The sequence below is a fragment of the Balaenoptera musculus genome, chromosome 16 (assembly GCF_009873245.2).
Source record: "Balaenoptera musculus isolate JJ_BM4_2016_0621 chromosome 16, mBalMus1.pri.v3, whole genome shotgun sequence".
Lineage (NCBI taxonomy): Eukaryota > Metazoa > Chordata > Mammalia > Artiodactyla > Balaenopteridae > Balaenoptera > Balaenoptera musculus.
The window spans coordinates 63,633,551-63,774,930 of record NC_045800.1 but is presented as its reverse complement, the minus strand read 5'-3'; the positions used below and the strand labels follow the sequence as shown (position 1 = coordinate 63,774,930).

Genomic DNA, 141,380 nt, shown 5'->3' with positions numbered 1-141,380 from the left:
GTCAGAGACACTGACGCTGCCGCCACAGCAGCTGGGGGCCACACCTCAGAGACCACGAAGTGTGTTTGAAGGGAGATACAGGTGCTGTGGCAACTGCTTAAAAAACAAAAACCGGGCTGTTGTCAACCACAGCCCGAAGTCTTGGAAGAGATCACTTGGGTGGGGAGAGAGAGAGAGGAAAAAAAAAGCAATCCAGCTAGCCCCCAGCCTGAGTGCCACCCTGCTCCCTGAATCTCTCCTCCGGGCCCACATCATCTCCCCATCAGACACAGGCCACAAGAGGACAGATGCTCCGCATGGCTTGTTCACTGGCCCCAGGACCTGGTTGACAGAAGGTTCTCAGTAACCATCGGTGAATGATGGAACCCACGAAAGGTCCCTGCCCTTCTGTGCTCCATGCCCTGGGGAGGGAAGTGCTGGGGGCAATTGAATGGTGGCTCTAAGGACAGGGCCTGCCAGGGTGAGGTGGGAGGATGGTTGGGAAAGGGGATGGAGGTGTTGAAGCAGCAGGGGGAAAGATGGAATGGTGTCATCACCAGGGTTCTTAGTTGCCAGAAATAGAAGGCAAGTCTGGATGAAATAAGTAGAAAAATAATTCAGCCCTAACCAGTGACGCATGGGAAGTGGTGTATGGACGCCCAACTCCCTCCATCCCAGCTGGGATAACTCTTCATTGGCTCTGGTTGCCCATATCGTGACTTGCTGGATAAAGCCCCTTTTCTGGGTCACCCTCCCTCCCCTGGCCTACTTCCCCTCTCCCCTAGTGGGCTTCCTGGGGTCACTTCCAACATAATTACCTGTACTCTAATCTGGTCTCAGCATCAGCTTCTGGAGGGACCCCGTACCTGGGCAGCTGCATCTGACTGGCAGATCCAGTCACATGTCCTTTCCTAGTTGCAGGGGTGGTTGGAGAAAGAAGAATAGGGCATTTTCAGCTTCTGAGGGGAGGTGGCTCTGCTTCCCACCAGACTCATTGGTGGTGTGTCATCAGCACCGCTATAGGAAGCTGTCCTAATCTGTTCAGGCTGCTATAACAAAATACTCCAAACTGGGTGGTTTTTAAACAACAGAAATTTATTTCTCACAGTTCTAGAGGCTGAAAGTCCAAGATCAAGGTGCTGGCAGATTCAGTGGGCCTGCTTTCTGGTTCATAGAAGGCATTTTCTCACTGTGTCCTCACATAGGGGAAGGGACCAGGGATCTCTCTGGGGCCTCTTTTATAAGGGCAGTAACCTACATTATGAGGGCGCCGCCCTCATGACCTAATCACCTCCAAAGGCCCCGCCTCCTAATACGATCACCCTGAGGATTACTATTTCAATACATGAATTGTGGGGAGACACAAACATTTAGACCACAGCCTAAATGGCATATTCAAATTATGGTAATTTGAGGAGGGTTTTTATTTATTTATTTATTTATTTATTTTTATAAAGGGCCTATTTACAAAGGTGTAGGGGGCTGTAGAGAAGCAGAAGGGGTAGTACAATAACTCGGGTTTAGTAGTGGTGAAGCGGTTACCATCCCTAAGTCTGAAGGGATGAGAGGAGGGAGCAGTGGCTGGAACCCAGAAAGAGAGAGACATGCAGAGACTTCCCAGAGAGGGGCGGTGATACAGGGACACAGTCAACGCAAGGCCACCTCACTGAGAGGCACTGAGAGGAGCCCAGGGCCTGTCACTGTGCTCTCCCCTTCTCCCTTCCTCCCATATCTTGCTCACTGACCGGCGGGCTCAGATCGGCCAGCCTCCGGGCCAGAGCTGGGTGGAGCAGGGTACGGATGAGACTCGAGGGCAGATGGAAGACACCAGGCACAGCAAGGAACATCCCGAACAAACAAGGGGCCCCAGGTGTGACAAAATGTCAGCGAAATGTCCATGAAAATGTCTCATAGGGCTGAGAGCTCCATAGCTGCCCCTCAACAACATCAGCCATTCCTTTTCCTCGGTAATACCACCCCTTTCCCCCAGGGGCCCTCCTGTCGGGGTCCCACTGGTTTCTCCAGAGCTGTGCTCAGAGTGGAGTGCCCACGACTCACGGAGACCTGGCTCGGCCACTAACCTCGGCAACCACGGTCAAATCCCTTCTTCTGAGCCTCAGTTTCCTTAAATGCAAAACCAGGAGGGTTAACCGGATGAACTTCCAGGACTGCTTCTATAGCACTGACCTTCTAGAAAGGCTCATGGCCCCCTTCCAAACAGTCCTGGGAAGGGAGTAAAACACAGATTGTCCTTCTGGGAAACCAAGGCTCAGGGGGACTTGCTGGAGGTCACTGACCACGTGGGGACTAGAACAAGCCTGCCATCTCTTGTCAGAGCTGTTTCCGGAGCCAGGCCTGCCCTGGCCCTGCTTTCCTTGAGGGTATGGCCCATACCCATGTTTATTTTCAATGAGTGCAGCAGGCAGCGTGAAGTTGCGTGATTTCTCTTGTGCTCTTGTCTGTGCATGTGGCTGTGAAGGGAAAGGTGTAAGAACGGTGGTTTCAACCAGGCTTCTAGAGCTTGGCAATCCCCTCACCCAACTTGGGGATCCAGGGTCAGTGTAATGTCACTGCTGGGCTTTTGAGCCTGTGTGTCCACGCGGACCTCAAAGGGCTTAATTTGTAGGGAGTTTCAAAGAGAGTCAGGAGGGCTGTGTCAGCAACTCTGAACCCCACTGACAACGGCCCTTCACAGCCGAATCCTACCAGGTCTAGGAGGTTACCCTGAATCTTGCCGCCCACCCCATGGGCCTGTGTTCTGAGGCCTGTGTCCCAGGCACATGAAACAAGGACCAGTTCATTTTATATCACAAGCTGAGGCTCTGGGGATTCCTGCATGCCAAGCCCAGGAGGCCCTCAGACAACACCTGGTTGAAACCACTGCCTTCTCTCCTCGAACTGTGGGACAGGGGAGAGCTGTTAAGTCTGCCAGATGGGTTCTGCTGAAATTAGAGTTTCCAAACTGGTTGCTCCGGATCAGTCATGGCCTGCATACATGTCCTCTTTGGCTCGTACTGTGCTTGCCCATATAGATTTATTTTTACAAAGTGAAATGAATTGCCAACACTTACAAGTCACGCTGGGATTTCTGGTTGCTTTAAGAAATTAGAAAACCTGGCAGTACTGGGCTCACATTCCTGCCTGGGAATGTTTGGCTGGTGCAGAGCTGCCCATCTCCCCACCCCCACCCTGGAAAAGACGTGCCCTTCGGTTCACCAGAATCCTCACCATTCCCTCTTGTTTCTCAGCTCGGAGCTGAATGCGCATTGGCATTTATCACTGTTTATGCTGCTGTTTCTTGAATCAAAGAGTTATGAGGAAAGTAAAATATTTTGGGTCCCCCCATTTCCAGCCAAAGTGGAAAAATAGTTTATTTACATTATTTGCCTACCCCTGGGGTCAACCACCTGTTCTATTGGGTAGGGTGGCTAATGTAGAAGTTTATCTCCAAGGCTGTGTTTGGTCTCCATCCTCTCCTCTGCCACAACCAACACCATCATGGTCACCGTCACATCACATTTATTGGTCCTCTGTCAGGCTGTGTACACAATGAGACAGGTCAAGAGAGCTCTGGATTTGTCTGAGAGGCAAAGCTTGGTGGGCAAAGAAAACAGAGCAAACAGAGCAGCTGGGGCCAAAGGGGTTAGATCTAATATGATGAAGAATTCACCACACTAGAAGAGGGGCTGCAAGGGAATGGTACACATGACACCAGGCAGCCTGGTGGGAACAGCCTCCTGGCCTTCTGCCCGGCTCCTGACCTGAGCTGGGACCTGTGTAGCAGTGGCTGTAGGGCGTGGCCCAACTCCAGCTCATTTCTGGGCCTTGAGAATATCGAAGAGCTAAGGTAGTTTGGACAGAGTGACTCAGGGCTGGCCTGTAAATTCAGCCACCTCGCTGAAAAAAAAAAAAAAGCCTCAGTTTTCCAACTGTCTAATGGGGATATGGAGATAGGCCCTCTGGGTCCCTTCGTGAGACCCCTCCAATTCGGCACACTGGTCCTCTCAGGGCCCACTGCTCTCACCACACTGGCCCACTCCGGTTTCCTGGAGGATCCCCCAGAAGCCCTTGGGGGGCGTACTCCAGGCACGTCCCCCCCGTCAGGTGAGGTAAGCACTTAGCATGGTAGGAGAATCTCAGGTGACCGTGCTTCAGGTGGCACTTCACCTCGTGTGAGCCAGACTTTGGAGTCTGGTCACAGGTACCGAGAAGGTCATCGTCCCAGCCAGAGTCTGCATCCCAGACCTGCACCCTCAGGGGGCCCCCTGTGGTCAGGACCACATCCCCGAAGTCCAGCTGTGTCATCCACCTGGGGTGGTTATTGTTCTGCACTGTGTCGGTCCTCAGCTCCCGGCCGCCGAAGAAGACCTTCAGGTAGGCGTCCGTGGCAGTGGTCCAGTCTCCCCACAGACCCGTCGCCAGGAAGTTCATGACCTCCAGGTGGGCCAGGCCCCTCTTCCTGGGACAGCAGTCCTGGTTGGTGGCCGCCGAGCCATGGCACATGCACTGGCACGGGTCCTTAGGGTTCTTGCGCCGCCCCGGGGGGCACGGGCGGCTGCAGTCCCTCCAGCGTGCCCTGTCCGTCACGTACTTGCTCACAGCCTGCCTGAGCGCCTCCCGCCGCGGGTCCCGGCTGTCCAGGAGCAAGTGGAGCGGCTCTAGCGTGTAGTCCACCAGGCCGGGGCTGTCCTGCAACGAGGCCACCCAGGCTGAGAACTGCTCGGGCCCAGCCTGGTTCCCGAACAGCAGGTCATGCACGGACGTGTGGTGGCCGCCAACGACCTCAGAACAGCGTTCCCGGTAGGCCTGGTGGAAGGAGGTCCCCATCTTGTGCTGTTTCTTCTTCTCCTCACACTCCTTGAATGCCGACGAGGCACTGGCGTGGCTTCCTATGCTGACCTCGGCCTCGACGGCCAGGCAGTCCTCAACCTCCTGGGCCGTGAGCCCTTCCAGGGCCAGCTCGCAGGTGCGCAGGGCGGTGAGGGCTGAGACGCGGCCGCCCAGCTCCATGGACCGGATGAAGTGGGTGCCATAGCTGGAGATGAGCCTCCGGTAGTCAGGCTCGGTGGAGATGTTGAAGTGGGGGGGCAGGGTCTTGAGGGCCCTCTTGAACTCAGGGTGCAGTGGGGGAGTGTGCACCAGGTGGAAACTGAGGGGAGAGAAAAACATCAGATGGGCCCAGCGGTGGGTAGTGTTTTCCCCTAAATAACTCCTGTGAGATTGCCCAAGGTCACATTAAGTGGCAGAACTAGGGCTTGGACCCAGGTGGCCTGGCTCCAAAGCTCAAGCTCTGAACCACCAAGCCAGCAGGGAAACCCACCCTGCCCGTTGCCCCTTGGTGACCTAGGTACTTTGTATAGGTATTTTTGTCTTTCTTTTTCAAAAATAGATTTTTCTTTTCTAATTTTAAAAGCGATGGTACGACACCGATGGTATCTCTCTGGCTTTGGAACCTAGTCCTGTTGCCTCTGTCTGTCTGTCCCCTGGGTTGGGCCTTGTATACCTGGGCTTCTGACAACTCTGGCCACGCAGGCAGGAGCGCCCTGTCTCACTGTGTGGGAAACACGGCCTCCCGTGAGGGAAGTCAGCGGGGGTGGGTGACTCTGGGTCCCATGGAGACCGTGCATTTCTTTGGGTGACTAGGTCCCTGAGGGCTCAGGGCATGGCTACTGTTGTTCAACCTGTAGCCCGAGTTCTTAGCACAGAGCCTGGCAAGGAGGAAATGAAGAGTGCTTGAGCGGATGAAAGAGGGCCAGGGACAGGAGGGACCCAGCCAGGCCTCCTGCCCGCAGGAAGCTAGCAATGCCCAGGGAAGTGGCGGTTGGGTGCTCAGTAGACCAGACTGACACCATCTGGGGCTCTGAGCATAGCCTTGCTCGCTTGCCCTCCACCTGTTCTCTCCCTGGGTTCTTCCAGGTCAGGGCCTCAGGGAAGGGGGTACGTGAGAACCAGGACTGCCATCTCCTCCTGGCGGAAGCGGCTGCCAGCTCCCCACGCTGCCATTCCAGGGCTCCCAGACCACCCCGGGTTTCCCACGCCTTTTCCAAGTCCCATCCAACCTCCACTCCCCCGACCCCGGCGCTCACCTGTAGAAGCGACACTCCACTGAGTCCAGGCTGAAGCGGTACTGGTCCTGGTGAGTCTTCTGGGCCGCGAAGTTGGCTGCCTGGGAGTGGGAGCCCGCCACGGTCACGCGCACGTTGCTGCTGGGCTTGGGAGTCACGTCCAGCCCCACCTGCCAGTCGTTACGGATGCTGTTGGCCGCCTCCCCAGCCACCTCCTCGGTGGAGCGACCCTCATCCTTGACCACTTTGCGGTTGCAGCCCGAGCCCTGGGCGCGCCAGTCGGTGAGCGCCAGGGGCAGGCGCTGGAGGGCGCCCTGCTGCAGGGCGTTGCGGCAGAGGGTACAGGTGCCGTCGGGCCGAAGGAAGTGCTGTGTGTCCACCGGGAAGGAGCCTGAGCGCCGGAGGCTGGTCACATCCACGCCCTCCCCCGCCAGCCAGGAGCCGGGCACGAACTTGAGGTTGCGCCGGCACTCAGAGCGTGCGGCCGTGTAGCAGGGGGCAGGGGCGGGTGTGGGCAGAAGCAGGAGGAGAATGCCGGGGAGGAGCACTCGGGAGGCCATGGAGCTGTGGAGACAGAGGGCAGACGCCGTGGGCAGGGGCATGGAGGAGGGCCGACCCCTCCTCCCACTGTAGCTTATCAGGCCGTATGGGATGGGGAGGGAATGAGATATCTCTTAAGTCATTGGATGTCAGAGCTGGCATGGCCTTTACAAACCTGGTCCACCCCCTACATTGTTCAGATGGACCCAAAGAGGGGAGTGGACTTGCCCAAGGTCACACAGCCAGGAGGAGACCCTTGCTAGGATTTCACTATTTAAGGCCAAATGGGAATCCAGATGGATGGTTTTGTCCCCAGGACCACAGCTACAGCTGGTGGGGAGGGGGCTCTGCGTGCAGAGGAGGGGACGGAGAGTAGCTGTAGAAGATTTGGGGAGGAATCTGGGGAATCTGGGAACTCTAGGGAAGCCTGGATTCTGGAGAGGTATTATTGTGGACCCAAGAACAAGCCATGCTTTCTTTCCTCACCTCACCTCTCGCATTATCTCCCCCCACCCCCATTAAGCCCTTAACAGAATTGGAAAAGATTGCATCACCCTCATTCTCCCCATTTCCCCTTTGGGGCCCTCTCTCTGAGCTCATGGAAGAACATCAGCCTGAATTCTAGAATAAAAGCTGCCTATGCGCCTGTGCCCCTAGATCCTGTGTGGGGAGGGGCCGTTCGGTTTGCTCTCCTCCTCATGCTTGTCTCCTCTTTGGCATTCCCTGCCACGCTCTTCGGGAATCTGGCCATGTCTGCAAGCTGCCTATTGCCGACTCTCGGACAATGCTTAGCTCAAAGGTTCTTCCTCAGTTTGAGGTGGCTCTGGAGCGTCACTGGGCCTGCTTATGATCTGGAATCTCCTCTCTCTACCCCAGTCCGAACTGAGCTCCTCAGACGCCTCTCCACTCTGGCACCTGCCAGGGACAGCGGCTTGTCTGAGGCCCGGGGGATTACGGACAGCAGGAACTTCCCCTGTATTCCAGCTGGAACCTTCTGTGCCTTACCTAAAGGAGTGGCTTGAATGGTGGAATTCTAGGCAAAATGGCAGGCGCCAGGGAGGTAAATAGGAGAAGGGGAGTCTTTTGAAGGCCCTCCGATCATCTTGCTTAGGCAGCCAGCGTAGTTCATAACCTTAATCTAAAGAACTCAGTCTCCATCCTGAACCCGGGGAGCCTGTTTCCAGCTTTCTTAGTTTTAACTGTCAGCATTTGAAGGGGCCTTAAAGACTGTGTACTCTAACCTCTTCATTTTGTATAAGAGAAAACTGAAGCCCAGGGTGGGCATGAGGCTGCCCAGCGAGTTAGTGACAGAGCACAGTCTGGACCCAAGTCTCTTGCCTTATGGGTTACAGCACTTCCTGCTCCATCAGGCTCTTCCCCAGACAGAGCAGCCCTACTCTTGTGCCCCTCTGTCCCCACTCAGAGGCTCCCAGCCTCCCTGACCCCCTGCTTCCTCCCTACCTGGAGTCCTGTGTTGAGATGGTCCTACGCAGACACCCTCTCTCCCCACGGGAGGCTCCTGAAATGGTGGTGCAGCCCCCCAGGCCACAGTTCACATCTCATCACGCAGGCCACAGTTCACATCACTTCTGCTTCCTGCCCCGCCCCCCAGCTCTAGTCATGGGTCCCCTTTGCTCTCCCCCGCCCACCGGCACCCAGCCTTCCCTCACCTCCTCATCCGGCCTGCTGACAGCCCTCAGGAAGCAAGCCGAGGGGGCCAGAGGCTCATGTGCCAAGCAGAGCTGCCTGGGGCATGGGAACCCGGGGCAAACAGGTGAGGTTTAGGGAGTGGAGCGAGAACACAGGGGTCTGAGAGCTTCGCGATTCAGCTCTGGTGTTGATGACAGGCCAGCAGGGAACAGCTTCCCTGCTTCTCCCTGCGGCATCGCACGTGTGGGCTGTCAGAGGCAGTACAGAGTGGGAGCTCGGAACCGGTCCGCCTGGGCTGGGGCCAGCTCGGGTGCGCACTAACTGTGTGGCCTCATCAGCTTCTTTAGCCTCTCTGTGCCTCAGTTTCCTCATCTCAAACTGGGGATGATATTAGCGCAGACCCCATGGGTTGTGAAGAATTGGGGAGTTTCTACGTGTGAAGTGCTCAGAGCAGTGCCTGGCCCTCTGTGAGTGTTAAAGCACGTGACCGTTCCCTCCTCCCAGGGCAGTGGGGAGAAAATAAATGTTGTTCACATCTCCTTGCCCACTTCCTGCCCATACCTGCACCCCAGCCCAGGCCAGGTTCTGGGCCCCAAACGCGTACCCCAGGACTGGGTCTCCTGCTCCTCACTTTGTGAGGAGAACCAGTGGCCTCGCTGGTCTCCAGCCTCCTCCCTAGCCCTGGTCTGTGCACCCATAGTGCAGGGGGGCAGGCAGCTGGGCGACACTGCTGGGAGGAGAGACTTGGGTGAGGCCAGAGGCCTGGGGCCTTCTCCAACCTTTGTCTTACGTGAGGTTTCCATGGGTTGAGTGACTCACAGGGCAACTTCTGGGGGGCAAAGTCATACTGGTCTGAGGTGGAGATAGCTGGGTAAGTGGGGGACCGTTCTTGTGAGTGCACCCTCTAACCGCGTTAGTGACAGGAAAAAATAGCCACAGGCCCCAGACCACATGTGACACCATGGGATGGCTCATCCCTTGAGTTTACGTCCCCCACTGTGTCCCCTGCTCTTACGGGAACTGGGGTTTAAACTGTCTTCTCGAAACCCAGCCCCATCTCCTCCCCACAATGTCCCCCTCCCTCTCCTAGAATTTGTGGCCTCCCGACCCCCTTCTAGCTCCTGCCCGCGGCCTAAGTCAGATATCCAGGCTGTGAGGAGTTTAGTTTTGACCGTGCTCAGAAGACCAGTTTGAGGGGCGTGGAACCCTGCAGAAAATCTGTAGGAAGAGAAAGGTGAGGTAGGGGAGACAGGTTCTAATCCCAGCTTCGATGCAAACTTGCTTTGTGACTCTTGGCAGTAGAGTTTTAACCCCTTTCTAGGTTCGTTTCCTCATCTATAAAATCAAAGGGAGGACTTTGGGATTTCTAAGGATCCTAATGATGAAATGTGCATTTAGCAGTTTTCACTCGGCGTATGAAGTGGCGAATGTCCAAGAGATGCTGGGCGGGGGTGGGGGGGTGGTCCATGAAAGAGTAGTGATGACATTGAAGTTTACAACTACTGATTTTGGCCTGTGTAGCTGATGACAGCTGTCCTCTCCGGCTGAAACTTAGCACTTGACATGTGTTTTAATCACAGTTTTTCCACAGAGACATAAGATGCAATTTTCAGACACCATCTGTACAGTTTATTATTAACAACTTTGTTGAAATATAATTCACATACCATACAATTCACCCATTTAAAGTGTACAGTTCAGTGGGTTTTAGTATATTCGCAGAGTTGTGCAACCATCACCACGATCAATTTTAGAACGTTTTCATCGCTCCCCCAAAGAAACCGTGTACCCGTTAGCAGTCACTGCTCCTTCCCCTGACACCAATCTACTTTCTGTCTCTATGGATTTTCCTGTTAATTGAATCACACAAGATGTGACTTTTTGTATCTGGCTTATTCCACGTAACATAATATTTTCAAGGTTCATCCAAGCTGTAGTACGTATCAATACTGTATTCCTTCTATTGCTGAATAATATTCCATTGTATGGACATACCACATTTGTTTATCCATTTATCAGTTGATGGACATTTTGGTTATTTTCAATTTCTGGCTATTGTGAATAATGCTGCTATGAACATTTGTGTACAAATTCTTTGTGTGTACATATGTTTTCATTTCTCTTGGATCTATATGTAGGTGTGGAATTGGTGGGTCTACAGTAACTCTTTAGGAACTGTTTTCCTACATGGCTGCATCGTTTTACATTCTCACCAGCAGTGTATGAGGGTTCCAACTTCTCCACATCCTTGTTATTATCTGACTTTTTGATTATAGCCATTCTTATGTGTGTGAAGTGTTGTCTCATTGTGGTTTTGATTTGGATTTCCCCAATGGCTAATGATGTTGAGCATCTTTTCATTTGCTTATTGGTCACTTGTGTATCTTTTTTGGAGCAATGTCTATTTGAGTCATTTGCCCATTTTTGAATTGGGTTATTTGTCTTCTTATTATTGATTTATAATAGTTCTTTATTTCAGATTCTAGACCCTTATCAGGTATATGATTTGCAAATGTTTTCTCCTATTCTCTGAGTTGTTTTTTCACTCACTTGATGGTGTCCTTCAAAGCATGAATGATGTTAATTTTGATGAAGCCCAATTTATCTATTTTTTTCTTTTGTTGGTTATACTTTTAGTGTCATATCTAAAAGTCTTTGCTTAACCCAAGGTCATGAAAAACCCTATGTTTTCTTCTAAGAGTCTTATAGATAGCTCTTACATTTAGGCCTGTGATCTACTTGGAGTTTATATTGTGTATGGAAAGGGGTCCACCTTCATTCTTATGCACGTGGATATAGTTTTGAAATATATTTTTTTGAGGTTACAAAATGTTTACTCTTGACAGAAAAGCTCCATGGATACTGTACACAGAATGCATGAGAAAGATACTGATCCTGAGGACATCTACTTATACAAACTATACCTACTGCAAACACGAACTGTAATGAAAGGAAGGAGGTCCTTTAACAAATCCAGTGTTTAGATTGTACTTACTGTGCATATTTTAGAGATCCAAAATGCAGTCCCAGGCGTTGTTCCCTTCATCCTGTGATCATTCTTTGTTCCCTTTTCTTTACAGATTTGTGAAACTTTGGGATTCTTTCTCACCCCTCAAATGAGTTATCTATAGTTATTCTCGAGTTATCACCTTCAGTCTCATGAAATAAGTTGAAGAGTTTTTCCACTTTCTCCATGCTATGGCAGAGTCTGTAGAAGGCTCAGTTTTTGTAGTTGGGTAGATTTGTAACTGCAGGGTCCGTGTCTTCAATAGCTCTGTTCAGGTTCTCCAGCTTTTTTTCTGGTATCGGTTTTGACAAGTTACATTTTTCTAGGAAACCTTCTTGTCTGTAAAATTTCACACTTGTGGGCATGAAGTTATTTACAACAGTCTCTCTCTTTCTCTTAAAAGTTTTTTTTTTCTGAATCAGTAGTGATACCCCCTTTTTAGATTATAATTTTTATTATGGTTTTTCTCTTTTTTCCAGATCATTCTTGTTAAAGATTTTTATGTATTTTCGTTACTTGTCTCAAAGAATCTGCTCATGGCTTTATTCATCCTCTCTGTTGTATCATTATTTTCCATTTTGTTCATTTCATTCTTATATTTTTATTTCCTTCCTTTTTCCTGTATTCTTTGGGCTTCTTCTATTGTTCTTTTTCTAATGTCTTGAGATGAATCCTTAGTTCATTAACTTTCACTCTTCTTTTTTGAACTGATGTATAACTGACGTATAACATTATTATTAGTTTCTGGTGTACAACATAACAATTTGATGTTTGTATATATTGTGAAATTATTACTACAGAAAGTCTAGTTAACATCCATCACCTTACTTAGTTACAAAATCTTTTTTTTTACTTGTGATGAGAACTTTAAAGATCTATTCTCTTAACAGCTTTCAACTATGCAATACAGTATGATTAACTGTAGTCACCATGCTGTAGATTACATCCCCATGACTTATTTGTGGCTGGAAGTTTGTACCTTTTGGCCTCCTTCACCCATCTCACTGACCCCCCAACCCCTGCCAATTTTTTCTCTGTATTTATGAGTTTGGCTTTTCAACAGAAGAGTCCATATATAAATAAGATCATATGGTACTTGTCTTTCTCTGTCTGACTTATTTCACTTACCATAACATCCTTAAGGTCCATCCATGCTGTTGCAAATGGCAAGATTTCCTTCTTCTTTATGGCTGAATAATAATTATAAATATATATGTTTGTATATCTGTCTATCTATCATCTATCTGTAATTTTCTTAATTTTCTTTATCCATTCATCCATCAATGGACACTTAGGTTGTTTCTGTATCTTGGCTCTTGTAAATAATGCTGCAGTGAACATGGGGGTGCAGATACCTTTTCAAGTTAGTGTTTTTGTTTTCTTTGGACAAATACCCAGAAGTGGAATTACTGGATTAGACTTTCTTCTTTTTAATGTAAGCATTTAAGCTTCTCCATTTCTCTAACAATCTTTCTAACTGCATCTCTAAGGTTTTGGTATGAAGTATTTTCATTATTGCCTAGTTTCTTCATATTTTCTAAATTTCCTTATGATTTTTCTTTGACCAGTGAGTTATTTTTTTAAGTGTGCTTTTTACATTTTGAATAAAATGGAGTTTTATTTATTTATTTATTCAATTTTTGGCTGTGTTGGGTCTTTGTTGCTGCATACGGACTTTCTAGTTGCCGTAAGCAGGGGCTACTCTTCGTTGCGGTGCGTGGACTTCTCATTGTGGTGGCTTCTCTTGTTGCGGCGCATGGGCTCCAGGCGCACAGGCTTCAGTAGTTGTAGCGCATGGGCTTAGTTGCTCTGCGGCATGTGGGATCTTCTCAGACCAGGGCTCGAACCTGTGTCCCCTGCATTGGCAGGCGGATTCTTAACCACTGTGCCACCAGGGAAGTCCAAAAATGGAGTTTTAAATACTATCTTTTGGTTATTGATTTCTAACATAGTTGCATTTTAGTCAGAACATGTTGCCTATATGACAGCCATTCTTTGATGGTTGTTGAAATTTTCTCTGTGGTCTACTAAATGTTAAGTTTTTGTAAATGTTCCTATGTATTTGAGAAAAATATCTATTTGCTAATTTTTGGTTGCAGGGTTCTATGTTCAAATCTATTGGTTTGTCGATATACTAATTACTGAGAGAATCATTAAAATCTCCCACTGTGAAGACATTCAACATCTGTAGGTTTCTCCCTGCAGCTAGAGTTCTGTCAACTTTTGCTTTAGGTTTTGAGGCTGTTTTATGAAACAAGTGTAGTATCATTTTGCCTTCCTGGTGAATTGAACTCTTTGTGTAGTGACCCTTTTAATTCCAAGTAATGTTTTTAGCCACAGTATCAATTTTGTCTCATATTAATAGAACTAGCCCAACTTTTTTTTACTATTGCTATTTTAGACTGTGGTAGATTACACATAACATAAAATTTACTATCTTAATCATTTTTAACTGTACCGACTTTCTTTTGATTAGTACTCACTATGGAGATCTGTCTTACTTTCAAACTCCTTGTGTTCTTATGTTTTAAGTGGGTCTCTGTTAAACATAATTAGATTTTGTTTTGTCATCCAATCTGAGTAACTACATAACTGCATTAAGTCCATTTACATTTATTGTGATTATTGTTCTGTTAGAGTTTATTTCTGCCATCATGTGTTATGTTTTTTCATTGTCCTGCTTCTTCTTTGCTTCCCTTTCCGCACTCCTTTCCTGCCTTCTTTTATGATAGATTGACTAAACTTTTAAAAAAGTACATTCTTTTCCCTCTCATGGCTTAGATCTCAGAATCTTTCTGATTCTTCAGTGGTTACCCATAAAAATGCTAACATGCATTCTTCTCAAGATCTAACATTCTTTACTGTTATTCTCCTTTCCAGGGATACTTAGTATGCTGTTATCTAAAATCACCCTTTCTCTTTCTGAGGATTATTTTTTCTGGTATTTTAGTTCTAGCTTACTTTTCCTCTACTAAATTAGTCATTGGTACTATTACTTGATACAGTCAATGTTTGTTTATATTTACCTACACATTTACCAATTTCTTTTCTCATTATTCTCTGGGCTTCCTTTGGGGATAATTCTCCTTTTTCTTAAAGTGCACACATTAGAAGTGCGTCAGTGGGTGTCTCTGGTGGCACACACTCTCAGTTTCTGTTTGCCTGAAATGTCTTTGTTGCACCCTTGTTTTTGAATCATAATTTCAGCTGACTGACACTTTGAAGTTATTGCTGGTTGACATCTCTCAGTACTTTGAAGTTACTTCACTGTTTCTGGCTTCCATTGTTGCTGTTGTTTAATTGTCATTACTTTTATAGAGAATTTGTCTTTTTGGGGTGAGGGAGGCACTGTTTTTAAGATCTTTTCATTTTTGACTTTCTGAAATTGTACAACAAAGTATGTATCCAGATATGAATTGCTTTTAATTTATCTTGTTTGGGATTTGTTCTTCCTGTACCTGAGGATTCACATCTTTCATCATTCTGGAAAATTATGAAAACATCTTGGCCATTATCCCTTCATATATTCCATCTCCCTCATTCTCTCTATTTTTTACTTTTGTAATTAACAATATAATAGGCCTTCTCACTCTCTCTTCCTGGTCTGTTATACTCTTTCTTGTCTACTTTTTGTCTCTCTGTACTGTGTTCTCATTATTTTTCTCTAGTTCTTTGTTTCAGTTCACTGATTCTTGCTTTAGCTTTGTCTAATGTGCTATTTAATCCATCCATTGGGTTTTTAAATTAGGTAATACATTTACCAAGATGCAAAAATCAAAACAATATAAAAAGATATATAGTGATTAAACTCCTTCCTGCTCCTTTACTCACCTGCCCCCCCCCCAACTTACCTCCACAGGTGCCACCTTTTTCCTTTTCTTTTTTCTTTTTTTTAGTTTCTTTGGTGTCTTCTCAGAATTTTTTCACACTGATACAAGCAAATACTAGTAGAAATGTTTTCTTATTTTCTCCCTTTCTCACACAAAAGGAAGCATGTTATACATCTTGCTTTGTACTTTGATTTTGTTATTAAATAGTACAGTTTGGAGATATTTACATATCAGCACATAGTTTCCTCATTCTTTTATTTTTAAACACTTGTATAGTATTTTATTATATGGATGAACAATAATTTATTTGGCCAGCCTCCTATTGATGGACATTTGAGTTGTTTACAGCCTTTTTCTCTTACAAACAATGCTGCAGTGAATAACCTTGTACATATCTTATTTTGGGTATGTGCAGATGTATCTGTGTATAAATTTCCAGAGGTTGAATTGCTGGGTCAGAACCTTATATATGTTCAATTTTGTTATAAACTACATGTATACATGCACACATGCATACACATATACATACATATGTACATATGTTACACATATACATATAGAGTATATATACACATACATATGTACATGTATACATATATATATACACTCCATAGGGCTGGCATCGGTTTTCACTCCTACAGCAATGCATGAGTGGACCTGTTTTCCTTAGCCTTATCTACAGAGTATGTGGTCAAACTTCCAGATTTTTGTTTAGTTCATTTTTACTTTCAGTGATTTATTATTTACTTATAAACTCTCTGTTTCATTCTGTTCCAACTTTTGTGATTATGTTTTCTATTCCTTTAAAAAAGTTTAAAAACATTCAAACATACTCATTTAAAATTTTATGTCTAGTCATGCCAATACCTATAACCCTTGGTGTATCAAATCCTTTATGTTGTTATATCAGCTGACTCTCTCCCCTCTTAGTGGCTTGTATCCTTGAGCGTTTTGCTTGTAAGTTTAGATTGTGAGCTCATGCTTGATTGTCTTTATCTGTGGGAATCCCACAAAGCCTGGGTTGAGAAATTCCTCCAAAGTAGGTTTGCTTTGGTTTTATGAGGCACCTCCCAGTTTTACCAACCCATCTATTTGTATTAATTTTTTGGCTTGGCATATTCTAACCCATACATGTGGTGTAAATTTGAACCTCAAATGAAGGGGGAGGGGTAGGTCTGTGGTTATGATGTTTTAGGAGAGATTTTGTCCTTCCACTCAGGTTTGAGAGTGAGACAAACAAGTATCTTTCTTGACTCCCTTTCCCAGTAAATACTTTCTTTTTATAGTCTCCCCTTTCATTGACATTATTAGCCCTTTGAGCATTAATTTAGGTTTTATGTGGGATGATCTCAGCTTCATTTCTCCTACCCCACCCCCGTCCCTAAGACATGATTGCCTTTTACTCCTCTGGTCATTATAACTTGGGGTCTGGTTTTCCTGGATAGGCACATGCCCTCAGGGCATCCATGGCTGGTCTGCCTGATTTTCTCCCTAGTTATTACTTCTTTGGTTTTGGCTCCTTGGGATTTCTCTTACTTATTTTAAATCTCATCTATGTTTTCTGATACATGTCACTATATTTAATTTGACCTTTCTAGGTGTTTTGCGGCAGGGGAGATTTTAAGGATAATTATTCTGTAGTATTTGATCTCACAAATATTATTCATTCAATAAATGTTTTATTCATATTTATTCAAGTATTCCTATTCAAATAAAATAACACCTACTCTGTGCTAGACTATTTTATTCTATTTTTTCTATTTTATTCCAAAAGATTCAAAAGCCTCTGATAAGTATAGCAACCACCAGCGAGTTCATACACTGTTAAATTAATGGAAACTTTTTCCTGTTTTAACAAAGAGATCTAAGCATGGTGGATGCTGACATTTTCATGTGAAATCAACCCAACTTGGACAGCACTGAGAGGGCATTTGTAACACCCTTGCTTTGAGGTTCACCCCACCACATTAATATCTACTGAGAAGTCGCTATTAATAAAACAGGAATGTAGAATGCTAATGTGTATATCATAGAAATGAGTAGTAGAAGTAGAATCTCCTGCTTTTTTTTTTTTTAAATCAATAGAGATAATGAGGGTTGCTGTAAGGATATATTACTGTGGGAATCTTTCAGGATGCTGGAACTACAAAGACAGCAGGCTCCTCCCTCTCTCCTGTCCTTCCTGTATTTCTCTTTCAGACTTTGCAGTTTCTCATCTCCTCTTCTTTCTCTGCTCCTTTCTTCACTTTTCACTAGGTGCCTTTTTGGCTCACTCATTTGCTTCAGTGGTCCCTTCATGGCTGTTTAAACATGGCAGCCCAGCCTTCCCAGTTGCCTCCCATGGCTCACTCTTTTGATTTTGTATAGCATGGACTTTACAATTTACAAAGACTGTCACATACATTACTGAATGTACCCCTAACAATGTTGTGACATAAGCAGAATGTTGTTATTCCTAATTATTTTATTTAATGAAAGACTGAGACCCAGCAAGAAGTACTTGCCCAGCATTACACAGCCAACAAGTGACAGAGCAGGGACCAAACCCAGGTTTTCTGGCTCAAGGCTGGGTCTTTCTCAGGAGCCCAGTTCACATACAGCTGCCTAGTAAGTCCACATCCAAGTGAAATTCCAACGTCTGGAAAAATTGGATTTCTAACTGATCAGTGAGCTCCCAATTTTCTGATATTTCTATTAAAGAACAGTAGGTCTGGGGTTTCTCTGTGAGAGTGGTGGCCTCAGATTATAGAGTTTAGAAAATTGGTGTGGGTTTTGTGAATGTCTTGAGGGCCATGCTTGGCCATGTCTGGGAATTTTGTAATGGGTTACTAGTGGCCAAGGGCTTGTGAAAATATAAACGTCTCACTGAGCTTAAAGCTGAATGGAAAAAAAAAAAAAAATTCTGAGTAAGAGTCTGACTAATGGCTCTTTGGAAGAAATTGAGCAGTGTCTGAGACTTTTCCATGTGCCTTTCAGCTAGAAAAGTTTTGTCTTAAAACCCTGAAGCCTTATGCATTTGACCAGCACAAAGTACTGTGCACATTCATCTATTGTAACTCACTGAGGAAGTCTTTACTGACCACCTACTATATGCTAGGTGCTGATGATTACAGAGCCACACAAGATAGGATTCTGTCTTTAATGGGGACTACAGTCCAGAGAAGTTTTAGCACCATGGTTGAGTTTATAGTCTTGGGAGCCAGACTGCCTGGTCAAAATCACTGCTGTATCCCAACTAACAATCAACCTTGGATAAGTATCTAATCTCTTTAAGCCTCAGTGTCCTTATATGTAAAATAAGGCCAATAATTGTACCTATCCAACTATGCCTATAACTCAAAGCATTGCTGTGGAGATTAAAAGGTAATGTACGTACAGGGCTTAGCACAGAGTAAAAGATCTAAATAAAAGGTAGGTCATTGGCATAAAATTTTAAAGGGGGTTTGGGATATGTGGCTTAGAAATGAGGAGCTTCAGTGGTCCAGAGTAGTGGTTTTAGGTTCAGTTAACCCACTGATGTCACAAGACTCAGACGCTCTTGAAGGATTGGTAGGTGGCAGACGTGGTGGCAGACATGGTGCATTGGTAGATGGCAGACATGGTTTTCAGGGGGCGGAATAGCAGGAGCGATGGCATGGAGGCAGGAAAGAGAGACTCACATCAAGGAAGTAACTTGTGTTTATGAGTAGGACTAGTATGTAGGAAAAATGGGTAGGTATTAATGATTATAATTATTATAAATATCCCATATATATATATTTTAATTTATTAATTAATTTATTTTTAGCTGCACTGGGTCTTTGTTGCTGCACGTGGGCTTTCTCTGGTTGCGGCGAGTGGGGGCTACTCTTTGTTGCAGTGCGTGGGCTTCTCATTGCGGTGGCTTCTCTTGTTGTGGAGCATGGGATCTAGGCGCATGGGCTTCAGTAGCTGTGGTTCGCGGGCTCTAGAGCACAGGCTCGGTAGTTGTGGCGCACGGGCTTAGTTGCTCCGTGGCATGTGGGATCTTCCCGGACCAGGGCTCGAACCCGTGTCTCCTGCATTGGCAGGCGGATTCTTAACCACTGTGCCACGAGGGAAGTCCAAATATCCCATATTTAACACTATCTGCCAGGCAACTTGAGAAGTGCTTTAAAATTATGATGTAAATTAATCCTCCCAGTAGCACATGAAATCTCCCCATGGAACGTTGAAACTTGCCAGCCAAATATCCCTTTTAGGACAAAGCCCTACGCTGAGGAGAAATGGCTGGGAGTGGAATCCAAACCAAACAGGACAGTGAGGAACCAAGTAAAGAGAAGATCCAGATAAAAGTAGGGGAGTGTAACAGGAAGCAGTTCTCAAACTCCTCCGAAGCCACATTTTAAAGCCATTTTCCAGTGCAACAGAAGGGGGAGCCCTAGAGTCATGAATCTTGGCCAAGAAATCTGCCCATACTTCCCATTCAGGAGTACAGGGAAACCTACCTCACTTAAACACGGGCAGCAGAAAAGAGTTGAGGGAAGGAACCCAGCCCCACTCAAGGTTCAAATAAGAAAAGGGACTAATGAACATAAACAGGTCATCAGACAATGAGGTTCTCTAGAAAGGCATGCCTACAAAACAAATGACATTTTTACTTTAATATTTCAAAATGAGCTAAAAGAATTTTTTAAAAAAATGACTGAAGGTATGCAACTAAAGCATAACACAGGATCATAAAAATTCATAAATGAGATGATTGGACAAAAGGAAGACTTGAAAAGAGTTCACGTAGAATTTAGTAAGGAGAAACTATTTTTCTTTTCTAAAAAGAAAAACCATCTCAGAAATGCAAACTAGAGTGAATACAAGAGTGAATAAATAACACAAATAATATCATAAGAGAAATAGAAGATGAAAAGAAGGAAAAAGAAATAAAAATAAACTGGAGAATGGGGGGAGAAAAGATATGAGAGAAAATGATAGATATGGAAGAGAAGATCTAGCCTGTGTATAAAAGAGAACCTAAGGAAGAAAACTCAAGCAACGGAACAGAGTAAATACACAATCATAATGAAAGACTTTAATTTACTTCTCTCTGTAACTGATTAAATAAGTAGACAGCAATAAAATCAGTAAAGATATAAAAGATTTGAACAACACAGTTGGTAAGCTTGACCCAATTAACATACATAGAACACTGCACCCATGTACCAAAGAAATACATCTTCTTTTAAGGGCACATTGAACATTTCTCTAAATTGTTTATCTGTTGGGCCATAAAATAAATCTCAAAAGTGGAATCAATTTCAATGGATTGAAAGTTTACAGAGAATGCTCTGTTATCTAATGGATTTAGCTAGAAATCAATAACAAGAACAAAAAACCAAAGAAAATCCCAAGATGTTTGGAAATCAGCCAATATCTTTCAATATGACCCTAAGACAAAGAATAAATTAGAAAATACTTTGAACTGGATGATAATAAAAATATAACATGCTAAAATATGTGGGATGTGACAAAAGTCAAGCTTCGAGAGAAATTTATAGTCATAAATGCATATATTAGAAAAGGAGAAAGATTTAGTATCAATAATTAAAGTATCTATCTCAAGATGCAAAAAAGGGCAACAGATTAAATCCAAACAGTCTAGGAAGGAAATAATAAAGAGAAGAAATTAATGAAACAGAAAACAGATATACCATAAAGAAAAATCAATAGCCATAGTTGTTTTTTTAAAATGACAAATAAAATTTATTAACCTTTAGCAAGACATATAGAAAAAGAGAGAGAAGGCACAAATTGACAAGATCAGGAATGAAAAAGGTGATATCAGTACAGAGCCTACAAACATTAAAAAGATCATAAGATATTATGAACAATTTCATGCCAATAAATTTGACAATTTAGGTAAAATCAATATTTTCTTAAAACCATAGCTTACCAAAACTAACATGGAAAGAAATAAAAAATCGGAATAAGCCCATACCTAGAAAATAAATGTTTTTCCTTTTTAAAATTAAGATTTATGTACCATAAAAGTCACCCTTTTAAAGTGTAAAATTTAGTGGCATTAAGTACATGCATAGTGTAGTGCAACTATGACCACTATCAGTTCCAGAACATTTTCCTTACCCCCAAAAAGAAGCCCATATCCAGCAGCTAATCCACTTTCTCTCTCTATGGGTTTGCCTATTCTGGAAATTTCATATACATGGAATCATATGATATGTATATGTGGCCTTGTGTGTCTGGATGCCTTCACTTAGCATAAGGCTTTCAAAATTTATCCATGTTGTAGCATTTGTCAGTACTCTATTCTTTTCATCTCTGAATAATATTCCATTGTAGAGTTATACCACATTTTGTTTACCAATTATCAGGTGATGGGTTGTTTCCACTTTTTGACTATTATGCACAACGGGGCTATGAGTATTCGTACACAAGTTTTTGCGTGGACATACGTTTTCATTTCTTTGAGGTATATACCTAGGAGTGGAATTGCTGGGTCCCATGTGACTCTAGGTTTAACTTTTTGAGAAATTGCCATCTGCACATGGGAAGTGGCATCTTGTTGTGGTTCTGATTTGCATTTCCCTAAGGACTAATGATGTTGAACGTCTTTTCATGTGTTTATTGGTCATTTTGTATATCTTCTGTGGGGTAATGTCTATTCAGATACTTTGCCCATTTAAAAATTGAGTTATTTGTCTTATCGTTGAGTTGTAAATTTCTTTTATATATTCTGGATACTAGACCCTTTTCAGATATATGATTTGCAAAAATTTACCCCTGCGCTGTGGGTTGCCTTTTTCACTTTCTTGATAGTGTTCTTTGAAGCACAAAAGTTTTTAATTTTGATAAATTTCAGTTTATTAATTTTTTTCTTTTGTTGCTTATGTTTTTGGTGTCAAATCTAAGAAACAATAGCCTAATACAAGGCAGGATTGCCTAATCCATGAGGATTCATACCTATATTTTCTTCTATGAGTTTTGTAATATTAGATTTTACCTTTAGGTCTTTGATCCACTTTGTTTTTCAGGCGATAAATTAATTTTTTACAATATCCTAAGAAAATCTCCAATATTAGAAAGAAAAGCACAACTGCTATCAATGATAAACATTGTCATGAGAAGACATCAGTATGGATATGGAAAATCTACTCCTAAAGCATACAGAGAACAGTCTGAGTGAATTGTAACGGTGGAATAAATAGAATTCCTGCTTGCTATTATTTTTTCCTTTCAACTTTATTGAGAAATAATTGACGTATCATGTAAGTTTAAGGCGTATGTACAGCAGGATTTGACTTACCTATGTTGTGGAATGATTACCACGTAAGTTTAGTTAACATCCTTTGATCTATTTTGAATTAATTTTATATATGATGTGAAGTGAAGGTCCAACTTCATTTTTTTTTCCTGTATGTATAGCAAGTATGTATTCCCAGACCATTTGTTGAAAAGACTAATTTTTCCCCATTGAATGGTCTTGGCACACTTGTTGAAAATCAATTGGCTATAAAAAGCATGTGTTTAGGGAATTCCCTGGCAGTCCTGTGGTTAGGACTCTGGGCTTTCACTGACGAGGGTGTGGGTTCCATCCCAGATCAGGGAACTAAGATCCTGCATGCTGCAGAGCGTGGCCAAAAAAAAAAAAAAAAAAAAAAAGCATGCATTTATTTCTGGGTCCTCAGTTTTATTTCACTGATATACCTCTATCTTATGCCACACATAAGAACCTTATGAAGGTCATTCTCAAGGGGCAAGACCTCCAGTTACTAGGAGTGTTTTAATTCCACCATCAAGCTTCTATTCTGTCTGCATGCACTGGCCTTGGAGTCAGCTTATCCTCTCCTGTGGCTTCCATTGCCACCCAGAGGCTGATGATCCTCGGATTTCTCCCCAGCCCAGGGAGCTGGGGTGGGTTCCATGGGTTGAGTTCCAGAAACCTCAAACCTTTGTTCCAAGAAACTCTTCCCTTTCCCTTCTGAACTTCTCTTCCCCATTTCAGGGGATGATTCCCACCTGCTCCCAATTACCAAGGCAAGAACCAGTGGGATCATCTTTATTTGCTCCTCCTCCCTCCAGCCCTTTCCCTCAATCCATCAACAGCTGTGTATATTCATCCAACTTCTTGGGTTTGCGTACCCTTTCCTAGACCTGCAGCCAGTAGGGTCAGACCTCCTCATCTCACCCACGGCCTGTTGCACAGCCCCTCATGTGCTCAGATCCTTTCCTGTTGAACAGATTCATTCCCTGTCCAACCATCTTCCGTGCCTCCCTATCAACTAAGGGATAAACATCCAACTTGGGAAGGGAGCCAAGTAGGAGCTAGGCATCTGGAGGGTATAGAATCATGGAAGCAAAGGAGCTGGCAGTGAGGGGAGGGTGCATACTGTGGATATTGGAGGATTAAAGTTCAAATTTAAAAGTATTGTTTTGAGCATCTATTGGGGCAGACACTGTGTTAAGCACTTAATGTGCATTATCTCATTTAATCCTTACGCAAGGTCCCGTAGTAGGCAGCAGAGCTGGGGTTTGAACCCAGGTGGGCTCAGTCCAGAACTCCTGCACTTAACCACCAGATGGCTTCTTTGCAATGTTGCCGGCAGCCAGTCCTGCACGTCAGTAGTTGGGGTAAAGTGCCAAGGAGGAGAGCAATCCTTGCCTGAACAATCTCTCGCCCTCTTACCCCGCATTTTCTTGCCCTGCTTCTCATTTTGCAGATGAGGAAAGTGAGGCTGAGAGGTCCCTCAGCCGGCAGGAAGCAGAGCTGGGACTGACGCAGACCATCTGACCCCAGAGCTTCCTGGGAGTGTGATCCAACATGACGAACGTAGCACTGACCAAGGAATGGGGAGGCCTGGCTTCCAGGCTGGTGCACTTGTTTATGCATGAACTGGAGGCGATGGGAAAGTGTCCTGAGTGTCCGCCTCTCCATCCGTGCCCAAACTAGCCCTGCCTCCTGCCAGGACTGTTGCGAGGCCCAAGGAGCTAGAGCTGGTCAAGTGCTCTAGGGACCGGAAGCACGCAGTGCGTGAACAAAGGCTGGTGAGCAAACCTCAGGGGTCCTTACTGCTGTCCAGCGATGCTGAGGGAGGAGGGTGTCTGGGTGCCCAGAGAAAAGACTAGACCATGAGGGAGGAGGGTCACGCTTGAGCTGAAGGTGAGAAAACAACTGTCTTAACGAGTCAGAATCATCCTGTTATGAAATGAGCATCCTTCAGAGGTAGTGAGCTCCCACCCCTGGGGAGGGGCAAGCAGCTGCTGGAGGGTGTGCACTGGGGGAGACAGGAGATGAGTCATCTCAGTTCTGAGATCAGTTCATGTTGAGATTCTATCTTTCGGAGAGGCTCTGCTTCTCGATGCAAGTGGAGTTCTGAGAGTAGACCCTACTATATTTGAAAGTTTATTGTCAAGAAGTGGGAAAATGCTATTTTAGGTTTACCAGCAGATTTTTAAAATTGAAGAATAGTTGATTTACAATGTTTCAGGTGCACAGCAAAGTGATTTAGTTATACATATATATATATTTTCAGATTCTTTTACATTATGGGTTATTACAAGATATTGAACTTAGTTCCCTGTGCTATACAGGAGGTCCTTATTGTTTATCTATTTTATATATGGTAGTGTGTATGTGTTAATCCCAAACTCCTAATTTATCTCCCCCCCTGCCCCTTTCCCCTTTGGTAACCATAAGTTTTTGTTTTCTATGTGTGTGTGAGTCCATTTCTGTTTTGTAAATAAGTTCATTTGTATCATTTTTTTTTTAGATTCCACATATAAGTGATATCATATGATGTTTGTGTTTCTCTGTCTGACTTCACTTAGTACAATAATCTCTAGGTCCATCCACGTTGCTGCAAATTGCATTATTGTATTCTTTTTTATGGCTGAGTAATATTCCATTGTATATATGTACCACATCTTCTTTATCCATTCCTCTGTCAATGGACATTTAGGTTGCTTCCATGTCTTGGCTATTGTAAATAGTGCTGCAATGAACATTGGGGTACATGTATCTTTTTGAATTAGAGTTTCCATCTTTTCTGGATATGGGCCCAGGAGTGGGGTTGCAGGATCATATGGTAGCTCCATTTTTAGTTTTTTAAGCAACGTCTGTACTGTTTTCCATAGTGGCTGCACCAATTTACATTCCCACCAACAGTGTAGGAGGGTTCCCTTTTCTCCACACCCCCTCCAGCATTTATTATTTGTAGACTTTTTGGTGATAGCTATTCTGATCGGTGTGTACCAGCAGATTTTTTTGTTTGTCTTCATTTGGTTTGGAGAAGAGCTAAAAGATAGAATTTATCTTTGGGTTAAAGATGGAGCTTTGGTTAAAAACAAAAACCACTTTAAAATGGGCCTTTGGAGAAGAGGAAGAGAATAGACCAGATCCTGAGGGGCCTTGGGGTCAGGCCTGTGGGTCTGAGGTGGGCAGTGAGGGACAGAGTTGTCTTCCCTGTGACTGGGTCCCACAAGAGGCTTCAGGGCCTGGCCTCTGGGGGTGGAGTGGGGAGTGTGATTGTCTCCTGTTCCACCCAGGGTGGGTAACACGCAACATGTCAGCAAGCGGAGGACATCTGGGGATAGCGAGTCAGGAGCCTCTGTAGAGGTGGGCCGCCAGCAGACTCCATGGGCTTCAGATCCAGGGTCCCGTTGAAAGCGTTCTTTGCTGTGGCTAAGGCCCTCTTGAGGATTATAGGAAGGTTTTTGTTGAATGTCATAGTCCAGTGGCTGGTACACCTCTTTCTTCAATTTCCACCAAGAGAGAAATACACTCAATGACAGGCATTTCTGTTGTTCCTTGGAGCCCCAGAGCAGCTTACTAATTTCAGAGGGACCCGGAACTTTTCCATTCGTAGACCCACCTGGAGAGGGTTATCAGGACTGAGGTGGGTGAGAGGGAGGCTAGGACAGCTCTGTTTGGTTCCCAGTCCAGGATGGGGAGGATGGAAGGAAGGCCCCTAAGTGGTCTCAGGAGATTTGGGATTAAAGCAAAGTCAAGTTCATTGCAGCCCCTTCACCCCCTGGACAGCAAGGGTCTCTGAGCAGGACAGGCAGGGCCTGAGAGCCACCCAAAGCCCACATCCCAGGATCCAGATAATTAGCAGCAGGCTGTCATTCTCAGAGCCCAGCAGCTCTAAGAATAAACCCCATGGGTCTCAGTGCCCAGCACAGCATTGGAGGGTCCAATTACGGGTTGTTTAAGGATTCGTGAATTCATTGCCCAGCCAGGGCATCTGGGGAAAGCACCTTTACAGAACACCTGGTGGAATAAAAAGCACGGGAGGTCCCATCCCCGTCCCACCTCCTCCCAGTAGCCCTTGATCTGCCCCGTCAGCCACCTCCTATCCCTTTATTTCCCTGGACGAAGGGCCTCAGCGGAGCTATGTCCCTTGCATTTCAGCTTCCTGGGAACCCAGACGTCTCTGGTTGCTCTTGGGGAAGGCAGCAGGCCCAGCCTTTGGGTGGGATGAGCCCTCCCCGCAAGCCCCACTGCGGTTCCTGGGAGCTCCCCCAAGACTTCCTGAGGGCTGTAGTGCAGGCACCCGGCTCATCTCAGGTGTGGGGCGCCAGTCACCTTGTGCACGAACTCCAGAGTCCCTTCACTGAGGGAACAGGTGTCTTTGACCTCCGACTTCTGGGCAGTAAGTTTGGGGTCACAAGAGCCAAGGTAGTCATCATCCCAGCCAGAGTCCTGCACCCTCAGGTCCCCCCACCCCGTGGGCAGGGCGTGTCGTCCACCTGGGGTGATCATTGTACCACACCATGCCGGTCCTCAGCTCCTGGCCGCTGAAGAAGACCTTCAGATAGGCGTCCGTGGCAGTGGTCCAGTCTCCCCACAGACCCGTCACCAGGAAGCTCATGACCTCCAGGCGGGCCAGCCCCCTCTGCTGGGACAGCAGTCCTGGTTGGTGGCCGCCGAGCCATGGCACATGCACTGGCACGGGTCACAGGGGCTCTTTCACCATCCCTCCAAGGAGTCAGGAAAAACTTTGTGGAAGAGGCAACATAGAAAATGGATATGGATGAGCCTATAGGTTTGATTTTGTTTAATGTTGCCCCCTGATTATGAAAGCAATACTTACTCATGTTGAAAGTTCGGAAAGTACAGAAAAATCATTTAAATAACATAGTAAATGCTCTCTCAGCCTAATTCTCCATCAATATCACCAACCACATCACTGACCCCCCGTTAGTAAACTGGCACTGCTGGATCAGTCCTATCCCAGGAAGGCTCCTGCGAGGCATCCTGAGTGGCCTCTGCTCATCCCCCGTCTCCGTCTCTATGCCTCTCATTGCAAATAGAACATTGCTACTCCTTCCTCCTTCCCAGCATTACATTCTCCTTGACCTTTCCCCCACCCAGCAGGCCTCACCCCTGCAAGAAGCAACACTCCACCGAGTTTGTGCTGAAGCTGTACCGGTTCTGGAACATTGGCCAACTTCCTCGGGAGTGCGGGAGAGCTGGATTTGGCCCTGGCCAGGTAACAGTGGGAGCTGGAGCTCTAGGTGGGCCAGTTGGTGGGGGCCAAGGGCAGGTGCTGGAGAGTGCTCCACTGCAGGCATCGTGTCAGAGGGTGCAAGTGCCATTGGGCCACAGAAAGTGCTATGTGTCCTCCAAGAATGATCCCAAGTGCCATAGGCTGGTCACATCCATGGGCTCCCCTGCCAGCCACAAGCAGGGCGAATGGGCCGCAGTAGGAGGAGGATGCCTGGCAGGAGCTGTGGAGGCAGGAGCACCAGCTCGCGTGGAGCTGAGCCCGAGAAGGAGGTATAAGAGCAGGTCTCTGCAGCTTCTCACCTCCTTCCCTTCTCAGCCTCTCCACGCACTGCTGAGTCAGCCACATCTGCCCTCTTTCTAGCACCTCCACCTCCAGCACGGGCAGGTCTCCTTGGCAACAGTGGAGTGAGTGTGGGGTGTGAAGCAGGAGCTGAGAATGGCTTCTCTGAGGGTACTCAGGGGCTCTCTGGAAGGGAATAGGCCCCATTCTGAAGCCAGTGGCTCCTGGTCACTGTTAACTGAACTGAACTTGAGTCTGCTCGCCCGACATGAAGCAAAACCAATCTGCTGACACTGGGTTGTGGTGAAGGAAAGTACAGTGTTTGTTGCAGAGTGCCAAGCAAGGAGAATAGGCAGCTAATGCTCAAAAGACCCAACTACCTGATGGCTTTCAGGCAAGGGTTTCTACAGGCACATTAGGGGTGAGGGTTGCAGGGTATGTGATCAGCTTGTGGACATTCTTCTGATTGGTTGGTGGTGAGATAACAGGGTGGTATTTCAGGAATCTCAATCATCAATTTTCTTGTTCCAGCCTGTCTGGGGTCTACGTTCTGGTGGTCATCACGCAGTTAACTTCTTCTACCTGGTGGGGGGGCGGGTCTTAGTTTCTGCAAAACAACTCAAGGATATGTGTTAGGATATTATCTATAGCCCTTGAGGAGGAACTAAGTGTCCTTGACTTTGTTTTATGGCTAAGCTATTATTATTTTGTTTTGTTTGACTGCTTTCCTTTGTTTTCCTCTAATTATTAACTGATTACGTTTGCTCTTTGGAACTTGGGGAATGCCTAGAAGGCTAAAGCTTTTGAAAATATAAGCAAGCGGGCTTCCCTGGTGGCGCAGTGGTTGAGAATCTGCCTGCCAATGCAGGGGACACGGGTTCGAGCCCTGCCTCAGAGCTTCTGTTTTCACATCTATAAACAGGAGTATTGATACCCACTTGCCCAGTGAAGCACACAGGATCATTGTGGATATGAAAGAACCTAGTGGGGACCTCTGACAGGCAGCTGCTGGCATTCTGGTCGTCTTCACCCCTGTTCTCATTCTAGTGTAGGGAGCTTGGAAAACTGAGCCCAGCTTGTGGTCACCATGTCCTTACCCTGCTGCAGCTCTATTTACTTGCTCTGCTTTGAGGCCTTTCTGATGGAAGCACATTTCTGGGCCATTTAATCATTGCCTCTCTCACCTGCACAGCTTAGTATAGTTTAAAAGGGCTTTCACATCCATGCACAATCTTATTTGGTAATTTCTCAATTTCTCATTTACAGAGCACAGAATATACCAAAGCCCCCAGACCTGTGTGTCTGAGTATTTTGTCATCCTCATTTAGAGCAAGAATACTAAATGCAGTCAGAATAACAGCTGACATTTGTCGAGTTCTTATGATGTGCCAGGCACTCTGCTAAGTACTTTGTATACAGTAAAGTCTGATAAACCAGCTCTGTGTTTTTCCCACTTTACAGATGGGGAAACTGAGACTTGGTGGGGCGGTTGTTTAAGAAACGTTCTGTAAATCACAGAGCTGGTAAGTGGTGAGCCAGCGTTGCTTATTTTCCTTAAGCCCTTTGGGATCCTGCATCTGACAGGGACAAACCAGGAGTAGTGCATGGAATCCCCCTGCCACAGTATCTACTGCCTGAGTTGGGGGTATCAGGCTGCTGAAGTTGGAGAGACCGTGGAAAGAAGGAGGTAGAATTGGTTGATCGGGCACCCCCCGTTGATGTGGGTGCCCTGGGCAGGATGTTGGGGAACCTGGGTTGGAATATTAGAGCTTGTGTTCTCCTGCAGTGTGACTTTGGCCAATTCACCTACACTTTCTGCCTTCAGTTTTCCCACCAGAGAAATTGTTGGCATACTAGTGGTCATCAATCACAGCATTGCTACTTTGTGATAGCTTAGTCTTTCCCATGGGTTATCGGGTTAATCTTTGCAAGATCCCTCATGAGTGGGTACCTTTTTTCTTTTCATTTCACGGAGAAGGAAAGTGAGACACTTGAGAGGTGAAGTGACTTGTACCAGGTCACTCAGGTGGTTGGTTAGGCTTGGACCTGGACTTGAACCGGGTGCACTGGGCTTGAACCTGGGCTAGTCTGGTTCCAGAGCCCAAAGCTTTAACCTCTGGGCTAAGTTTGTAGAGCACTCAGGTTCCTACATCTGGATGAGATCTGTGTTCCACTGGGGCTTTCTCTCTTGTTAGGGTCAGGGAAGTAACATGGATCAAGCAGGAAGAAGTCCCAAGGGGAGGGGTCCTCTGTGGGCAGTCACATCTAAGTCAGAGGCTGCACCCCGGGGGGACCTCCTTATCAGTTTGATGTGGTCCTGGAAGTGCCCACCCCATCCCCAGCCTCCTTCCCTCTCCTAGACTCCAGTTACCTGGCTCTGCCACCAGCCCTCACCTGTATTGTCTTGGATTCTGCTTCTAGATGCTCTAGTCCAAGGCAGAGCTCAGCCAAGAGAAGAAAAGGATGTGGCTCACAGCTTGCTCTTGTATTTATGGAGGCAGGTAGCCTCTCCTGCTTAGCTTACAGGCTTGCATTGCCCCCACAGTATCTTTTGGGAGATGTCTATGGCTTTCTGTACAGAACTATCTCTTTGAGGATTTTTGCATAACAAGTGGCCCTGCAAGGTGAAGATCTTATCTCTCCCCAGGGCAGAGGGCAGATTTTTTTGCTGTGCCCCCAGGGCAATGATTGGGCAGGCTTGCTAGTAGCCCCTTATAAGATTGGAATTTCCTAAACTCAGGGTTCCTCAGCTGTGACCCAAACCCACCGAGGGCATGACATCCACCCAGGCCCGCCTCCAATTTGGTGGAACTTGGGGGCAAGGGAACGTGAAGCTCATGCTGAAGAATGCTGTGAGCGGAAAGGTCCTTGATCTCCGACCCGGGAGTTTAGTGTCTTCTGCCAGGAAACTGGGGATTGGCGTACAAGTAGGGTGACATCTCAGACCCTTCACAGCTTCACAGGTTTGGTGATGAGGATGGGTGCTGATGGAGACATTCTTTCTGGAAGAGGAGAGGATAAGAGCCCGACAGAGGCAGCGTTGGGGGGGGGGGGTGGAATATACCCCATGGACGTGGTAGCAAAGGCTCTTATCCGAGGGGTTTTTGGAGCATAAAGGTTCCCCATTGTCCTTCCTGATAATGAGGCTGTGGGGCTCGAGGGAGGAGGGAAGTGCGCTGCCCGCCTGTCACTTCGGCTGCTGTTTGCACTGCTGCAGACTGGAGGAGGAGGAAGGACCAGGCGTCCCCGAGGCTGACAGACAGCGCTGGGTGGATCCAGTCTGAGCCCAGGCTGTTGCAGTGCTGCTTGAAACCCAGAGCGCAGGATGGACCGCAGCTGTGGGCATTTCTTCCGGTGACGGCTAAATCCACCTGCTTTCTGGGCCATTTGCCCCTTGACAGCGGTGCACCTTCCAAAAGCTGCTCCCTCGGGACTGAGGGAGGGCTCCCCCCCCCCCACCGCCCCCGCCACCGGTAAGGCAGTTAGGTCACCGGGTGTGGCTGCCTCCAGAGAGGGCTCATCTCTCAGCTGCTCTCCGGTCCATGGGGCTGCAGGGGTATGCGGACCTATTTTGATCACTCAGTGGAGGTCACTTGCTTCCGAGTAGGAGGAAGCTTCCTCTGGGCCAGCTGGAGCGGACTCAGGGAAGCACACGGCTCAGGAGACCTGGTTTTGCAGTTTGTACTGTGCAATCTTAGCCTATTCCACATTTGGGTCTTCACTGTGTACCTCAATTCTCCCTGCACTTTGCTCTCTCCATGACCTTGTCTTCTGCGGCTCTCTACCGCTCCGCCCAAGGCTCAGCTCCACTGACCCTAAGTAACCATTCGGTGACTGAGTCAGGGGCCCTGGGAGGGATTTCTGGCCTGCTTCCCACCCACACAAGCCTCCCAGTTTCCAAGGCTGACTTGGCTAATTGATCTGGAGGCCTTGCCAAAAATCATATTCTGGAGGCTTGTGGAGCATAAACGTGCACGGCTGGCTGTAGGGCTCAGCTGGCCTCAGCTGCTTGGAGTTATAAAAAGAACAGAAGTGCCGGTGGCGGTTGGGTGACTAATGGTGACCACTGGGGGTGTTGCCATCAGCTGTTGGGTGAGATGGTGTGTATCCAGCCTCACTGAGTTCCCAAGGCCTGAGTATCCCTGGAGCCTGATAGCCTTTCTCACCTTCCAGCCGGGGCTGCGGGCACTGTTTCTATCAAGAGCTTAATCAGTGCACAGAACTCAATCAGGCACAGAACTTGATCAGTACCCTGCAGTCTCCTGAGAGCTGGCTGTGGATCCAGCCCAGTTCCAGGCACCATGGGGAGCCATGTGCTATGAGGAACCATTATGAAGCTAACAATTAGGTGAGAAATGATGTGCTTGCAGACCCTCCAGGAGCTTGGAGAGCGTGGATTTTGGAGTCTGATGAGCCGACTCCAAGTCCCAACTCTGCTGCTTACTTGGGCTGGTTATTAACGTCTCTGGACCTCAGTTTGTCTCATCTGTAAATGGGGACGATCCCTAACCCGCGGGGGTTAAATGAATCAAGATGGTAAAATCAATTTTAACTTGACATTGGGTCCTAAGGGAAGGAGACGTTATCCTTGGCTGGGTCACACTTAGAACATCCAACCCCCCCGCCCCCGCCCCTGGCCCAGCCCTTAACAGCAGTCTGTGGTACCTGCACTTTGCTCCACAAATGTATCATTATCACTATTATTTAGTAACAGGAGATAGGAGAGGTTCTCTCCTTGGTGACTTTTTACTTAAGCCCGGGTCCATAAACCATGGTGGTGATGGTCATCTTGGGCACGCTGTAGGAGCCGGCTGGCTTTTCTTTGCGATTACCACCCTGCCAATGGGAGCCTGACCTGCAGCTCCCCACGCTGGTGGCAGCGTAGATATTTTCTATCCTAATCTAATCCCTAATCCACACGCCCTTCATGGCAATGAGTTCAAACTCTTAGAGGAATCGTTGAGCCCCCTGGAGAGAGTGGCTCACCCAGTATGGAGGGCTGAGGGGAGGGGACCTTGACGCTGGTCCATGAAACACACATCCATTGAGCACCTACTGGGTGCCAAGCTCTGGTGAGACAAAACCTGAGCCAAGAATGGCCCCTGTCCTTAAGAAGTTGATAAGAAATGCTTCAACAAGAAGTATATATCTTTCTCCGGACCACAACAGGAATCTCCTAACACTGCAGCAGACTTAAGAAACCACAAATGATTAATTGATGCATTCATTCGTTGATTCATCCAACATTTACAAAGCATTTACTGTGTTCCAGACTATATGCTAGGCAGTAAGTAAAGGTGGAATGAGACCTTTAGTTCACAGTTATTAAACAGATGGATGATTTCAGCACAGGAAGTCCTACAGGCTTGTCCGAGGTGTAGACGTGGAGCAGAAGAGGGAGTGATTGGATGATTTGCTGGCTGGGAGAGTGGGAGTAGTTCTATGTCTGGGAGCGTTTCATGGAGGAGGTGACCACTGACAAAAGATTTGAAGGCAGAGTATTGGCCTGCCGGATGGAGGCGTGGGGCAGAGGCACCCGGGCTGAGGGGTGCAAAGGCCTGGGGGCTGAGTCATGGATGATCGGGGCTCAGAGGCACCACAGAGATGATCTCATCTACCCACTCCTGGTGCAGAGGGCAGCAGGGACTGCCCAGAGCTACCCAGTCAGTCAGCAGCAGAGTTCTGACCAGAGCCTGGCCTCCTAACTTCCCAGCCAAGGTTTTTTTCTTGCTGAGCAAATGCTAGGCATCATACAAAACATCATCTTCCCACCTGAATCACAAGCAGGTATGCGTTCAGGTCATCTGAATTTAGCTCAGAGTTTGTAAATGGAGAGCAGAGCTGGAGGGGCTGACATTTACTGGGGTCTCTGCAGTGCTTTCCACCGTGCCCAGTACAGAGTTGATGCTCAATAAATGTCTGCAGCCTTCTCCATGGCTGGATGGCGGGTGACAGCCTCTCCCTCTTTTGGAGGTTGCACACATGACAGTTTTCGACTCGTGATGACTTGAAGCTAGGGCTTATGAAAGCTCTGTGCCCTGGAAGGCAAGAATTTCACAGGCAAAGCGTGAGCACCTGGGTTGCCCTCAGTTTGAAAAGGGGCAGATCATTCTGGGAATGAGTGAACGTAGATTCACCTCCAACCACTCTGCCCTTTGAGTGGTGCAGAGGGCAGGGTCTTCTAAGTCACTCAGGGCTTTCAGTTTTAGGGGCTAAGAAGGAAGCAGAAGTGCCAATAATATTATGCCTTCTCTGTGCTGGTTCTTAAAGAGCTTTCAGACATGGCTGGTGTGGTTTGTGTCCGTTCTTGATGGGAGAGAGATATTTGTAGTCTCATTGTCCAGATTTAGAAAACTGAGGCTCAAAGAGGGGTGCAGCCCAGGGCAACCTATTGGAGCAAAGTTGGCCTTGAGTAAAGAGAAGTCACCACCACCTGAATTGCATTTCAGAGACTCAATTTCACCACCAGACTGCTACCCCACCGTGTTGACAATATATAGAAACAAAGTAGTATTCTCTGTCCTTCTGAAGTATATCAAATATATATATAAAGGCACATATCTTTTTCTGGAAGATTATTTATTTATTTATTTATTTATTTATTGGCTGCGTTGTGTTTTAGTTGTGGCACGTGGGATCTTCGTTGAGGCATGCGGGATCTTTCATTGCTGCATGTGGGTTTTTCTCTTCTCTAGTTGTGGTGTGCGGGCTCCAGGGTGTGTGGGCTCTGTAGTTGTGGCACGCGGGTTCCAGAGTGTGTGGGCTCTGTAGTTTGCGGCACGCAGGCTCTGTAGTTTGCGGCACACGGGCTCTCTAGTTGAGGTGCGGGAGCTCAGTAGTTGTGGCATGCGGGCTCAGTTGCCCCACGGCATGTGGGATCTTAGTCCCCTGACCAGGGATCAAACCCGCGTCCCCTGCATTGGAAGGCGGATTCTTTACCACTGGACAACCAGGGGAGTCCCAAATGTATATATCTTTATATTATAGTTTATATCGATACATAATTATATAACACATTATATAGTTACTAAAGTATGTATTGTATTATATATTAAATATGTTATACATTTAATGTCATAATATGTAATATAATATTATACATTTATTTACATTTATATACATTATATATAATATTTATAATATACATTTTATAGTATGTATTATATAAATTATATATTTAAATATAAACTATAACACAAAGATCTACATCTTAATATATGTATATCTGCTGTATTTCAGAAAGACAGACAATACTGTGATAAGCACCCCCTCCCACTATATTAACATTTTTGCCCCTTCGGGCTCTAAACTCTCAAGTACCCAGTACCACAGTGTGAGTGAGGAATTTGAGAGCAGTTTTTACATCTCGCTAGCTCTCCAAATCCTAACACTGCTCCTGCCCACTCATAGAAGCTGCTGGTGGCTGCCGAGAGCCCTCTGGATGGGCCAGAGCCCTGGACATGGCCTTTTAGGCACCTCAAGGTCGGATCCTTGCCCACTTCTCTCCACCAGCCACAGGGCATGTCCTCTAGGAAGCGTCTGCCGTCGGCTCACCTGTAGGTTTGGAGTCCCTGCTCTGTGCCCTCAAGCACCTGTGCCTACGCCCCTCCCAGCAGGTCACCCCCCCACCGGAGCCCCCTTGTCTGTGACCCTCACTATGTTGCAGGAAAGAGAGTGGGGCTCGAGAGGATGGTCCCGTCCCAGGTCTCAGACGAGTCCCTGGGACAGCCACCAAGTGTGGGTCCTTGGCTTTGCGCAGGAAAGAATTCAAGAACGAGCCGTAGTAAAGTGAAGGAAGGTTTATTTAGGGAGAAACACACTCCATAGACAGAGTGTGGGCCATCTCAGAAGGCGAGAGTGGCACCAGGGTATGGCGTTGTCAGTGTTTACAGGGGTGGGTAATTTCATAGACTAATGAGTGGAAGGAGTATTCCAACTATTTTGGGGAAGGGGTGGAGATTTCCAGAAATTGGGCCACTACCCACTTTTTGACCTTTATGGTCGACCTTGGGACTGTCATGGCACCTGTGGGTGTGTCATTTAGCTTGCTGATGTGTTACAGTGAGCGTATACTGAGGCTCAAGGTCTAGTGGTAGTCGACTCGTCTGCCATCTTGGACCTATTTGGTTCTTTTTTTTTTTTTTAAATTATTTATTTATTTTTGGCTGCGTTTGGTCTTCGTTGCTGCACACGGCTTTCTTTCGTTGCGTCGAGCAGGGGTTACTCTTCGTTGTGGTGTGCGGGCTTCTCATTGCGGTGGCTTCTCTTGTTGCAGGGCATGGGCTCTAGGCACACGGGCTTCAGTAGTTGCAGCACGCAGGCTGAGTAGTTGTGGCTCGGGGGCTCTAGAGCGCAGGCTCAGTAGTTGTGGCACGTGGGCTTAGTTGCTCCGTGGCATGTGGGATCTTCGCAGACCAGGGATCAAACCCATGTCCCCTGCACTGGCAGGCGGATTCTTAACCATTGTGCCACCAGGGGAACCGGACCTACTTGGTTCTAATCAGTTTATGTCGTGTCCTTGGGCTATGTCATTCTTTCATTCTTTTAAAGGTTGTGCCCTGCCCCCTTTCCTCCTGTTTCAACTAGACGGTGAGCGCAGAACACACAGACTGGTCTGCCACGGTCACCTCTGACTCCCGGTGTCCAGCACAGAGCTGCGACAGGGGCATGCCAGGAGTTTGTTAGATGTTGGCCACGAGATGGAAGCTGGAGCAGGGAGAATCTGTGTCCTGGGAGTGAGGGGGCCACCCTGACCATCAGAGCCGCAGAGGGAGACAGGACCAGCTGTGGCATTTTGCTGAGTCGGCTCATTTTGGAAAGTTGGAATCAATCTGGGTTTCCCACGTAGTAACCATTCACTCCCCTCCCTCCTGTCTCATAGAAACATGATTTGTTCATCTTCTTCAGAGCAGCTATGGCTGCATAGGAGGGCCTTGGCCCTTGTTGGGGACTGACTGAGGAATGGGCTGAGGGAAATTCTGGACCCTGAGGGCAAACTTCTGCAAGGGGGCCTCTGGAAGCCTTTACCTTGTTCTTCAAAAGGGGCACAAGAAAATGCAGAATTCTGTAGGACAAATGTCCTGGTTTCTTCAACCAAAAAATGGAGAGGAAAAAAAGAGGAGGAAATTGTTTAGATTAGGGGTCAGCAAACCTTCTCTGGAAAGACCAAGTAGTAAATATTTCAGTCTTTGTGGGCCATGCTGGCTCTGGAGAAACTACTCCACTCTCTTTGTAGCAAGAAATGAGCCAAAGAACATGTAAACAAGTGGAGGTGGTTGGGAGTGTTTACAGGGTGGTGCTGGGATTTGGCCCTAAGTGTCATTTACCCACCCCTGGTTTAGATGAAAAGACTCTTCTGTGACACATCAGCCAAATGCAATGTGTGGACTTTGTTTGGACCCTGATTTGAACAAACCAAGTCTTAAAAACAAAACTAAACAAAACAAAAAAATTTGTGACAGTTGGGGCAATTTTAACAATGATGGGATATAAGATGATTTGAAGGAATTGTGGTTAATTTTGTTAGGTGTGACAGAAACATTATGGTTTTTGTTGTTGATGTTGTTTGGTTTTTGTTTTTAAAGAAGAGAGAGTCTTTATCTATTAACTACTGATACTAAGTGAGAGATAATGCCTGAGATTTGCTTTCAAGTAACCCAGGGTGTGGAGGGGAGGAAGTAAAGAAAACAAGATTGGCCATGGGCTGATAATGATTGAAGCTGGGTTATGGGTGAAAGTGGGGAGAGGCGGGTCTTCATACTATTCTGTCTTCTTTTGTGTATGTTCGAAAATTTGCATAGTAAAATTTTTAAAAGTGGGGACAAGAAAGAACTCCCTCTTCCATTGCCTCTGGTGATCTTCGCATCTGGTGAACATATGTTGCCTGGCATTAATGCAGCCATCTTGTGACTCAGAAGGGACAAGCCTGAGGATGAGATTAACCACAAAACATGGCAGAGTGGAAAGAGGAAGGAACTGGGGTGTCGGATGATTCTTTTGGGTTGCCAAATTAACCAGGCCAGAATGGGCCTGCTTCAGTATTCCATATTACGTGGGGTAATAAATTAAGCTGTATTTAATTTTGTTGTTGTTACATGTAACTCAGCTGATCTGGAGAAAGGAACAGAATGGAGGCCTGGCTCTTCTCTGCTGCAGGGTGCCACCATGGCATCTGAGGGGACACCAGGATTGGAAGAAAGGCTTGTCAGAAATGGGTCCTTGCCAAATCTCTCCGAGTCCTTCTGTCATACCCAAGGGGCTCCAGGAAATGGGAATGGTTTCTGCTTTCTGCCTACTGATGCCGAAAACTTGGCCTCTGCGCACTGGTGCCAAATCAAATCTCAGAGACAGAGTTTTGGGTGAAGTAGAAAAGAATAGGTTTATTGCTTTGACAGGCAAAGGGGGACACAGTGGGCTCATGCCCTCAAAAACTGTGTGTCCAAACCTGGGGGATTTGGTGCGGAGTTTTATAGCGCTGGTTCAAAGGTGGGGTTGCTGCTAAGGATCAGGGTGTGTGCAGGGCCTGCATTCCTTTAATCTGGCCTCAGGTGGTTTCCTGATGAGCTTCTTTGGTTCTCGAGGTTATCAAACTGTGACCTTCTCTCTGGAATGAAGAATGCTTCATCAAGTATTGTAGTTAACATCTTCCATTTGTTGGGGGTTTTAGTTCTGCAGAAGAGCTCAAAGATATTGTTATGTGTATCCTTTGAGGTGGAACCAGAACCCTGCCCCAAGGCTGCACTATTGTTTCTTTCTTTTTTTCTTTAATAAATATATTTTTAAAAATTAATTAGTTAATTTTATTTTTTGGCTGCGTTGGGTCTTCGTTGCTGCGTGCGGGCTTTCTCTAGTTGTGGTGAGCGGGGGCTACTCTTCCTTGCGGTGCGTGGGCTTCTCATTGCAGTGGCTTCTCTTGTTGCGGAACACAGGCTCATGGCACTCAGGCTTCAGTAGTTGTGGCACGCAGGCTCAGTAGTTGTGGCATGCGGGCTCTAGAGCTCAGGCTCAGTAGTTGTGGTGCACGGGCTTAGCTGCTCCGCGGCATGTGGGATCTTCCCTTACCAGGGCTTGAACCCGTGTCCCCTGAATTGGCAGGCGGATTCTTAACCACTGCGCCACCAGGGAAGTCCCTGCACTATTCTTTCTTTCTTTCTTTCTTTTTTTAATAAATTTATTTAATTAATTTATTTATTTGGCTACATTGGTCTTTGTTGCCACACGCGAGCTTTTCTCTGGTTACGGTGAGTGGGGGCTACTCTTCATTGCGGTGCGCGGGCTTCTCATTGCAGTGGCTTCTCTTGTTGCAGAGCATGGGCTCTAGGCGTGTGGGCTTCAGTAGTTGTGGCTCGTGGGCTCTACAGCACAGGCTGAGTAGTTGTGGTGCATGGGCTTAGTTGCTCTGCAGCATGTGGGATCTTCCTGGACTAGGGCTTAAACTCGTGTCCCCTGCATTGGCAGGCAGATTCATAACCACCGCGCCACCAGGGAAGCCCTGCACTATTGTTTCTTGATTGCTCCTTCCTTGTCTCTGCATCCCCTCACTTCCCTGATTAGCAACCCGTTGAACCTGCCCTTTGGAACTCAGGGAACGTCATGGAGGCTGAAGCCTATTCCCTACAAACAAGAAACGGGGGACACAGAAAGGCTTTTGTGTCCAGGAGCCCCACAGGGTCCTGCTCGGTTTCACTACCTCTCTTGAACCCCAAAGGGCCAATGTCAGGGGCTGCACTGGACTTTGGCTAGAGGGATGCTGATATTGTAATCGTAGACCAACAGTTTTGGGAGAGGAAATGGCAGACGCAGAGTTCCTGAAGGACAGCTGGCCTTTCTGGCATCCTTCCTTACAAGGACAGGGAGACCTCCTCTCCCTGAACCCTCAACACACAGTAACCGCAACCACAGAAGGTCTACACACAGGGCACGACAGCATTGTTTCTAACTGATCTCATGGTTCAGCTGGTCTCGGGGGTATCAGCTGTTCTGTAATGCATGACAAATCACTGTGGTTAACTTAGCCCATCCGGGTCTCCTAGATACGGTCATTAGACGTTTGCCAACAAATGTGCAGAGGGAATGCTGGAGGAAAAAAGGAGAAGGGTGATGTGGAGAAGGGCCACAAGCGATGGTCTCTGGTTCCTCTGGATGTCACGGAGCTCTGCCAAGGACTCAGAGTTCACATAAACTCAAGCTCAGGTTTTGGAGACAGGATGGGAGGTGAGGGGGGGCAGCCGTCAATAAGGAACAGGTCACAAATCCTCAGTGAGTTTGTTCTCAGTCCCACTTTTGCCCCTATTTTCAAGGCTATGCTTACAGTAGTGATTCTTAAATAGGAGCATGCATCAGAATGCCCTGGAGGACTTGTTAAAATACAGATTACTGGGCCCCTCCTCCTGAGTTTCTGGTTAAGCAGGTCTGGGTTGGGGCCTGAGAATCTGCATTGGTGACAGACACTGAAGTGATGCTGATATTCTGTTGCTCTGGGAAACCCTGATTTGAGAACCACTGGCCTAGAACTTCTTGGCAGGACAGTGGCTCTCAGGTATCAGGAAGAAGAGATCCAAACTTTTCTTCGTCTTCACTTTGGGCTGAGGTGGGAACCAATGATGAACGGCCAGAGGGGCCTGGTCCTGGGTGGGAGGAGCCTAGAGTTGTGATGCTCTCAGATCACCTGACCAGGAACCAGGAGTCTTGGGGTATTATTTTGCTCCTGAGTGATCTCACTGTGTGGCCTTGAAAAGGTCACCTCTGCTCTCTGGGCCTCAGTTTAGCCCTTTATAAAATGGACAGATGGCACTATTCTGTATGTGTTACAGTTTTCACAACAAAAAGGTTTTTTGAAAATAAAAAGGAAGACAAAATGAACTAGGTGACCTCTAAGGGGGTGAGGGTGGGGGAATCTCATGCTGGCACCACGGTGTACTCAGAAGCTTTTGGGCTGGAATCCAACTTGGGAGTGAATATGACTGATATTAAGTAGCTGCAAGTACTGCCTGGGGCAATCGCCTAACCTTGCAGAGCCTGGAAGGGGGTATGAGGATACTCATGCCTAGGGCTGTTGTGAGAACTGATGCAAATATGCAAAGTGCCTGGTCAGTAAGTGGCTGCTAAGATGATTGCTTTGTTATTTTCAATATCTCTTCAAGGGCTGGGAGGGACACAAAGGCAACTCTTCTCCCCCATCTCTGCCTGACTGTGGAGCCTGGTGACCTTGTTGATGATGGAATCAGAACTTGCAAGTATATGTCTCAGGTTTTCCCCTGGAAAGATAATTCTGGGAAATGCTTAACTCCCCAAATTTTCTTTCTTCCTTTCTTCCTTTCTTTCTTCCTCACTCCCTCCCTCCCTTCCTTCTTTCTTTTTTTTTAATTTTTATTGGAGTATAGTTGAATAACAATGTTGTGTTAGTTTCTGCTGTACAGCAAAGTGAATAGTTATGCATATACATATATCCACTCTTTTCTGGTCATTACAGAGTGTTCAGAAGAGTTCCCTGTGCTATACAGTAGGTCCTTATTAGTTATCTATCCTTATCTATCTATATATAATAGTGTGTATATGTCAATCCCAGTCTGACAATTTATCCCTCCTCTCCACCCCTTCCCCCTTGGTAGCCATAAGTTTGTTTTCTACATCTATGACTCTATTTCTGTTTTGTAAATAAGTTCATTTATATCATTTTTTTAGATTCCACATAAGCAAGATCATATGATATTTGTCTTTCTCTGTCTGACTTACTTCACTCAGTATGACGATGTCTAGGTCCATCCATTTTGCTGCAGATGACATTATTTCGTTCTTATTTATGGCTGAGTAGTATTCCATTGTATATATGTACCACATCTTCTTTATCCATTCATCTGTCGATGGACACTTAGGTTGCTTCCATGTCCTGGCTATTGTAAATAGTGCTGCAGTGAACATTGGGGTGCATGTATCTTTTTGAATTATGGTTTTCTTTGGATACATGCCCAGGATTGGGATTGCAGGATCATATGGCAGTTCTATTTTTAGTTTTTTAAGGAAGCTCCATACTCTTCTCCATAATGGTTGTACCCAAATTTTCTTTTCTTTTTTTTTAACAGCTTTATTGAGATGTAATTCGCATACCATAAAATTCATTCTTCCAAAGTGTACAATTCAGTGTTTTTAGTATAGTCACAGAATTATGCAGTCATCACTACTCTCTGAATTTAGATCGAAGCCCCACAGCCATTAGCACTCACTCCCTATTCCTTTCCTCCCCAAGCCCTGGCAGCCAGTAACCTAATTAGTATCTCTATAGATTTACCTATGCTAGGCAGTTTTTATAAGTGGTTAACTCCCCAAATTTTCCATGAACTTTTCTTTCTCCAGCTCCCATTCATTTGATTATTAATTTAACTAACATTTATTGAGGGCCCACTAGGTGCCAAACACAGGACAGGCACTGAGGATACAATTTGGAAAAAAATCCAGACAAGGTCCCTGCTCCCTGTGGAACTTATGGTCCAGGGGGGAAGCAGATGTTAATCTGTGAATCACACAAAATCAGGTGAAACTCAACAGTGAGAAGTACTGTGAAGGAGATGGACAGAGATGGAGTCCCTGGTTGGGAGGGCCGGACAGGCTTCAGGTAGTGACGACTAGAAGGCTGTCCAAAGGGTGAGCAGGGATTGACTGGGCGAAGAGGCCGGATAGAGCATTCAGGGCAGAGTGGACAGCCTGTGCAAAGGCCCTGAGGCAAGATAAGCATGGTGCATACAAGGAGCTAGCCTGCAGGGCTGTGAGTGGGGGGACACGGAGGCAGGAAGATCAGCAAGACCACCCCGTGCAGAGCCTCATAGGCTGTGTTAGGGAGTCTGGTCTTTATCCCAAGAGTAACAGCCTTTGGAGGTTTTATAGCAAAGGCAGATACATGATCTAAGGTGTGATTCAAATATGTCCTCGGATGCAGTTGGAGAAGAGGTGTCAGGGGCCAGAGCTGGGGGGAGGATCTGTTAGGACAAACTTATGGCAGTGGCCATTGAAGGGATGCTGGTGACCTGGTGGGGCAGGGGACGCATTTGAGATGGAAGTAGCTGTATTTGGGGCTCCTTTGGAGTTGACTATATAGGGCTTGGAGGTGAGTTGGTGACTAGGGTGGCCTGGCTGTCTGGCTTCCTAACTGGGTGGATGGTGTGGCTCTCACTGAGCTAGGGTGGAATTCCCTTTCTCCTCGCCTGAGTACGTCAGAGCCCAGAGGGTCACTGGTCACACCAGGAGATATAAGAAAGGGACGCTCTGTGTGTGTTTCAGGGTAACATGTAAATCACAGCAGCTGACACTCAACAAATGACAGCCACCTGCTGGGCCCCCAAGCTGTGACAAACCTATGCCACTACTATGTCGTCTCCCCCATCCACATCCCACCCAGGGACTTCCTGGCTTCTTGCTGCAGAGACCTGTCTCAGGCTGAGACTCTTACTTCCTTAGGGGTGTCTGTGACTCCCCCCTGAGGAGGGGAGATTTTGTTGTCTCAACCTCAAACCCCCTCTTCCTCCTCTTGGAAGGTGGAGCAGGGGAGGGAAAGAGCTGGTGCCTGGGAGAGAGGCTGTGCTCCTGCAGGTGAGAGAGCAGGTTCCTGGGTTCTGAAGCCAGGGGTTTAGTCTCACTCTAAACTAGCTGTGAAACCAGAGGCGAGTCCCCTCCCTCTCTAGACAGAACCTGTAAAATGGGGGTGGGGCACTGGCTTGGAGACTATCTCAGGGCACCTCCAGCTCCAGTCTCTGGGGTTTTGTCTGTGCTCAGAGGAGAACGCGCCAGCGGTCGGGGGCTGCCTTCCTCCTCAGGGGGCGCTCACGGGCGACCCTGCTCCCGCATCCGGTGCGCACTCCTCCGTCCCTGTCTCTCCCGGTTGTCAGGTTTTCTCACGCACCTGTCATGTCTTCCAGGGGGTTGCCGACCGTGTGCAGTTCAAGCTGTTCGCATCTCCCCATCTCCTGCCAGGGCTTTGGACGGGAGGAGTGTTGGACAAGTGTCGGAGGGCTGTGAGCACGAGAAACATCCAAACCATTTCCCCCCCCCCCCCCCCCCCCCCGTGCAGAATCTCAGGTGAGAGACTGGGAACCCGGAACCTGCCGTCCTCGGAGGGTCCCGGCAGATGCCAGGAGATTTCTTTGCTTTGGCTCCGATCACCTCCAGAAACAGGGCCGGCCACGCAGCCATTTCCTCCACCTTCTCTGGCCCATGCTCTGAGCTCTGCTCCCATGTCCCCTCTTCCTAACAAAGGCTTCCTCAGTAGAAAAGAGCTTGGACATACAATATTTGCCAACAAAAGCAACCATTGTAGCCCCAGGGAAGGGGGTTGGGGTAGAGAGCCAGGGAAAGGTTTTGCTCTCTGCTTGCCGAGACTGGCTCCAGGGAAGGCCCCAGCCCACAGTTCATGAGTCAGGCTGCTGGGGTCCCAGCTGTAGTCTCTCCCTCTTGACTTACCAAGTCTAAGGCAGGAAGTATGGGGTGGAGTCCAGGGAGAGCACTGCAAGTTCCTCTGGGATGGCCCTGCAGAGGGAGAAAATTAGCAATCACATGCCACCACTTTTCCCTTCTGTCGCCACAGGGCCCCCACTCTGCAGCTGGGAAAACTGAGCCCCTGAGAAGGGAGGCAGGCCATTTAATCCTGAGCTCATCTGGTGGGTTTGCGGAGGGCCAGAATGGAGACAGTTCACTGCCTCTCCTGCAAGTTCCCACTGACACGTGTACCCCTCATACTCTTGCTTCATCAGCCCTCACACACAAAACCACAGTCTGGCCCTTGACTTCACAGATCTTAAAGAACCAGAAAGAGGAGAAAGAGAACTCTATTCTTCCCAAACTTAATATAGATCTGTTTGGTGGTGCCATTTCAAATAATTGGATGCTCTGATGTTGCTTGGAATAGAACGCACTCTGCATTTCCACAGGACTTTAAAGTTTACGTCTGTGACTCCTGTGATCCTCACCACTTCCCCTTTGACAGATGAGGTACTGCAGCCCAAAGAGGGAAATGACTTGCCCTTGGCCACTTGGTCTGTACTGGCAGTCTAGCTTACAACAGTCTCCTGACCCCTACCCTTGTCTCTCTCTCCTGCTCAGCACTAGATTCTGGGTCCTGATGCCAGCTCTGCTGCAGATGAGCTGTGTGACCTGGGACACGTCACCTCAGCTCTCTGAACCTCCTTCATAAATGTACTGGCCCTCCAAAACCCTGATGTCATTTCATTCATTCCACAAGTGCTGCTTTTCAGGAGGCCCTGAGTCAGGTCCTGGAGCCGTGAGGATGAAGATTCCAGCTCTCTGCCCACAAAGTGGGACCATATTCAGAGCCCAGGGAGGGTGTGGACTGGGAAACCTCACATAGAGAGAAGAGGGCAGGAACCCAAGTTCTCTTTCAGGGGACCCAGGGATTCCCAAGAGAAGTCTGGTCAGAGAATTTGCATCCACAAGTTGGCCTCCCTTTAAGAAAGCCCTACAACAAAATGTCTGAACTCAAAAGAAAGATTAGGGGTCTTTATACACTTTACAGAAAGGTTCTTTACTCTGCAGTTCTTAAAAACCAAACAAACCAAAAAAAACAAAACTCCTTTCTCCAATTCCCACCTCTGGATTTACAGTGCATTTGAAAATTGTTAGGAACACATTCATAGAGTAAAGCAGGAGAGGAAAGCAGGAGTTGGGCTGTTTGCCTGACTACTGAACGGGTCTCAGCAGCATTGCAAAACCAGCAGCCACTCTTATCTCTTAGACTCAGTTTTTCCCACCTTAGGCTGTGTGGTGGGTACATTGGTGCCAGGTGTGGAAGCAGAGAATGGTTATCATTTATTGAACCTTACTATGTGCTATAATTAACACCCATTTCACAGACGAGGAAACTGAGGCTCAGAGCTAGGATTTCAATCAGGTCTGGCTGACTGTAAAGCCAGGGCTCTCGGCTCACCTTGCTCAGCCCTGCTCTTGACTAAGACACAGATCAGTCACTGCACTTGGGGGCCCAGGGAGCTGTAGTCTGAAAAATGGGTAGATCCAAGGGGCGGAAGATTACTGGGGGCATCAAGACCATTAGGAGAGAAAGGAGACACTCTCTTGGGGCGGGGGTTGGGCGTGGGGGTGGGGGTGGTGCTCACCGTCTCCCCATCCAAAGGCAGTGGGACATCCCATCGGCCCAGGAGCTCTGGAAACTGGGCCCTGCAGTCAAGTAAAGGGGGGTGGGGCGGAGGAGCCTAGGAAAGTAAGGGTCATCACTCCCGGGGAGCCCATGAGCCTGAGGGGACACTCGCCCAGGGCGCCCGAAGCCCCAGCTCGGGCTCCGCGTGGCACTTCCGATCCGCGCCCTGCGCCCCGCCCACGGGCGCTCTGCGCCCCCAGCTCCGACCCGCGCCCGGCCCCGCCCCGCCCCGCCAGTGTGCCCACCCCCGGCCCGCCCCGCGGTCCACTTGCCCGGCTCCCGCAGCGTCCCGGAGCGTCAAGGCGCTGGCGGACTGACCCGCCAGCAGTTGGCACTGGGGGCGCTGGCGCGTCGGCCGCTCCGCTCTCCCGCCGGCAACCTCGGGCTCCTGGAGCCAGCGGTCCAGACGGCGACGCCGCGCGTGGGGCCGGGATCGGGAGGCTGGAGGCTGCGAGGCGGGAGGCGGCGGAGGAGGCGAAGGCCGGCCGGAGCCCCGAGCGCGCCCCAGCCTCGCTCGCAGCCCGGAGCTCGGGGCTCGGCGCCCTCCCGGCCCGCGTGCCCGCGCGGCCACATGGCTCCTCTCCGCGCGCGGCTGTCCTTCCTGCTGCTCTTGCACTGTGCGCTCTGCGCCAACGCGGGCAGCAGGACCCCAGGTGCGTGCGGGTAGGGCGCGCGGGGTCCGGGGTGCACGCGGGTCAGGGTGGCCCGAGGGTGCCCGAGGAGCCCGGCAGCTTTCGAGGGGGTGGGAGGCTGTGCGCACGTTGGGTCCGAGCTCTCTTTTCTTACCCCAGTGTCACCGATGCTGTCCGGGGATTTCTCTCCCTTTCTGGCACAAGACTAGGGAGAGACCCCAGGAGAGCACTTGAGGATAGGAGCCTTTTCTTAGAAGCTGTGTATCTGTCTCTTGGTCTCTGTGTTTCTCTCTCACTCTCTGTCTTCGCTCCTGTGTCTTTCTCTCAGTGTCTTCTCTGTCTCCAGCTTGTACGCATGTGTGCACATATGTGTGTACATGTGTGCAAGTATCTGTCACACACAAAGAATCAGGCTGGCAGGTGGCTGCCCCACCCCCCAGTGAACACCGGGCACTCACACTCCTGCACAGAAACACACATGCATCCCTCTCCCCCAGCATTCTCACACTCTGTGCTGTGCAGACAGCCTCTCACACGCAGATCAGACACCCTCCACCCTCACTTTGCAGTGTGAGGTGCCCTCCTGGTGGCTCTCAGCATGGGGAGGGGGCTCTGGTCATTTCCAGGCAGGGTGCCTGCTTGTCTTTGAGCTCTGTTCATGGACCAAACAGGATCCCCCTAGCTAAAGTCTTGGGGGTGTTCTGCTGCAAAGGGTAAAACCAGAGGAAAGTTCGTCATCTCCCTCCCCGCCCTCCAATAACTGCCTTGGGCAGGAGGGATTTTCAGGGCACATCATTTTCTAGGTTTTATCAGTGCCGTGAAGGGGGCTGGGGACACAAGAGATAGAGCTGTGTGGAAATGAAAATTCCTCCCTAACTCCTATCCATGAATCACTAGGCCTAGAAGCCAGGGAGCTGTCATTCCTGCCCGGCCTGGCTGGGCTTAGCGAGAGCTGTGTGAGGACGGGCTGCTGGCATGCAGCCTGGAGCATGGGGCCATGACCTCACACTTAATTCAGTCCGAGTGGGCAGGTCACCCCTGCGTCTCCTTTTATTTTTGAAGATCTATATTTACCCAGCTTGGGGCTGGGCCATGTAGAAATCTCGGCAGCCACTGTGCTGCTTAAAAAAGTTTTCTTTCTAAACTTGGAAAAATGTAGAACCTGTATTCCCTCCCTTCCCTCTCCAGCTCCTCTCTTCTCCTTGACACGTGCCCAGGAGGCCCTGAGTTTCTAGGTGTGTTTGTTTTGCCAGCTGTGTTCCAGGAGCTTGGTGACGAGGGCCCTACCCCGGGGTGGGCTGGTGACTTCAGGGCACTGGGGAGTTTGGGCACATCCAGCCATCCCTCTTTGCCCTGGGGGCTTTCGGGGAATTTCCACCGTAGTGCCCAAGCTTGGAAGGTTTGTTGCTAGAGTGACAGGACTCTGTTTGGCATCATTTGTTTTCCTCCGCTAGCTGTAACAAGGGCCTGGGGACTATGGGGTGCAATGTGTGTCTAGCAGTTTACAAACTTGAACACCGATCATCCAAGTGCAGAGATCCAGGCGCTCTGGAAGCACTGGATGAGAAATAGATGAACTTGGGCTAAGGGGTTCCTCCAAGGTGATGGTCAAGGTTGCAGAGCCCTTCCTGCCCCCATGGGATTTCCAGCTTCCCCGGCTTAGCTCTGCCCAGACGGCACCGAAGTAACTTTTTCTTTATTTCCAACAGAGTTGCGCTTCTCAAGAAAGCTCAGTGACTATGGTGTGACAGTGCCCTGCAGCACAGATTCTCAGGGACGCTTCCTCTCCCACGTGGTATCTGGGCCACCAGCAGCCTCCTCAGGGAGTACAGAGGTGGACGGACCACCGGCACCACCGTCACACTCCGGTCACCTGCGGGTGGCTCGAAGCCTACTACGCCCCAAAGGAGTGACCTTGCAGCCTGGCAGGGGGGGACGCTCCTCCCTCTACTTCAACGTCACTGTTTCTGGGGAGGAACTGCACTTACACCTGCGGCCCAACCGGCGGCTGGTGGTGCCCGGAGCCTCGGTGGAGTGGCAGGAGGATTTTCGGGAGCTGTTCCGTCAGCCCTTGCAGAGGGAGTGTGTCTACACCGGGGGTGTCACGGGCATGCCAGGGGCAGCTGTCGCCATCAGCAACTGCGACGGATTGGTAAGGGACAAGGCTTTCATCAAGCAGCACCCCCCCATCCTCCCCCTTTCCTCCCCGTCACCCTCACCGAGCCAGACCGACATGGTTTTGTCCTTGGCTCCTGTGTGTTTGGGATTCCTGTGGGCACAGCCTGCAGTCTGGGCCAAGTCAGGGGCTGCGCCACTTTCCAGAGAGAACCCCGCGTGCCCCTTTGGCCACCAGGTTCATACTGTGCCAGCTGTAAAGTGGCCGAGATAGGATGGTACCTTATCCTGTTCATCCCCTCACCATCTACTGACACACCGGGACCGCGGCTCACCTGTCAGGGGTCTGAGTGCAGACACACGCAGGCGTGAGGAGGGCAGGCTCTGCTGGGGTTGAGTCCTGGCTGTGCCGCTCACTGGCCGTGTCACTTTGGATAAGTTACTTGCCCTCTTGTGGTCCTTTCCCTTACCCATGAAGTGGGATTTATTCATTCTGCACGTATTTACTGTGCGCGCTCCACGTGCCAGTCGGGCGCTGGGGATACGGCAGTGCCTGAGACAGACACAGTCCCCTGCCCTCCTGGAGCTGATGTGCTGGTGATGAAAATATGACCTACCTCACCAGGCAGCACGGCCAGTGGTTGGCACCTGCTTGGCACATGGTCAGGGCTGTCGGTATCAGCTGCTGTTATTATTTTTACTGCTGTGTCCTTCCTCGTGCCCCACTGTCTCTCATCCCGAAGCCAGCCTGCTCCTCCGTGGCTCTCTGATCTGAGTTCCCTTTCTCAGGACCTGCTCCCTCCTCCCAGGCACAGGGAACCCCCTGCTAGTTGGTTCCATGTTGCAAACCAGAAAGCCACAGGTGGCTTCTCTCCTTCCTGTGCTCAACTCAGGCTGGATCCCACTCCCCTTGCTGCCCCGTCTGCTGTGTATCAGGCCCTCGTGAGCCTGCGTGGCAGCTCCAGGGCCTTGATGGGCACTGTTTTCATGGTCTCTGCTTTGCCAGGCATGAGCTGACATGTCCAGGAAAGGACCTGCTTGCCCCTCTGCCTTTGAGCTTTAAGAGAGGGATGAGTCAGATGGGGGGATGGTAAGGGGAGGGGTCTTTCCTTACTGGCAGGGCTGGGAACACTTCTTACCATCTTCCCATCCTTACGAGGTGTCTTCCTGCTGAATGTCATGGCTGCCTTTGTCTAGACCAGGGTTTCTCAATCTTTTTTTCGTTATCATCCCCCTGGGGAGCCTTTTAGACATTTTTTCCCTAATTGCTCCCCAATGAAACCTTAATACCACAGCTATACTGAATATGTTTTTAAACTCTATGTATATCTGTGCTTTATATATGAAAAGAGTAAACTTTTTGCCTCCCAAAGAACCAATTTTTGCCCCATTGGAGGCACTAGAGCCCCCATTGAGAGGCATGGTCTAGGCAGTGGTTGGTTTTCAGAGTTGAGTGTGCACCAGAATCACCTGGAATGTGAGGGTTCTGTGGAGCGGACTTTGAGGAACCCAGATTGTAAGGATAGCTGGAGAAGGCTGAGACCTTGTCCTGCTGCCAGGGTGAGCCTTGGCCGCCATCCTGCCCTGGCTCAGCAGTCCTGGGACTCTCCTCAGCCTGTGACTAGCGCTATGCTGTAGCCACAAGTTTTGGTTGAAAATCCAAAGTGACGTGAGGAATCACCTAGAGATCCAGTGTCTGTGCAGATGGAGAGATAGAAAGCACCAGTGCACATCAGTGGCTTGGGCTGAATGACATGGTGACCTGAAGTCATCAGCCAAATGGGCTGTAAGCTGTTCAGTGACAGAGCTGTTCTCCCGTTTCCTTGACTACCTCCATAAATGTCCACGGGGACATAAACAAAGGCATGAGTGGATGATCATCGCCATGAATATGTAACTGCCCACGCCCTTTGCACCCTGGAAACCTTCTTATCATTGAACCAGCTCAGCAGCCATTGACAAGTGGTCACTGGATTCTCAGCTGATGTTGCTGACTTTTGGTGGCCTCTGAGTAAACGTTCTCATTGGCTATGTGACCTGGGCAAGTCACTTCCCCTCTCCGGGCTTTACTCTTCTCATTTGTCCAAAGAGGGGCTGCACTCACTCCTCCCTGGCAGACAGAAATCGATTCTACGTGTCATTTGCAGAAGCTGGGTCAGATCTCGGAGGCTCCATGGATGAGCTTCTGGAAGCCTGTTCTGCAGTGGAACTGAGGCTCTGGGAGTGGCTTGCCTGGTCCCTGCATTTGGTGAGAGGCAGAATTGGACCTCCTGGGCTGGGCCCCTGCTTGTGCCCTGGGCTCCAGAGTCCAGTCCCTAAGGCCAGTTCTCAGGGGTCTCCCTGACCTGGTCCCTGACAGGGACCACAGCCCAGCACAGAGGCTCTCTGTCCAGGGCAGGGATTTCCTCACTTCCAGCCCACTCCAGAAAACTGCCCTGTGTCCCGTGAGAGCAAGGGCTGTTCACTGTCACCCAGCTGAGCCACCTTTGGATTCAAAGGCCACAGTGTAGCCCTTCTGATGATAAGATTTAACTCTGCATCTTTATGTGGACTCTGAGTTTTAACCCCATCTTCTTCCATGTCTCAAATGCTGAAGTCATTCAGTCCAAAAAAATACGTACTGAGCACTGGCCATGGGCAAGGTCCACAGGGAGATGTAAGCAAGTGAAAGTGACACAAATAATAACAGCAACAGTCACGAGCCATAGCCATAGCCCAGGCACAGCACACATACTGTCATGTGCATTCATTAACTTCATCCATCGTGTAAGTGGGGAAACTGAGTCATGGGGAGGAGATGTGAAGATAATATCAATACATATAGCTTCTGTTGGCACAGGACTTTATAGTTTATAAAGCCCTTCAGTTGTATGAGTGCGTACACAGATATTGTTGTAACCCTGCTTTGCAGAGAGTCAGGTCTCTGTCCTCAAGGAACTTGGGTGCTAAGCAGGGGGTACCCCACAAATAGTTTCAACAGTAACTTTTTGGTTTTCCGTAGCACAGCAGGGATGGCTACTTGGTAAATGGGAGTGATTGTTATCTTTGTCTTAGAGAAGATAATATTTGAACTGGGTCTTGAAGGATGAATAGAAGTTTGTTGGGGCCAGAGGGTGGGTAGGGCGTTCTGGGCAGAGGAAAGAGCTTGCCAGTGAGGGAGCACCATGCTGGACGGGGCCGGGGAGGTGATCCTAGAAGACACTGGGCAGGTGGGCCTTGGTCTGACTTGAAGGAAGGGCAGGATAGGAGACAGGGCCCAGGGCAGGGAAGCAGCAGCCTGTTATCTGAGAAGAGTCTGGGCTGGGAGTTGGGAGCCATGACTGTGTGACCCTGGGCAAGGTGCCCTCCTTCTCTGGGCCTCCCTTGCCTCCTGGGTGTATCATGGAGCCTGTAATGGATGAGCTCAGAGCACCTTCTAGCTCTGGCATTGGTACTTTGTGACACAGGGCAGGCCTTGCTGGAGGAGCTTGAAGCCAGGCCACTGTAAATCTGTAGTTGACTGCCCTTTCCTGGCGGGTCCTGGGTCTGCTCCTGCCAGGCCTGGGCGGGGCTGCAGGTGCAGAGAGGAAAGACACCAATCCTGAGCTTGGCCCTCATGGCTTAGCAGACCTTCCAGTTGGAAGACCGTCTGAACAAACCCTCTTCTGTGTGGACAGACTTGCAGCCGTTTGGACTTTAGCTGCTCTGGTGAGAAGTGCTGTGTCTAAACTGAAGACTCGATCCTCCTTTCCAGCTGGAACCTGCAGTGGGAGCAGTGACCGTGATCTCTTCCACTTCTCCTGCCATCCCACAGAGTCAGTCACCACGGGCACCGGGACAGACACTGGGCGGGTTCTGTGCATGGCGGTTAATTCATGCCTGACACTGAGGAATGGGCACTTTATCTCACTTCCCACCTGCTCTGCTGGAAGGCCTGGTGTGTCGTAGTCGGGGAGGGGGTCGGGGAGGGGAACCAGGAATGAGGAAGCCAGGACCCCTGCCCTAGATGAGTCTGGAGGATAATGGGAAACCAGACATAAAAGCAGACAGATTACAATCCTGTGTGAGGCAGCAGCGGGAGGACCCGTTTGTTTTGGTTAGGGCATCAGGGAAGGCTCCTGGAGGAGGTGGCATTGGCTCAAAATTGTTCAGACATTATAAACATGAAAGAAAGTGCCAGGCCCTTCGCCCGCAGAGAGAACTACTGACCCAGAGCAGGCTTGTGGGTGTTTGGGGGAAGGAAATAGGCGATGTGGGGAGGCCCAGTCGTACCTGCAGAGTGTTTCCTCTGGGGTTGGGGGCAGCTGTCAGACACGGGGGTCCCAGATTGGGAATGCGCCCAGGCAGCAGTGGCAGCCTGCTGGTCTACTCTGCAGAGCCTCCCTTGGGGATCCCGGCCAATCAACGTGGCAGTCCCCGCAATGTTCCTGTGACCTGAAACCTCAGGGCCTGCGGGCAGGGAGGGCCTGGGTCATCTCAGGTCCCCTGGCTGGGGCCAGGAGCAGAACAGACTCTCTGCTAGCAGTTGTGGTTTGAAGTCCTGAGAGGCACATGGAGGCCTGGGCGGGGAGGGCACTACTTTGTGGGTCCTGGAGGGGTTGTGGGGTGCAGGAATGAGATCAGCAGAGTGGGACCCCTGCATACCATCAGGAGCCCAGGCTGCCAGCCTCCTGAAGGCCACTTGCCCTGCTTCTATCTCTGTCTCCCAGGCTCCTGGGCCTCGCTGCCCCTGCACTGGGGTCACGGGGGCTGGGAGGCGTCACGTCCCCCTCTCTTTGCCCTCAGTGCCTCTGTGAGTCACGGGCCTGGCGTGGAAGCAGCCGCACGTGTAAGATTTGTCACCATCTGGTTCTGTTTTCCACCCTCTGCAGAACGTGCATTTTGAACGGGTTACAGAGTAGACCCCTGGCAGGCGGTATGGGGAGAGGGCAGGGGAGGCTGCGTCCCAGCTCTGCTTCCTAGCCTCTGCCCAATGGTGTGCAAGTCCCAGCGGCTCTCTGAGCCTCAGTCCTTTTGTCTTTAAAATGGAATTAAGATGCCAGGTGGAGGGCATGTGTGTTGGGGACTGACAGTTTAAATGGCCCGGGGTTTCTCTGTGGGGTGATGAAACGTCCTAAAACTGATTGCGGTGGTGGTTGCACAGCTTTATGCAGAGACGAAAAGCCATTACATTCTGCACTTTATTTTTTTTTAATTTAGAAAAGAAATTTTTTTATTGGAGTAGAGTTGATTTACAATGTTGTGTTTCAGGTGTACAGCAAAGTGAATCAGTTATACATATACATATACAAACATTCTGCACTTTAAATGGGTGAATTGTTGGTACATGAATTATGTTTCAGTAAAGCTGTTACCAGTAGGGCCTGACCCATAGAAAGCCCCGTGACAGGCATTTTTAGTCATAATTAGGAAAGAGTCTAGGCTGGCAGAAATTGTGGAGTCTCTCTACTCTAGTACAGAGTAGCTGTGTGACCTTGAATAAGTTTCTAAATCTCTCTGTGCTTGGGATTCCTCATCTGTAAGGAGAGGAGAACAACCATCTATAGGGCTGTTCAGAGGATTAAATAAGAAAATGTAAAAAAGTGAAGGGTCTGGTATATGGTGGGGCCTTAAAAAATGGGGATTATTAGTAGTAATATTTATTACTTTTTTATAGTAATTACTATAGTAATTACAGTTATCATTAATGGTGAGAAATACTAAAAGTATTGCTGGAGTCCCTTGTACTGCAACAATACGTAGATTATCAGTGCTCTCTGATGTGAGCCCGAGGCCACCTCTGGTTCCCGGGTTGGCCAGGCCCTGCCCCCCTCTGCTGTGGCAGCTTTCTCTGCAGAATGGGCCAAATGGTGCATGCTCAGTGCACGGGAGTGTATTATGACTGGTCTGTAATAACCCCACATTCCTTCCAGGGCAGGAGAGGTGCCAAGTGGAGCATTCTGTTAACAGTCTGTGGGCACCTTCCCCCAGCCAGGCCTTTGACCAGCTCCTGGGGATGCAGGGTTGAAACTCACCCCTCTCTCCCTGTGCTCCAGAACCCACGGTTTAAAGAAGGCTGGTATGCACAGTAGACAGCATCACACTAAATGTCAGTGTTGTGTAGGAATGCAGGGAAGCGTAATGCACTTGGTAGGTGGCCTGGGGGTGCGTACTGAGAAGGAGAGGTGCTCAGGGAAGGCTTCCCAGCGGAGAGGACATTTGGGCTGGGTATAAAAGCATCAATAGGAGGTTTTAAAGCCAAGAGGTAGGAATTTTAGGCATTCACAGGGAAGGATATCCTATGTCTTTGCAGGATTCAGGAAATGGCAAGTCATCTCAGCTCTCCACGGGAAAGGGGGGCGATGAAAATGTAGTTTGGAGAAGCTCTGCCTCACTGTGGACTTAGATTTGCCCCTGTGGCCATAGGGAGCCATGGGAGGTTTGTAAGCAGGAGTCACTTTAGTATTTGGGGAAGATGCTAATCCTTCCAGCTGCATGCTGGCGCAGTGCTATTGTAGCAGATTTGCCTGGGGCTCATCGGTGTCTTTGTGCCAATATCTGTCCTTGCCCCGGGGTTGCTCCATGATGTCTAGGGAGTGAGTGGGCTTTCCTGGCAGCTCCTTGGCAAGCACCCGGCTCTGCCTTGCTGTCTGTGCCTGCCCTGGGATGTGGAGTGTGAGGCCTGGAGTTTCAGAGGTGCCCTCACCCAACTGCCCGGCAGGCCTGTCCCCATACATCGTGGACTGCGGGCTGCCTGCCCTTACACATCTGTGCCGACAACCCTGGGAGGGGCGGGGGATGTCTGGCCCCTCATTGGTGCAGAGCTCGTCTCCTTGCTCCACCTGCCTCTCCAGCCTCAATGGTGGATCCTGCCCTGCAGACCCTTACCCCTCCCCAGCCAGCCTGGTGTGTTTGCACCTCACTTTGCAGCCCATGCCTTTGCTCATGCTGTTCACACCTCCCATGGTGCCTTCCCTTCCCTCTGCTTGAGGCATCCCCCATCTTGGCCACCCAGTTCCCAGAAGTCAGGAACTGTCTTAAATTTTTGCATTTCTCTGCATGCCTAGCACAGGACTGGGTTCACGGTACACAGGAGGTCGGGACTTCAGCTGCCTCTAGGAGCAGGGATTAGCTCAAGGGAAGAGGGCCAGGTACTAGGGGAGAGGTGGGACAGCGGCAAATTCCTGTTTAAAGGGACTGCCAATCTGGTATTGCATTTGAGAATTTTAAGAAAGAAATCAGAAATATGGATTTTTAAGCAAAGTGTTCTATATTTTAAGACAGTGTGTGGGCCCAATGCAGCAGGGCTCTTAGCTGGAGGCCTTAGCTTGCCAGTGAGCAGTGCAGGGGATGAGAGCATGACCCCTGCAACCAGACTGCCTGGGTTGAAATCCCAGCCTTGGCTTTTTCATGCTGTGTGGCCTTGGGCAATTACTAAGCCTCTCTGTGCTTCAGTTTCCTCATCTGTAAAGTGGGGATAATATTAGTCACTTCATAAGAGTTGTTATGTGTGCAAAGGGCTTTATTAGCACAGTACCCGATATGCTTCAACCGTCGCTATTAAATGGTGTGGATTTATTGGTTGAGTCCACTGGGTCTGAGGGGATGGGAGCGGGAAAGAAGAGGAGAGGAAGTCAAGAGCACACCAGCTTTCTGCTTTACAACCCCAGAGGGGTCTCTGGGCCTTTAGCTGGGCAGGCAGAGCCCATTCCTCCCAACCTCCTCCAGGCCTGTTCATTTTTTTCTCAGGCTGCAACTTGCTTCTCACCGCCGTTTGCATTCTTCCCCTGGAACATTCCCATTGGGCTCTCAAAGGGCAGGGTCTGAGCTTAGTCACCTGTGTGTCTCTATGACCCCGGCACCTGCCACAGGGCAGGCCCTCAGTGGATGTTGGGTGGGCTGACGGACCGGGAGAGGGAACGTGGAGGGCTCCCTTTCAGAGGCAGCATAAAGCTCACGTTTGCATCTTCTCACCTCTGTCAGATGGGGAGGGACAGCGGGCCTGTCCTTCTCTCTGTGGCTGTCTGTCTGCTCCTAGGCCAGCGATGGATGACACATGGCACTCGCAGTGCCACTTGGCCTCCTGCACGCCCGGCAAGCCCTGCAGGTCAGCTGCACACGCTGCCCCCGAGTGCGTGTCCCAGTGTGTGCTCCAGGCACCCATGCATGCCCTGTGGGCCTGAGCCGGTGGGTGGGGCGAGACTGTTTGCTTTCCTGCCCTCAGTGTGCCCTTTACTGGCGAGTTTCTGTCTCCAGAGCTCGCATCCTCTGCGAGGGTGCAACCAGCTTCATCACGTTTGCTATTCAGGTAACCCAGTTCCCTGAGAAGCCCTCAGTCCTTTGTAGAATTTATGTTCCTATAACGAAAACAAGAAATTGTCTTCTTGGAGAAAAAGGGAGCTTCTGACCTGCCACACCAGGGTGACTGTGGGTCTTCAGATAGAAAGTGGCCTGCAGCCCGTCTTACACTTCATAGAGTATGTCCTCCGTGGTCACTTCCTGCTTGTGGGGCTGCGGTCTGGGGGCTGCAGGCAGGGGCAGCAGTCAGCATGGGGTGCCTTGACCCCAACCAGATCCCAGGAGGCGGGAGCACAGGTTTTCCTGGGGAGATAGGCAGTGTGGGGAAACTGAGTGACTGTATCAGTTATCCACAGCTGTGAAACAGACCAGCCTAAAACTGCTGAACTTAAAACAACAGCATATTTTTTCCACAATTCTGTTGGTTGGCTGGGTGATTCCTCTGCCGGTTGCTCCCTGGACAGTTGGCGAGGCTGGAAGGTACAGGCTAACCTCATTCACACATCCGGCATTGGTGCTGGCTGTTGGCTGGGCAGCCTCAGTTCTCCTGTCTGTGGCCTCACATCCTCCAGTAGGTAAGACCAGCTTCTTTTACGGCAGTCTCAGGGTAGCATTCCAAGAGGGTAAAAGTGGGAGCTGCAAGATCTCGTAAGGAAGATCTTCTAGTCTTGGAAGTTGCATAATGTTGCTTCTGTGCATTCTATTGGTCAAAGCGAGCCACAAGGCCAGACTAGATTTTCCAAGAGTGGAGGAATGGACCCTACCTCATTTCAAAGAGGCATGGGAGCAGAGACAGGAGGAATTGTTGCAGCCATCTTTGCAATCGTTCTCCCATACTGACCCTAGGCAAGTGGCTCGACCTCTCTGAGCCTCAGTTTCTGTATCTGTAAAGTGGGTGTTCCTACCTTGTAGTTTTGTTGATTAGAAATCAGGCACTTAAAAGTGCTGCCACAGTGTCCAGAACAATAAATGGTAGCATTTGCTGTTATTATTGTTACCTCTTGGCATAAATATAGAAACTGAGGCAGGTTCCACAGTGGGTTTGTTTCCAGACCCCTGGACACCCATTCTAGTACTCTTGCTTCCCAGAAGGCCCCATCGCATCAGGGCCTCAGTCTGAGTGGCCCAGGGTCTGGATCCTGGGTGGTTTTCCAGTCTTCGAGGCGGTCTGATCTTGCAGTTTCACTTCCCTAGTTTCCCCACGGCTGTGCCTTGCTGTCTGCTCTGGGTTAATAACTTATTTATGATATGGAATAGAAGCCAGACATCACCTCACTGCTGCTCCCTCCGAGCAGAGCCGGCCTCCCATTCCAGGGAGGGCTGGTCTAGGAGCTGGTTTTATTTTACTTCCCTGGCATCTTCGGGCTGGCTGGAGGGAGGGTGGCCTCTGGGCTGCTCCGTGGGCTGGTGAGTGGGGTGGGGGCTGTGCTTGCCTTCCACCTGCCTTCCAGCCTCAGTGCGGTCCAGGCCCGGGGGTGGGCTTTTGGTGAGGACCTGGGGAATTTCCGCATTCCCCAGACCTTGCAGTGGAAAGTTCCCAAATCATCCGCCAGGCCCGGCCTTCTGTTTTCAGCATGTGGGCCTTTTCCTGCCTTTAAAGCCTTAGAAACAACAAGAACAACAATAAGAAGAACAACAGCAGCAGTACTATTCATAGGCTGCCTCATCCCTGGCAGCGCCAGGGAGCTCCGTATCAGCACAAATAACCCTCCTGTTATGAACACCTCCGGCGGTGAATCTCAGCTCAGCATCACTGCCAAAGTTCACCCTAACTCAGCTATGACTGGAAGAGGTTTTGGGGGCCTCTCCGTCCCCTTCTCACTTTCCAGACAAGGAAGCTGAGGCTCACGGAAGGGAAAAGACTCACCCAGGGTCACACAGTGGGCGACTGTCAGGGCCAGTGGGGTCCAGGTCCCTGACTCCCAGTCCAGTGCTCCCCCCACAATCCCGTGCAGCTTCTCCTGAGTTACTAGACGGGAATCGTTCCTCGAGGTCATAAACCCTGTAACGGCCAGGGCCTCGGTGGCCATGGCAACGACTTCAGAGCACAAACACTGAAGGGATTGGTCCATCAGTTGCCTCGTTAGGGGCGTCCTGGGAGTCCTTGGGCCTGGGTGCCGAGTGGAGGTGTTTACGAGGCTGGACAGCTCAACTTCTGCGTGTCGATGTCCTCCTGAAGACTGGGAAACCTGGAAAGAGAAAACAAATGCCAGCCTCCCAGTGAGCAGGATTTGAAGCTCAAATGAAACCTTCTGGTGCTTCTCAGCTCCAAGTCACCATTGCTGCTGTTTTATCCATTTTCAGAATTTTGCAGGGCAGTGGGTTGCCGTTATGCACACATCACTTAACATGGAACATTAAAACCCTGCACTCTCCTTTTCTTCTGCTTTCCATGACACAGCTGAGGTGGCAGTAGATCAGGCCCTTTTAGAGAAACCTCTGAATGTGGGAGTGTTTGTTAGGACCTGGGCGCTCTGAATGCAAACCCTGTTCCCAACGGGTTGCTTGAAGCCCTTTGTCAGTTTTTGCTTTTAAGCCAGCCAAATATTTATACCTTTGATGTGTCCAGAAAACATTCGTACCCCCAGGCCACCGCGCCCCACAGCAGAAGTTAATTTCCGCCCCTTGAGGTTGGCAGGAGCCCACACTCTGAATTCGCTCCTCCAGCCCAAAGAGGGCTTGTTGAGTGCTTGATATTTTGTCACCTCATAATTCACAGTCCCGAGGCTGTCCCCTAAGCCACAGCCGTGTTTTGTGGGAGAGGACTCTCATTAAGGGTGGTATGCCCAAGGGGGTTCATTTTGGAGACTTGGACCTGAGGATGTTGGCCGAAGGTGCTTTTGTTCCGAAGTTGGTCCCGTGTTGTGGATCGGTACTTGTCCTCTTGTGGAGAAGCCCGCATCTGGAAGAGGGACAGACAGACATATGTGAGCGGGATAGAGCACCCGCCAGAACCACTGGGGGCGTGGAGGAGGGGGCGGTGATGGGGTGACATTTGAGCTGGGCTGGAAGGGCATCCCGCAGAGCTCTCCGCAGGGCAAAGGCGTGGAGGCCCGCGTGCACAGGTGTGGCTTTCCAGCCATTGTGGTTTTGTCCACTTGTCCCCAGTGTGCAGAGGAGGGCAGTTTTGCCTGGAGGGGTATGTGTTGTCAGGACCCCCATGTGGGGTTAACCCTGGGCCCGGCACAGGGGTTCAGGCGTCTAGGTCCACTCATCTTTCCATTCTCCCGTGCTCACCTGCCTTCTGCACGGCCCTCTGGGGGCAGGCTGACGTCAGGATGGATCAGAGGGGAGCCCTGGCTGGGACAAGTGACCTGCCGGGGGCCAGCCCTCCGCTGCAGGCAGGACTGGCCTCACCCTTTCCTGGAGCCACCGCACTGTCCCCTGGCTTGCTTCTGAGCTGTAGGGTTCAGGCCTTGAGGCGGGGAACCGTTCCCCAGCTCGGGGCCTGGCAGCTACAGCGCCTCCTGGCGTTTGAGGGCTGCTTCCTGTCTCCTTGTCTTGAAGCCTCCGCTGCTGCCAGGACTTTGGGCCAAGCAGGGAGCCAGGTGGAGCTCCCAGCCCAAGCTCGGTGGGCCGTCCGTGGTGGTGAGCGAGGGGGGAGGCCTCAGAGCCACTTGGCTCCTGGGCGTGGGGAATGGAAGCTAATGGTGGCTGCCAGCCTGGCAAGGTCTGCCCTTGACTCTGGCTGGGCTCCAGGGTGGGGGCTGGCGGCACAGGGGGACTCTCTGAGCACCTGCATGTGAGGCCCCGCCCTGCCGCTGGGCCAGGACCCCTGCCACTGGGCAGGGAGGGGTGTCATAAAAAGCAAGCACCCTTCCTTTAAGAACATTTGCCAAGCCTGAAGAAGGGCTGCGGGAAGACCTAAGCAGCTCTGTTCCCCCGCAGAGCCAGAGGACAGACTCGCTCGCCGCCTGCAGCAGCCGCAGCGTAGAGGTGTCGCTCGTAATTGTCCTCACTCTCTGCACGGTGGGCTCCCAGCTGGGAGGGCTGTGACATCATTGCCCACTGGCCGCCCGGTAGATCACAGCCTCCCTCCCCACCTCTCGGACCCACCCAGCTCAGGGCAATTTTGGCGAATTCCTCTTCACTCACAGTGGAGTGGCACCTTAAGGGCAGGGGGTGGCTAGGTTCTAAGATAGCACCTAAGATAGCACAAATCACGTGTGGTTCGGGTGATCCTTGGTCATGCTCAGCCCGGGGAGATGCTCACAGTGTAAGAGGTGTGCAGTCACCTGGCCTGTCCGGACTCCCCTTCCCCACCCCCGCGGCCCCTTGGTCAGGGTGTGTACTCACTGTCCCCTTGTCCCCTCTCTGTCTTTCTTGCCCATTTCCTGTATTATGACAGACTAATTCTGGTCGAACACCCGATGCTGATACTTCTGTCTTTGTGAAACATGGATGATCACTTAAACATTCCATTTAGTACCATTACACCATTTGGAAGCTTCTAGAATTGAGACCAGGGATTCCTAGCCCTGGATGCACATGAGAATCACCTGGGCAGCTTTGAGACCATACTGATGCTCGCTCCGCCCCCGCCGCCCCATCTCCCTAGATGTGATTCATTTGTCTGGGGTGTGGCCTGGGCGTCAGTCGGTCTGCAGATTCCCCAGGTGATCCTAATGGACATCTAGGGGTAAGACCCACTGCTGTAGCCTCCTGGAAAAGTCTACTTTGTGTTTGACGGAAAAGTTGGGGGACCAGGAGAGCCAGTCCGAAGAAAGAAAGGAAAAGGCCACACACCTGCTGTGGGCCAGGCCTCAGCAGGGGGCATTTCCCCTTCATTATGTAATTTCATTTCGTTTCAGGCATGGAAACTGAGGCTTGGAGAGTGTCACCCAGCTGGGAAGGGTCCAGGCTGGGACAGAGCCCCAGGTATTTCACTCCCAGGTGTAGCTGCTACATCACTTTGCAGGGAGGTTGGATGACAGAAAAGGAGGGTTACATTGGGTTTGTTTCCTTCTTTTAAACTTTGTCTTAAAATCATTGTTATACAATTTTTTCTTGCTCATTGTAGCAGGCAGACATTCTGTGCAGAATCAGGTTTCCTTTTCAGATAGGGGAATCATAGAGAAGTTAGAAAACACCTAAATGTTTAAAGAGAAGGAAATTGCCTACAAGTTCACACCCAGGTGGTGCATTTCCACCAGCCTTTGGTTTGCCCGTGTTCTTTCTCACATTGACAATACCTGTGAATCAGTCTTTTCTTGGTAAGGACTTTTCCCCTTAAGGATGCTTAACCACTGGTATTTTTTTCTCAGGGGTTTCTTCCCGTGTACAGACAGGGGATCTGAGCAGGTCAAAGCCAGGTTGCAGTGGAGCAAACCATCCATGGTTCCAGAATGTTGCTCCCAGCACTCCCTTCGTGAGCCACTGGCACACTTTGAATTTTGGTCGTGCTAATCACGGCAGCAAACTCAGACACTTACACAGCGCTTGCTGCCAGCTCTCGGTGCTCTATGTATGTTTCTCCGAGCAACCCACAAGATCAGTACCCTTATAACCTGAAGCACAGGGATGTTTAGTAACTTGTCCAAGATTCCATGGTTTGAGAGTAGCAGGACCCAGGGATTCTGGCTTTAGGGTCTCTGCATTTACCCAACACACGCCCCGTGCTGCTTCTCCCCTGAGAAGGATCTTTGCTACAAAGGGCCCCCACCAAAGCCCCAGTAGCCTTTCACCCAGCACCTCCCAGGGTGTGGGGCCTGCAGAGGTCATGACCCTGGGAAGTGGGCTGAGCCAGCAAGCGTTCATCCCAGGTAACTGCCTCCGGCTGGTGGAGGCTCTCCACTTCCCGTGCTGCTTCGGAGCCTCAGGGCCTTCTGGGATTTCTGCTGCGCCCGTGTGGGGTGTCTGTTGCCCTTTGAGGACAAACCTGGCGGTTCTCGGCTCCGTCCTCCGAGGGCTCCTTCCTCCTGCCTGTCCCCAAGGCTGCAGCTCGGCATGAATCAGCTTTCGGACTCTCCTTGGCTTGGGCCCAGGCCTTGGCAGCCCAGCCTCCAGCAGAGCTCCTGTGGCTTGGGGCTTCCACATCAGGTTTGAATTATGTGGAATCTCAGCGTCCGCAGGCTTTCATCCCAGCCGTGCTGACTCACGCTTCCATGGTGGCGGGCAGCCTGTGCGCCTCATGCGTGTGTGTCGTCTGAGTGCACGTGTGTTGTCTGCCTGCTTGTGTGTTGTCTGTGTGTGTGTCATCCCTTTGTGTGTCGTCTGAGTGCACGTGTGTTGTCTGCCTGCTTGTGTGTTGTCTGTGTGTGTGTCATCCCTTTGTGTGTCGTCTGAGTGCATGTGTGTTGTCTGCCTGCTTGTGTGTTGTCTGTGTGTGTGTCATCCCTTTGTGTGTCGTCTGGGTGCACGTGTGTCTCTTGTTCCTGTGCATATGTGTCATCTCCGTGCCTATCTCTTATCTCCCTGTGTGTGTGTCATCTAACAGCGTTATTGAGATTCACATACCATGTAAGTCACCCATTTAGAGTGTGCGATTCAGTGGATTTTTGTTATATGCCCAGAGTTGTGTAATTATCACCATGTTCAATTTTAGAACATTTTCACTATCTCAAAAAGAAGCTCTGTGTCCTTTAGCTATCGCCGCCGCCTCTCTCCGCCCCCTCTCTCCGCCCCCTCTCGCCACCCCCCAGCTGGGATCCATTACTCCAGCCCCCGGCAACCGCTAATCTACTGTCTCTATAAATTGCCCTATTCTAGAGTTTCAAATGAATGGAATTGTATAATATGTGGCCTTTTGTGACTGGCTTCTTTCACTTAGCATAATGTTTTCAAGATTCACCTATGTTGTAGTATTTTTCAGCATTTCTTTCTTTTTTATGGCTAAATAACATTCCACTGTATGGATACACCACATTTTGTTTATCCATTCATCTGCTGATGGGCATTTGGGTTGTTTCCACTTCTTGGCTGCTGTAAGTAATGCTGCAGTGAACATTTGTGTAAAGGTTTTTGTGTAGACTTATGTTTTCATTTCTCTTGAGTTTATACAAAGTGGAATTGCTGGCTCATATGGAAACTCTGTTTAATATTTTGTGGAACTGCCAGACTGTTTTCCTAAGTAGCTGCATCATTTTACATTCCCACCAGCAATGTATGAGGGTTCCAATTTCTCCACATCCCTGTCAACACTTGTTAGTGTCTGACTCTTTGATTCTAGCCATCCTTGTGGGTATGAGGGATATCTCATTGTGGTTTTGATTTGCATTTCCCTAATGACTAATGATGTTGAGCACCTTTTCATGTGCTTATTGGCCATTTGTATATCTTCCTTGGAGAAATGTGTACTCAGATTCTTTCCCCATTTTTAACTTGGGTTGTCTTCTTCTTATTGAGCAGTGAGAGTTCTTTACCTATATTAGATGCAAGTCCCTCACTAGGAGAGCAGAGGCTGGTTTCATATCTTTTTGCACCCCCCTCCCCCAAGCCCAGCACGCAGTAGATGCTTCGTAAAGACCTACTGAGAGAGGGAACGATGGTCTCAGGCTATGGGGGTGTGTGGGGTGGCGCTGGCCCCCTCACGTTCGTCGTGAATCAGAGGCAATGGCCCACGATGATCCCTCAGAGGGTCTGGTCCCTGCAGGTTATGTTGGGTGTGTCTTTCAGTTGAACTGACTTAACCACTGGGGAGGTGGAAGGACTTGAAAAAAACCTAATCCCTGGGCCCACCCCTCCCCTTGATTTTTGGCTTGAGTAACTGGGAAAAAGATAGTGTCATTTGCTGAGATGGGGGAGCATGGGGAGGAGCAGCAAGTCTGCTTTAAAGTTTGTGTTGCCCAGCAGAAGCCCAGGGTCTCTATCAAGGAGGCTGTTGGACAGTCTTACATGGAATTTCGGGAGGGGTCAGAGCTGAGGATGTAATTTTGGAGTTACCTGCAAATACATAGTCCCCATAGGATCAGGAGAAATCCCCAGGGAGCATGGGTGTGGCTGGAGGAGCTGAGTGAGACCAGGACAAAGAAGTGATTTCTGGCTCTGGCCACATGAGTTCACAGGTGACTGTGATGAGAGCAGTTTCCAGGAAGTGGTGGTTCTAGAAGCCCCTGTGGTGTGGATAGAGGCGAGGCATGGAGGTGCAGGCGGTGAGTGTGGACAACTCTTTCTGCTGTGGAGGGAAGCAGAGACCCTGGCGGTAGCTGGACAGGGCTGGGAGGGAATTTCACAGATGGGAGATCCTCAAGTGCACTTATCAATACATGTCAACGAGACTGAATCAGGAGAGAGGGAGGGCCTGGTGATGCCAGAAAGAGGGATGCTAATTGCAGGAGTTAAGTCTTGAGGCGGTGAGAAGGGGGTGGTCCTGAGCACAGGGCACGGCTATGGGAGTTCATGTGGTGGTGGGAGAGCCTGCCTGATGGTGTCTGTTTTCTCCTTGAAAACAGGAGAGGGTGGGGGCGGGACCAGTGTTAGATGTCCAAGCCAATGGGAAAAGGGGAACACAGGTGTAACGGGGCAGTGCTGCAGAATCCGCTCCCTGCATCGTGCTCACGTGAGAGCTCTGGACACTGATTCCAAGGGAGACCAGTGGGCACCGTGTGCGTTTTCTCCATCAGTGTGCAGACGTGGAGTGGGTGGCGGCTTGGGTTGAACCAGGGCAGAGGCTTCTCTGGGAGAGTAGGATGCAGGGAAAGGCAGGAGAGAGTTAACGGGTGTTTGCACAAGAACTATTATGTGTCTGGATCGAGAAGTCCAAGGTGGTGAGAGGAGAAGTGAGAACTTGGAGGGGGAATTGACAGTGGTGGAGTGGTGGGGCCATGTGTTGGAGGTCTTGATGAAGTTTAATCGTAGCTGGAGCCAGCGTGCTAGAGTTAGGTGAGCAGGATGGTGGGGGGAGAGAAGGAGACACCCGCAATCAAGGTTTCTGAGGTTGTAGCAGGTGATGTGATCTCGGGGGCAGCCTGGCTGGCAGTGGCTGGGGATAGAAGTAGGTGGCCCTGTTGGGGGCGAGCCTAGTGGAAGCCACTTCTGATTCTCATGCCATTCCCAGTGTGTGCATCACCCAGCCTCCACTTGCTGGGTTTACTTTTGTTTCCTCCAGTGGAGCAGTTTCAATCTGAATTTGCTGGAAGCCTAGAACCTGAGACAGCACAGCTGGCAGTAAAACCCTCGTAATGGAATTTCCAGAACAAGTTCAGGCCCGAGAATGCACTCTCCTTGGGAGGTGGCAGGATGGTAGGGTTGGCGGTGGCCTGCTCTGCTTCTTTCCCTGCTGGGGAGACCCCACATAGGCCGGCCTTTGAAGGAGAAGGAAGGGGAGACCTGGCCCACACCTCAGCTGGCTCCACTGCAGCTGCCATCTTGAAATGGGCCCTCCTTCTGGGCATTTGACAAAGGTTGGCCAATCTGAGGGGGCAGCAAGGGGGCTCGGGATTCCCCTTTCCCAGAGGGCCTGCAGCTGTCCTCTCAGAGCCAAACCATTGGCCCCGCGTGGACCCCAGGCTGGGTCCTTGCTCATTGTCTCTGCACGTGACTCAACACAGATGGACCCCTGCCCTTGTCCAAGTCTGGACTTCTGCACTGTCCAAGGTGTCCTTTGGGATCTCGATCTCTGGCCTCCCTGGAGATCTGTTTGTTGGCTCATTTTACCTGTGCCTCCCAGTTTACACGCAAGTACATGCAATTTTAGAATAAACACGTTTATATATACACATTCCCACATACATACGAATTTCAAAATAGTATGACCTCAGTTATCTGCTGAAATATTTGGGACCTCACCCTGATGACAGACAGCTGCTGGTAACCAACTGAACTCTTCAGTTATGACCCACGGCAGGACACAGGTGATTTCTAAGGCAGCAGTCACCTACCCTGTCCTCACCTGTCTCCTTCAGGTGCCCTGGAATTACACTCTGGATTTGGGGTTTTTGCCTGAGGGGAAGCTGGACTGGAAAAGCTTAGTTAGCATGGCCTGAAGGCCTGTGGATGAAGACGCAGAAGAAGCTGTCACCTTTGCAACCAAAACAGTGTCACAGCCATGTTGGAAGATTCAAACAGGCCCCTCCCTCAGCCACACACCTGCCAGAAAGGAGTCCTCAGGAGCAGCTGCATTAAAGGGTCTAGAGCAGGGCTGAGGGGGCCAGGCTTGCCCACTGGTGGGTTTCCATTCGGAGAAATTGCCTGAAGACCTATATAGTCTGTGGCTCAACTGGATATAATCAGCTGTTTGTTGTTGTTTTTATTGCACGAAGGATCTTCCTGGAATATATTTCCTACTTATTTACTGTTGCCAGAAGAATAAGTTATGGGTGAAAACAGATACAGCTGACATTTATTTTCCATTCCACCAGAACTTATTTTCTCCCCCTTTCTTGATTTCTTATACAGAAATTTGATTTGATTTTAGTGCTTAAAATTAGCCACCACTTGTCAGAAATATAAACATCTCATAAACTGAGAGACGGGAGTAATTTGGTGAGGAGGCAGAGAGCCAGAAGGTTCCCGTTGCCAGTGTGTCTGCCCTGAGCGGTGCCTGGTTTCCTGGCCAGGGCAGCGCTGGAGGGGAGCGTGGGCCAAACCTCTCCTGGTGCCGATGGGGAAACGGAGGGCCGCGGGGAGGAACTGGCCGGGACTGCCTTGCCATCCCTTCTCCAGGAGGAGGGTCTCGGAGGCCAAGAGGGAGCCCAGACGTGGCCCAGAGCTGCCAAGGCCTGGACGTGATGCCCTAAATAGATGAGGGTGATCACTAGGGAGGTTCTGATCTGGATGCCAGTGGGGGGCGGTGGGGGGGGTGGAGATGGGGCTGGTGGGATCTGCAGTTACAAAGAGGTTTGAAACTTATTTCCTAGTTTTGAAACTTATTTCCTAGCCCTTGCATATGACAGGGCTTGGGTCTTTGCCCTAAACAGTTCACTGGGTGGAAAAATACGGGTTCTTTTAACTCTTCCCTGGGGAGAGGGCTGAGGGTATGGGGGCTAGACCAGTCCCAGGAATCCCAGGGCTTCCAGGTCTGGCGGAGGAGAGCCGGTGCGTGTGGTGTGCGGTGAGAATCCTTTCAGGTGTGTGCGTGGAGGGTGGTCGGCAGGCAGTGGGAGGCGTCTCCTCCTAAGGCTGTGCGCTGAAGTTTCTCCTCATCCTCACGTCGGTGGTGGGAGGTGGACCGGCTTCCATCGAACGTTTTCGTCCAGAGGTGGGAAATGAATATCCTGCTTGCTCTGCAAGGCCAGACCAGAGGCCCAGGGACTTGCAGTCGGGACTACGAAAGAATGTTTCCTTTGAAACATTCCTATGAAAGAATGCTCCAAGTGGGCCCCCAGGGCAGGAGCAGGGCCCGAGTGGCCTGAGGTAATAGAGCCTAGTGGTTCTAGGCTGGCCAGAGCCTAGAGCTGGGCTGGGCTGTTGTTCTAGTGCTGTCCCTTACTTGCTGGGTGACTCTGGGCAAGTTACTTAACCATTCTGAACCTCTGTTTCCTCATCCATGAGATGAGTCTAATATTAGTGCCTATCTCATAGGGTTGTCGTAAAGGTGAATTAAGACGTGTAAATGTAAGTGGCAGGTACTGTTATTAATAGCAGTGGTAATAAGACTGTTCATAAAGGGCGGAATGTAGAGAAGAGTGTTTCAACTCAGTAAGCCATTACGAGTGTCCGCACGCAGAATAGGTTACATCTTGGGAGAGGGAGCTCCCTGTCACTGGAGGCATCCAAGCAAATGTCAGAGGTCCCCTGACTGGGGATGTTGTCAGGGTATTGAAGCCTCAGACTGGGGCAGGCGTGGCCATCTTGAAAGGGAGGGGTGGGCTGGAAGGTAGTGCCTTGCAGCCCAGCGCTATGCTGTGTGCATCATTCTGGAACCTGCATCCCTCATATGAGGCACTGGGGTCTGGCGGCCACAGGGACCCAGTGGGTGATGAGGCAGGGAATGCGAGATTCTGAAGAATCCTCCTGTGTAGTGGGTTAACCAAGTCCCAGAACGGGAGAGGCTGTGATCAAGTGACCCAGTGTCGGGGGCGGGGGGCGGTAGCTGAATGGAGTCTCCTGCCCCCTGGTCTGGAGAATTCTCTGCCAGGCTGTTTCCAGAGGTGTGATGGGCAGAGAGAAACAGCAGCTACAGCCCTCAGTGAGCCTGGGTTTGTGTGAGTTTGGCCTGGGTGAAGCACAGGTTGTCTTACTTGTGCTGTGAGGGTCTCTTGCTTTGCTTGGTCCCAGGGGGCTTCGGTGGGGTGGCAACAGTGCCCTTGGGTATCAGACAGGGGTACAGAAGTTGGGATGGGATGGATGGGTGTGGGGCTTGGCAGAGAGTCTCTCTTGGCAGCCGAGCTACAGTAGCTTTGGGGGGAATGCCCTGGGCCCTCCCATCCTGCAGCCCTGTGTACCCTGGAAGACGGCTTCCTTCGGGGGGCTCTGTGGGTCCACAGTGGCAGAGGCCCTTCGACTTGACCATCACTTATGCAGGTTTGGCTCAGCCTCTGCCCACGAGCCTGAATGCGTCCCCAGCCCCACACTGCCCTTCCTGCTTCTACACCTGTGCCCGACTCCCCTACCTGCTGTGCCCTTTCCAGCTCACGTAGGTTTCTTTTGCCACCCTGTCACTTTCTGCCTTCTTCTGATGCACTGATTACCCTTCTGCTGGCCATGGAGGTCGAGCGGAGACTGCCAGTCCCAGGGTGACCCTGTGACTCAGGCCGGACCAACCACAGTCTCCCTTGGGCTGTTCCAGATGGGACTATGCCAGGAAAGCCTGCTTGTCTGTGGTGTCAGAGCAGAGATGTGCCTCTAAGAACATAGACTTGTCCGGGAGAATGAAGCTGATGCAGAGCGGCCCATGAGGAGGGTGGAGAGGGAGCCGAGGGCACTGGGCCCCTCCCTTCCAGTGCCTGCACCTGCCATGGTTTGTCCAGGGGCCAGCACGCTCCCCTTTGGGCCAAGGGGGTTCAAGTTGAATTTCTGCCCCTTACAACCGAGAGCCTGATGGATACCTGTCCCTCAGGTATATCCGCCAGTGCGCCCAGCCCAAAAATTTGGTCACCCTCTGCTCCTCTGTGGGCCCCTCCATCCAGACAATGAGCCACTCACAGCCAAAGGCTGGGCCTTATTTATCTGTTTCTCCCTGCCCTGGGCACATGGCAGGTGCAAAAGTAAAAAAAGGGAGAGCGCTTTAAATGAAAGGACGTGTGCTTAATATAGAGTTTGACATTGTCATTTTAGTAAGCAGACCAGAACTTTTGCAGACGATTGAGTGTCACCTGATAAAATGGTTACCTTGGGAAGCTCCAAACTTATTCGGGTAATGCTGGCTATTTTCCCTAGAACGTTTTTTGGCCTCCTGATTGGAGCAGAAGTCCATCTTGGATTTGATCCAAAATGGTGTTTGCAGTTTGATGGAGTGACATAGCAGGAAGGGACGGAAGAAGATGGGCTACTGCTGGGAGTTCGGTGTTGTGTGCTCAGGACGCCTTGAAGGGGGTTCCCTAAGAAGCCAGCTCAAAACAGGCTGAGGTGGGACAATTGGTGGAATTTTGTTGCGCACAGTAGTGGCTGCTTTAAAAAGAGGCAGCTCCTATTCATATGGGAAGGTTTATAAAAATGGTTCCTTCATTCCCTGTTTTGTGTTCACAGCTGCGTTCCCAGTGTCTGGCGCAGGGCTGGTATGTAGTAGGCACTCCATAGGTATTTGTCGAATGAGTGAAGGAATTCAACAAGTATATATTTTTTAAGGATTGCCTCCTATTTTCCAGGCACCATGATGGGTGTCTCTTACGGCTTTACAGAGCTGATGTGTGGGTGGTAGGTAGGGGACCTGAACCACGTCTATTCACACACATCCAGTTACATGTTTCATTGGCCCCTGTGAATATTGCCTTCATTGGGACCTAATAGTTGGCTGGGCTTGGCCAAGGTTATATTTTTATGTTTTTATTTCCAAGGCCAACACTTCATTTTTTTTTTTAGGGACCTGTTTTGATGCAGGCGAAAAATTAGAGTAAAAACAGAGCACACACTCCTGGGGCACTGTCCTGGCTCATTTATCGTCAGCAAACATGAGCTGCCCTCCCTGGTGTGTATGCACACATGCTTTAAATCTGAAATAACAGCGCTTTGTACTGGAGTTGGGGTCCAGTGCCCACCTTAGGTAGGGATAATTAACCTTTACTGATAGGACTTTCCCTTCTTGTCTGTCTGTAGATAAAGGCAAATCCGCAGGATAGTGATAGCACTTTGGGGTGCTTTGGTGTGTGTACCTAGTCCTTGTGACAGTGACCTGCCATTTTAAGCCCTGGAACTCTTTGTTTAAATGAAATGTTACGTGGAACCCCGTGAGTGTACAACACAGTGGAAGTGGATCTGCTCTGCTTGCAATGGGCATGTTGCAATGGGCACCCCCTCCCATGTCCCTGCTGGCATCCCAGGGCCCCCCAAGCCCCTAGAGGAAGAGTCTGTACTCGTGTAGTCACACTCGTTTGCGGTCACACACGCTCACCCGTTCTGCCGTGTGTTCACATCTCTTCTCTCTCCCCCTCTTTCCTCCTGCGCGCTGTGCCCCTGGTTCAGGCGGGCCTCATCCGCACAGACAGCACTGACTACTTCATTGAGCCCCTGGAGCGGGGGCGGCAGGAGACGGAGGCCGGCGGGAGGATGCACGTGGTGTACCGCCGGGAAGTCGTCCAGCAGGCGTGGACAGAGCCTCTCGGGGACCTTCACAATGAAGGTAGGCTGTGGGCGGGGCCCCCGGCTCTACCTCCGTGCACACCTCGGGGGTGTTTTTAGGTAACTTCTGGCCTGAACTTCTCAACTCCTGGCCTCAGTCTTCTCAGCTGTGTAATGGGACTGGGCCATGTAGACCTACTGCACCGGCAGAGAAATGCCACTGGGTTTTAGGGGCTACCATAACAGGCTGGAGTTGGGGGCCAGAAGGGTACTTGAGTCCCCTGAACTGTAGTCCTTGGGACTCCAGAGTCTCTGAGGGGCTCAGTGTTGCTTTGCAAGGCTGTTTCTCTGCCAAGGCAGAAGGTGGAATGGCTGTGGTTAGCTCTTCCCCCTGAAAATCATCTCAGCCCCTGGGAACCACGGGAAGGAGGTTCTTAGGGCACTTGTAGGGAGACTGCCTGGAGTCAGGCCACCAGGATCAGCTCTGTGTCCAGCAGACCATTTAAAAATCCTACCTCCAACAGTGTCTACTGTGTGACCCCAACAAGTTACTTAACATCTCTGAGCCTCTTTTTTCTAATCTGTAAAGTGGGGGCAATCATTGTTACCTTTAAGGCTGTGTGTATTACAGTGTGTATAGAAATCCCAGCATGGAGCTTAGCATGTAGTAGGTGTTTGATGAATGGTTGCTCTTATCACAGTCTTGTTATTAAGGTAACTGCTGCCATGTTAGGGTGAGAGCCCTGAGAGGGGCGTCTCTGCACCCCAGTGACCAGCACCGGAGCCTGCACACCGGCCTGCACGCCTCCTCAGGACGCGTGGTTGAGCGAATGAAGCAGTGGATGCGACCTGTGCTTGTCCTGGGCCCGTGCCGACTTCATAGTCTGACTGAGCTTTGTCTCGAAGCCCCTTTGGCCACTAGGACATGAGACCCTGGGTGGAATCTGGCCATGAGTCACCACACCTTCCTGCCTGGGCCCTGGCGGGGTTGGGCCCAGTGTGAAGGAATGCCTGGAAACCAGTTGTCCCCACGTATAATGCTTCCTCTGAAGCCCCAGCTGCTCTCCCCCTGTTGCTCATAAGTGATGCTGCACTTATGTTGCGAGGTGGAGGGCTCTGCAGGCCTGGCGGGGGTGGGGGGGGAGCTGAGGGACTGGGCGGAGCCTCGGGGGGCTGGGGAGGGTTTCAGGAGCAGGTGGTGACCATTCCCACCACCATGGCTGGGAGGAATGACAAGTCTCCCTCAGGCTCCATTTTATCTGAGGCCAGTTCTGAATCAAAAGACCATAAGCCCTCCCTTCTGGGGAGAGACCTTGGGGAAGTCCTACTCCAGGGCTGTGAGCCTGGAACCAACCACACGGTCCACCACCACGGTCATTGGCTGGGAGGCCGAGACCGCTGAGCTCAGGATGGGGTTCAGGCCCCGAATGCTGCTTTGACTCCCTTTCATCAGGCTGCCCGGCTGAACCTCCTGTGGGCCTGTGGGTGGAGTCATGCCCTTGGCCCATGTGGGTCCTTCCTTAGAAAGGCAAGGGTGATAGGGGACTTTCTTGAAAACCTGTGACTCACTCACTCTGTTAATTTAAGGCCAGCGTCGCATCTGAGCCCAGTTTGTGAAGTGTTTCTGGATGCGGCTGTCTCCATTTAACATCTCGGTTAAGATGAAAGGTTTGGCCTTGGAGGCTGTGCCCTGGACGTTCCCAGGCTCCTAATGCTGTCCTTTCCTCAGTCCTGCTCTGTAGCCGCCTTCCCACCATCCAGGTCCCTGGGGCCTGGATGCCAACAGGCCATATGTGCCTGTTGCCAGAGTTCTGGCTCCCCGGCTGGGGGCCAGGGCTGCCAGACGCCAGGGCAGCTTATCCCCTGGCCAGGCTGGGGCTTAAGGCTGCTGCTGCTTTTTTTTAATCGAGAGAAAATCCATTATAACATATACAATTCAGTTTGGGTTTTTTTTTTTTTTTTTTTTTACTACATTCACAATTTTGTGGGACCATCACCATTATCTAATTCTAGAACACCTCCATCACTCCCATAAAAAACCTGATACCCATGATTTAGCTGTCACTCCCGTTTTCCTCTCCTCAACCCCCTGGCAACCACCAATCGATCTTCTCTCTCTAGAGATTTGTCTCTTCTGGACATCCCCTATAGATGGAATCATACAGTCTGTGGCCTTTGTGACTGGCTTTCTTTCGCTTAGCGTGTAGGGTTCATCTGTGCTGGAGCATGTATCAGTACTTTACTCCTTTTTATGGCAGGGTAATAGTCCATCCTGTGGAGAGACCACATTTTGTTTATCTGTTCATCTGTCGGTGGACATTTGGGTTGTTTCCATTTTTTGGCTATTATGATAATGCTGCTATGAACATTCTTGTACAAGGTTTTGTGTGAACATATGTTTTCAATTCTTTTGCATATATACCTAAGAGTGGATTGCTAGGTCCTATGACTACACTGTGTTTAACTTTTGGGGGAACTGCCAAACTGTTTTTCAAAGCAGCTGCACCACTTTACATTCTCATGGGGCTTCTTGGGTGGGCTCATTGAAAGTTCCCAGTGACCTGCTGCCCTCACCCCTCCTCGCTTTGAGGATTCCCTATGTCTGGCCCGAAGGATGAGAGACACATAAAAGAGGGTGTGACTAGAACATCTCCAAGGTCTATAGCTGATGTCAGCAGGCCCTCCCCAATGCCCCTTACTGTTTTTGTTGAGAGAGAAACCTGGGTGGACCCGGTTAGGATGTGATAATGGGGAGTGGCAGGTCTGGGTTTACATTCTGGCCTTTTGCCATGAACTTGCTGTATGACCTGAGATGAGTCAGGTAACCTCTCTGAGCCTCCCTTTGACAGGCCTGGCAGGGAGAGCTGTGAGGGGTCCAGTTCCCCATTTCACTTGCAGTGCTGAAATCTCCGGGCACTGCTCATGTGTTGGAAGTGGCTGTTATATTCTACTCACTCCATGGAGAGAGCCCTTGCTCCTCCTCCTCCCCTCCTGGGGGTCTTCTCCTCTCCCAGGAATTTGTCTCTGGGCTGCTGCACTCACTGTTGGACTCGGACAGCAGGGCCACCAGGAGCTCTGGTGCAGTGTCACCTGCAGAGAGAGAGGCATTGGCCTCAGGGGCAGTGAGGGTGGACACCAGCCTGAGCCCTGCTCACCAGGCTGTGCATTGTTCAGAGGGCCGGCTGCCCACTTCTGGTTCTCCACTAGGCCAGTGGCCATTCATTTTCCCAACTCTTTTTTTTTCCCATAAATTTATTTATTTATTTATTTTTGGCTGCATTGGATCTTCGTTGCTGCAGTCAGGCTTTCTCTAGTTGCAGCGAGCAGGGGCTACTCTTTGTTGTGGTGCACGGGCTTCTCATTGCGGTGGCTTCTCTTGTTGAGGAGCACGGGCTCTAGGCACATGGGCTCAGTAGTTGTGGCGCATGGGCTTAGTTGCTCCACGGCATGTGTGATCTTCCCGGACCAGGGCTCGAACCCATGTCCCCTGCATTGGCAGGCAGATTCTTAACCACTGCACCACCAGGGAAGCCCGGCATGCAGACTCTTAGTTGTGGCATGCATGTGGGATCTAGTTCCCCAACCAGGGATTGAACCCGGGCCCCCTGTATTGGGAGCGCAGAGTCTTACCCACTGGACCACCAGGGAGGTCCCCATTTTCCCAACTCTTAAATCTAGTGCTTTCCTTCCTTTGCACGATAGCACTACTAACCAAAGGGAAAACAGAAACAGTAACATGGAGCCCTGTGGTTCCCTGTTGCCCTGTGCTCAGATTTCAGTCCCTGAAGTACCCATGTGCATGGAGGCTTAGAGGCAGAACTTGGGTGTCCGTTGATTCATTCCTGAGGGTCACCCGCACTGTGGGCGGTGTCTCCTTATACTCGCAATAGATCCTGCAGGTGCAGCTCCCTCTGCTTGGGGCCCTGTGTTCCCCGTGTTGTCTCCTGCTCCCCGCCAGCCAGCTCAGATGTGCCCTTCTCCAGAAGCCTTCCCCAGCTCCCCAGTCCCGGTTTGGTTCTTGGTGTGGAAGCCTGCCCTAGTCAGTCCTACTATAGCCCTTGATGTTACTCTATTGATACCATCTGGTTTCTTATCTGTCACCTGCACTAGGCAGGGGGACTCAAGGACAGGGCCCTGCCTTCATCACCCACCCACCCTCCCTCAACCCTTCTAGTAAGTGTGGGGACCCTCCTGCAGCCACACCTCTGGATACATGCTGGGATTGTAGTGGTGGCATCTTTACAGCCTCAGCCCCTGGCGCAGTCTTGGGGGTGGGGGGGTTCTCAAATAACAGTGGATAAATGAATAGTCTTAGAAATCAGTGCACAAGTATCAGAGCTTCAGGGTAGGATGGCAGGAAAGTCATTAAGTTCAGTTGAAGCTTTCTTGAGGGACCCCAGCCTCCTGTCCTGCTTTCATAGCTTTCCCTATGGTGTCCTCATGCACCCTCACTCCACTGCCCCAACAGATATTGCTCCAGTCCTTATTCAGGCTATGGTGTAAATGACTGATAACTGCTTGAGGTGTTACCTTTCTAAGTAGCAGTATGTTTCAAAGCAAGGCCTTTGGATTCAGACAGACATGGACACACTACTTTGAACCTTAGTTTGTTTGCCTGTATAATGGGGTCGATAACCTGACAGAGTTGTTGTAAGAACTGGATTGGATTGGATTAGATTAAGGGTCAGAAACTAAGTCCATGGTCCAAATGTGGCCTACCATTGTTTTTGTAAATAAAGTTTTATTGGGACCTAGATAGACTCATTTGTTTACGTATTGTCTGTAGCTGCTTTTATTCTCCAACAGTCGAATTGAAGGGCTGAGACGGAGACCAGAAGGCCCACAAAACCTAAAATATTTACTATCTGATCCTTTACAGAAAAAGTTCAACGACTCCTAGATAACATCATACAAGTTAATAAATGCTGGTTAAAGAAATAAATATTTTGCTTTTAGCCAAAAAGCCGAAGTTGTGATGGTGAAATTTGGAGTTGCTGGCAGTGATTGGGAGGGATTTGAGGGGCACAGGGCATGCTCCAGGGGTCCCTAAAATGCCCCACATAGGCCACGGTAACATCACAATTTTTTTCCTTTATTAAGATGTTTACACCCAGTGCCACCTTTGATTTTTACAGCAAGCTTGTGGGGCAAGAGATCAAGGATTATCCCTCCCCATGTCACAGCAGGGGAGGGGAGCCTGGAGCAGCGGCGGGGCTTGGGCTAGGACGCACAGGGAGGTGGGACCGAGTAGGAACTGGAACCCGGGCCAGTTCTCACCTCTCTGCTCCTCATTGCCTCAGGGACTCGCCGTGTCCTCACACCAGGGAAAGGGCTCATGCCCACCAGTTACCTGGTATGGCACAAACCCTCATGCTGCCTTGGCTTTCAGAGGCAGGGAAAGGAGCACACGTGACGGGGGCCGCGTCATGGTGACAGTCCCTTATGTGGGTTTGACCTCGGTATCTTCCCGTCCCGGTTCCAGCTTTTGGCCTGGGTGACCTTCCCAACCTGCTGGGCCTGGTGGGGGACCGGCTGGGAGAAGCAGAGCGGAAGCGGCGACATGCCAAGCCGGGCAGCTACAGCATGGAGGTTCTGCTGGCGGTGGACGACTCGGTGGTGCGCTTCCACGGGAAGGAGCACGTGCAGAACTACGTCCTCACCCTCATGAACATCGTGAGTGTCCCCGAGTCCCGGGTCTGGGGGCAGGGGCTGGGGTGGGGGCCACCGGCGCTGGTCTGATGGACAGTTTCTCCTGGGCCTGGTGTTTTCTGGGCAGACCCGGGGAAGTCACTGCCTGCTCCTTAGTCCAGCTGGACAGCAGTTTCCGTGGTGAGATGGGCCTGAGCAGGCATGACGTCCATCCCAGGCCGCAGCTGGTCTCAGCTGTGCATGCCTGTGCTGAGGTGCCTACAGGCAAACCAGAGCCCGTGGCCAGTGGCTTCTGGGCTTGGACACATTCAGAGCCTGGGTCGGGCATGGCCGGGGGCCTCACTTGCCTTAGAGTTGAAGGGACTTCCCTGAGATTCATCATCTGGAGAAAATGCCCAATCCCAGGCTGGGGAGACTGGTTAGTGAGCTGTCAATCTGCTAGGGGGGATCCGAGGCCCCCAGTATGGGCCTTGGGTGTTCACAGAGATCAGACGGGCAGGGAAAATGAGGGTCACAGGCAAATTTTGAGACTGTGAAGCAGAGAGGCCATGCACTGTCCAAAGTGGGTGGTCACTGCTCAGCTGCCACGGGAGGCTCTCATGCCGAGATGCAGGGCTCTTGTCACAGAAAGGCCAGTTTTTTAAAGAAAAGTCAGAAATGCAGACAGTTTTGTTTTTTTAAAAAACTTTTTATATGGAAAATTTAAATTGAGGTATCTAAGTGAAACACCCAATTTTTAAAAATGCTAAAATAAAAAAACCCACTGAGAATGCTGAATAAAACCTATTTACAACACCACATTTGGCCTGTGGGCTACAGTTGGGCACCTCTGACCTAAAGGGGCAGAGACGAGGGAGACCAGGGGAAAGGAGGGTGAAAGTGTCAGGGGTGGGCTTGCACTGTTTCTCTTCTGGCAAGAGGCCTTTGTCAGAGGCGCCTGCGGCTGTGGCTCTGGGAGGATGGGGACCGGTCTAGGCGCAAGTGGGACCTACGGTGGAAACTGCTCAGGCCTCGGCCGGATGCTGGGGAGACGGGGCAGGACCTCAGGCCCTCCTTTATGAAGCCAGGTGGAGGGGTGACGTGGGGGTCAGGCCCCAGCTCAGAATACTAGGGTGCTGTGGAGTTCAGGCAGGAGGAGGCAAGCACCCCATCAACAGGAGACAACAGGGCAGGGCCTTCACCTTGGAGTCTGCAGGGGACCCAGCTCGACGGCTTATCATAAACATTTATCCGGAATGTAAGAGCTGAGAAGGAAAACATATATACATGGTGGGACCTCTTTATTTTTTATTTTATTTAAAAATTTTTTTTATTGGAGTATAGTTGATTTACAATGTTGTGTTAGTTTCAGGTGTACAGCAAAGTGAATCAGTTATACGTGTACATATATCCACTGTTTTTTAGATTCTTTTCCCACATAGGCCATCACAGAGTATTGAGTAGAGTTCCCTGTGGTCTACAGTAGGTCCTTAAGGATTAGTTATCTATTTTATATATAGTAGTGTGTATATGTCAATCCCATTCTCCCAATTTATCCCTCCCTCCCCCTTCCCCCCTGGTAACCATAAGTTTGTTTTCTACATCTGTGACTCAATTTCTGTTTTGTAAATAAGTTCATTTGTACCAGGTGGGGCCTCTTTAGAAAGCCAAAGTTTCCAGCCCCTGCATGGGCCTCCACTGGCCTTAAGGTTAGGGTCCTCTCACCTGAGGCCTGTAAGAAAGTTGGCTGGCTGCATTCTCATGCAGACCAAAAGGTGACTGCAGGGGGGCCAGGGCTGCGATAGGATCAACTTACACTCAGTCTAACATGGAAGGTTCTTGGAGGCTGTGACGGACGTGCAGCCAATCACAATGATCACAGTAATGCGTGGGGAGGAACGTTAGTGGATTGGCCAAGAGCGTGGGCTTTGAAATCAACCAGTCTGGCTCTGCTCCTTCCTGTCTTTTGACCTTGGGGGCAAGTCAAAACCCCAAAACACCAACCCTCTCGAGTGTCCCTTTTTTGGGGGCTTCAGGTCTTATTTGCGGCATGTGGGTTCTTTCATTGAGGCGCGTGGACTTCTGTCTAGTCGTGGCGCGTGGGCTCTAGAGCGCATGGGGTCTGTAGTTTGCGGCACGCGGGCTCTCTAGTTGATGCGCATGGGCTTAGTTGCCCCGTGGCATGTGGGATCTTAGTTCCCCGACCAGGGATTGAACCTGTGTCCCCTGCATTGGAAGGTGGATTCTTTACCACTGGACCACCAGGGAAGTCCCTCCCCACTTTTAAAACAGCATTACCTGGGGACTTCCCTGGTGGTCCAGTGGTTGGGACTTCACTTTCCAGTGCAGGTGGTGTGGGTTCGATCCCTGGTCGGGGAGCTAAGATCCCACATGACTCGTGGGCAAAAAACCAAAATGTAAAACAGAAGCGATATTGTAACAAACTCAATAAAGACTTTAAAAATGGTCCACGTTAAAAACAAAAACACAAAAACAAAAACAAAAAACCGAAAAAACAAAATAAAACAAAAAACCCCCAGCACTACCAATACTTACTACGCAAGGGTTTGGGGAGATTAAATGAGGCGCATAGCACATAGCATGGTACCTTGCATGGCATAAGCTCCCAGTAAGTGGTTGGTAATAATAATATGGCTTTCATGAGGGAAGTGGTAACACATTTCTGGGAACTAAACAGTTGATGAGCAGAAGTGTCAACTCCATGGTCATGCCAATCCCCCTGGCAACATTTGTGGGAAAATAAAATGCTGCCTGTGCTGTCTGGGGTCCATAATCCAGCCACACGGGAGGCGAGGTGGCTCCTAGGAGGGCATGCAGCCAGCCCCTTGTAAGCTGTGTGACCTTAGGCAAGGGACCTGTATTCTTCGGAATGTGTAGCTTGTAAGTGATGGAAAATGAATTCAAGCTAGGTTAAGAAAAACAAGACTAAAAGAAATGGGCCAGGTTGTGGAAGGGACAGAATGGAGCTGGCTGTAAGTGTAATTGGTACTAGAGGCTTACATGGACTCTGTTTCTAGGTTCCCTTCTCTCTGTGTGACATCCTAATTCTCTTTGACCAACATCTCTACAAGACAGATTCTGGCTATTAGCATCATGAAGCTCTTTTTTTTTTTTTTTTTTTTTTCAGTTTTTTTATTAACGTATAGTTGATTTACCATGTTGTGTTAATTTCTGCTGTACAGCAAAGTGATTCAGTTATACATATATGTACATTCTTTTTTTAAATATTCTTTTCCATTGTGATTTATCATAGGATATTGAATATAGTTCTCTGTGCTAGACAGTAGAACCTTGTTGTTTATCCATTCTAGATATAAAAGCTTACATCTGCTCACCCTAACCTCCCACTTCATCCCTCCCCCAGCCCCCTCCCCCTTGGCAACCACCAGTCTGTTCTCTATGTCCATGATTCTGATTCTGTTTCTGTTTCATAGATAGGTTCATTTGTGCCATATTTTACATTCCACATAGAAGTGATATCATATGGTATTTGTCTTTCTCTTTCTGACTTACTTCACTTAGTATGATCATCTCTAGTTGTATCCATGTTGCTGCAAATGGCATTATTTCATTCTTTTTTATGGCTGAGTAGTATTCCATTGTATATATGTACCACATCTTCTTTATCCATTCATCTATCCATGGACATTTAGGTTGTTTCCATGTCTTGGCTATTGTGAATAGTGCTGGTATAAACATAGGGGTACCTGTATCTTTTTGAATTAGAGTTTTGTCTGGTTATATGCTCAAGAGAGGTATTGCTGGATCATATGGTAGCACTATTTTTAGTTTTCTGAGGAACCTCTATACTGTTTTCCACAGTGACTGCACCAACTTACATTCCCACGAACAGTGTAGGAGGGTTCCCTTTTCTCCACACCCTCTCCAGCATTTATTGTTTTGTAGACTTTTTAAAAAAATTTATTTATTTTATTTTATTTATTTTTGGCTGCGTTGGGTCTTCGTTGCTGTGCGCAGGCTTTCTCTAGTTGCAGCGAGCGGGGGCTACTCTTTGTTGCGGTGCGCGGGCTTCTCATTGTGGTGGCTTCTCCTGTTGCGGAGCACGAGCTCTAGGCACACGGGCTTCAGTAGTTGTGGCGCGTGGGCTTTAGAGCGCAGGCTCAGTAGTTGTGGCTCACGGGCTCTAGAGCGCAGGCTTAGTAGTTGTGGCGCACAGGCCTAGCTGCTCCGCAGCATGTGGGATCTTCCCGGGCCAGAGATTGAACCCATGTCCCCTGCATTGGCAGGTGGATTCCGAACCACTGTGCCACCAGGAAAGCCCTGTAGACTTTTTAATCATGGCCATTCTGACCAGTGTAAGGTGGTGCCTCATGGTAGTTTTGATTTGCATTTCTCTAATAATTAGTGATGTTGAGCATCTTTTCAGTGAAGCTGACTCTTATTTTGCCATAGCTCCCTGGCCAGAGACAAAAGAAGTTTCCCCTGGAGTTCCCAGGCAAAAGCTCCTGGGGCTGGACTCTGATTGGTCTAAGTTCGGGTCACATGACCACACTTTGGACCAATCACTATATGCTGGAGAAGGCGATGGAGTTTCCCAAAGGAGGAGAGGGACTGGACATAGGCATGGCCACTGGAGAAATTGTTCTGAGCTCACCAGACACCCCAATCTGTGTCTGTTATACTATTTAATCCCTGAGAGCCTCCGTTTTTCAAAATAGTGTCTGCTCTTGGGTTGAATATGTGTTAAGTATTTAGCACATACCTGGCACATAGAGAGTACTCAAGCAATGTGTTCTTCGTTCTTATAGCTGTATTGTCTTTGTGTGTGTGTATATGTGGTTCTTTGTCTAAGTCTTTGAAGGTGGGGTCCTTGAGGGTGAGAACTTTGACTTAGGCTTTTTTGAAACCCGACAACACACAGCATAGGTGTCTAGTACAACACCTGATAGGTGATCGGTAAATGTGGAAGTGAATGGTGTCTATGGGAGAAGCAGGGAGCCAGCATGGGAAAAGGGGAAAACAGCAGATTTCTATCTACAATGCCAGCATTAAGAGAAGGGCAGGGGTAGAAATCAGCTCCGACTACAGGAGCCCCAGGGAGGGGACGGGTGCCAGAAAGTCTGCCCCTTGCCACCTCTTTGTTTGGATACTAATTCTTTTATCCCTGAAGTAGCATGTGGTTTGCCACTCAGAAAGCAAAGGCTACCATGTGCAGCCATTTGAGAAAGAGAGGGAGGGCAGGAGGGAGGGAGGGAGGGAGGGTTACTCTGCCTGTGAACACACCCACCTCACTGGAGCACTTGACCACCCACCCAGACTCTATAAATTGCTAGCCCAACCTAAGACCACACAGCTGAGTACTAATCCCATTAATGGCAGAGCCAGGTTGGCCCCTGGAGCCAGCAGGTGGAGAACAGGAGGGAGAGCGGGAGGGGGGCAGGAGGCAGGGGAGACCTTAGGAAGCGCTCGGTGCTGGGACCCTCGGTCCTGGATCCTGAAGACCCCAGGAGTGTGAGCTGGGCTCTATTCACAGCCCCAGAGTTTGCTAAAAGATAATTCTCAGAAAAAGGTAAAATCATGACTCTTCACACAGAAATAAAAGCAGGCGTTGTGTTAAAGATTTTACTCTACTCACTGATCAGTGAGGGAACCAGACAGATGTTACAAGCCATTCAAAAGAGAACCCAAAGAACAGAGACATTTATAGATCAGGAATTTTGAAACGAAAACGTGCAAATAGAGACAGAATTGGCTTTTTCACAGGGTGGAAGGGAAGACAGAATTTACATGTCTGCAGACAAGAGTTTTGCATTGCTATCAGTTACCTAACACTGCTGTCAGTTGTAAAGTAGCTTCTGTAGCATCAGATTCAGATAAGGCCAATAGGTGTGCTGTGGACAGTGCATAGTTTTCATGGAAGTACACATTTTTATTCCCTGAGTTTGCGGCCTGGACTGGGTCGCAGGTAGAGAGCCCTTTCCATGGATGGCGGGGAGTCTGGTGGCGCATCTGACTTATGGGCTGCATCCTCCCTCCTGGAGCTAGAGGAGTGGCAGATTCCCTCAGGACACAAGGGCACACCCTGGATTCTGTCTGTGTGACAGGACTAAGCAACCAAATGGTGGGACCTTCCCCCCCATACCTCCCTAAGAGCTGACCTGCCAACGCCCCTCCCTTTCTGGATTCTGGTTGGGGAGTAGGGTGTGGAGAGAAGGCCTAGAGTTAGGAGTGCTTGAGAGTGGGTAGTCTGAGGAAGACCATAGAGCTCTCTTTTCCTGGGCCACGTGCTCCGTTCTCTCTCGCATCTCTCAGAGAAAGCTTCCTGTCTGGGCCCCTGCATTAAGGATTGTGTTGCTCGACTTCTCTTTAAATGTCTCTTGGTTGGACTGAAGTGTGAGCACGGCAGCAGGTTCTGGAAGGGTAGAACAGACTTGCTGGAGCCCCACTCCCCAGCTGGCCTCAACCCCAGTCTGAGATGTCATTCATTCATTTGTTCAGAGCCAGGTGCTACGCTGCCTCAGTGGGCCTCCCCTATGCTAGGCATTTGGCAAGGTGGGGGTGGGTGTGATCTGGGCTTTTATGGTCATAAGTGACAGAAACCCAGCTCACACTAGCTTAAGCCAAAGAAGGGATTTATGGGACAGGGCAGCTCCAGGGACTCGGGCCTCAGGTCCATTAGGATGCTATCTCCTCCCTCTCCTCCCTGCTTGTCTGCTTGGTGATATAAGCCAGCAGGAGCCAGGCTTTCTCTCCGTGGCAGGAAGGAGGACCACTGGCAACCCCAGATTCTCACACTTCCTGCTCTTAGGACCCAAAGGCAAAGGGATCCTTTCTGCCCTCCTAGGGAGGATTAGCCTAGGTTGGGTCACATGGTCATCCCGGACTAATTGCTGTGATTGGAGCGTTGGCTTGGGCCCCCAGGTCTACTGCTGCGAATGCAGTCAGGTGGAGCAGTATCTCTTCCTAGAAATCAAGCAGTGAAGCATGCAGAGAGAAGAATAGCTTCCACAGTGGAGGGCTCAGATAGAGTGGAAAATGTATGTAGTCCCTTCCCTCAGAGCACGTAAACTGTTGTATGTCCACAAACAATTGCAAATTGGGGACTTTCCTGGTGGTCCAGTGGTTAGGACTCCACACTTCCACTGCAGGGGGCCCAGGTTCGATCCCTGGTTGGGGAACTAAGATCCTGCATGCTGTACGGCACGGCCAAAAAAAATAAATTAAAAATAAAAATAAATAAATAAGACACCATAGTGAAAGCCTTCATTTATTCATTAAAAATACATTAAAAAGACAATTGCAAATTACATAATTTTAGAAGTCATTAGAATCATTTTTGAGCAACCACCGGGAGCCAGGCTCTTTATAAACGTGACCTCGTTTACTCAAGTCTCCCAATAACCCTGCGAGAGGTCTGAGTATCCCTGATGTCCTTACACAGAAACCGAGGCGCAGAGAGCTGGCTGTAACTTTTTGGTCTCCCATCTGGTCGGGTACGGGGCTGAGATCTGAGTGACTCTCTGTCGACTTCAGAGCCACCCTCTTCCCACGGCCTCTGCAGAGGTCTGTAGCCTCAGCCAAGTGGTGCTGTCCATGGCTGGTGACCCAGATGTCAGGGAAGAAACAACTTTTCCTCTACCCTCTTAGGTTCAGTACCTGGAGACATGCAATTTAAACTGACAAAAGACAGATTAGCAAGAGAAAAAGAAAGTTTGTTTACGTGTGCAATGTGCATGTCCATGCAAGTGCTCAGTGATGAGTAACTCACAAAAGGGTGGTTAGAATTTGGGGCTTATATGCCTAACTTAATAAATGGATGAGAGGGGAGAAGAGGCTCTACGGGAAGGGCAAATAGGTTTCTTTAGGAAAGATAAATGGGCTTTAGGAGAACAACTGGGAAATAAGAACGTTTGTGATAATATATGTTTATGCAGGTGCAAGTGGGCTTTCTGCCTTTTTTTTTTTTTTAATGACCATGAAATTCCCCTGGGGAGGGGATTTATAGTAGCTCATTTTCCCAGAAGTTGCTGCTTTGTCAGAGGAGGGAATTTCTGAGATGGTTTCTTTCTGCATCTGTTGAATCTCAAATGTCTTCAGCTTAAAATAATATTTATACCAACTCTGCAGTTCTGAGTGGGTCCCCACACAGGCCAGGAGTGGGACCCCGGGAGTGACCCCAGGAAGTGAGTGATTATATGTGTGTGTGTCCTGGAGGGACCAGGGCCCTGTGCCAGTCCCTGAGGTCCCCGCTTAGGGTAGAAACCCACATGTTGTGGGTTCTGCGCCACTGTGTGCCCTTGGCAAGGCCCCTACGGGACACACACCACTGAAGACCGTGCCAGGAGGGCCTGCTTTGGAGGCCTATTTCCATAGTCTTGGTTCTACCTTCCTTCTCACAACCTACCAGAAAGTAGGTGAGGAGGAGAGTAAATGTCTTCTCAGAGGTTCTGGAGGGCTGTTTGAGGCTGGTTCCTTGCTCACTGCTGCCTTGCCCTTGTGGGTGTGGGAACAGAGGTGTGCAGCTGAGACAGAGCTTCCCTCGAGGGCCTGTTCCTCTGGGGAAGAGAGGCTCACAGCGCTGAGATGGGCCACGCCTAAGGAGCTGCTGCCTTGCAAACCTGCGGCTGCCCCAGGGGGAAAGTGAGGGTTTGGGGTTCTGACTTTCCCAGGTGCAGTGGACAGCCAGCCAGAGTTCCTCCTGTGGCAGTGAGTGGAGGGGCTGCCGACAACCTCTCCCTCCCAGGGGACCAGCAGCACATCCTGTCCATTGTGTGGGAACTTGTATTTGGCTGGAATGCTTGAAGCGCTAATTCCCTTAGGGATTTCATGAAACCGGTAAAAAGGGTGTCCCTTTGCTCTTCCCTCGCAGCACCTGCCTGCCTGTGACCGTTTCTGATCCTGGTTTCCAGGGCCAGGGCTGGCCTGGTGGGATCAGAGAGAGATCTGGTTCCCAGGATGGATGGTCTCATTGTGCTAACCCAGGGAGGAGGGGACAAAGCCCTTAGAGGAACTCGGAATGATCTGATCAGGCCATCAGGCCCCAGTCACTGCAGCTCTCAGGGGCATCTTGCCTCTCACTTTACTTTTGCATTAACCTGGGCATGTGCTATAAATATTCATGCAGCTCCAGATGGTGGGCAAGGACTCCTCCTCAGCTCTCCCTCACATGCTGCTGGGCCCTAGATGGACTTGGCTTTCCAAGCTGTTCCTCGCTTTACCCATCTGTAGTGGGTCTCTTTCCTTAAGGCTTCTTCAAATCTCAGGGCAAGGGAACCATTTAAAAAAAAATTTTATTGGAGTATAGTTGATTTACAATGTTGTGTTAGTTCCAGGTGTACAGCAAAGTGAATCAGTTATACATATACATATATTCATTCTTTTTCAGACTCTTTTCCCCTATAGGTTATTACAGAATATTGAGTAGAGTTCCCTGTGCTATACAGTAGGTCCTTGTTGGTTATCTATTTTATATATAGTAGTGTGTGTATGTTAATCCCAAGCTCCTAATTTATCCCTCCACTCCATGTTTCCCCTTTGGTAACCATAAGTTTGTTTTTGAAATCTGTGAGTCTGTTTCTATTTTATAAATAAGTTCATATACATCATTTTTAAAAACTAGATTCCACATGAGTGATATCATATGATATTTGTCTTTCTCTTTCTGACTTCACTTAGTATGATAATCTCTGGGTCCATCCATGTTGCTGCAAATAGCATTTTTTCATTCTTTTTTATGGTTGAGTAATATTTCATTGTATATATGTACCACATCTTCTGTATCCATTTCTCTGTCAGTGGACATTTAGGTTGCTTCCATGACCTGGCTATTGTACATAGTGCTGCAATGAACATTGGGGTGCATGTATCTTTTTGAATTATGGTTTTCTTCAGACATATGCCCAGGAGTGGGATTGCTGGGTCATATGGTAGTTCATATGGTAGTTTAAGGAGCCTCCATACTGTTCTCCATAGTAGTTGTACCACTTTACATTCCCACCAACAGTATAAGAGGGTTCCCTTTTCTCCACACCCTCTCCAGCATTTATTGTTTGTAGACTTTTTGATGATAGCCATTCTGACCTATGTGAGGTGATACCTCATTGTAGTTTTGATTTGCATTTCTCTGATAATTAGTGATGTTGAACTTCTTTTCATGTGCTTTTTGGCCATCTGTATGTCTTCTTTGGAGAAATGTCTATTTACATATTTATTTATTTTTTTTTATTTTTTTGGCCACACTGCACGGCTTGCAAGACCTTAGTTCCCCGACCAGGGAATGAACCTGTAGCCCCTGCAGTGGAAGTACGGAGTCCTAACCACTGAACCACCAGGGAATTCCCAAGGAATGTGTATTTAGATCTTCTGCCCATTTTTTGATTGGGTTGTTTGTTTTTTTCTGACATAGAGCTGCATGAGCTGTTTGTATATTTTGAAGATTAATCCCTTGTCGGTTGCTTTGTTTACAAATATTTTCTCCCATTCTGTGGGTTGTCTTTTTGTTTAGTTTATGGTTTCCTTGCTGTGCAAAAGCTTTTAAGTTAAATTAGGTCCCATTTGTTTATTTTTATTTTTATTTTCATTACTGTAGGAGGTGGATCAAAAAAGATATTGCTGTGATTTATGTCAAAGAGTGTTCTGCCTATGTTTTCCTCTAAGAGTTTTATAGTGTCTGGCCTTATATTTAGGTCTTTGATCCATTTTGAGTTTATTTTTGTGTATGGTGTTAGAGAATGTTCTTTTTTCTTTTTTAATTTAATTAATTAATTTATTTATTTTTGGCTGTGTTGGGTCCTCATTGCTGCACGCGGGCCCCCTCCACTTGTGGTGAGTGGGGGCCACTCCTCGTCACGGTGCGCGGGCTTCTCATTGTGGTGGCCTCTCCTGTTGTGGAGCATGGGCTCCAGGAGTATGGGCTTCAATAGTTGTGGCTTGTGGACTCCAGAGCGCAGGCCCAGCAGCTGTGGCGCACGGGCTCAGCTGCTCTGAGGCATGTGGGATCCTCCCGGACCAGGGATCGAACCTGTGTCCCCTGCATTGGCAGGCAGACTCCAAACTACTGCACCACCAGGGAAACCCAGAGAATGTTCTAATTTCATTCTTTTACATGTATCTGTCCAGTTTTCCCAGCACCACTTACTGAAGAGACTGTCTTTTCTCCATTGTATATTCTTGCTTCCTTTGTCATAGATTAATTGACCTTAGGTGTGTGTGTTTATTTCTGGGTTTTCTATCCTGTTCCATTGATCTATATTTCTGTTTTTGCGCCACTACCATACTGTTTTGATGACTGTAGCTTTGTAGTATAGTCTGAAGTCAGGGAGCCAGATTCCTCCAGCTCCCTTTTTCTTTCTCAGGATTGCTTTGACCAGGGGAAACATTTGAAACATAAGGGGCAATCTTCAGCATTTAGTGAGTACCTGGTGTGTACCTAGTATGACAGACAAACTCCTGTTCTAGGGGACCTTTGAGGGCAGTGCTGAAGGAGGTGGTATCCCTGTGGACTCGGAGAGAGAGGAGAGCTTTCTGGATGAGGTTGGTGCTGAGCTAACCTTGGTGGGGAGGGGTCTGGCAAGGTGAAGAGCATACAGGCCAAGCGTGGTGGCAGCCGGGCAGCACAGCCCTGGTGTGCAAGGGAGGTGACAGAGGCCTGCAGAGAACCCTCGGTAGTATAGCTGTGGCAGGATGGTCCATCAGGCAGTAGCGTGGGCTCTTGAGTGGAGAGAATGCATGAAGAACATTGCCTGATGGTGGCACCCAGGTGGATCGAGGGCAGGAGAGGATGGATGCCAGAGGCCAGCTGAGGCTGTGATGGGGCAGCAGAAAGACCCAGGATGCAGGGACTCCGAACTATCCTGAATATCTCAAATATCACAGTGTCATTCCAGTACCTACCGCATATCAGGCACAGAGCTGAGGACTTTACAGGCAGGCTCCCTGAATCCTCACTGCTGCCTTATGCAGGCAACGTTCTGCGGTTCTGAGAAGCTAAGTGGCTTGCTCAGAATCTACACAGCTAACAAGTGGCAGAGCTGGGATTCGAACTCATACCTGTCTGATTCCAAAGTTTGCACTTTCCTTCCACTACTGCTGTGGCAGAACTTGAGGAGGGAGAAGCAGGGTCGCCGGACTCCCGGCCCAGGAGGTGGGAAGAACGTTGCCCCTTTGCAGAAGGAGCCTCTTCCTGAGATGGGTCTCCCTAGCAGAGTCAGGATCCTGAAGCTTCACCCTGGGGCACGTTTCCTGCTCTTGGCTCCTGGTTGTGGCCAGGCCTGCTGGTGCCGGCAGGAGCCCTCTCCTTGCCTGGGGTGACGCACCGAATCTTCTCTGGGATGAAGAATCCCTTTGATGTGAGGATATGGGGATCCTCCTCAGGCCTGGAGCCAGGGCAGAAGGAGGTGAGAAGAGCAAAGAGGCCCTTTCATTGGTCCTCACCAGGCCAGCCTGCAGCCAGACCCCTCTTGGCATCCCACCTGTCTGGGTGGTGGACCCTTTGCCCACCCTGCTCCTTACCTGCCCCACTCGGCTGACACTACGAAGGTGTTGAGCACCTCTTAGATGGCCTGCTAGGAAAAGCTTGACTCCCCTTCTAGATCCAGGAGGTTTGGCTGTCAGACCTGGACCTTGGTGGCCTCAGCCTGGGAGCGTGGCTTTCTGTTGTCACTAAACGTGTTAGCTATTCATCATAACAGCTGGTTTGGAACACCACGAAAACTGCTTTCCTGCTGACAGAGTGTTGCTTTGCCAGATTTCTTCCTTTCGGGGATATGTGAGCAGTTCAGCCTCCCTGCTCATTGGAAGGATGCAAATCCCCCTCCTCCCTCTCCTTTTGGTCCTTTCTCTTTTTTTTGTCTCTCCCCTGGAAACTTTCCACTGCTTTCATGACACTCAGAGGCCACCCCCCAAAAAGGAAAAGCAAAAATTCATTTACTTTAAGGTAGTGTTTCTTAACCGGGGGCAATTTTGCTCCCCAGGGGACACTTGGGAAGGTTTGGGGATATATCTTGGTTGTCACAGCTGGAGGGGCTGGGGTGCTTCTGGCGTCTAATGGGCGGGGCTCAGGGATGCTGCCAAACACCTTCCAGGGCACAGGATGCCCCCACGAGAGAGAATCATCAGTGTCAAAGCGTCCCTCGTGACCACGTGTGACCCCCGCCCTAAGGTATAAGCTCCTGAGTTCCCTGGCAGTCCAGTGGTTAGGACTCAGTGCTTTCACTGCCAAGGGCCCGGGTTCAATCCCTGGTCAGGGCACTAAGATCCCGTAAGCCACGTGGCACGGGCCAAACAAAAAAAAAGGTATAAGCTCCTGTTGCCCCACGCAGGCGAGCCCACCGGGAAGAGAACAGGCCCGGTGCTGGGGTTCCCGGCAGACATTCCTGGCAGGAGAGCCGTGGTAACAAGCAGCACCCTTCGGGGGTGAAGACAGCCTGACGACTCACCAAGGGCTCTCGTATCCGGCTTCTCCCTCGCAGGCGTGGAGGTCAGACTCCTGACTGCTTCTAGGGTGATCTCATGGGCCACTCCTCAGCCGCCACAGTGGGAGGTATAAGTTTTAAACCAACTAGCCATTGCTCTTGGTTGAGCGCAGGCTGTGTACCAGGCCCTGTTCCAAACGCTTGACCTCTGCCTCGCCTGCTGTCCCCAGGCCTCCACAGGCTCAGAGGAGGGTCGGCGCAGGGCGAGATCACGTGCAGAGCGCGGGTCTTTCCAGGCCTCCTCACTGCCTCTCTTCACACACAAGCAGGCTGACCTGGGCTGTAACTGCTCCTGCATTTTGGAAATAGGTCACGGGGGATAAATGCTGACTATTGTGGACTCATGAAAGGAACTCTGTTGGGCTGGGAGGCCTGGCCCTGAGCACTCTGGAACCAGGCTGCATGAACAGCCTGGGTGTAAGGTGGGCTGAGTGGCCAGGCCCAGGAGGACGGCACAGGCCAGCCTGCAGGCTCTGGGAGCCCCGGGGACAGCCGCACCTGAAGATGGACGTGTGCTGCTTAGAGGCCGCTTAAGTGCTGGCCTGTAGCCCACACCAGCCCGTGACTGAACTCGCGGGGAGGGGATGGAGTAGCTGAGCCTGTGGCAGCTGAGAAAGGAACCGGGAGATTCAGCGCCCTCCTCGCACCACCCAGAGAGCAGCCTCATATTCAAGATCTCACTGGTGACCTCAACGGCAGGGCCTGCCAACGTGGCATATAAGTCAGCATGGCTCCCTGGTGAGGCCTCAGTGTCCCAGCCCAGGGCACAGCAGGGCCCAGCTCTGGCTCCTGCGTGGGTCAGCGCCCAGGGCCTGGGGAGAGCAGGGACCCCAGGCTGTAGGCAGCAGTATTTTGCTGACATACATCCGCACGTGTGCATGCAGGCATGTGTACAGTGCATGTGTTTACACACGTGCATCTACATATGCCCACATCTATCCGTGTGACATGGATACATGCACATGTGCACACACAGATGAGTTCAGACGTGTGTGAACACATATTTACCACATTTCATGAAATCTAAGACCCCATCAATCGTCAGATGCTCCGTTATTTCACGGACTCGAGAAAGAGAAAAAATGCTACCGATTAAATTCTGATATGATGTTTTCTTATCACTTAGCATTTGTATTTGTACTTATTGGAAGAGCTCTTTAGCCTTGTTTAGGCTTAGATTTTGATCATATATTACTCTTGTATGTACACAGATGTGACAAAGTGGGGAACTAAGGTATTCCCATAACTTCCTCACATTCAGAGTATTACTTGTCCAAATCACTTTCAGCACAGAGTCATCAAAATCTGTGCTTTTCCACACAGTATTGTCCCCTGTGCCATCAGGAGCCTGGGTGATGATGCAGGAACGCTCCTCTCTTCCTCTGGGGTGTCATCCAATCCACGGACACCCATCCTGCAAGCTCACATGTGGTGCCTTCTTGATCCTTCCTGAAGGTGGCAGTGGAGGTATTTAGACACCCATGATTCACATTCCTTCCTCAGATACTCCCTAAACGGTTCATTGCCTGAAATGTGGGGGATTGCGGTATCCTGTGAAGCCACCAGGAATAACAGGAGGGTCTTGTTTGCACAGGCAGTGGCAACACACCTGAACTGCCACCTGGCCTCCTGCAATCATAAACAAGGGGAAGGAAGAGCGTCCTGGCCTCATGAGATGCAGGGTGCATTGGAGCGCCTGGTCTGCAGAGTCGCCGTGTGCCATGTTGCTAGAAGGGTCAGGGATTGGAGACAGTAGGACTGGCCCCAGAGCCCAGTATTGAGAAAGGGCTGGAGAAGTCATTGTAGCCATTCCCCGACCTTCAAGCAATGCTGCCCGCATTCTGTTCAGGTTCAGAGGCACTGAGTGACCAGGGAAGGCACATGAGTGGAGGCTGCGCTTGAACGCCAGCTGTGGTTGCTGTCTCTAGACGAGCGCTTCCATCACTTTGGGCCAGCTTTTCTGGCCGTGAAAACAGAGGTAACATACCATGCTCCTTGGAGCTCCTTAGAGGAGTGGCTGACTGTAGAGCTGGGGCATGGAATGCCCAAGATGAGCGTCTTGTAATGTCAGAAAGTAAGGAAGTGCCCCCCCAAGACCCCCAAGCCAAAAACGATGGGAGTGTGTTAAAAGGACAGGAGCCAACTGAAAGAGCTAAAGCTGGGACAGTTTGAGCAATAAAATAAATAATGAGGTATTGGATTATGACCCAGAGTATAAAATAAATATCCACGAGTCCATATTGATAAATGAATGATTGAATACATAAATAAATGGGGAAGAAGAAACAAATCTCTGCAGAAGAATTTCAAATAAATGACGTAGGTCCTTTGCCCTCAAGGAGGTGGATTTTAACTCCCCACTCCTGAAGTGGGGGGCTGTGCATAGTGACATCCTTCTAAAGAGCAGAGCATGGACGCCAGGGCCGGGTGGCGGGGGGAGGAAACTGGCAGGCAGCCTCTCTTGCAGGTGATCAAGGTCAACATCACCAGTGATGTGATGTTGGTAGCACGCACTCCTTTTATTTTTGTTTTTTTTGGCCACGCCGCATGGCACGCGGAATCTTAGTTCCCTGACCAGGGGTCGAACCCGCACCCCCTGCAGTGGAAGCGTGGAGTCTTAACCCCTGGACCGCCAGGGAAGTCCCACAGCACGCACTCTTGACATGATGTGATGAAGGCGCTCACCTCTGTGTTCTTCCTCCCTAAACCCATAACCTCAGTCTAACCATGAGGAAAACAACGGACATACCCAAATTGAAGGACGGCCTGCAAAATACTTAACCAGTATTCCTCGAAACTGTTTAGGTCATCAAAACCCAGGAAAGTCTGAGGGCCATCAGAGAGGATAAACAGCCTGGAGCAGTCGAAGGAGATAGGATAACTAAATGTAATGTGCTGACCCAGATGCGATCCCGTAGCCAAAAAGTGGGACAATACCCCTACATTAGGGAAATATGAAAAAATATGGACTTTAGTAAGTACTAATGTGTCCGTATTGGTTCATGCATTGTGACAAATGTACCATGGTAATGGCAGATATTAGTAACAGGGACCTCTGTATTATCCTTGCTGCTTTTCTGAAAATCTGAAGCTAAAATTGAAAGTATATTGATTAAAAAGGAAGGAAGGGCAATGACTTCCTTGCGAGCAGGTTGCTGGGAGGATTCTGTGAGGTGCTGCTGGGAGGTGTGGGCTGTGCCAGCCCTTAGGTGGCAGTGAGTACCCTCTCCTGTTTGAGTGAGGGGCGGGCTTAAGACCCCAGGGTCTGGTTTCCTCCGCACTGCCCCTCCCTGTGGAGCCCTGCTGAACCCGGCTGGACATTCTGCTCCGTAGCCCCTCAGAAGCAACATTCCCTAGGGAGTGAGGGAAGTTGGGGTTGGTGGGGGACCATTCTCTGCTGGAAGCAAGAAGGAGAAGCCCATCTTGACTTGGTCCAGAAGGGAAGGCTGCCAGCTGCCCTCGCATGGGCTCCCTGGGGCCTAGCTCTCCCCTGCCAGCCGTGGGCTGAAGCCTGGGCATTGCTGCTGCAGGTGCCCAGATTCTGACCCTCCTTTGGGCAGGAGAACAGATTCAGAGCTCCCACCCCAGTAGACCCCCTTTCCCTTCTTCCTCTCCCTGGGCTTGACCACAAGGCCCCCGGGAGGCCTGGCCACACAGGGTTACAGGAGAAGAGGGAAAGCGTTCTTATAACAATCCCTAACTGGCCGAGTTGCTGTTCACTGGACATGGAATCCCACTCCCCTCATCTTCTCTTCCAGGCCAGAGAAAGCCCACCCCAGCCAGCCTGCCACAGAAGCTGGTTCTGGAGAGCAGCTGTGTGTAGTGGCTAAGACTCACAGAGATCTGAGTTCAAATCCTAGCCCTCCCACTTTCCAGCTGGGTAGCCTTGGGCAAGTTACTTAACCTCTCTGAGCCTCGGATTTCTCACATATGAAACAGGAATAGGTCCTCCCACCATAAGGTTGCGTGAGGTTGCATCAAAGCCCTCAGCACAGTGCCTGGTACATTGTAGGTGTTCAGTGACTAGCAGTCACCCTCCAACACTAGTGCTCTCTAGCCATCCTCTCGCTTCTGCTGTTTTGTCTCCCCTTGGCCAGAGGGAGTCCTGACCTGTGCTTGTTTTTCTGATACACATCCAAGAGCCATCCCAGGCCAATATGTTATGTGGAACTCTAACCTGGGTTGGGGGGTCTTGGTCTTGAACTTGGCTGAGGTTGGGGGAGCAGGGAGACCAGACACAGTGTTCTTTTCTGCCCCTTGGGTGTGTCTTGCAGCAATCATGCTTTTGCCCACAACCATGGGAAGTGATTCTTGATCTCCCCTGAGCTGGCGAGCTGGCCTCACCTCTGGCATTTGGGTGACAGCCGTGGGGGGCAGAGGCTGACAGAGCCAGGCTTTGAGTGCACAGCCAGGCTGGAGCCTGTCAGGGAGCAGCTCTGTGTTTATTCCAGAGGGCTGGGGTCCTGGGTCTCTCAGGCAGCCTCACCTCCTTGCTGGGGCACCAGTTCAGGGCTGTGGGTGGAACCCATGTGCCCACGGCCTCTGTGGTTCTGCTGGACACGGCAGCCCTGTCCAGCCCCCTCCTTGGCCTGTGCAGAGTGTCAGGGTAGCTCCAGCTGAATCAAAGCCACTGAGGTCCCCACTCAAGGGCTAATAGGGGTGTGTACAGATGAGCCAGGGCCCCAGAGACAGACCAGACCCCTGGAGTGGCAGGGCCAACCCTACTTTTGCGGGGGCGGAATATGGGAGAAAATTTAACTACTTCATTTTCATTATCCTTATTTAATATAAGAAGAGACCAGACTATCTCATTGTGGAACCCTGCTCCTATCACAGCCTCAAAACTATTCATCCATTCTCGTATTTAGGCTGCCTTCCATCTTCTTTACCTGCAGATCCTTTAGTGGGTCTGTGTGCCTGTCGCAGTTTTCTTTCACTCAATAATGTCTTTATTTCATTATGGTTCTTAAAAGATGGTTTGCTGGGTCCAGGATTCTAGGTTGATGGTTTCTTTGTCATGGTGCTTTAATGGTGTTACTTCAGGGTCTCCCTTGTTACTGTTGAAAACCTACTCCCAACGCAATGGTCCTTCCTTGGTGAGTGATCTGTCTTCTGTCTTGCTGCCTGTAAGACGTTCTCTTTGACTGATGTGAGCTTAGAGGGGAGTCCCTGGGAGTCAGTGGTGACCATCTGTCTCCAGGAATGGAGCCGATGCGCTCAATGAAACTTCAAGAGGGAGACTTGAGGCCAGTGGGGGAGGTGGGCAGGAAGGCCGAATGGGGCCCATGGCACAGAGAGCTTTCTAATGGCCAAGAGTGCCCTGTTGCTGGAGGTGTGCGGGCATGGGCTGGGAAGAAACTCCCCGTCACATGGGGATTGGCCTCAGTTACCTTGATTGCCAGTGACCTTGGGGCTGTCTTGGTGGCTCCACATGGTTCCCGCGTTCCTCTCTCCTGCATCAAGCCTCTGCCCGTCTCCAAAGGGTCAATGACCTTCTCAGTCAAGGATCATTCTGGCTCCTCCAGTAAGACCTGCCTGACCCTCCTTCCCACAAGCACCCTCTTCCTCTCCCCTGACCCCTGGGGTGGGGCACGAGGGGTCTGCGCCACAGCGATTGATACACCAGTGACCGGAAGCCTTTGGTGTCCAGATTATTTCAGAGCACTGAGTGGTCTCTCCAGATGGTATGTCCCTTTCTGCTTGCTCAGTATTTGCGTTGAGGCCCGTTACCTGGGAGTGGGAGTTGGTGTCAGGAGGCCCCACTCAACCCCCTACCTGTATTGGACACTCAGGCTCTGATTCTTCCTCCTGCTCAGAGAGCAGCAGCCCCCTTTCCAGTTCTGTGAGGACCTCCCAGTGTCCCGGCCTGGAGATGCAGTGTGGAGCAGGGGTCACTTCAGCCCTTGAAGAGTGGGTTTGGCCTGCGGAGTGTGGGACAGAAATGAGTAATGCGGCAGGATTCTGGCAGCAATCTGCCTGGTCCACTTTGGAGAGAGAGGAGGGCAGGAAGGCCATGGCCTGGGTACTCTAGATGGCCAGAGGCCCTGCAGACGCCCCACCCATGTACCCAGTGACCACTCCCTTCCCCTGCCCTGGGGTCACTGGTGGGTTTACACATGTATACAAGGTGCACAGATGTGGCTGTGTGGAGCATGCATTGCTTGTGACCCCATCCTTGGTCTGCACTCTTATAGGGCACCATCAGGGAGGTCTGAGACACTGGCCACACCCTTGTGTAGAAGGAAGGCCATGTACTGGTGTTGGAGGGGCTGAGATGTTGGGCTTATTTGAGTCATCCTACTGCAGATCAAGTGTCGTTTCAGTGGGTCAGCAAAGAGTACTCAGGTTGGAATTCTGTGAGGGAGAAAATGTGTGCGTGTTCTCCTAGGATGAGTCGGGGCAGGCGGGTGGAGAAGGACATCATCTATTTATGCATTTGGCCACTTTGCTCCCATGATGTCTTTGCTCCTGCAGGAGAGGGGAGGAGGGTGGAGGGAGGTGCCCCCACCCATCGGACTTTCCACTGTTATGTGTGATGGGGTTTGTGGGGCCTGCTGTCCCCCAGCAGGCACTGGTCTCTGGTCTCGGTTGGGGTCAGACATGGGTGCCAGGCAGGCCCTTGGGGGAAGCCTGGTGCTGGCTGCTCTGGAGTCTGCACGCTCACGGGTTGGGGCAGCTGCCAGGTGTGGGAGAGTAGGCTGGGGCTCTGTTCTTGTGTCCCAGGAGGGGTGCGTCAGCACAGGAGCAGACCTCTGGTCCCCCTGCTGGCCTTCCCCTCCCCATGGGACTCTCATATGTAGGGTTGGCCACACTGTCCCTCTCCATCGGGTAGACAGCAGTCCCTTTGTGGGTTGTAGGCTGGTTCCTTTGCTCATGAGCTGAAGGGCTTGGAGAGGTGAAATGGTGAGAACAGGGTCGTGCATGAATCTGCATCCCCGCTCCCGGGAAGCCATGTGGGCAGGAGTCAGAGGCTGGTTCCACTTCTGCCTCCATCACTGACCGTGCCCGTGGGCCTCTCTGCCTGTGGGGCTCACTCATAATCCCCAGATGTTGAGTTGGCATGAGAATCCACGTGCCAGCCCCACGACAGCCATTATGATCCCCAGTCTACAGAAACAGAGGTTCTGAGGAGTTACCTGTTGTGCCCCAAGCCACCCAGCTCTTAAGAGGCAATGCTGGGGTTTGAACCCAGGACTCTGGCTCCTGGCAGCTACACTGCTGTGTACTGACACTGACTTGCTGACCACGTCATTTCTCCTCCTGGACAAGTCACTTCTCCTAGGGGAGTAGTTATGTAAGTGACGGCCCATCACGTGTAGACATTAGAGGTGATGCTTTTAAATCCACAGAATGATGTTTCAGGAAATAAGAAAAATACAAACAGTATATTCAGCATGATTCCAATTTTGTAAAATCACACACACACACACACACACACACACACACACACACACACACACACGTACACGGCAGGAAGCTGTGTTAACCATGGTTATTATATATCTGGCTAATATATAATAGGAGACAACTTTTTTTTCTTTTTTCTTTTCATAACTTGGGAGCTTTTTTTTTTAATTGAAGTGTAGTTGATTTACAATGTTGTGTTAATTTCTGCTGTTCAGCAAAGTGATTCAGTTATACATATATACATTCATTTTTAATATTCTTTCCCATTATGGTTTCTCATAGGATACTCAGTATAGTTCTCTGTGCTATGCAGTAGGACCTTGTTGTTTATCCATTCCATATTATAATAGCTTACATCTGCTAACACCAACCTCCCAGTTCATCCCTCCCCCAACCCCCTCCCCCTTGGCAACTACAAGTCTGTTCTCTGTATCTGTGAGTCTGTTTCTGTTTTGTAGATAGGTTCATTTGTGTCGTATTTTAGATTCCATATATAAGTGATATCATATGGTATTTGTCTTTCTCTTTCTGACGTACCTCACTTAGTATGGTAATCTCTAGTTGCATTCATGTTGCTGCAAATGGCATTATTTTGTTCTTTTTTATAGCTGAGTAGTATTCCATTGTATATATGTACCACATCTTCTTTATCCATTCATGTGTCGATGGACATTTAGTTGTTTCCACATCTTGGCTATTGTGAATAGTGCCTCTGTGAACATAAGGGTGCATGTATCTTTTTGGATTAGAGTTTTGTCTGGATATATGCCAAGGAGTGAGATTGCTGGATCATATGTAATTCTATTTTTAGTTTTCTGAGGAACCTCCATACTGTTTTCCACAGTTGCTGCACCAACTTACATTCCTACCAACAGTGTAAGAGGGTTCCCTTTTCTCCACACCCTCTCCAACATCTATTGTTTCTAGACTTTTTAATGATGGCCATTCTGACTGGTGTGAAGTGGTACCTCATTGTAGTTTTGAATTGCATTTCTCTAATAATTAGCTATGTTGAGCATGTTTTCATGTGCCTATTGGCTATTTGTATTTCTTCTTTGGAGAAATGTCTATTTAGGTCTTCTGCCCATATTTCTATTGGGTTGTTTGTTTTTTTGTTGTTGAGTTGTATGAGCTGTTTGTGTATTTTGGAAATTAAGCCCTGTCGGTCATATTGTTTGCAAATATTTTCTCCCATTCTGTAGGTTGTCTTTTCATTTTTTTATGGTTTCCTTTGCTGTGCAAAAGCTTTAAGTATGACTAGGTCCCATTTGTTTATTTTTGTTTTTATTTGTATTGCCTTGGGAGACTGACCTAAGGAAACATTGCTATGATTTATGTTAGAGAATGTTTTGCCTAGGATCTCTTCTAGGAGTTTTATGGCGTCATGTCTTATGTTTAAATCTTTGAGCCATTTTGAGTTTATTTTTGTGTATGGTGTGAGGGTGTGTTCTAACTTCATTGATTTACATGCAGCTGTCCAGCTTTCCCAACTCCACTTGCTGAAGAGACTCTTTTTCCCATTGTATATTCTGGCCTCCTTTGTTGAAGATTAATTGACCATAGGTGTGTGGGTTTATTTCTGGGTTCTCTGTTCCGTTCCACTGATCCATATGTCTGTTTTTGTGCCAATACCATGCTGTTTTGATTACTGTAGCTTTGTAGTATTGTCTGGAGTCTGGGAGGGTTATGCCTTCTGCTTTGTTCTTTTTCTCCAGGATTGCTTTGGCAATTTTGGGTCTTTTATGGTTCCATATAAGTTTTAAGATTATTTGTTCTAGTTCTGTGAAAAATGTCATGTGTAATTTGATAGAGATTGCATTAAAAATCTGTAGATTGCTTTGGGTAGTATGGCCATTTTAACAATATTAATTCTTCTTATACAAGAGCATGGATGTCTTTCCGTTTCTTTGAATCATCTTCAGTTTCCTTTATTAATGATTTATAGTTGTCAGCATATAAGTCTTTCACCTCCTTGGTCAGGTTTATTCCTAAGTATTTTATTTTGGGGGTTGTGATTTTTGAAAGGTATTGTTTTTTTACATTCCTTTTCTGATATTTCATTGTTAGTGTAAAGAAATGGAACCAATTTCTGTATGTTAATCTTGTATCCTGCTACCTTGCTGAATTCATTTATCAGTTCTAGTAGTTTTTGTGTGGAGTCTTTAGGGTTGTCTATATATAGAATCACGTCATCTGCCTATAATGACAATTTTACCTCTTCCCTTCCAATTTGGATACCTTTTATTTCTTTTTCTTGTCTGATTGCTGTGGCTAGGATTTCCAATACTATGTTGAATAGAAGAGGTGAGAGTGGGCATCCTTGTCTTGTTCCAGATTTTAGTGGGAAGGCTATCAGCTTGTCACCATTGAGTATTATATTGGCTGTGGGTTTGTCACAAATAGCTTTTATTATGTTGAGATATGTTCTGTCTGTAACCACTTTGGTAAGAATTTTTATCATAAATGGATGTTGAATTTTGTCAAATGCTTTTTCTTCATCTATTGAGATGATCATGTGGTTTTTGTCTTTTCTTTTGTTTATGTGACGTATCACATTGACTGATTTGCATATGTTGAACCATCCTTGTGAACTTGGGGTGAATCACACTTGGTCGTGGTGTGTGATTATTTTTATGTGTTGTTGGATTCAGTTTGCTAATATTTTGTTGAGACTTTTTGCATCTATATTCACCAACAATATTGGCCTGTAATTTTCTTTTTTGGTGGTGTCTTTGTCTGGTTTTGGTATCAGGGTGATGGTGACTTCATAGAATGTCTTTGGGAGTGTTCCCTCCTCTTCAATTTTTTGGAAGAGTTTGAGAAGGATCAGTATAAATTCTTTTTTGTATGTTTGGAAGAATTCGCCTATGAAGCCATCTAGTCCTGGACTTTTATTTGTAGGGAGTTTTTAAATTACAGATTCTATTTCAGCTCTAGTGATTGGTCTGTTCAAATTATCTGTTTCTTCTTGATTCAGTTTTGGTGGGCTGTATGTTTCTAGATCCTTGTCCATTTCTTCTAGGTTGTCAAATTTGTTGGCATATAAATTTTTGTAGTATTCCCTTATGGTTTTTTGTATTTCTGTGGTATTCATTGTTATGTCTCCTTTTTCATTTCTTATTTTATTTATTCGGGTTCTCTCTCTTTTCTTCTTGGTGAACCTGGCCAGAGGTTTGTCAGTCTTCTTTACCCTTTCAAAGAACCAGCTCCCTTTGTGACCACCTAGAGGGGTGGGATGGGGAGGGTGGGAGGGAGGGAGATGCAAGAGGGAAGAGAAATGGGAACATATTGTATATGTATAACTGATTCACTTTGTTATAAAGCAGAAGCTAACACACTATTGTAAGGCAATTATACTTCAATAAAGATGTTTAAAAAAAAAAAAAAAAGAACCAGCTCTTGACTTTATTGATTTTTTCTATTTAAAAAAAAATTATTTATTTATTTATTTATTTATTTACTTGTGCTGCGTCTTAGTTGCAGCAGGTGGGTTCCTTAGTTGTGGCTCGCAGGCTCCTTAGTTGCGGCTCGTGGGCTCCTTAGTTGGGGCATGCGTGTGAGATCTAGTTTCCTGACCAGGGATCGAACCTGGACCCCCTGCATTGGGAGCGCGGGGTCTTAACCACTGCGCCACCAGGGAAGTCCCTCTATTGTTTTTTAAATCTATTTTATTTTTTTCCCCTCTGATCTTTATTATTTCCTTCCTTCTGCTGACTTTAGGTTTTGTTTGTTCTTATCCTTCTAATTCTTTTTTTGTTTGTTTATAAATTTATTTATTTTTGGCTGAGTTGGGTCTTTGTTGCTGCGTGCGGGCTTTCTGTAGTTGCGGTGAGCGGGGTCTACTCTTTGTTTCGGTGCTCAGGCTTCTCATTACGGTGGCTTCTCTTGCTGTGGAGCACGGGCTCTAGGTACGTGGGCTTCAGTAGTTGTGGCTCGCGGGCTCTAGAGCGCAGGCTCAGTAGTCGTGGTGCCCTGGCTTATTTGCTCCGTGGCATGTGGGATCTTCCCAGACCAGGGCTTGAACCTGTGTCCCCTGCATTGGCAGGCGGATTCTTAACTACTGCGCCACCAGGGAAGCCCTCGTTCTAATTCTTTTAAGTGGTAGGTTAGGTGGTTTATTTGAGATTTTTCTTGTTTTTTGAGGAAGGCCTGTATCGCTATGAATTTCCCTCTAAGAACTACTTTTGCAGCATCCCATAGATTTTGCATGGTTGTGTTTTCATTGTCATTTGTCTCAAGGTGTTTTTTAATTTCCTCTTTGATTTCATTGTTTTGGTTTTTTAGTAGCATGTTGTTTAGTTTCCATGTAATTGTTTTTTTCTCATTTCTTTTTTTGTAGTTGATTTCTAGTTTCATGCTGTTGTGGTCAGAAAAGATGCTTGAGATAATTTCCATATTCTTAAATTTGTTGAGGCTTGTTTTATGCCCTAGTATATGGTCAATCCTAGAGAATGTTCCATGTGCACTTGAAAAGAATGTGTATTCTGGTTATTTTGGATATAATGTCCTGAAAATATCAATTAAGTCTTAACTGTTCTGTTGTATCATTTAGGATCTCTGTTGCCTTATAGATTGTCTAGAAGATCTGTCCATTGATGTGAGTGTGGTGTTAAAGTCTCCTACTATTATTGCATTCTTGTCAGTTTCTCCCTTTATGTCTATTAGTATTTGTTTTATTTATTTGGGTGCTCCTACATTAGGTGCATTAATGCTGACAAGTGTAAAATCCTCTTCTTGTATTAATCCTTTTATCATTATATAGTGTCCTTCTTTACCTTTCTTTATGGCCTGTGTTTTAAAGTCTATTTTGTCTGATATGAGTACTGTGACCCCCACTTTCTCTTCATTTCTGTTTGCATGAAATATCTTTTTCCATCCCCTCACTTTCAATCTATGTGTGTCTTTTGCCCTAAAGTGGGTCTTTTGTAGGTAACATATTGTAGGCTCTTGTTTTTTTTGTTTTTTTTTATCCAATCTGCCACTCTGTGTCTTTCGATTGGAGCATTTAGTCCATTGACATTTAAGGTACTTATTAATAGATATGTATTTATTGCCATTTTAACCTTGTTTTCCTGTTGATTTTATATTTCTTCTCTGTCCCTTTCTTTTTCTTTTTGTTTTTCCTTTTGTTGTTTGATGATTTTCTTTTGTGTTATGCTTATGTTCTCTTCTTTTTGGTTTTTGTGAATCTCTTGTATGTTTTTGATTTGTGGTTACCCTATTTTTCAAGTATGTTAACCCCATCCTGTTTCTACTTGCCTTAGACTGGTAATCGTATAGACTCAAACACATTCTAGGAAATGAAAAAAAAATCTACATTTTCCTACTGTCCTCCCCTGCTCTTTATGATTTTGATGTCCTTTTACATCTTTGTGTTCATCCTTTTGCTGTTCATTGTGGTTATCACTTTCACAGAAATTTTTTGATTTTTTTTTTTTTAATCTGTGGACTGGCTTATTTAGGTGATTTGCTTTCCAATTGTGATTTTCTCTTTCCTATATATTCTTACTTCTTTTCTACTTAGAGATGACCTTTCAACATTTCCTTCAGGATAGGTTTTATATTTCCGTATTCTTTTAGTTTTTGCTTGTCTGAGAAATACTTTCTCTCTCCTTCTATTCTAAATGATAATCTTGCTGGTTAGAGTATCCTAGGTTGCAGATTTTTCCCTTTCAGGACTTTGAATATATCTTGCCACTCTTTTCTGGCCTGCAATGTTTCTGTAGAGAAATCAGTTGATACCCTTATGGGGGTTCCCTTATAATTAACTCTTTGTTTTTCTCTTGCTGCCTTTAGAACCCTCTCTTTAACTTTTGTCATTTTTATTATAATATGTCTTGGTGTACGTGTGTTTGGGTTTATCTTGTTTGGAACCCTCTGTGCTTCCTGTACCTGGATATCTGTTTCCTTCTTTAAGTTTGGGAAGTTTTCAGTCATAATTTCTTCAGATACATTTTCGATCCCCTTTTGTCTTTCTTCCCCTTCTGGAATCCCTATTATGCATAGATTGGCACACTTTATAATATCCCATAGGATTTGATATTATCCCATAGGATATTATCGCATATCCCATATGTGTAGATTGGCACACTTTATATAATTCCTTTATATTATCCCATAGGCACACTTTATATCATCCCATTGGCACACTTTATATTATCCCATAGGTGGATTGGCACACTTTATATTATCCTATAATATATTATCCCATATAATATATTATCTTATATTGCTTTCATTTTTTTTTCATTTGACTTTCTGTCTGCTATCCTGATTGGGTGATTTCCATTGTTCTATCTTCCAGGGCACTGATTCATTCTTCTGCATAATTTATTCTGCTATTTATTGCCTTTAGTTGCCTTTTCGTCTTGGCAAATGAGTTTTCTAATTTTTCTTGGTTCCCCTTTATAGTTTCTAGTTCCTTTTTACAGTACTCTGCATTTCTGTAGACAGCCTTTCTTAATTCCTTCAGTATTTTCATTATCTCCTGTTTGAAATCGGTGTCTATTAGAGTGAAGAGGTCTGTTTCATTGTTTGTTCTTTCAGGGGAATTCCCTTGGTCTTTCAGCTGGGAGTGGTTCCTCTGCTTCTTCATTTTACTTATATTTCTCTTAATTCTGTGAGTTTAGGAGAAACAATTATCTACTGTGGTCTTGGAGGGCTATTTATATGTGGGAGTGTCCCTGTGTAGCTTGTGTGGGTTTAATATTTTTGGTGCGAAGGCTGTTTTTAGTACGGATGCATGTCCTCTTTCCTCAGCGTGTGCTGGCCGTTATCCCCTTGATATAGGGTGTGCCGATGCAGCGGCTAGTGCCTAGTCGTGGGGTTCTTGGCAGCGGTGGCAGCTCACGCGCACCCTTGGAGCACGCCGTGGGAGCAGAGGCAGCTCGCGACCGCTCTTGGATCCCGCGTAGGCAGTGCCCTGCTGCCTGAGAGCTCACACAGGGAAAAAGGCTGGAATAGCAGGTCCTGCCCCTGCCCGCACACACCACCCACGCAGTGGTGCTTGGCCTCTAAGGCGACCCAGGCTTCCTCTGTGTACACCCCCAGTTGTGGTCGCACCAGACTCCAGCCCCTCAGGGTGTTTCCACGCAGCCCACCCCAGTCCTCTCCCCGGTCTGATCTCTGAAGCCCAAGCTTCCACACCCAGCCCCCGTCCACACTGGTGGCCACGTGTCTCAGGCTGGGGAGTGCAGAGCGATGGCACTGACCATCTGTGCAGGTTTCTCTGCATTCTAGCTGCTGCAGACCCGTTGCTGAGTTCTCCTCCGAGGCTCTGAATCCCCCCTCTGTCCCTGCTGATCTCCCCACCAGTAAGGGGACTCCCCAGGGTGCAGGAACATTTCCTCTTTGACAGCTCCCTCCCAGGGGCACAGGTCCTGTTCTGATTCCTTTTTCACTTGCCTTTTTTCTTTTGTCCTACCCAGTTATATGGAGATTTTCTTGCCCTTTCAGAGCTCTGAGCTCTTCTGCCGGCGTTCAGTAGATATTCTATGAGAATCATTCCACATGTAGATGTATTTTTGATGTATTTGTGGGAGGAGGTGAGCTTCACGTCTTACTATTCCGCCATCTTGATCACCTCTGACATTTTTCTTTTACTTTTTTGGGGTATTTTTCAGAGTTTTTAGAGTGAAATATTTTATATCCAGGAATAAAAGTTATTTAAAACAAAAAAAGATGGACTTGTCCAGTGGGACCACTCAGGAGATAGGCGTCTTCAGGAGCGGGTGAACTGCCTGTCCTTGGGGGTGGGCAGGCAGAGGCGGTGTCCATCTGTTATGGACACAGTTCCGGGACTTCCTGAACAGGGGAGTGGCTGGGGGCTGTGTTCTTCGATGAACTGTGCCATGACTGCCCCAAAGGTCCCGGAGCCTGTGGGAGAAGGGAATAATCCAATGCACTGCTCCTCTCCTTGAACTTGACCGTGCCTGAGAATCACTGGGGATCCTGTTCTAACTCAGACTCTGACTCAGGAGGCGGGCCCAAGACTCTGCATTTTTAACGAGCTCCAGGTGATGGTGGTGCTGCTGGTCCGAGGCCCTAGAGCCACTTTCCTCCTGGATTTGCCCTGGAGGAGTGCCCAGGCACTGCAGAGCAGACGGATGGTTCCAGAGGCAATTGGAAAGGTACACAGGGCTGTGAGGATGAGTGACCTGAGCTGGGTGACATTTCTGGAAGGACTCTTCAGAGATATAAAAAAGACAAGATTCCATCCGAGTTGTTGGGTTTGAGACCAGGTCCCCTCATGCTTTGGCTTCGTGGAAAGAGCTCAGTGTTGGAATTTGGTGGGCCAGGATTTGAAAACCAGTTGTGCAGCTTGTTAGCTGTGTGTCCTTGGGCAAGTCATCTCGCCTCCCTCTGCCTCAGTTTCTTCATCTGAGGATAGGAATGCCTGCCAGAGAAGGCCGTGGTGAGGATGAAGTCTGATAAGGTGTCAGATACCTGGCATGCAGTGGGCCTTTAATGAACTCTTGCTTCCCCTAACACCACACGCCCTTCTCTTCTTGAAGGTGGATGAGATTTACCACGATGAGTCCCTGGGGGTCCACATAAACATCGCCCTTGTCCGCTTGATCATGGTTGGCTACCGACAGGTAAACCCCCGTGTCAACAGGCAGTGTTTGGAGGGAGAAGGGGTGGGGGGCCAGAGCATCAGACCAGCTAAGGTATCGGGGAGGGATAACAGCATCTAGGAAACATTTTGCTTCCAAAACTAGAACCCCAAAACCATTAGAATTGAGGTTTCAGTGGCAGAGGCATCTGGGGTTGGTAAGCGGGGACTTATGAATTCCCTCCAATCAGGTAAATGGACAGTCCTCAACCCCTACAGCTGGAGGTCCTGCTCCATGAATCGGTGGGGAAAGTGGGGCTTAGAGGGGGGGCAGTGACCGAGACAAGTCCTGCTAGGGTTGTGGCCGGGGGTTCTGGGCTCTGTTGCTTGTTTTCCCCCATACGGCAGTAAAAACAGAACTCTCCTCCGGGGGCTGTTGTGGAGATTAATGACAATGAATGCATAGAGGAGATGCTCAGCACAGCACCTGCCTGTGGGTTACTTGAGGAATTAGCAATAATGTGAGTTCTCAGCAGACAGGTGCCCCAGCACAGGGCTTGGCACAGGAATGTTCCCTAAAACGGAACGGGGCTGTGTGCTGGTGGCAGCCGGAGCCGGGACAGCGGTGACCTTGGGGTAGGCCCTGCCGTCCTGCGGGCCTCGGTGTCCCGTGCTGCCGGGAGCACAGCGCTGGGTGCCTGCTGCAGTCCGTGGGCTCCGACCGGCACTCTGCTCTCTGGCCCCCCAGTCCCTGAGCCTGATCGAGCGCGGGAACCCTTCTCGCAGCCTGGAGCAGGTGTGTCGCTGGGCACACTCTCAGCAGCGCCAGGACCCCGGCCACGCGGAGCACCACGACCACGTCGTCTTCCTCACCCGGCAGGACTTTGGGCCCTCAGGTACGCAAGGTACTGTATTTGCCATGGCCAGGTGTGTGCAGCTGCAGGGCGGAGGCCAAGGCTGTCTCTGGGGCCAGGTCTTCTGGCAACAAAAAGATCCTTGGGACTTTGGAGACAGGACCTGGCCGGACAGGTAGGCGAGCTTTGGAATGGTTTCTCGGGGGCCAGGGGAAGTGAAGGGGCCCCGCTCTGGTCCCTGCTGCCTTGGTTGAGCCTGCAGGTCGCTGTGAGTCAGGCCCTAGGCCCTGTGATCACCATCCCGGAGCCCGGCTGCTCGAAGACCTCAGTGATCTTCAAGATGCTTCTGCCCACATTGTATCCTTCTGTCCTCACTGCAGGCCGTGGGGCACCTAGGGCGGGGCTGGTGTGGACTTCAGAAAGGAAGGCCCTGCTCTACCCGCAGATCCATGCCTCTCCAGCCTAGTGATCCAAACTCATTCATCTCCTGAGATTCTCCCAACTGTGGAATGGGAGAAACAGTAGTATTTGCCTTCCTCCATTCCTGGGCTGCTAAAAGGGCTGAGGGATGCATCCAGTGTCTGTGACAGAGGATGGCTGAAAGCGCTCTGCAGGCACAGGAAGCTTTGATCACCCCCAGGTTTCTGTATGGGGAAACCGAGGCACAGAGTGGCAACGAGGCTTGCCTAGGCCTCACAGCAGAGAGGAGACAAAGCTGAAACTCAGACTGGATCTCCAGGCTCCAGGTTGAGGGCTTTGTAGTGTTTTCTGGTTTGATGCTAAAAGAGAGTTGGCCTCTACCAAAAGGACTGCTTGTCTGAATCCCTGAAGCCCCGAAGGCAGGCTTGTACACACACAAACAGATTTACACACATACACACATACAGACACACACGTGTACAGACACATGCATACTCATGCACAGACACACATGTACAGACACACAGACACACGTACACGTGTGTACTTGCATGCCCTGTAGAGCACATCCAGACCTCCAGGACAATCGGGACCCAAGAAGCCTTCTCACCACAGCTTCTCGTTACACCCCCAAAACCATCTCAAATAAGAGAGGGTTTCAGCAATTCCGAAGACAGTGAATAGCTATCTGGTCATGGTTGGCTGAAAGCCCGAGGCAGGGAGTGCTCTCTACCATCTCCCCCTCCTCAGATGTCTTCCCCAGCCCAGGCTGCCCTCCCAGCTGATTATGGGCCCTGGGGAGGCGGGGAAGCAGCCCCCGTAGATCACGGGCCTCACACACAAAGCTGCTCACTCAGTGCCACGCGCCGGCCCCCTGCACTGCCTGCGGCTCCTGAGGCCTGCGCAGCTGTGTCTGCACCTTGCCCGTGCCCTCCCCTCCACCTGCCCACCCCCCACCTCCCCAGAGTCTCTTACCTGTGCTCCAGGCCCAGCTCTAGGCCCCCATAAGTCATTCCCCAGTCCCGCTCAACCCCTCGGTCAGAGCCATTCCCTTCCAGCCACCCTGCACACCCCTCTGTGCTCCTTGAACTCCAGCACAGCACAGCACGAGGTCACCTGACCTCGTGACCCCTAGTCTCCCTGCTAAGCCATCTGCCCCTCCAGTGTGTGGGTGTGCTGGGGGGGGCTGTGGGCTCGCGCCTGATTCCTGTTTTCCCCGTAGTCTCTAACACGGTGCCAGCTGCTACCCCACGGAGACACATTTGGAGCTTGTTTGTTGACTCACCAGCGGACTGACTCTCTGGCGGGATGCAGCTCGGAAGTCGGCCGTATGCAGGCTCGGGGCCGACAGGCACAGAGAGCTGCAGGCCAGGAGGGAGGGTGGCAAGCCCTAGGATGTGGGGGCAGCTTGGCCCAGGAGCTGTACCGCGGGTGCATACACATGGGGGGCGCGTTGGAAGGATCCTTCTTCCTCCAGGGACCCTCTGGTGGTGACCAGGTCCGGACGTCCCTGCGGTGGCTGGCTCGGCACAGGCCTCGTCGAGTCCTACCTCACTTGCACGTGACCTCTCTCTCTGCCCTCTCTCCCTCTCCCTGGCAGGGTATGCGCCTGTTACTGGCATGTGCCACCCCCTGAGAAGCTGTGCCCTTAACCACGAAGATGGCTTCTCCTCGGCCTTCGTGGTGGCCCACGAGACCGGCCACGTGTAAGTGGCACCGAGGGGCGAGCTGTGCCTTGAGCTCTGAGGAGGTCTGCGGGTGTGGGAGGCTTCGCCCCAGTTTGGACTCCCTTCCCAGTGTCCAGGGAGATGCCAGAGGAGCTGCCCCGACGGGGAGGGAGCCCTGGGGCCCAGACAGCAATTCTGGGCCTGCCTTGGGCCCAGCCCCAAATCCAGGGCCTTGGGAGGCCAGATGTGGCCCTGCCTTTGGCAGGTCAGTAGCAGTGTTGCCTTATAGGCAGTGCTCTGCTCTCTGGGTGGCCTCTATTCCTCCATCTCAGCCACACCTCAGGGCCCTCCCAGTGCTCTGCGATGGAGCCCTGGCCTGAGTCCATCGTAAACAGGGGCACTTAGACCCAGGCCTTGGGCCAAGCGGGTGGCGGGCTTGTGTGATCCTCGGGCCCGGATTTGGTTGAGAGCATGTTCATTCATTCATTCAACCAGTATTTCTTGAGCACCTGCGGTGTGCCAGACCCTGTTCTAGAAACAGGGCTGCAGTGGAGAATGGGACAGAAAAGCGCGCAAGAAGCTACGTGCTGGGAGAAAACAAATAATCCACCATCCAGTGTCTGGTGGTGACATAGACCTGTCACAGTCACGTCTCCTGGCCTTGTCTGTCCACAAGGGCAGAGCTACAGGACCCGCCCCCAGCTTGCCCGCCCCCAGCCCACACGCAGAGTGAGGACTGTTTTCTGCAGCTGGAAGGACATGGGAAGGAGAGCAGTGGGCCAGTCCTGAGGGCGAGCCTGCCATCCATGGTTGGCCATGCCCCTCTCCACATCTGCCTGCCCCTGCAACTTCATCCCAGCCCTGCCCCTCACTGGGTGGGTAGCACCTCCTCTCTGGGGCCTCCGTTTCCTCATCTGCAACACGGAGGCTGACACCAGGGAAACCTCTGAGGGCCCTTCCTGCCCTGGCAGCCAATGCTTCCACATATTCTGGAGCTAGGAGTTTGTCTTCCTGTATGTGGGGGCCAGGGCGTGTCCACTCTTCACTCACAGAGCCCCTCCCTATGGAGAGACAAGGTCAAGCTTAGAGGCCCATGTGTCTGTCTAGCGGTCAAGGCCAGATGCAGACGCCTGGGAGTGTTTAAGAATTTAGAACCTTTGGGCTTTGGTGTTAAATACTAACTATAAAGAGCAAACTTTTACATTTAAACTATCATCATGGCAGGTAGGTACCACACACAAAGCTCTGTGCTGGGTACCGCGGGGTCTAGGAGAAGCTAAAGAGGCTGGCACCCAGGGAGGGCACAGTAAGGGAGGTCGAACTGAACAGAATGAAACTGGTCCTTGCACGTGAGACCTTGGGTCTGGAGGGAAGACAGTGCATGGCGTGTGAGTTGTTAACGGTGGTACAGGCGTTCCCTGCTGTGGGAGGGCAGTCCACAGGTAGGGTGGCCAGGAAAGGTGTCCTGGGGCCAGAGTGGGGCTGGAGCTGACCTCGGAAACTGTGAGGACGTGGGTAGGGTTTGAGGAGGGAGCAGGAGGGCAGAATGAGTTCAGCCCCATTGGGGGCCCAGGTGGGGTCTCAGCTTCCATCCAGAGGAGTGGCCCTCTCCACAGCATGGTGGGGAAACTGAGGCCAAAAGTCACAGTCTGAAGCCTGGTCAGGGCAGGGTCTCAGGCCCGCCTGGTCACCTTCCCAGGGGTGGGCTCCCTGGGCACGACTGAGGGCTCCCCTCTGTCCTCCCCCACCCTCTAGGCTCGGCATGGAGCACGATGGTCAGGGGAACGGCTGCGCGGATGAGACCAGCCTGGGCAGCGTCATGGCGCCCCTGGTGCAGGCTGCCTTCCACCGCTTCCACTGGTCCCACTGCAGCAAGCTGGAACTCAGCCGCTACCTCCCGTAGGTCACCTCCACCCTCTGGGCCGGGATGAGGAGCAAGCGGCCTGCCACTCCGTCTCCCCCAAGTCATCTCCCCTCCTAACACCATCCTACTCCTGACACATGCTCAATTCTGGGTTTGCTGGTCAGCTCCTGGGGCTCCGGGGACGTGGAGGCCCAGGACGAGCATTAGACTCAGGAGCTCAAGGCCGAGAATGGGCGCAGAGTGGATTTGGGTGGGACGGCTGCCGGCAGAGATACTGTCACTAACCTCATGCAGCAGCCGGCCGGCGCCCAGTGTACGTCCTGTACGGCGGGCTGACTCGTCTTCTTCTCTCAGTGCAGTGAGCCCTCAAATTGTCCACAAACCAACCCTTAATCTGGACCATGATGTGTCTCTGTAATGCGGGCAAAACAGGCCCCGTAAGGAAGCCACAAGCCGAGTGCCTGACCGCAGTCCTGGGTGCCCTTGCCCTGGAGCTCCCAGACATGGTCGTGGGTGGAAGCGAGGGGAGGGCAGGGCAGCCCGTCCTCCCTGGACAACACAGCTCCTGGCACAGGGCAGCGGGGGCGGATTCCTGCAGGCCTTCCTTGCTTGCTTAACACCCCCTCCTCTGGGAAGGGAGAGCTTGGGCATTCCTGTCCCCACCGTGCTCACCTCCCTGCCTCTGCCGGCAGCTCCTATGACTGCCTCCTTGATGATCCCTTTGCGCCTGCCTGGCCCCGGCCCCCGGAGCTGCCCGGCATTGACTACTCAATGGACGAGCAATGCCGCTTTGACTTCGGCACTGGGTATCACACCTGCTCAGCGGTGAGTTCCCACGGCCTCTGCCAGCTGGATGCCAGGTCAGGTCCTCCTGGGATGCAGGCTGGTCATTCACAGAGCACCTTAGCCCAGGCAGGGTGACCAGGGCCCAGGCCCTGCCACTTTTTGCCATATCCCCGCCCCACGCAGTCCCACTGAGGGGTGGGGGGCCAGCGTGTGTGGTGGCTGGAGAATGCCTGGAAAGATGGGAACAGAGAGAACAGAGAGGGTGGGCCACCGCTGGGATCCTGGCTGGGCTGGTCACTGGGGGAGTTTATCTGTCAGGTGGCCCATGTGTCAGATCAGGTGCTGGGCTCTGGCCTGATGGAGAAATACTTGCCACCCTCTGCTCTTTGGGCATTTGGCAGGATGTTTTGGGCAGACTTCCCACACTGGTAAAGTTCTCCTGTGCCCCATATAACCTCTCTCCAAGGGGTCAATTGCATGCTTCCCCAGCCCTCCCCCACCCCCATCCCGTACTTGAGGAGATAGATACAAGGGAGCAGAGAGCCCTGTCCCTACTCTGCAGGACAGGGCAGGGGAGAGCCTGGAGCCTGGCGATCAGCTAGAGCCACCTAGGAGAGAATTGAACAGCTGCTAACCAGGGCCCAGGCGGAGGCTCAGAGACGCGGACATCCCAGGGCAGGGGGCTCTCTGAGGGGTCAGGCCTTGGTGCCTCGAGTACCTCAAACCACCCCCATCCAGGAACGCAGCCGCCTCCTCAGCTCTGCAGGACCAGAAGGCCCTGTGTGTGGCCACCTTGCCCACTGCCCGGGCCACACTGGAACACCTGGTCTCTGCTTTGGGAGTGGAGAAACATCTGGGATATGGGATTTCAGTGCCCAGATGCTGTGTTTGTAGGACACTAGTCTGGCCAGCAGGGGATGATAGGAGAGAAAAGGAAATTGGGGCTTTCCTGGATAGTCTGAAACAGAAGGGTGCCAACCTCTGGTGTGGCTGGGTGAGATCAGAGGGAGGTGGGAGTCCTGACCTTGCCTGGGTGCTGCAGGGCCTGGGCTAGACTGGCAGCCCTCTCAAAGCCCCCCACAGGCACAGAGCTCAGTGGGTATCAGTGGACCCAGCCTCCCCAGAGCCTCAAGCCCTGGTCCCTGCTCAGTCACAGAGTGGCCTCTGCAAAGGCAGGGAGGGAGGCCTGGGGAGGGAGACCAGAGGCGTGTGGGCTGTGGCTGGTGCCTTCTCCTCGGTGCCCTGTTGGAGAGAGGAGGGGTCGCCGAGGCCAGTGGCGCTTGGGGTGGGGTCGAGCTTCTGTGCGCACGGGGCTCTGGCTGGACGGGCCCCTCCTGCCCCCCTCGCAGTGTTCTGGCCCCAATGCCCACCACACCCTCCCCTCTCTCTGTCGCTGTCCTTTGCCCCCTGGACAACTCGTCAGAGCTGGGGAGCTAGTCCGGCCCAGTGACCCCGTTGCCCTTGCCGCGCAGTTCAGGACCTTCGAGGCCTGCAAGCAGCTGTGGTGCAGCCACCCTGACAACCCTTACTTCTGCAAGACCAAGAAGGGGCCCCCGCTGGACGGGACGGAGTGCGCGCCAGGCAAGGTACCTGCGGGCCGGGGGCTGCAGCAGGAGCGCCTTCCCGGGGCGCAGGCCCCACGGGAGACCCGCCTCGCCGCTGAGTGTGGATATGAATGCGTGGCGGGGGGCTGGGGGAGGGCTGAGGACAGGAGCCAGCCTCGCGTGCGGGCAGATGGGCAGGGAGTCCTCGCGAGAACTCACACACACGCCCTCTCCTCTCCGGCACCGCAGTCCTTGGCTTCTACAGCAGCAGAGTTTGTCCTTGTCTCCCAGCCCATCGGCAGGAATGCTTACTGCCATTTGAGGAGAATGCAGCCCAGGCAGGTTAGGGAACTTGTGGAGGTCAGACAGAGGGTGATTGGCTGAGAAGGGGTGAAGGGAAGATTCCAGGTGTTCTGCCTCCTCCCCCTGCCCACCATGCTGTTTCTTGCCCCTCCCCCGCAAACCTGCCCTTTCATGTACTTCCTGGGGTGTGTTTGCACCCTCTTGTGTGTGTGGGTGTCAGGAGGACCCCGGATCTGAGAGCCCTGAGCTGAGGTCTGATACCCACCTCTGCTCTATCGCTGGCCCTGCCCCCCCCCATCTCTGTGTGGTGACCTTGGGCCATTCATTGACCCCTGCTGAGCCCTGACCAAACATCCTTCCCACTCCTCAGGTTGTTGTGAAGTTGTGAGTCACGTCAAAGCGAATGCGAGGGCTTGGAAGAAGCAGGGTGCTGCCCCCAGCAGCCTGTCCTCTGCCCTCCACCCTCATCTGCTCTTCCCATTCTCATCTATAAATGGTCTGTCCCTTCACAGATGTGTGGGGCTTCCCATGGCCTTGTACAGGCCCTGTGGGCTCCAAACCTGGAGGGCTATTATCCTGGAGCCTCGGGTCTACCTGCTCCAGGTGTGTTCGTGTTTCCAGGCCCTCTCCTATCACAGTTTCACATAAGAGTTAATCAGTGGCTCTCAGTTTTGTCTGCATATTAGAACCATCTGGGGAGCTTTAAAATCGCCCACACCCCAGAACAGGGAGTGACTGCAAGTGGGCACAAGATATCTCTTACGATGGTGGAAATGTTCCAAAATTGGATTGTGGTGATGGTTGCCAAATGCTGTAAATTTATGAAAAGTCATTGAATTGTACACTTGAAATGAGTGAAGTTTATGGCCTGTAAATTTCAGTTGACCCTTGAATAACACAGGTTAGGACTGCCTGGGTCTGCTTATATGCGGATTTTTTTTTTCAACAGTAAATACCACAATACTACCAATCTGTGGTTGGTTGAATCTGTGGATGCAGAACCATGGATATGGAGGACCGACTATAAGCTATATGTAGATTTTCAACTGCAGAGGGCGGGCACCCCTAACCCCTGAGTTGTTCAATGGTCACCTGTATAGTGCTTCTTTTAAAAATTACCACTTCTTTTAAAAATCCCTACCTCTAGAGAGTCTGACTCAGTCTGGGGTGAAGCTGAGGCATCCAGAGTTCTTAAATGTTCCCCAAGTGACTCCAAGGCTGAGAACTACTGAGTTATCTCTTGAAAAAGACCCAGAGCTTTGCTGTATTTCTTACCTATGGCCCTACAGGAAAAGGGAAGGGGGTTAACTTTGGTTGAGCCCTCCTTTGTGCCTGGGCTTGTGCTGAGGGCTTTGTAAGTGTTGCTGCTTTCAGTTCTTAGAACAGTCCCATTTAACAGGCAAGTACACTGAGGCTCAGCAAGGTGAAGCTATGCCAAAACCACACATAGCTAGTAGTGGCCGAGCTGGGATTCAAACCCAGGCCTCTTGGACTTGAGGCATATGCTCCCTCCACTGCATGGATGGACCTCCAGGGTGGCTGGCTTCCCTCCCATGAACGTACCTGCCGGGGGCCCCTGGATGGTGATTTCAAGGTACAGAGCCAAGATCAACTCTAGATTGTGTGGGAAGATTGTGTCTTCTCTCCTTTATCAGCCCTTTGTTTCTCTGGGGGTGGTAAACCAAATAATTCCACAGTTACTGTCATCATTAATAATACCATCTGCCGTTTTTGGAGGGCTGTGTGTGCCAGGTGTTATCTCATTGAATGCTCACAGCAGCCCTGTGGGCAGGTGCTGTTATCGCCATGGTACAGTTGAGGAATAGGATTAGAAAGGGGAGCCCTTTGTTGAAGGTCCCTCAGCGCACGGTAGGGGTGGGATTCTGTGTGACCCTGAGGCTCGTGCTCTTAACGTTCCTTTTTCTGGGCTCACCCGTGGTGCCTGCCAGCTGTGCCGTGTGCCCGGTTGGGCACTTTCTATGGCAGGCTAGGCAGCGGTGGCCCTAGGGTGACCTCGCACCCTCTGCTCCATCCCAGTGGTGCTTCAAAGGTCACTGCATCTGGAAGTCGCCGGAGCAGACTTATGGCCAGGATGGAGGCTGGAGCTCCTGGACTAAGTTCGGGTCATGTTCACGGTCGTGTGGGGGCGGGGTTCGATCCCGTAGCCGGAGCTGTGACAATCCCCCGTGAGTGCACTTGGCTGAGGTGGGCAGGGCAGGGGCCCGAGGGGGTTGGAGAGGGAGTCTCTGGGGGGCAGGGCACAAGAAAGAAGGTCCCCTGCAGGTGGCTGTGTATGTAGATGACGGCCCAGAATTGTTGGGGGTGCCAAATCACTTCCATCTGGGTCTGACATCTCCCTTTGTGTCTGACTGACATCTGAGAATGGGTCCGAACCAGTGATTCTCAGATTCTCGTCTGCGGAGAATCTGGGTGGGCCCAAGGCTTGGCCAGTTTAACAAGCCCTCCTGTGACCCTGATCCTCCAGCTAAACTTTGAGAAAACACTGATCTAAATGTTCACTAGCCATGTCTTGGGAGGATAAATTCCCCAAGTCTGTTTCCTACTACATGAAGCAAAACTTCCTTCAATTTTTCTTAACTTATCTCTTTCTGACATCAAGTCTCCCCCTCACTACCCCCTACCCATATGTCAGCATTCTGGGGGAATAATCTATTTCTCCCATTTACCCCCTCTGTGGGGATCCCCTCCCATGGTTTTGGAACCTCTGAGCACCAGCTTTTTATGGCCTCCGTCTCCCAAGCTGAAGCAGCCTGCTTAGAACAGCTTCATGAGGGATGGGGGCTGGCTGGGGCCGGCCGTGTGGGTCAGCTGTCTCCACGTTCAGTGATTGTGAACCTCTGTGGGGCAGGGCCGGTCCCACCCCTCACAGTGCTGAGTGATGCGATGGGGACCTCAGAACGGCAGGGTCCTAGGATCACAGCGGCTCGGAGGTGGTCACCCTCCCTCCAGCATCCTCAGGAGTGGTCCTTCATACTCTGCTGTGTACCTCCAGGGATGGGACGCTCAGTGCCCCCTGGAGCAGCCTATTCCTGTGACTGACCCTTTACAAATATGAGCCAAAATGAACAGCCTTGTAACTTCAACCTGTTGGGGGTATGAAAGCCAGGTTAAAGAAAGGCACGGTGATGCCCACTCTGGATAAACCACCTCCCAGTCATGACAGATAGTTATCCCCTTGATCAAAGCTCCCATTTATTGAACTTGTCTATGATAATAACTATTTTTATTTTATGAGGCTTAAATGAAGTATAATCTGTGCACTCTCAACACCATGCCCAGCACAGATTAATAGACAGCTGCTGTTATAATTACTCCAGTGTATGGAGCACTTTCTCTGTGCCAGGTGGGGTGCTAAGCACTTCCATGCATAAACCCACGTAATCCTCCCAGCACCTCTGAGCAGAGTTCCAGTAACCTTGTTCACTTGGGTACATTGTATCCATAATCTCACCGAACGCTTTTAATTTAATGGGGAAGAGAGTACAGATTTAAATACCGTTTTAAAATTTATTCTTCACAGACACACCAGGAGGTAGGTAAAATAAGAGGCGTTATGGTCCCTCCTTTAAAGCAGAAATTAAGGCACAGCAAGACTTGGGGTTAGATTTAGCCAGGTCTTCTTACTCCAAATCCAAGTCTCTTTTACCACTCCTTAGTTTATTATGATATTAAATGGAAGTGGATGCAAACAGGAGCAGTTGAGTCATTTATTGAGGGCCTACCATATGTCAGGAGCTGTGTAATTGTTGGAAGAATCTACAAAGATGAATCAGATTGATTTCTCTTCTAGCCCAGTTGGAGGGGGTTAGTCATTTCCTCCTGTCTTCCTCCCTCTCCCTCCCCCCATCTTTTGCCCCCTTTCTTTTGCTCATTCTCTCCTCTCCCCCATCACACACACACACACAATAGGTGGCATATGCCTGAAGGGACCAAAAGGCTCTGAGCTCAGCAGTCCTCACAGTGGGGGTTCCTCTCTAGTTTATAAGTTAGTGGAGCCCCTTTTTATGCTATTCTAAAAGGCTGGGCTACCCCAGGTCACCATGTGGGAAGCCTGGCCCCACCTCCAGCCTTTCCAGCCAGCACGGTCTCTCTGCGCTTGCCCCAGCCCAGCCTATGGAGGCCGCCTGTGCTCGGGGCCCACGTTCCAGTACCAGGTCTGCAACGGCGAGGAGTGTCCGGGGCCCTACGAGGACTTCCGGGCCCAGCAGTGCGCCAAGCGCAACTCCTATTACGTCCACCAGAACGCCAAGCACAGCTGGATCCCCTACGAGCCGGACGACGGTGAGCGGAGCCCTGCTCCCCACGCCCACCCCATGGCCTTGGGCATCTGCTGGGTCCATGTCTTCCCAGGCAGGGCTTCCCATGCCTGGCCCACCAGTGAAGGTGGAGGGACAGTGGTGGCACCAAAAGGGATATTGCAGTCAGCAAGTTTGCCATACGCCTTTGTGCAGGCCTTTGCACTGTGTGCGTTGGGGGAGCCACAATCCTCATCACAACCATCCTTGATTTGTATGCTTATGCTGACCGTTTTCTGTCAGATGCAAGGACAGTGTCTTGAGCAAGGGTTACTTGGCCCAGAGGTACCGGCTGGCAGCAGTGCTGGCTGTTGGGCTTGGTGCCTTTCGGACATGTACCTTACCTGTGCGGAAGGCCTGGTCCAGGTGCGGGTGCCCCTCGCTTTGCATAACCGGCATCCTGTGAAGCTTTGTCCTATTACATACCATGTTTTTAGGTTTTACTGATTGTGCTACTGTTTCAGTAGTTAATGAAAATGATTTGAAAGTCAGGCCAATGAGAGTCTGTGGGATCCTCCTACTGACCTCCTACAGGCTACCCTGGACACAGGTCTCAGGACTCACGCAGAGGGTCTGAATTTTGGGGCCAAGCCAGTGCCTATCTGTTTTGGAGCATTTCTAGTGATGGCTCTCCTAGCGGCAGAGAGAACCCAGTGAAGGGCTGGATACATGCCTTCAGGCTGGAAGCGCCTTTAACAGTCCTCTCAGTCTACTTTCCCCTGCCGGCCTCTCCATGGTTCTTCCATAGCCTGATGCTTACCCCCTACCATGTAGCCCTCGGCATCAGACAGCGCCGATCAGAATGGCCTTTCCTGAGCCCAGGACCACCTCTTCGTAGCCCTGGTTCCAGAGTATCAATTGCAAGACCCTCCATCTTCAGCTCACATTTAGAATGACAGTCTTCAAGTTGGAAGGCACCTTGGAGGCCTGTGTATTGCCTGCCAGTGCACAGACCCCTCCAGAACATGCTTGTAGGGAGTGTCTTCTCCCTGCTTAGACTCCTCCTAGTCTGGGGAGCTCACCACTCCCATGCCATTGTCGGCTGGCTTCCAGGGCTGCCCAGAAACCCACCTGCCTGGGGTGCACTGGTCAGGGTCCTGCCTGTCTTCGGGAGGGATGCAGCCCCCCACCCCTTAGCCCCTGGCCCAGGTCCCACCAGGAATATGACTCCCCCTCTGCATGAAATCCAAAGTAGTATTGGATGTTGTGGCTCTGGACTTGAGTCCTGAGTGCTGGGGCAAGATGTCACCAGGTATCCTGGGAGCCCAGGCATGAGGAGCAGAGAGCCAGATGGTTCCTTACAGATTTTGCTTTGGAAGCCTTGCACATCCATCCAGACACACACAAGCTGCTGCAACACGTGGTGGAGAAGGGCTGCAAGGCCAATGGGGCATCTGGACTTTGGGTTTTCCCAGGACTTTTAGACAAATTCCAGGAAGTTAGCTAAGCCCCAACCTCCCTTTTTCTAAGAAACACAGCAAGTGTTTATATGTCCTCTGGAACCTACTTTTGTAGGACGTTAATAGCCTTGATTTGATTGTTAGAACTAGAAAGGATCTCCCTCCTTCCCTCACTGCTGCTCTGTTTTGTAAACCCAAACACAGACCACTGTTCTGCCTTACTTTCATGCGGCCTTCTAATGTTCACAAGCATGGTAAGATTCACCATCATATGTGTGACTGGTGATGTGTATGTAGAGGTCAGAGCAGGACTCAAGCCAGACTGCCTGGGTTAGAATCCTGGCTCTGCCACTTACTGGGTGGCTGTATGGCCTTGAGCAAATTCCTTAACCTCTCTGGTCCTTGGTTTCCTCCTCTGTAATGCTACTTCCTTGGGGGTATTGAGAGGCTTAACTAAGTTAATTCACGAAAAGCATTTAAAGTTGTACAGTAAGAATGTATAAAGGTTTTAGAAGTCTGGCACATAGTAAGCTTTCATTAAGTGTCGGCTTATTATTATTGTTATTATTATTTTATCACTTGATGTTTCTTAACAACGTGATGTGGCGTTTTACTGATCAGGCGTAATAAATAAGGAACTGAGGCTCAGAGAGGTCAGATCATTTGCCCAAGGTCACATGGCTCATAAGTGACACAGCAAGGATTTTAAGCCCAGCTCCACACCTAGCTCTCCCCCCCATTGCCCAGAGCTGGCCCCTGGAGCTTCCTGTTCAGACCATGCGTTAATGTCGGTCTAGGCCAACCCACTTTCTCCGAGCCCAGCTGGCTCAGTGTGGTCCCTTTCCCCACAGACGCCCAGAAGTGTGAGCTGATCTGCCAGTCAGAGGACACGGGGGACGTGGTCTTCATGAACCAGGTGGTCCACGACGGGACTCGCTGCAGCTACCGGGACCCGTACAGCGTCTGTGCCCGCGGCGAGTGTGTGGTAGGTGCCCCCCTCCTGGCCGCCCACCCTCTGCCAGCCCCGGGAGACTGGGGGGCTGCACTGCCTCCTCCTGCTCCCTGGGAAGACAGGCTTCGCCTCCCCTTCCTCACCCATGACACCCCTTGGTCCTCAACATGACCCTGGGATGCTGGAAAGGGGTTACTGCCCAGCCCCATTCGAGGGGAGAGGCGTGGCCAGGTCTAAGACCTTAACTATGTCACACGACGAGTCCAAGAACGCCTCTCGGTCCAGGGTCCTCTCCTTTCAGGGCCTGGGGACTGAGGAGGAGGCCAGGGGCTGCCGACCCGGGGGTGGTGGTGGGGCACGGAAGCCTCTTCCCGCTGACCCCATCTCTGGCTTCAGCCCGTCGGCTGTGACAAGGAGGTGGGGTCCATGAAGGCAGATGACAAGTGTGGGGTCTGTGGCGGCGACAACTCCCACTGCAGGACTGTGAAGGGGACTCTGGGCAAGGCCTCCAAGCAGGCAGGTGAGCAGGTTAGGGCTGGGGGACCACCAGGAGGGGCTGGGGTTCTGGCCCAGCTAGCGTCCCTAGAGCCCGAACCATCCCTTAGGTGGGCCCTCCCTCCTTGAGCCGGGCCACAGTTCAGGGTGGGGAGGGGGGGGGCCCTGGAGTCTGTCTCAGACCACAGCTGCCCCCGGCTGTGGTCCCTCATCTTCCAGGCGTGCTGCGCCTGCGCTTGGGCTCAGGAGCTCAGAAGCATTTCCTGCTTGGCACTGTGTTGTCCTAGGAGCTCAGCCATCTCTTTGGCCTGGAGCTGTCAGTGGGAGTGAGGGTCCAGACAGGAATGTAGATGAGTCCCAGGCTGGACTGGTAATTTCCTTTTCGCTCTTCTCTCTCACTTTTTTTTTTTTTTTTAAACTGAAGTGCTTCCTGCTTTGAACTCTTGGTACCTTAGAGTTCCTTGACTTCCCTCCCCACCTCCAATCTGGACACACTTGCTGTTGAAAAGGGCCAGATATTAGTCCTTTACACTTTAGTATGAACAAGATTTATTTCCCCTTGGGGCGTGTTTCAGCTTTGCCATGCCTCTCCTTGTTGGGGGAAAGTTGATTGCTCTGAGAAAGGTTAGTTTTCAGGCCTCGGATTGGGAGGATCATGGGGGCCCCCCCATACTGGATCTTCATGGCCTATTTCATCTAAATCTCTACAGTGGCTTAAAGTGTGAGAAGAAAGAGGGGAGGGAAAGTCAGGAGAGAAAAGGAGGGTCAAGAAAGTGGCAAATAATAGGAACTAACACACACACAGAGCCCAGTAGTATTTACAGAGCGTTTTAAGCTGTATGAACTGTGGTCCTCTCAGCACCTTATGGAGAAGGGCCCGTTCCTATTGTACAGACAAGGAAACTGAGGTTCCTGGGTATCTGTGAGGAGAGGGGGTGATGGGGGATGCTGGGCAGTGGGGCCACCAGCTCAGGATGCTCATGGTTTTTCTGGATCGTCCTCTGTGGCAGGAGCTCTCAAGCTGGTGCAGATCCCAGCAGGTGCCAGGCACATCCAGGTTGAGGAGCTGGAGAAGGTCCCCCACCACATTGGTGAGTGCTGGGGTGCCAGGAGATGGGCAGCCAGGCCCCGGGACCTGCCCTCGGGTGTGGGGGAGCTGGGAGGGCAGGGGAGAGGATTCTAACGCAGAGAGCGTTTCATGAGTTCGAATAATGGGAGAGAACCCTTTTTTATTGATTGATTGATTTTTATTCATGTTGAAATGGGAACCTGCTCCATGTTCAAATATCAGAAGGTATGAAAGGAGATCCAGTGAAGATTCCCTCCCAGCCCACAGACCCCATGGTCAGTTTCCTTCCAGGGGCAACCACTGTTAATTTCTTGTGCACATAGGCACATAGGTACCTTTTAAGGGTAAACCATTTTCATAGAATGTATTAGTTAAGTTTTGCTGTATAACAGTATAACATAGCATCCCCAAACTTAGCAGTTGCACACGGCAAGTTGTTTGTTTATTTATTTATTTATTTTTGGCTGCGTTGGGTCTTCGTAGCTGCGCGCGGGCTTCCTCTAGTCGCGGCGAGCGGGGGCTACTCTTCGTTGCGGTGCGCGGGCTTCTCATTGCGGTGACTTCTCTTGTTGTGGAGCACGGACTCTCGGCGCATGGGCTTCAGTAGTTGTGGCATGAGGGCTCAGTAATTGTGGCTCACGTGCCCTAGAGCACAGGCTCAGTAGCTGGGGCTCATGGGCTTAGCTGCTCCACGGCATGTGGGATCTTCCAGGACCAGGGCTTGAACCCGTGTCCCCTGCATTGGCAGGCAGATTCTTAACCACTGTGCCACCAAGGAAGTCTGACACAGCAAGTGTTTATTAGCTCCAGGTCTGTGGGCCACCAGTTTGAGCTGGGCTCAGCTAGGTGCTTCTTCATACTCATCTGCCTGGACTCACTCATGCAAATGCAGTCAGCTGGTGGGTCTGTAGGGACCTGGTTGGTACTGGCTGTCAGCTGGGTTCACAGGGGTGATAGTCTGTCACATGGTCCTCAGGAGTAGCAAGAGCGGGCAAACGCTGGTGTGCAAGCACTTTGCAAGTCTCTGCTTATGTCCTGCTTTCTCATGTCCCAATGGCCCAAACAAGTCTCTTGGCCAAGCCTAGACTCAAGAGGTAGAAACAGACTGTCTCTTGATGGGAAATGTGGTATGTCACAGTGCAAAGAGGTGAGCATACAGGAATAGGAGGAATTTGTAGCCATTTTTGCAGTCTACCACAGGGACCCTTCAATTATTCTTATTGTAATGATACTTGAGCATGTAGTCTCTAAGCTAGATGCCTACCCGTTATACATATAGCAGTTATATAGTTATAAAGCCAAGACATTAAACATGAGAGCCCCCAAATCAATCAATAGAATTCAAATTAAGAACATAAATATAATGGGGGAGATTTTTGTGTGCTTCTTTGCTCTGTTGTGTTTTTGCTGAAACTAAATTGGCCCTCAAAAAATGAACATGTCCAGAATAGGCAAATCCATTGAGACAGAAAGTAGATTAATGGTTGTCAGGGGCTGGAGGGAGAGGGAAATGGGAGTGACTGCAAATGGGTCTCAGATTTCTTTCGGGGGTGACGAAAATGTTCTGGAATTAGACAGTGGTGGTGATTGCACAGTCACTGAATTGCGTACTTTGAAAGGCAGAATGGTTTGGTATGTGAGTTATATCTCAATTTAAAACACGTGAGCATGGTTCGGAGGAGGCTCCTGGCGAGCAGGTGGGCAGAAGGCCACTGCCCGCACGTTGGGCTGTGGCTGGGTTCCCCCACACTCGTCTGTGCTCAGGCTCCTTACCGAGGGCATGCGGGCTGTGATGTCACTGGGCCTCAGCATGTCCCAGAGGCCGCTCTTACCCACTGTGCCCACCAAGTCACCCTGCTTGTCACCAGCTCGTCATAACCACGAACCCAAAACCTGACATCTCTGAGCAAGCTTGTATATTACAGAAGTGCTGACTTTTCATATTTTTAGGTTATTATTAAAATAATACAAAACATTTTAAAAGTCTCCTGGAGAACTTGCACTCCTTGGAGAATACATCTGCATTAGCACAGCTGTAAAATTTCCTAACCTGCTCTGGAGGGCACCTGAGTGTAGTCCAAGCAGGCATAAGGCACAAGGGGAAACTGATGCCCAAAGTGGCTTGTGGGCCCTCTGTGCGCCCTCATCCACTTGCGGGGTGAGCCAGTCTGGGCCTGGGTCTCCCATCTTCTAGCCCCGTTCCCCTGCCAGCTGCACCTCTGCACGGGGGGTGTGAGACGGGAGGGCTTTGGCTTGGCCGCCTCCCTGCCCACTTGCCTGTCTGTCTGCCTGCACAGGGGCAAGGAGAGAAGGTCATTTACCTCTGGAAGAGGGTGGTTGCTGACAGACACTCCTACTGCACCCCTACAGATGATTCCATGATGTCAGCGGCCCCTTGGGCCCCTGGCCAGCCCCTTCCACCCACGGCCCCCCCACCCCGCTCATATGTCCAGCCCTTCCAAGGACCTAGATGGGCTTGTAGGCAGCAGATGGGCTTCCGTGGAGGTCGGGGCAGAGGCTTCTAGCACCTGCGGCAGGCTCTGGGCGGGCACACTTGCTGTGTGTTTATGGGGTGAGGGTTAGAGCTCTCCAGGAGCCTGGGGGGGAGGGAAGCAGAACTGAGACCTGTCGTCGGCACAGGTTGTGTGATTATACGTGTGTGAGATCCGCAGCGGCCCTGGTGTAAATGTGCAGAATATGTATGTGGGCGTGAGTGTGTGTGTGCCCGTGTGTGTGCACACGCGCGCTAACAGGGTATGTACTCTCTGGAGGAGCCCGGGACAGGTGGCAGCCTTGGCAGTGAAGGCCAAGGCCCTGTCCAAATGTGTCAGGCGCTCCTGGAATTTGGGGGCATGGACTCTGAAAGGAAGTGAAGGGAAGAGAAGCCGTGCTGTTAATATCCACTGTGTGTGGGGCTTTGAGCTGGCACTTTTCATTCGTTATCTCATTGGAGCCTCACGATAACCCTCTTGTTATCCCATTTTGCAGTTGAGGAAATTGAGGCTCCGAGAAATTAAGAGAGTTGCTGGAGGTACCGAGTGGGTCAGTGGTAGGATCTGGGCTCAGAGCTGGTAGGAGGTGGTGGAGATTCCAGCCCACCAACCCCAGGAAGGCGGGGTGTACATCCAGGGACCAGGGACAGCAGTGGTCGTGAGCTGTGGAGGCAGACAAGGGCCTGAGGAGATGCTCAGCTCTAGCCTGGAGGGTCTGGTGATTCTGGGGGCTGACAGAGATCAGGTCGCGGGAAGGGAGGGGGCGTCTCTCCTCCCACTCAGCAGGGAGGCTGGCCCTCCGGAGAGCTGGGCTACCGGCCTCTGTGTGTCCAGGACAAACCCTTGCCCCTCTCAGGGCCTCTGATTCCCCATCTGGATTAATAACAGCACCAACCTCAGGATGCGCGTGAGGATCCCACTGAGGAGGGAGCAGAGTGACCGGCATGTGGTTCATGCCCTGGATCCTTAGCTCTTATGTTATAATTACACCAGGTGGGGACACGCCGGGGCTCCAGAGCCTTTGCCATCCCCACCTGGCTGGGGGCTCGGGTCCCAGGGTGCAGCCATCCTCTGACCCCTGATGCCTCCAGGTGAATGAGGCTGTGACTCGGGGGCCTTTGCTGGGGTGTCTGCACTGCACACCTTCCGCCCGCCGGTCACCCAGCGCCTTTCAGTTACAACTTGTGAGTCACTCGCTGACTGGGACTTTAAGGGGGAAAAATGGACAGATATTTTTTATACTCCCGCTCTGTGCCAGGCCCTGTGCTGGGCCAAGGACACTGAGATGGAGGAGATACACTGACAGGCTATGGGAGAGACAGGATGTCTGTAATTGCAACAGTGCTAAAAGTCAGGTGCTGATTTGATGACAGTAATAGTGCCTACCATTTATTAAGTGCCAACTGCATGCCATGCACTCTGCCTAGTTCTTTATATATATGAACTCCTTTAATTGTCCCAAGAGCCCCATGGCAGGGTAGGTGGGCAAGGGATACTGCGATTATCCTCATGGGGCAGCAGCCCTATGAGCTAGGTAGAATTATCATTCCCATTTTACAGATGGTAAAACTGAAGCAACACAGGGAGGCTAAGTAACTTTCCCAGATCAATCTGGCTCCAGAGCCTGTACTCTTAGCCTCTATGCTCTGCTGTCGAAGTTGTAGGGAGGGCAAATCCCTGCGGACTGGACAATCAAAGAAGGCTTCCTGGAGGAGGGGAGAATTGTGCTGAGCCTTAAATGTGGGTGGAGATTAGTCAGGCAGGAAGAAGGGGAGACAAGGTGAGAGGAATGGTGTGCGCCAGGGTCCAGAGGCAGGGGTGCTATGTGGGGGCAGTGGGATGACCCATCCGACGGGGGAAAGGCTCAGGTGGGAAGGAGTGACAGGTGGGCAGGGAGCCCCTAGGGGCCCACTGGGACGGCCTTGAAACCCCTGAGGTGTGGCTGGTGCTCCTGTGGAGGGGAATAGAAATCTGTGTGACCCTCTCCCCACGGCCAGCGGTGAAGAACCAGGTCACAGGCAGCTTCATCCTCAACCCCAAGGGCAAGGAAGCCACGAGCCGGACCTTCACTGCAATGGGCCTGGAGTGGGAGTACGTGGTGGAGGACGCCAAGGAGAGCCTCAAGACCAGTGGGCCCCTGCCGGAAGCCATTGCCATCCTGGTGAGTCCTCACCCTGCATGGTGGCCCCTGCCCACCCCCGCTTGCTGCCCCAGCCCAATCCCCTAGCTCACCGTCTCTGCTGCTGAGCCAGCGCAGGCCTGGTGGAAATCCTCCTGTTCTGGTGTCTTCAGGAGCCTGGGCAAGGCCAAGATGCCCTCTGTGCTTCGAGGCTGGCAGGATGGCAAGTGAGGAGGAAAAAAGAAATGGTTGTCTCACTGTCTGATCAGAGATGCCCCACACAAGGAGTCTGTTCTCCTTAACACAGGGTCAGAAATAGGGCCCAGGAGGAGCTGGAGGGACCTGGGTTGGTTCCCCCATCGTTCTGCCATCATCCAGTATCCAGTTGCATTATGGCTTTGCCAGCAGGTGAGTCCAGGAGTCCAGTGGCCTGTGGCCCAGGGGTGCTGTCTGGCGCTGCCAGCCTCCTGAGAGGGAGATGGGGCCACTGTCCCAGCTGAGACCCACCTCTGCCCACACCCCCTCTTCCTAGACTATAAGCCAGGGCTTACGGAGCAGGGATTGTTAACTCAGGAGACCAGACCGGGAGGGGCTCTGTTGGCACTGGCTGGTGGCAGGGAGACCTTCTACAGGCTTTGTTCCTGGTGCTACCCTCATTAGTCAGGGAGGCCCTAGAGGGCAGGGTCTGAAGCCTATTGATGTCAGCATATTAATTCAATCCAGCACGTGCTTTCTACTCACCCTATATTTGCTGTCCACCCATACACCCGTGGCTGATTAATCTTCAACGAGAGTACCAAGACCATTCAGTGGGAAAAGGAGAATCTCTTCAACTAATGGTGCTGGGACAACTGGATATGCACATGCAGAAGAATGAAGTTGAAGCCCTGCCTCACACCATATACCAAAATCAGCTCAAGATAGATCAAAGCCCCAAGTACAAGAGCTAAAACCATAGAACTCTTGGAGAAAAGAGAGGGATAAATCTCATGATCTTGGATTCTTAGATATGATACCAAAAGCATGAGCAACAAAAGAAAAAAAGAGATAAATTGGTCTTCATGGAAATTGAAAGCTTTTGTACATCAAAAAAGACGTTTTTAAGAAAGTGAGAAGATAACCTGAACAGACTGGGAGAAAATATTGGCAATCCTATACCTGATAAGAGTCTCTATTGTAGACCATCTTCCAGAGTCAGGCAGTGTGGGTGCTCTGGTGAGCAGGACAGACCAGCAGACATGGTTCCTGCCTTCATTGGAACTTAGGTGTGTGGGAAGGAGAATCACCAATGGGCACACAGGCTGTTCTCAGGCCTGGCACACAGTAGCTGCTTAGCTTGAGTTTTTTGTTATTGTTGTTAAACATCTTTATTAGAGTATAATTGCTTTACAATGGTGTGTCAGTTTCTGCTTTATAACAAAGTGAATCAGTTATACATATACATATGTCCTCATATCTCTTCCCTCTTGCATCTCCCTCCCTCCCACCCTCCCTATCCTACCCCTCTAGGTGGTCACAAAACACCGAGCTGATCTCTCTGTGCTATGCGGCTGCTTCCCACTAGCTATCTGTTTTACGTTTGGTAGTGTATATATGTCCATGCCACTCTCTCACTTTGTCCCAGCTTACCCTTCCCCCTCCCTGTATCCTCAAGTCCATTCTCCAGTAGGTCTGCATCTTTATTCCCGTCTTGCCCCTAGGTTCTTCTGACCATTTTCTTTTCTTTTTTTTTTTTTGATTCCATTTATATGTGTTAGCGTATGATATTTGTTTTTCTCTTTCTGACTTACTTCACTCTGTATGACAGACTCTAACTCCATCCACCTCACTACAAATAACTCAGTTTCGTTCCTTTTTATGGCTGAGTAATATTCCATTGTATATATGTGCCACATCTTCTTTATCCATTCATCTGTTTTTTTTTTATTATTTTTTTAAACATCTTTATTGAAGTATAATTGCTTTACAATGGTGTGTTAGTTTCTGCTTTATAACAAACTGAATCAGTTATACATATACATATGTTCCCATATCTCTTCCCTCTTGCATCTCCCTCCCTCCCACCCTCCCCATCCCACCCCTCTAGGTGGTCACAAAGCACCGAGCTGATCTCCCTGTGCTATGCGACTGCTTCCCACTAGCTATCTATTTTACATTTGGTAGTGTATATATGTCCATGACACTCTCTCACCCTGTCACATCTCACCCCACCCCCTCCCCATATCCTCAAGTCCATTCTCTAGTAGGTCTGTGTCTTTATTCCCGTCTTGCCGCTAGGTTCTTCATGGCCATTTTTTTTTTTCCTTAGATTCCGTATATATGTGTTAGCATACTGTATTTGTTTTTCTCTTTCTGACTTACTTCACTCTGTATGACAGACTCTAACTCCATCCACCTCACTACAAATACCTCCATTTCATTTCTTTTTATGGCTGAGTAATATTCCATTGTATATATGTGCCACATCTTCTTTATCCATTCATCCATTGATGGACGCTTAGGTTGCTTCCATGTCCTGGCTATTGTAAATAGAGCTGCAATGAACATTTTGGTACATGACTCTTTTTGAATTATGGTTTTCTCAGGGTATATGCCCAGTAGTGGGATTGCTGGGTCGTATGGTAGTTCTATTTTTAGTTTTTTAAGGAACCTCCATACTGTTCTCCATAGTGGCTGTATCAATTTACATTCCCACCAACAGTGCAAGAGGGTTCCCTTTTCTCCACACCCTCTCCAGCATTTATTGTTTGTAGATTTTTTGATGATGACCATTCTGACCGGTGTGAGATGATATCTCATTGTAGTTTTGATTTGCATTTCTCTAATGATTAATGTTGTTGAGCATCCTTTCATGTGTTTGTTGGCAATCTGTATATCTTCTTTGGAGAAATGTCTATTTAGGTCTTTTGCCCATTTTTGGATTGGGTTCTTTGTTTTTTTGATATTGAGCTGCATGAGTTGCTCGTATTAGCCTGAGTTTTGCCATGTGGCTACGGGTCTGAAAGGCCTCGCCAGTGCGTGCTCAGTGCTGCCCCCTCCTGGCTCTCACTGGTTCTGCTTCTGACCCCACATCCTCCCCTTGGACCCCTCCTCCCCGGTCCCCCTATGCTGGCCTTGCTTCCCTGCTCTCCAGTCCTTTGCCACCTCGTCTGTCTCCCCTCAGGTGCTCCCCCCAGCTGAGGGCGGCCCCCGCAGCAGCCTGGCCTACAAGTACGTCATCCACGAGGACCTGCTGCCCCTTATCGGGAGCAACAATGTGCTCCTGGAGGAGACGGACACCTACGAGTGGGCACTCAAGAACTGGGCACCCTGCACCAAGACCTGCGGAGGAGGTACTGGCTTGCCTGACCGCAGACGCCTTGTGGGAGGAGCGGGAGGGGTCGGGGGCCTGACATCGTCTCCACTTGGCGTGTCCCCAGCTCGTGCCTCAGTTTCTCTTGAAGGTCTCTGGGGCGTGGCCGGGTGCCTGGGCAGGGCCTTGGGGCTGGGCTAGGGGTGCCAGAGCAGTATCCGGGGCAGGACCTCTGCCCCGTAAGAGCTCACCAGCTGCGTGCAGAGACAGCAGCCCACGTCCCCACCTGTGCTATACCAGTGACACCTGAGATGGGCTGACCAAGGAAGCCTTCTTCAGAAAGTGACTTGGGGAGGGGAAGGTGCAGAGGCACAGAGGGAGGGGGGATCGGCTGCAGTCTCTCCGGAGCTCACTGTCCCTGAGGCTCTGGGCAGGACAGTGGGGGCCTGGTGAGACTGACCCCCACGGCAGGCTGTCCTCCCTTCAGGGATCCAGTTCACCAAGTACGGCTGCCGGCGCCGACGAGACCACCACCTGGTCCAGCGGCACCTGTGCGACCACAGGAAGAGGCCCAAGCCCATCCGCCGGCGCTGCAACCAGCACCCGTGTGCCCAGCCTGCGTGAGTGCTTCTGGGGGAGGGACGAGGAGGCTGACCGCAGACCCTCTCTCTGCCCTGACGTCAGGACGAGGGGCGGGTGAGCCTGCTTCCGCCAGCGCTGGAGGGTGGAGGCACGTAGCCCCCGCAGCCGGGACCTCCTGAGCAGAGAGCACCCACACGCCAGCCTCTGCCCATGGCCAGCGCTGCCTTCCTTGCCCGTCCATCCCCTCTGGGATTTCTGCATAAACTTTCACGCCCAGAAGGCGGAAGATGCTGCCTTTGTTCTGCCCCTCCCAGCATTATTTTACAGATGGGGAAGCTGAGGCCCGATCTGGGGACAAGCTTTCCCTCAGTGATCCAGGGGGTCCATGCAGGCGAAGAGGATTTCAGTGTTTCCAGGCCTAGGCCAGGACGCTGTCTACCAGTTCCTCTCTGCCCAGTCATCTGGGGCCCAGGGATGCGGTCTGGCCTTCCAGCCCCCAGCTGTGGTCTAGCCCTTGATTGGGATGCCCTGGCCTGAGGACACAGGCTCCGTTTGAGCCCAAGGTCGTGTTCTTGGGGTTACTTGGAGGTGGCTTTGGGGAGAGGAAAGAGCGGTAATTTGTGGAGGATCGATGTCTGGTCTCTGAGCCTGTTCCCCAGCGCCTCCCCAGCCCCAGCAGGCTTGTCTAGCGGCCCCCAGGTAGGGCCGAGGGTGGCTGGCCAGTAGGAAACCATGAAGAGCTGAGTCCATCCTCCTGCCTCCCAGGAGTCCTCCCAGGGTTGGGGGGTTCCAACTCGGCCTTGCTGATCCACAGCAGCTCTGCTCCCACAGGGTGGAGGGACCTCAGAGCCAGGGTGGGAGCTGGTGACCGGTGCTAGAGCCTGCCATGGCCTCCCTGTGCCCGGCCCAGGCCACGATCCCCAGCCCCCTGGCTCTCCATGGTTCTTTTTTATGCGTTACTTTTTATTCAGGCCACTTTGCCCACAAACATCTGTGATCACAGAGCATGCGGGGCTATCTCTGCCATGACCCCTAGCAGGTCACCCCACCCCGGCTTGTCTCCTTATCTGTAAAATGCCAAATGAAGTTTCGGGGCTTTTTGTTTTGTTTGTTAGGGGAAGGGGTTGGCTAAAGCCGTGGTTTACTAAATGATGCCTCAGGAAACAGAGGGGAGTGGGAGTTGGGGGCTGCCCCTCCCTCCACCCCACCAGAGCAGTTTTGCTTTTGTCTAACTCTTCCAGTGGGCGCCTGCTTAAGATGCTGCTGGAAGTTGCTCTGTGGCCAAAAGACGCTTGGAGACTAGCGGCTTAGCTGATCAGCACCAAAGCTCTGCAGGCACTGACGGTGATAATAATAGTGCCTGCATTTATGACATGCCTACTGCATGCCATGCACTCTGCCATGTGCTTTACATATACAGGTCCTTTAATTGTCCCAAGAGCCCCATGGTAGGGGCTTCTACTCTGCAAGCTGTGATTTTCATCTGTTTTGTGCTCGGCTGAATGTCAGTACCTAGGACAGTGCTTGCACGTGATAGACTCGCAAATATTTATGAAGCATTGAAAGAATCCTGATGTAAAGATGGGGTAACTGAGGCTTAGAGGGGTTAATAGCTTGTCCAAGGACCTGCAGGGTGTCAGGATTTAAATATCCATTATACCCATTTTTCAGATGAGGAAACAGAGGAGAGAATACGTGACCTCCCTAAGGCCACACACCTGACAGCTGCAGAGCCACGTGGATGGTTGGCTTGGCCCCCAAGCATTCTGAAGCCCAAACCCTCTCTGTGGCTCCTGCCTTTGGTGGTTCAGGGGGTGGGAGTGGCCCTGGGAGGAAGTGTCCCATAGTCCCGCCTTTCCTCCACCTTTCTCCCTGTCTGTCTCCAGGTGGGTGACGGAGGAGTGGGGCGCCTGCAGCCGGAGTTGTGGGAAGCTGGGGGTGCAGACTCGGGGAGTGCAGTGCCTGCTGCCCCTCTCCAACGGTACCCACAAGGCCATGCCGGCCAAGGCCTGCCCCGGGGACCGGCCCGAGGCCCGCCGGCCCTGCCACCGCGTGCCCTGTCCAGCCCAGTGGCGGACGGGAGCCTGGTCCCAGGTGAGCTGTCCTCAGGGCATGGGAGGGGCTGGGCCACCAGGCACCTTCCTTGCAAAGTCAAGGAAAAGGAGGGTCTGGGTGGAGGAGCTGCAGAGAGATCTGGTGCTCCCTGCAGGCGGAGTGTTTCTGGCTGAATTCCTCTCCCCACATCTGATCTGATTTTTCTCAAAACTAAGTCCAACAGTATGCTGGGCCATGGTTTTGGGCTTGGCCTTTATATTCATTCACTATCAGCTTTGACGTTCACAGAGTTATTTAGGAGGCCTGGGCTAATATCCCTGTGTTACAGATGAGCAAATTGAAAGACATTCTTGTATTAAGAAATATTTACTGGGACTCCCCTGGCTGTCCAGTGGTTAAGACTCCGCACTTCCACTGCAGGGGGCACGGGTTCAATCCCTGGTCGGGAAACTAAGGTGCCAGCTACGTTCCAGGCACACTGTACTAAGAATGCCTGGAGCCCATTACCAGCCAGACAGACCTGATTCTTGTCCTCGGGGTGCTTACAGTCCAGTGAGGGAGACATAAGAGACAAGTACCGATAACAAAAGCATTTACAGGTTGCAGTTGGAGCTGAGCAGAAGTAAACAGGGTAACATATCAGGGAGGGCCTCTCTGAGGAGGTGACATTCCAGCTGAGACCTGAGGTGTGAGCCATATGAAGACCCTGAGGCAAGAACAACCTTGCCATGTTCCAGAAACCTAAAGGACATTGGGACTAGAGCTTAATGAGAGGGGCAGGGGTTACACGAAATCTTTGGAAAGTGGGCAGGGGGTCAAATCCTGCAGGGCTTTTTGAGGAGTTAGAGTTATTCTAAGAGCAGTGGGAAACTTGAAAGGTTTTAACATGTATGTCACCAGCTCTGATTTCAGGTTTAAAGATCACTCTGGCAGCTCTGTAGCAAGTTCATTGCTGGGAGGCCAGGGAAGAAAAAGGCAAACAGTAAGAAGGTTGTGGAATAGTCCAGGGGCCACAGGGAAGTTTTTTCAAGTTTTGGGTTTTCTCTTAAAAATTCGTTTGATATGAAACTTGAAGACATTATGTAGAGTGAAATAAGCCAGACACAAAATGACAAATACTGTATGATTCCACTTATGTGAGATACCTAGAGCAGTCAAATTCATAGAGAGAGAAAGTAGAAGTGTGGTTGGCAGGGACCAGGGGAGAGGGGAATGGGAAATTAATGTTTAACGGGCACACAGTTTCAGCTTGGGAAGAAGAAACAGTTCTAGAGATGGATGGTGGTGATGGTTACACAGTAATGTGAATGTACTTAATGCCACTGAACTGTACACTTAAAAATGGTTATGATGTAAATTTTATGATCTGTATATTTGATTACAATTTTTAAAACCTCATTCGATCATGGAAATAAGCACAATGATGTTTATTGTAATAGCGAGATATCAGGAAATTTTCTAAATATCCATCCATAGGAAATTGGACCCCCCCCCCGAAAAAAACCCATGGGTCTATTCATGTAATAAAATACTATACAGCAAGAAAAATGAATAAGCTTGAACTGTACTTATCAATATAGATAAACCTCAGAAAAACAGGTGAGAAAAAGCACTGAAGTATGAAGAAAAAAGCACTACCAGTGGGGATACCATTTACTTACAGTTTAAAAAGGCACAACACAATATTTGAAAATGCGCCAGAATACTGATTTATTAAAGTTGCTAGTGGGGGTGTTTGAACAGGTGTTCATGACCAACTTCCTCATACTTTCCTGTAGGCTTGAAATATTGCATAATACAGAGTATTTTAAATAACTAAAAATCCCCACACAACCTGTGCAGATTTTATATTCTTCTCCATAATATATAGCTTTATTTGTTTGAATATAAACCAGAAAGACTGCTGGTCCATAAAGGGCCCCTTACATAAAACAGAGAGGTGACAGCTGGTGGAAGATAGTTGCCCCTGTAAGATGGGCAGAGCATTCCAGAGCTATTGCTGTTTGTAATTATTCCTCCTGGGAAGACGAGCCGTCTTTGTCCTCCTGTTCTGTGTGGCATGTGACCCTTGTGTCTCCCTTGCTCATCACCTGCCCTGGTATGAGAAGTGGACCTTTGCAAGTCCTTCCCATCCCGCTAGGAGAGGCTGTGCTCAGTGCCTACAAACCCAGTGACCTGGTCACGTGGGGCACCCTTGCTTTTCCTGAAGCCACCCCACCCCTTTATCAGAGTATGTGGGTTCCAGGGCATGATGTGTGTGGCAGCCCTTTCAAATGGCCTTCTGTTCCTTGTACCCACACCTTTCCCTCTTAGAGAAGAAGACACTTTTGAGCATGTCTCTGCAAGCTGAGTGTTGGAAACAAAGTCATTCAATGTCAGAGCTAGAGGGGTCCGTGGTGACCCCATCACCCAGCTCTCTCAGCTTAGCCGTTGTTACAATCTGGGTTCCTGCATCCCCTTAACAAGGTATCATCAAGTGCATGGACCTGCCTCAGGTCCCTTGGGCTAGTGGATGGCAGCGGGGTGATACACAAAATATTTAAGGACCCAGGCACAGGCCAGACAGAGTGGACACAAGCAGTAGTGCCGGAATGGGGTCCCACAGGCCCCCTCCAGATGGTGGGAAGGTTCAGGGGGCTCTAAGATCAGGGCAGTGGCTCTTTCCCACCTGGTACAGGAGTATTTGACAGTTGCTGTGCTGTCCTGAGAGGCTGTTGAGAGCAGTCCTTGCATGTCCCTCTGGTCCAGCAGAGACTTGGCACCCTTCTCTGTCCCCTTTCTGTCCTGGGCACTGGCTGGACTTCGGAGCTCACCGCCTCCTTCCTCTGTCTCTCCACACCTCCCACCCCTGTCTCCCCACGGCAGTGCTCCGTCACTTGCGGAGAGGGCGTCCAGCTGCGGCAGGTGGTGTGCCGGGCCAATGCCAGCAGTCTGGGGCAGTGTGAGGGGAACAAGCCGGACACGGTCCAGGTCTGCAGCCTGCCCGCCTGCGGAGGTGAGCTGGGTAGGATGGGGGGGCCAGCCCAGCTCCTCTGGCCTAGACCTGAGGCCCAGCTTGGCTGGCTTCCCAGCCCAAATACTAGAGCTGCTTTTCCCCCTCACAGGAAATCTCCAGAACTCCACAGTGAGGGCGGACATCCAGGAACTTGTGACCGCAGAGGGGGAGTGGATGCCACAATCTGGGCCCCTAGATCCCATCAACAAGATATCATCAAGTAAGTGTATCTCTGGACCCCACCCCCTTCCCAGTCTTCCAGTGTTCATGGCATTGTGGGCATGGGCCGTGCAATGGAGTGGACCCAGGTTCCAGTCTGTCCACGTGACCTTAGCCTCTTGGAGCCTTGGATTCCTCAGCTGTGAGGTGGGGATGATGCTTATATTGGTCCATGATTCCTTATCTGCAGTTCCAAAATATTGAAAGCTGCAAGTGTCTCCCTAAATTTGGTACAGACTCACTGGGCAGCAAAATCTAAACTGAACTAACGAGAGATTAGTTATTTTTTTGCTGCGGAAACATTGCCGTATTTGGTTGCAAGGTGACCTCCAGTCTCCACTGGGGACATTATATAATATGAATACACTGAATATTACTCTTCTAACCTCAAAAGTTCTGAATTATGAACCACATCTGGTTCCAAGATTTCTGGATAAGCAGTTGTAGTTCTGAGCTCTCTTTATAGGGCTGTTGAGAGAATTAAATGAGATAATGCATGCATTCCTGCGTAGCGGTCAGCCAACAACAAATATAGTAGCAGTCGTTTCTCTCTGCTTCAGGAGCCCACCAGCTCACCCACTCATCTTTCCATCCATCTGCCCATCCATCTAACCACCCATCCATCCATTAATAAATATTAACTAAGCACCTACTATATACCAGGCTCTATGTTCTGTGCTTCCTTCCTAGGTTCCTTCTCTGTTTCCCTTTCTTACCTTCCCAAGGACGAGGGTCTGACAAGATGAGGAGCAGAAAGATCCCAGACCCTAACTCCTAGTTAGAGGATCAATTGGCTGTGTGACCTTGTACAAATTTGTGAAACTCTCTGAGCTCAGCGACCTCATCTGTAAGATAAAGGGGTCTGATTAAATGTCCTCAAAGGAGCTTCTGGCTCCAGTCTTGCTGCTGCTCTGCTCCTGTGCTGAGGCTCAGGGTGTTCAAGTGCTTGGGTTTCCTTTCCTTTTCCTCTGGGAGCAAAGGGGAGCTCTGATTCTGATCCTAGAATTCTGGCGCCATCTAGAGGCCACTGGCTTTCCATTTTCTCTAGTCTCTCTCCTGGTCCCCTAAGCCAGCACCCTACCTTTTCTCTCTTTTCTTTCTCTCCCTCTCCCTCTATCTCTCCCCCTCCTCTCCTCTTCCCTGTCCCCCTCCTTTTCTCTTTCCCTGGCAAAAATTAATAGAAAGCAAAGCTCCTGCCTTCACATTGTCTGGAGAGACCTACCTGAAGTTATCACAGAAATGCAAAAACATTTTTAGATGACATTTGAACAAAAGCAAACAAAACTAATATAATGAGCACCCCTCTATGCCAGGAACTTTACAAATACTATTTACAATAATAGTATTATTATTCATTGGTAAATGTCAGCATTATCCCCATTTCACAGAAGAAACTGAGTGTTGAAGAGATTAAATGACTTGCCCGAAGCCTTGCAGCTTTTAAGTGATAGAGCCTTGATCGGAACCTAGATCTGCTTGATTCCAAATTTATTGGTGGGGGGCTTACTGTTCCAAATGCGTGCTCACCAGGGGCAGGATGTTTAAGCTGCTTGTCACAGTGTGAGTAACCCGGGCATCTGCCTGGCCCTGGCCAGAGTGGATCGGATTCCTTTGGGTTGATTGGGAGGTGGTGAGGGCGGGAGACGGAGGGCTGAGTGGGAGTTGTAACCTGGCTGATGGGCGTCCTCCAGCATCGGTCCTTGTGCTGTGTGTGCAGCAGAGCCCTGTGTGGAGGACAGGTCCCTCTTCTGCCAGATGGAAGTGCTTGATCGCTACTGTTCCATCCCCGGCTACCACCGGCTGTGCTGTGAGTCCTGTACCAAGAAGGCCTCGGGCCCTGACGCGAGCCCGGACCCCAGCCTGGCCTCACCACCACCCTTCTCCACTCCTGGGAGCCCCTTCCGAGGACCCAAGTCCCCTCCAGAGGCTGTGGAGCCCGCTGTGGGACCAGCGGGATCAGACGACCATCAGCATGGCCGACCCACACAGCTCCCAGGACCTCTGGGCACAAGCTCACCAGTGAGCCAGCGCCGCTTTGCTGCCCAGAAACTGAACCCTACAGTATTCTGGGGCACTTCCCCTAGTGCCCCCCGGGGACTGCACTGGGGCTGGGCTGGGGCCCCTACACCAGTCTCTGAGGATAAAGGGCAGCTCAGGGAAGACCCGAAGCATCCAGGCCCCAGCCTTCCCACCACCCCCCCGGGGACATGAGCCTTGCCTCGCCCATCCCACCAGTCAAGTTTACACTCTCTGTGCTGCCCCAGACATCCCGGCTCAGAGGACACACAGCGGGGCCGGGGCAAGCACGGACTGCCTTTTAAATTATTTGCCTTCTTATTGTTCTAGTTTGGGGCTGTGACACTTTTCAGCCCATGAAGTGGGTCTATGAGGAAGAAAAAGATCAGGGAAAGCCCTAACCGGAGATACCTCAGCAAGCAGCCCAGGTGACCGAATCGAACCTCTCAGGGGCTCCTGTCTGTCTCTCCTGCCAGGACTGAGGGCCAGCTAACACCCCCCAACGCGCGCGCGCACGCGCGCGCGCACACACACACACACGCCACCGGGCCTCACACCGCCTCCCTTTGCCAGAAATTGTGGGGACCCCTGTGGAGGCCCCGTGTACCAGGCCCCTCTGCCAAGAGGGGCAGAGCAGGGCCGGGGAAGGTCGGGGCAGCACTCACAGGGTGGTCCAAGAGGAAGCGGGCGGGGGCCGAATGTGGTCGTGAGGCTGCAGGGCTAGGGTGGGTGGGAGGCCGGTTCATCTCAGACCCAGCTCTTCGTAGCGAGAGCTCCAGGCAGCGCCTCCGGGAAGGCCAAGGCGCAAAGTCCACGTTGCATTCGCTGGCTGGAGGGCACTGTTGGTGGGCACCTCTGCCCCTGAAGATGGCACTTCCTACTACTTCTGGTGCCTCCAGTTTACAGGTGGGCCTTTTAACCTCACCCCAGCCCCCCTGAGAAGGGGGCTCTGGACACTCTGGAACATGTGTCCTCATCATCCAGGGGGTTCCCAGCTGGTGCCAGGCCCCCTGGCTGGACCAGGAACGGCAACTGTGGTCATCACTCCGGCGCGTGAAGAGAGCACGGCCTGGAAGGTGACTTTGTGGGGCACAGAGGAGACGTGAGTTCTCAGGCTGAGCCCTGCCAATCATTGCCCTCTACCAAAGACCGCTCCTGCTGGGGTCATGGGTCTTCTTCTCCCACCTGGCTTAAGCTGGACCAGAGTCCACTCGTAGCCGGGTCCTGGGGGTGACAAGGGCCAAGTGCCCCAGGGCAGGACGTGAGCCTCTGCCCCCGCGTGCGGGTGGGGAGGAGACAGCACTGTGGGGCCTCAGCTGCACCCACGTTACCTCCGAGGGCAGGTAACTTCCCTGGGCCCTCTGGCTCTCAGGAAGCCGCCCGGTTCCCAGGACCTCTCCCAGGGGTCCTCACTCTAAGTCATGCAGAGGGTCTCCCAGACTCCTCAGCAGGCCGTAGAGGTGCTGGCTAGTTCTTCTGTTCCCAGGGCGAGGGGGCCACTCTGAGCCAGGCTAGAGGAGTAGGAGCAGTGGGCCCCGGGCGGCAACCCCCGGAGAATGGAGGCCCTAGAGGGGCTCCCCAGGTGCCCCCTCCACCCGCTGCCTGCCCCCTCCCGACAAGGCTGGGGCACACACTGAACCATTCCTGCGCGACCCAGCCTGCCTCTGTTAAGTGCCTTTGAGATCCAGATCCTTACAATTTTATGTATTTATTAACATTGTCCTTGGTGTTTGTTTTGGACCCCAGAACATTGTGCCGTGTTTTTCTTTTTCTCTCTGTTTTAGTGGAAAGGGCCAGCAAAGCCAGAGCTCTAATGTGCTGGGCTGGTAAGATGATTGGGGTTGGGGGTGGACAGGGAGGGGACAGAGCCACGAGAAGACTCGGCCCCCAGCCTCCCCGCCGTGGCCCCGCTTGCTCTGGGGCTCCTCTGAACAGCACCTCAGGGTGGAGAGGCAAGAACGGGCCTGGGGGCCTGGGGGTCCTACTTAGACTCCTCCACCAAGTAGCTGTGTGGCCTTGGGCAAGTCACCGTCCAGAACTTGGTCCAAAGGGTGGAAGCACCTGGGAGGTCGGCATAGGGAAGGACGTTCTAATGAACTTTCAAACACACAGGGGGTGTCTCCCTTGGAAGGTGGTGAGCGCTGTTTCCCTGGAAAAGTCCGTGTAGGATGTGGATGCCAGACAGGAGGTGGAAGGAATGTGCTGCATCTTACTGGGCAGGGAGGGCCAACATGCAAGGTGCTGTATAATTTAAAACTACCCCTTGCCCATAACAGACATCATTAATCCTTACCACACCCTTGCAACGAGTGTATCACAGGCCGCTCCCTGACTTTTGTGGGACCCAGGGCAAGAGGAGACCCCCCCTCCAGGGACCTCACACACCTGTGTGTGTCTAGGCCTCAAGTCCAAGCTCCATTTACAGCCCTGTGCAAACAGCTTCCCCTTGGAAACTGCCCCTTCTAAACAGCTACCACTTGGGCCTAGGGGTGCCTACCTGGTGACCCAGTCGCACCTTAGGGGGACTGACCTAGGGAGATGCTACCACAGGCCCTAGATTTGGGACTGTTCGGGCAGGGCATTCTGTGGGCCATTGCACTCACAGTGTAGCCTGCAAGGAGGGAGATCGTGGACCCCGGGTGGGCACATGCCCTTGGTGCAGTGCAGTCCTTGCCATGGTGGGTAGTACGGGTGGAGTGGGGCCCTCTAAGAGCCCCAGCACCCCAGCTCTGACAGCAGTCCTGGCACATTTCACGGGGCAGGGATAACACATGGAAACGCATGCTGATGCTTCCCCGTCTCTTGCCCATGGCAGACATTGCCAATCCATCCGTGCATTCTTCCCCTAAGAGTCCTTCACAAAGCGCTCCAGGTACTGACCTCTGCTCGGCTGCCATCACCAGGACAAGGAATCCTAACAAACAGGATCATACTTGGCTGTCTGTGCCACTCATGAAGATGGCAGGGTCATCATAAATGGAAACATCTTTGGTTTTGATGAGGCTTCCAGCAACAGGGAAATAACATTCTTGGGGGCACAAAACCAGACATACAAACAGCAAGCACCACCACAGACACTTACAGCATTTCTTTTGGTAGTTCTGCCATTTGCTGCGTGAATTGTCATAGTGGGTCATGAGCTGTGACTCAGGGAAACCTCAGCTGGGGGTTGGCCCTGATGAAGTGCAGAGGATTGGGAAGCAGCTAAGTGAGAGGGTTTTTATCTTCTTTTCTACAATTTAAAGTATTATAACTAACAAAGCTACACAATTTTTTTTTGTATGAGAAAACCAGGTTTATCTGCTGTGTCAAT

General features: G+C 50.3%; 2 protein-coding genes across 3 annotated transcripts; one reads left to right on the top strand and one right to left on the bottom strand.

The window, feature by feature from the left end:
* Window positions 1-3,492: 3,492 nt before the first annotated feature.
* Window positions 3,493-8,119, bottom strand: PRF1 (perforin 1). The gene is made up of 3 exons (XM_036828979.1): window positions 8,046-8,119; window positions 6,066-6,608; window positions 3,493-5,128 (listed from the first exon to the last, which is right to left on the bottom strand). The coding sequence occupies exons 2-3, from the start codon at window positions 6,602-6,604 to the stop codon at window positions 4,000-4,002; spliced, it is 1,668 nt and encodes a 555-aa protein (XP_036684874.1). The 5' UTR covers window positions 6,605-6,608; window positions 8,046-8,119; the 3' UTR covers window positions 3,493-3,999.
* A 38,316-nt stretch (window positions 8,120-46,435) lies between these two features.
* ADAMTS14 (ADAM metallopeptidase with thrombospondin type 1 motif 14) lies at window positions 46,436-138,565 on the top strand. Of its 2 annotated transcripts, XM_036828838.1 has the most exons (23): window positions 46,436-46,639; window positions 48,328-48,770; window positions 71,489-71,645; window positions 77,067-77,257; window positions 106,587-106,670; window positions 107,376-107,523; window positions 109,502-109,607; window positions 111,324-111,467; window positions 112,125-112,257; window positions 113,691-113,804; window positions 116,103-116,251; window positions 118,192-118,367; window positions 120,633-120,766; window positions 121,130-121,253; window positions 122,239-122,319; window positions 126,787-126,950; window positions 130,072-130,240; window positions 130,688-130,820; window positions 132,669-132,876; window positions 135,703-135,832; window positions 135,942-136,052; window positions 137,769-137,858; window positions 138,398-138,565. In XM_036828838.1, exons 1-23 carry the CDS (start codon window positions 46,558-46,560, stop codon window positions 138,466-138,468), a joined length of 3,342 nt encoding a protein of 1,113 aa, XP_036684733.1. In that variant the 5' UTR covers window positions 46,436-46,557; the 3' UTR covers window positions 138,469-138,565. The 2 variants fall into 2 exon arrangements, with proteins under 2 accessions (XP_036684733.1, XP_036684732.1); XM_036828837.1 differs by having other exon boundaries at window positions 137,769-138,477.
* The last annotated feature ends 2,815 nt before the right edge of the window (window positions 138,566-141,380 follow it).

What these genes read in the sequence shown, in the direction of transcription:
- PRF1 (XM_036828979.1), bottom strand. Translation starts at nt 6,604, where the DNA reads ATGGCCTCCCGAGTGCTCCTCCCCGGCATTCTCCTCCTGCTTCTGCCC. An exon ending in GTGGAGTGTCGCTTCTACAG is followed by an intron (nt 5,129 to 6,065) that starts GTGAGCGCCGGG and finishes CTCTCCCCTCAG; the next exon opens with TTTCCACCTGGTGCACACTC.
- ADAMTS14 (XM_036828837.1), top strand. Translation starts at nt 46,558, where the DNA reads ATGGCTCCTCTCCGCGCGCGGCTGTCCTTCCTGCTGCTCTTGCACTGT. An exon ending in CGCGGGCAGCAGGACCCCAG is followed by an intron (nt 46,640 to 48,327) that starts GTGCGTGCGGGT and finishes TATTTCCAACAG; the next exon opens with AGTTGCGCTTCTCAAGAAAG. An exon ending in GAAGGTCCCCCACCACATTG is followed by an intron (nt 122,320 to 126,786) that starts GTGAGTGCTGGG and finishes CCCCACGGCCAG; the next exon opens with CGGTGAAGAACCAGGTCACA.